This window comes from Bufo bufo, chromosome 4, assembly GCF_905171765.1.
Source record: "Bufo bufo chromosome 4, aBufBuf1.1, whole genome shotgun sequence".
In the NCBI taxonomy this organism is placed as follows: Eukaryota; Metazoa; Chordata; class Amphibia; order Anura; family Bufonidae; genus Bufo; species Bufo bufo.
Window position 1 is genome coordinate 311,226,487 of NC_053392.1, and position 144,179 is coordinate 311,370,665.

Consider the following 144,179-nt stretch of genomic DNA (forward strand, 5'->3'; position numbering starts at 1 on the left):
GAGGAGGATGAGGAGATTGGGAGTGATCCTCCTGATGACGACAGCAAAGTCTCGCCTGTTGATACTCTGGTACACATGGCTGACTTCATATTAGGCTGCCTTTCCCATCCCGCGACCCGAGCGTTATACGCATTTTAAACCACATGGATTACTGGTTGTTCACCCTTCTCGACCCCCGCTACAATGATAACTTTCTCATCTCTCATTCCTCTGGTGGAGAAGACACGCAAAATGGTGCAATACCAGAAGATCCTTGGAAAATTGCTCCAAGTTTTCCATCTGACAACGCTGGCGGCAGAGTCCGTACTTCCTTGACCAACCGAGGAGGGAAGACAAGGGGATCACACAGCAGTTCTAACAGAGGCAGGGCAACACTCTCCAAAGCCTGGGACAGTTTCATGACACCCGGCCAGCACATTCACCCTGATGTGCGGCCTAATACCAGAAGGAGAGAAAATTTTTGGAAGATGGTGAAAGAGTACATAGCAGACAGTGTCAGCGTCCTCAATGATCCCTCAGTGCCTTACAACTACTGGGTGTCCAAGCTGAAGATGTGGCATGAACTTGCGCTCTACGCTTTGGAGGTGATGGCCTGCCCTGCCGCCACCATTTTGTCTGAGCGCGTATTTAGTGCTGCTGGTGGCAATATAACAGATAAGCGTATCCGCCTATCAACTAACAATGCTGACAGGTTGACTCATATAAAAATGAACAAGGCCTGGATTTACCATGACTTCTCGACTGCACCAGAGGAATGATAATGAACATAAAGGCACTTTACATGTATTGTTTTTAATGTAGTTAATAGACTGTATTCCCATGCACCCCTTCCACCACAAACAAGGGTATATGGTTGAATCTTCCTTTTTTCATTCTCCTCCTCTTCTTCCGTTATATAAACATGCATTGCTTATTCGTCACATATAATTCCCTTGCATACAGTTGCAAGAAAAAGTATGTGAACCCTTTGGAATGATATGGATTTCTGCACAAATTGGTCATAAAATGTGATCTGATCTTCATCTAAGTCACAACAATAGACAATCACAGTCTGCTTAAACAAATAACACACAAATAATTAAATGTTACCATGTTTTTATTGAACACACCATTTAAACATTCACAGTGCAGGTGGAAAAAGTATGTGAACCCTTGGATTTAACAACTGGTTGAACCTCCTTTGGCAGCAATAACTTCAACCAAACGTTTCCTGTAGTTGCAGATCAGACGTGCTCAAAGGTCAGGAGTAATTCTTGACCATTCCTCTTTACAGAACTCTTTCAGTTCAGCAATATTCTTGGGATGTGAAGAGGGGATTTTTGTCTCTTGGAAAATGGAGATTTATGTATATCTCCGTTTTCCATCCCTTCTATTCTATTCCTAGCAAATTGCCTTAGTTTCCCATACAACCCGAATATCCTGTGTAAAATTACACCTCTTCCAGTCCTTCATATATCCCAGGAGCAACACACAACCCTCGCAGATACTTATATATAAAAGTAGTTTACTGATAACATAGAGATGACAAAGCAATGGACATTATACATAAAGATACAGATAACACAATACATAGAGGAACCACCACACACAGCACCTCAGTTTCCTGTCCACCCTGGATGCTAAGCAAATGCGGCTAATAATGTGTATGTATATACAGTATATCCAGAGTCCACCAATATACAGTCTACTGGATCTACTCTTCTAATCAACTCACATCCAGTACCTGACCATTAGTACATGTACATATAGAGACTCATGCATAAACAGCATATAATCTAACTGGTAATACAATTGCAGACTACAAATATCTATATGTACACATATAAAGTCTACTGGGATATTATACTTATATACATACCCACATACGCACACATATAACTTAGCTTGCTCCTGCATCCATCGGTGTCCAGGAAAAGAAGCCCCCGCCTCACTCCCAACTTTCACCTATATCTTGCTATGTCCCAGCCCCCCACCATAGACTCCACCCTGTGACCACCCAAATATCTCCCCCCCATCTCTTGGTCAAGAGGATGTTGTTCAACTGCCTAGGATATGCTAACAAGGGACACAATGCTACTGGCCATACTGAATGGGTGAATACCACTGGGTCCAATTATTAGGCATATTTGTGTGGTCATCAGGATGAGGTTCTGGCTGAAAGCCATATTTCCCTTAACAGGATGTCTGGTGTGAATCGCTTTCTTGAGGTCATGTCACAGCATCTCAATCGGGTTGAGGTCAGGACTCTGACTGGGCCACTCCAGAAGGCGTATTTTCTTCTGTTTAAGCCATTCTGTTGTTGATTTACTTCTATGCTTTGGGTCGTTGTCCTGTTGCAACACCCATCTTCTGTTGAGCTTCAGCTGGTGAACAGATGGCCTTAAGTTCTCCTGCAAAATGTCTTGATAAACTTGGGAATTCTTTTTTCCTTCGATGATAGCAATCCGTCCAGTCCCTGACGCAGCAAAGCAGCCCCAAACCATGATGCCCCCACCACCATACTTCACAGTTGGGATGAGGTTTTGATGTTGGTGTGCTGTGCCTATTTTTCTCCACACATAGTGTTGTGTTTTTCCTCCAAACAACTCAACTTTGGTTTCATCTGTCCACAGAATATTTTGGCAGTACTGCTGTGGAACATCCAGGTGCTTTTGTGCAAACTGTAAACGTGCAGCAATGTTTTTTTGGACAGCAGTGGCTTCCTCTGTGGTATCCTCCCATGAAATCCATTCTTGTTTAGTGTTTTACGTATCGTAGATTTACTAACAGGGATGTTAGCATTTGCCAGAGACTTTTGTAAGTCTTTAGCTGACACTCTAGGATTCTTCTTCACCTCATTGAGCATTCTGCGCTGTGCTCTTGCAGTCATCTTTACAGGAAGGCCACTCTTAGGGAGAGTAGCAGTAGTGCTGAAATTTCTCCATTTATAGACAATTTGTCTTACCGTGGACTGATCAACAGCAAGGCATTTGGAGATACTTTTAGAACCCTTTCCAGCTTTATGCAAGTCAACAATTCTGAATCGTAGGTCTTCTGAGAGCTCTTTTGTGCGAGGCATCATTCACATGAGGCAATGCTTCTTGTGAAAAGCAAACTCAGAACTGGTGTGTGTTTTTTATAGGGCAGGGCAGCTGTAACCAACACCTCCAATCTCATCTTATTGATTGGACTCCAGTTGGCTGACACCTCACTCCAATTAGCTCTTGAGATGTCATTAGTATAGGGGTTCACTTACTTTTTCCACCTGCACTGTGAATGTTTACATGGTATGTTCAATAAAACATGGTAACATTTAATTCTTTGTATGCTATTAGTTTAAGCAGACTGTGATTGTCTATTGTTGTGACTTAAATGAAGATCAGATCACATTTTATGACCAATTTGTGCAGAAATCCATATAATTCCAAAGGGTTCACATACTTTTTCTTGCAACTGTATATTGCCTTCGAATATAATTTTTTTGAGGGTTCGCTCACCAGCAGGCGCTCACATCTAATTTTTTACAGGGTCTGCTCACCAGCAGGGCCTCACATCTAATTTTTCACAGGGTCTGCTCACCAGCAGGCCCTTACATCAAATGTTTTACAGGGTCCGCTTACAGCAGGCCCTCCCATCTAATTTTTTACAGGATCCACTCACCAGCAGGCCCCTTACATCAAATTTTTTACAGGGTCCGCTCACCTGCAGGCCCGCAACTCAAATCTTTTACAGGGTCAGCTCACCTGCAGGCCAAAACCTAAAATCTTTTACAGGGTCAGCTCACCTGCAGGCCACACTCAAATCTTTACAGGGTCAGCTCACCTGCAGGCCCGCAACTCAAATCTTTTACAAGGTCAGCTCACCTGCAGGCCCGCAACTCAATGTAAATGAGGCCCTCCTTTATGTGATAACAGCTTGCATCGGATGTGCCTCTTCCTTGTAAATTTTGGCAGCACTTGCACTTTATATACAAGTAAATATTCAGAAATAATGTTTCTTATCAATTTTTCCTTTAAAATCTATTCCCCCCCCCCTTGGTTTTATGCATATTATTGTCATTATGTAAAAGTGGCGTACTAGTCGGACAAGATAGTTCCAGCAGCGACCAGTGAGTCCAAGATGCATACATACATCCCCCCATGCTGTACATAACCGTTTCGGTGGTGTTACCAACAATTTCTGACATTTTCTTATGAACCAGGCACCCTCCCTCTTCAGAGCAGGCCTAACGGGTTTAATGCTCGGGTTCTCCCATTGACTTCTGTTATACTCGGGTTCTCGGTCAAGCACCCCGAATATCACAATGTGTTTGGCCGAGCACCCGAGCACTACGGTGCTCGATCAACACTAGTCATTGGATATAAATTTTCCAGCAGGCCTATGTACTACAGGACCCAAAATGATGCATTCAGCATACATAAAACAACAAGTAAGTATGTGGCTGAAGGTAGATTACATGGTCATTGGATATCAATTTTACAGCAGGCCAGTATACTACAGGCCCCAAAATTATGCAGTCAGCGTATATAAAAGAACAAGTATGTATGTGGCTGGAGGTAGATTACACAGTCATTGGATATCAATTTTACAGCAGGCCAGTGTACTACAGGCCCCAAAAATTATGCATTCAGCGTACATTAAAGAACAAGCAAATATGTGGCAGAGGTAGATTACACGGTCATATAAATTTTCCAGCAGGCCAGTGTACTACAGGCCCCAAAAATTATGCTTCAGCATATATAAAACAATAAGTAATTATGTGGCTGGAGGTCTATTAGACGGTCAATGGATATACATTTTACTGAAGGCCAGTACAATAGAGGTCAAATACATATGTTTAAAAGAACTAAAAATATAAAATTGGATTAAAAACATGGCTAACGAAATCCCCCCTCTTGAAAATAACCCATAATGATAATATTTGAAACACGTGATCGTCACAGGTGTTAATTCTTCCAAGGCCCAAAACATTAGGCATTCAACGGACAGAAAAGGCCTTTTATGGCGTTGTATTTACCTACAGTAAGACAGGGACCAATATTTGTTTGGGTGATAGCGGATATTTGTGGGCTGTCATGAGGAAATTCAATTAAACGTGGTCATCACAGGTGTTGACTTCCTCCAATATCCATGCCTCATTTATTTTTAGAAATGTGAGGTAATCTACACTGTCGTGAAGTAGGAGAGTCGATCACGATCCCACGATGCGCTGAACGTCCTTTCGGACAGGACACTGTACAAGGAGCAAGCCAACTGTTCCATGGCAAATTGTGCCATCTCTGGCCAGAGGTCAAACCTGCACACCCAATAGTCAAGGGTTCCTCGCTTCTCAGAGCGTTCACATCGGCCGTTAACCCGATGTAGACGGACCACCTGTTGGTCTAGGCGTTCCTGAGGCTGTATCCGGAGGGCGGCTGTCGATGGGTGGCTGCAAGAATTATCTCTTAATCAAAGTGAAACCGCCCTCTTCTTGCACGCGCGGTAGGATTGGTAACCACACCTGTTTCGCTGTGGATGAAAATTCCTCTGCCGCACCTGCAACAGCAGAATGCCTGCCTCTGTGATGCTGGTAACATGTCCACTATTTTGTGTTTGTACCGGGGGTCTAAGTACGTTGCCACCAGTACTGGTCCTTGCCTTTATGGTTTTTATACGGGGGTCCCTTTTCAAACACTGGAGCATGAAGGCCCCCATTTGCACTGAATTGGAAATGGTAGATCGCCCTGGTTCCTACTCATCGCACAGGAGAATGTCGTCCTTGGTCTCCTCCCCCTAGCCACGGACAACACCAGGGATCCCCGAAAAGTTTAAAAGTCCCCCTCAAAGCCTGCTCTTCTTGCTCCTCCTCCTGCTCCCCCAGCCACCATCCTCCTCTGACTCCTCTTCAGACTCTGCTGATTTGTCTCAGATGGAGTAGCCCCCCTAGGAATTCATTCAGCACTGCGACTTCCTCATCTTCCAACTCCTGCTCCTCAATGCTTGATCAATGACACGAGCAATGCACGCTCCAGACAAAAGGTGTAATGTACGAAGTCACTGATGGCACCCTGGCTGCGACTGACCAGTTTGGTGATCACATCAAATGGCCGCAGAAATCTGCATGCGTCGCGCATGAGCAGCCACTGGCGCGGTGAAAAGAAACCAAGCTCCCCAGAACCTGTGCTACTGCAGATTCGTAGAGGTAGTCATTAACGGCACTTTGCTGCTGGAGCAGCTATCAAGCATATACATGATGGAGTTCCACAAATCAGACGTCTGACAGGCAAGTGGTGTCACCACTAAACTTCAGCAAAGGCAAGCCATGGCTGTGTAAGATCTTATAAAATGGGCAGAGATTTTCCTGGTCTGCCGCAAGACGTCCTGGACTCCGGGGTATTTGGCAACGAATTGCTGCACGACTAAGTTCGGACGTGTGCCATGCACGGCAGGTGTGTCATTTTCCCCTCTTTCAGCGTGCTTCAGCAGATTGGCACCGTTGTCGGCACACCACTTTGCCAACTGTCAAATTGAGTGGAGTTAGCCTGTGACCAAAGAGATGAAAGCAGGGCAGGACCAGTGTGGCTCTTGCTTCCCAAACACAACAGCTGCAGCCCAGCATGGCAACTTCTCACCTGGGACGTCAAATAGGTTCGGGGGAGCTTGGCCGGTGCAGTGGAAGAGGCAGTAGCAGTGGAAAAGGAGGAATCAGCTGAGGAGGAGACGAAGGATGGAGTAGGAGAAGGAGAAGAAGAGGCAAGCCTGCATGCAATCCTTGGCAGTAACACCACATCCACACGGGTGCCACAGGTTACTTGCTTGATGGTTCACCCAGTGGGCAGTAAAAGTTATGTACAGTACCTTCCCTGCCCGTGTTTGCTACACCACGTGTCTGTGGTGAAATGTATCTTGGCACTGACGCTGTGTGCCAGAGATATATTCACTTGCCGCTGAACGTGGCCATATAGCTCTGGGATGCCCTTCTGGGAGAAATATTCCTTCCGGGGACCTTCCTTTGCGGTGTGCCAATGGCCACAAATTTTCTAAAGGCCTCCAAGTCCACCAGTTTATTTGGCAGTAGTTGGCGGGCTAGCAGTTCCAACAAGCCAGCGGTCATTGTGCAAGAGGGTTATCCGGCATCATCAACTTTTATGCTTGAACATTTGGGCCACAGAAGCCTGCCTTCTGCCAGATGAACGCGACGACGGCACGGTGGAAGGTGGAGTGGAGGACAAATGGGAGGAGAGAGGAGAAGGAGAAGAGGAAGGATGTGCAGCGCCGGGAGTGTGGCTTTGTGGGTTCTGACGTTGTTGCTCCCACTGGGCTCGGCGATGGGAGGCCAGGTGCCTTCTTCCTAGGTGAGTGTTGGGCTTACTGCTACCTATGCGTTGACAGCACAGGCTGCAGATGACAACACTATTGTCAGCAGCTGACATGTTAAAAAAGCCCACACTGCTGGGCCATGTGCGTGCGTTCTGGGAGCGCCAGATGTGATTGTGCATGGTGGATGGCTCGCTCCAGATACATTTGTAGTCTGCTTTTTGCCTCCTGTGCCCTGCGAACTTTGCTTGCTTCTTCTCCCTCTCTGCTGCTCCGTCTCTCCCTCTGAACTCCCCTCCTCTTCCTCTCTTGTGGGCACCAACGTGACGTCCATCGACACGTCATTATCGTCACCTCCACTGACATTTGAGATCTCACAGTAGGCAGCAAACAGCAGGAGCTCCCTCCTTAGGCTGATCTGGGTACTGTCGTCAGACCGATGGATGGCGGCCGTTGCTACCTCCTTTTCCTCATCCGATGTCCAGAATGGCTGCGCATCGCTAAGGTCTGGGATTAGATGGAAAAATAATTCCTCTGACTTGAGTGGAGGGGCTATGGTGGTGGTGGTGATGTATTTGGGGGTGCACACAGCAGATAGTGAGGATGGTGCAGATACAGAGGATGGGAAGGGTGCAGAAGTGAAAGAGTGAGTGGGCCGCTTAACCAACTCTGTTGAGCCCTTTGAAGTAATCGCACGCGTCTTCTCCAACTTCCCACTTAGGCTCCGCCCTGGTACACCTGCCCGACCACTACCAGCCCTGCAGAATGGCCTGCCTCTTCCTCGGTCTGTCATTTTCAAAATGACCCTGTGCCTAAGTCCCTAGAGAAGAGCAGTATTTGTGGAAGCAGGTATATCGCAGGGTTCAATCAATATTTGGTGGAAACAGGTATATCGAGCCCCTTCATCAGTATTTTGTGGAAGCAGGTATATAAAACCCCTTAATCAGTATTTTGTGGAAGCAGGTATATCGCAGACCTCAATCAATATTTGCTGGAAACAAGTATATCGAACACTTTAATCAGTATTTTGTGGAAGCGGGAATATCGTAGCCCTCAAATCAGTATTTTGTGGAAGCAGGTATATCAAACCCCTCAATCAGTATTTTGTGGAAGCAGATATATCGCAGGCCTCAATCAATATTTGGTGAAAACAGGCATATCGAACCCCTTCGTGATGAATACCAGACTTCGTGCCAGCTTGACGTCACCTACGTCGAGCTCATGAGACGCGGTATGGTCACGGGTAGGGTTGAGCGAACCCGAACTGTAAAGTTCGGGATCGTACCGAACTTTAAGATTTTTGGACCCCGGACCCGAACCCGAACATTTCAGAAAAAGTTCGGGTTTGGTGTTCGGCGAGTTAATGGCGCTCTTTGAAAGGCTGCAGAGCGGCCAATCCACAAGCGTTTAACTCTGTACCTACTAATGGCATGGATGTGATTTGCAAGTGCAGCAGTTGACCCAGCCTCTATATAAACTGGTGTCACGTAGCGCTGCACGTCACTCTGCTGTTACTAGTGTAGGGAGAGGATGCTGCTGCTGTGAGGGAGAGAATAGTAAAGAATCTTGAATCAGAAGTGCTTGTTAACTCAGCTATCTACTTAGCTTTAGTTTTGTGGGTGCAGTGCACAATATTTTTACCCTGCCCTGAGCCCAGTGACACAGAAAAAGAACTTTTATCCGTCTGTTAGTAAGGTGGCCATTTTATGCAAGCTCAGTGCACCAGCACAGCATATTGTGACATTTAAATCCAAGCTTGAAATACTGCAATAATATTCTGGGTTTAAAAAAAAACACCAATTTTTGGCAATATCCTACCCTTGCTGCATCTGTCAGTGTGAAATTCAAGCGTTATATACTGCTGTCATATTCTGTTATTTAAAAAGAAAAACACCCATTTTGGGGCAAAGTACTTAATCTTGCAGCCTTTGCTGCATCTGTGATAGTTAAAAACAAGCTTGAAATACTTTTATAATTTTCTGGATTTTAAAAAACACCCATTTTTGGCAATATCCTCCATCTGGGGCCTCTGCCGCATTAGTCAGTGTTCAATTTAAGCTAGAAATACAGCTATAATTTTCTGGGTTTTAAAAAAACATGCTTTTTGGGCAAAATACTCAATTTAACAGCCCTTGCTGCATCTGTATGTGTGAAATTCAAGCGTTATATACTGCTGTCATATTCTGTTATAAAAAAAACCACACATTTTGGGGCAAAGTACTTATTATTGCAGCCTTTGCTGCATCTGTGATTGTTAAAAACAAGCTTGAAATACTTCTATAATTTTCTGGGTTCTAAACAACACCCATTTTTGGCAATACCCTCCTTCTTGGGCCTCTGCCGCATTAGTCAGTGTGCAATTTAAGCTAGAAATACAGCTATAATCTTCTAGGTTTTAAAAAAAACACCCCTTTTGGGCAAAATACTTAATATTGCAGCCTTTGCTGCATCTGTGATTGTTAAAAACAAGCTTGAAATATTTCTATAATTTTCTGGGTTTTAAACAATACCGGATGGGGTCGCTCCTTGCGGGGCAAGTACTCCGTGTAGGTAGGCAGGGTATCAATAGCCCCTTCCCTGCATTAGGGCCTGACTAGGGAAACTGTTCCCGACCCCTGCCTATTCCTGCAGAAACTCCTCTCTTGACATCTTCCTTGCATGGTTTCCAGTAACCGTAATCAGAAAGAATTGGAAGACGCACTCCTTGGGATCCCGACCTAGAACCCTCCTGATGAGTCCTATCCATCGTGTTCGTCATGGGAGAGCGTTCCTTTTTTATACTGGCAACATCTTGCTATTGTCTAGGCCCACAGGGGCTTGTCTTATATGTTTTTTTGTATAGTTCATTTTTGCGCCATTTATTCTAACCAGTACCTATTAAATGTTACGTTTTATTCCCTACTGTCCCCTTCTTAGGGGATTAGTTCTTTGCTTTTGACTTTTGGGAGTATTTTGGACAAGCGTTCATTGAGCTTGACCACTCTGTATTGATTTTCTCATATTAAAAAAACACCCATTTTGGGCAAGATCCTAAATTTGAGAGATATGAGGAGAGCGTCAAATAAGGAACATGGCCCCGGTCGTGGTGCTGCTGGTGGAGCTCCTGTTGCAGGGAGAGGACGTGGTCGATCTCTGCCAGCTACACGCACAAGTGAAACACCTTCCTCAGGTGCGAGTAGGCAACAAAACCTTCAGCGGTAATTGGTTGGGCATAATGCGGCTCTACGAATGGTGAGGCCAGAAAAAGTACAGGCGATAGTACAGGGTGGGCCATTTATATGGATACACCTTAATAAAATGGGAATGGTTGGTGATATTATTGTGCCACATTCCTGTTTGTGGCACATTAGTATATGTGAGTGGGAAACTTTTCAAGATGGGTGGTGACCATGGCGGCCATTTTGAAGTCGGCCGTTTTGAATCCAACTTTTGTTTTTCCAATCGGAAGAGGGTCATGTGACACATCAAACTTATTGGGAATTTCACAAGAAAAACAATGGTGTGCTTGCTTTTAATGTAACTTTATTCTTTCATGAGTTATTTGCAAGTTTCTGACCACTTATAAAATGTGTTCAATGTGCTGCCCATTGTGTTTGATTGTCAATGCAACCCTCTTCTCCCACTCTTCACACACTGATAGCAAGACCGCAGGAGAAATGCTAGTACAGGCTTCCAGTATCTGTAGTTTCAGGTGCTGCACATCTCGCATCTTCACAGCATAGACAATTGCCTTCAGATGACCCCAAAGATAAAAGTCTAAGGGGGTCAGATCGGGAGACCTTAGGGGCCATTCAACTGGCCCACGACGACCAATCCACTTTCCAGGAAACTGTTCTCTAGGAATGCTCGGACCTGACACCCATAATGTGATGGTGCACCACCACATTATGGGTGTTAGGTCCGAGCATTCCTAGATGAACAGTTTCCTGGAAAGTGCAATTGTGCAATCAGAGCCTGAAGCGAGGCATAAAAGTTCTCAAACTGAGCACAACCTGCATGACCAGGCATCTAAGTGCAAAGCACGAGCTGCAGTGGAGTAGATACCTCAAAAACCAAGAAAGGTCCCTGGCTCCTCCTGCTTCCTCTTCTGCTGCATTCTCGGCCTCTTCATCCACCTCTGGAGTGACAGTGCCACCTGTCACCCCGCAAACAGAGGATCTGCCAGCAACACAACCACCTGGGTCACCAAGCATCTCCACAATGTCCCACGGAAGCGTTCAGCTCTCCATCTCCCAAACACTGGAGAGAAATTGGAAGTACCCCCCTACCCACCCGCGATCCCTGGCCCTGAATGCCAGCATTTCAAATTGACTGTCCTTTGAAATGCTGTCATTCTGTCTGGTGGAGACGGAGAGTTTTAAAAGCCTTATGGCGGTGGCTGTCCCACAGTACGTCGTGCCCAGCCGCCACTACTTTTCCAGGCGTGCCATCCCTTCCTTGCACAACCAAGTGGGGGAGAAAATCAGGTGTGCATTGCGCAATGCCATCTGTGGCAAGGTCCACCTAACTACCAATACGTGGACCAGTAAGCACGGTCAGGGACGTTATATCTCCATAACAGCACACTGGGTAAATGCAGTGGCAGCTGGGCCTGAGGCGGATAGCAGTTTGACGCATGTCCTTCCACCACCGAGGATTGCAGGGAGCTTTAGTTTGCCTCCTATTGCTTCCTCCTCCTACTCTGCTTCCTCATCCTCTACCGGCTCCTCATCCGGTCTTTGCAACACCTTCACCACCAACTTCCGCACAGCCAGGGGTAAACGACAGAAGCCAGTTTTAAAACGTATCTGTTTGGTGGACAAACCCCACACCGCGCAGGAGCTGTGGACGGGCCTTGAACAACAGACCCATGAGTGGTTGGTGCCAGTGAGCCTCAAGCCGGCCTGGTGGTGTGCGATAATGGGCAAAATCTCATAGCAGCTCTGGGACTAGCCGGTTTGACTCACATCCCTTGCCTGGCGCATGTGCTGAATTTGGTTGTGCAGAGGTTCCTTAAAAATTGCCCTGATTTGTCAGTTCTGCTGCATAAAGTGCGGTCCGTCTGAGCGCGCTTTCTGCGTTCTTACCCTGCTGCTGCTTGCTTGTCAGCGCTGCAGCGTAACTTCGGCCTTCCTGCTCACCGCCTCATATGCGACGTGCCCACAAAGTGGAACTCCACCTTGCACATGCTGGCCAGACTGTGCGAGCAGCAGCAGGCGATAGTGGAGTTTCAGCTGCAGCATGCACAGGTGAGTTGCTCTGCGGAACAGCACCACTACACCACCAATGACTGGGCCTTTATGCAACCTGTGTTCCTTGTTGCGCTGTTTTGAGTACTCCACCAACATGGCCAGTTACGATAACGCTGTTCTCAGCGTTACTATCCCACTTCTATGCCTCCTTGAAAAAACGCTGCTGGAAATGATGGAAGAGGATGTGGCATAGGAGGAGGCGGAAGAGGAATCATTTCATAGGGTTTCCGGCCAGTCATTCACAAGTGTTCCTGCACCCTCAAACGCCAGATACACAATTGTCCAGCCAGGGCAAAGTTCTTGAGGATGACGAGGTGGAGGATGAGGAGATGGCGGAGGAGGAACCGTGTTCACAGAAGGGTGGCACCCAAACCAGCTCATGGCCATCACTGGTGCGTGGCTGGGGGGATACAGAGGACACAAACAATACACCTCCCACAGAGGAGAGCTTTTTGTTGCCTCTGGGCAGCCTGAGCGATTACATGCTGCAGTGTCTCCGCAACAACCAACGAGTTGCCCACATTCTAACTTGTGCTGATTACTGGGTGGCCTTGCTGCTGGATCCCCACTACAAGGACAACGTACCGTCCTTAATTCCGTCACTGGAGCGTGATTTTTAGATGCGCGAGTACAAGCGCACGCTGGTAGACGCGCTGCTGGTGGCATTCCCACCTGACAGCGGGAGCACAGTGGAAGCACAAGGCGAAGCCAGAGGAGGAGGAAGAGGTCGCCAACGCAGCTGGGGCACCACCAGCACCTCAGAAGGCAGGGTTAGCATGGTCAAAATGTGAAAAAGCTTTGTCAGCACTCCACAACATCCAGCACCACCAGCTGATATGGAACGTCTTAGCAGGAGGCAGCATTTCAGCAACATGGTGGAGCAGTATGTGTGCACATGCCTACACGTATTGAATGACGGGTCTGCTCCCTTCAACTTCTGGGTATCCAAATTGGGCACATGGCCTGAGCTTGCCCTTTACACCTTGGAGGTTCTGGCCTGCCCTGCAGCCAGTGTATTGTCTGACCGTGTGTTTAGCATGGCAGGGGGCGTTATCACAGACAAGTGCAGCCGCCTGTCCACAGCCAATGTGGACAAGCTCACGTTCATTAAAATGAACCACGCATGGATCCCACAGGACTTGTCCGTACCTTGTGCAGAATAGACATGTATACCGGCCTTAACCAGCCATTGTTATACAACAGCGCAATTGCTCATTGTTGTATTTTGGATATTTCACACTCTTTTGGAGTGTAACCTAATAAAAAAAAAAAAATTATATATATATATATATATATACACACATATATAAACGTTGCACCACTGGGGTGAATAAAGGGTTCACTTGCTTTTATTCTTTGGAGTGCCGCTCTTTTTTCTGGAATTATTCATCAGGGATACCAGTCTATTCCCTTTGGGACGTGCACCCGCATTTTCCTTCTGGAGCCAGTGCCGCCATTTTTCTCTTTATATTTTGGCTTATTGGCTGAGCACGGCGTATTTCATTATTTTTTCTGCATTCATCATTCTATATTGTTTTTTATGATGTCTACATCTGAACCCGCTTCCACCAGTGGTTGTGTGTACACAACAGAAGATGCCGAACGTATCCTGCGAGGCATAGGGGGAGATACCACCTTCCTGCTAAAGAGTTAAAGCGCAAGTATGAAAATCTTTCTAAATGCATTATTTCTCTGCGTCTTCATATGATGACACTTGGCGAATATCACAGAACACAGAAAATTCCCAGAGGGATGCGGTCCAACATCCGACCTAATCTGTTTTTTGATAATCCCTTGTTTTGTAAAAAGTTTGAATCTTTATCAAACCGTTATTCTCTAGACTTTATTTTGCTCAATATTGAGTATCTGCAACATGAACTGTCCACTCTGCAGTGTGAAACAAGTGACATTGAAGCCAGTCTGCAGTCTCTTTTATCTCCTGAAGATCTCACCAAATATATGGAGGACATGTCCTCCCACATGAAACATTTCCAAACAGACTCAGAGGAAAATAAAAGGGTGAAATGGTGTAGGGACGCAGACGACTACAGGAAAGGGAATATCTACAATTGGCAGACTGATAGACAACTCAACATGCAACAGAGAGACAACAGGAGACGGAGAAAGACAGTCCAGGCATCTTTTAATGTGGAGCAGTCTTTTTTAGAGAAGGGTCCACAGATACCGGAGAGACGCGGCGACGCATCAGGAGAGGTGGTCGTGGACACAGTAGGGCCAGGCGGAGTACGCAGCAGCAAGACCAGGTCAATGGCAACCAAGTCAATCTCAGGGAGGAAGAAGTGACTGTGGTCAATTTATCCTCTAAGGAACTGACTGCTACTCAAGTGAGTGTCCTGTCCAAGGGATTTTCATTTTGTCCCAGTGCACCAGTCAATTGGTTTGAAATAGAATCCAATTTGTTTTCTTTTTTTCGACGCATCAAGCTGAGACTGAAGCCTTGGAGTCCCTTAGATCCGACCCCACCCTCACTCTCAAACCGGCTGATAAGGGGGGTGCGGTCGTGGTAATGGACACCACCAAATATGTACAGGAAATCATGCGACAACTGAGTGATCCACAGGTATATAGGATTTTGGATTCTGACCCTAAATTCATGATAGCGGACATCATCCGCCGATGTCTTAGGGAAGCTATGACCGCAGGTATTATCGATGGGGGTCTTAGTAATTTTCTTGAGGTAGCACATCCAGTCACTCCCGTGATTTATGTGCTGCCCAAGATTCACAAGACCCTCATCGATCCCCCGGGACGACCTATTGTCTCGGGTTCTGATTCTATCTTCAGTGGCATAGCTGTATTCTTAGACAAGGTTCTGCGGGAATTTTCCATAGGGGGATCCTCCTACATACAAGATACATCAGATTTCTTGACCAAATTACAAAGTGTTGATTTAGCACAGGTGTCCTCAGTGCTACTCGCATCATTTGATGTGACTTCATTATACACGTCAATTGTACATGAAAGGGGCCTCAGGGCTGTGGAGAAAATGCTGAGGACATCAGCTTACACTCCTCATGCCTCTGAATTTATTATTGATCTGCTGAGGATTGTGCTACAGTACAATTACTTTCTCTTCCGGGACGTATTTTATTTGCAAGAACGTGGTGTGGCCATGGGGTCTCACATGGCCCCCACGTATGCAAATATTTTTATGCGGTGCTATGAGGAAGATGTCGTCTATCTGTCCCTCTACTTCAGCCATGTGCTGAGGTGGTGGAGATACATCGACGACATCTTCCTCATATGGACAGGCTCTGAGACCGACTTGGCCGACTTCCATGGCTTTTTGAATAGCCATGATCCTGACTTACAGTTCACCCTTGTCTATTCTTGAACTGAGATCCAGTTTTTGTTACACACGAGTAATGTTCAATAAGGGTGTGTTGCACACCGAGCTGTACACAAAACCTACTGATACCAACACGTTTTTGTGTTATAACAGCTCGCACCCTCGGAGAATGATCCGGTCGCTGCCCTTCTCCCAATTTCTCCGTGTTAAACGTGTTGTGTCAGACGAGAGCAAACTTGATGCGACCCTGAATTCCATGGCTGTTAAGTTCGGGGATAGGGGTTATCCCAAACGATTACTGAACGAACACATGGACAGAGTGCGCACGCTTGACAGGACTGAGTTACTGACGAAACGGGGAACTGTCCAGAACAAGGCCAGGATTCCGTTCGTTTCAGTATACACTGAACTCAGTCCCTCAATAAATAAGATACTTAACAAGCATTGGAGTCTATTGGGTACATGCTTCAAAGATATCCCTGAGTTCTCATGTCCACCATTGTCATCGTATCGTCGATCCCGGAACCTGCGTGATCAGTTGGTCAAGGCTGATATTGGCTCCAAGGGATCTCTGAAACAAATCAAATTGACTCAGTCAATTTAGGTTGTTTTCCCTGCCTGAACTGCGTTAATTGCAGATATATTCGCAAGGGAAGGTATTTTGTACATCCTAATACCGGTGTGTCTTACAGCATTTTATTTCACTTAACCTGTGACTCTAACCATGTCATCTATGTGTTGTCTTGCCCATGTAATTTGCTTTATGTGGGTGAGACAACAACTGAATTGAAGACTCGCCTCAATAATCACCGCCTTAGTATATGCAAAAAACGGCTGGATTTGCCAGTATCAAAACATTTTACTGATTTGAGGTGCTGGATCCTGGACCATATACCCCAGCCTCGGCGAGGTGGGGATAGATCCAGGATACTCAAACGCAGAGAGCTCAGCTGGATCCACAAGTTGGACAGCTTGAAGCCAAAGGGTTTAAACGCTGATTATAATTTTGGGGATGTTCTGTGAGGGTTGGTTTGCCCTCTGTGTCTCGCCGGATATTGTTTCGCCAAATTGTGTACATACTCAGAGAGTTATACAACTCACTTTATTCCTACTCTAATGTTTTTTTCTTTTTTTAGATCACTTACACCCTGCACTTTGGGGTATGGAACATATGGTCGGAGTGCACGCAACATACCACGGAAGGAGTTCATTCTATTATACTTTATATTTTATGTTCGGTTCAGTTCTGTTGCTGCCAGGCATGGCAGGAACCGTGTGATGATATTGTACCTTTGTCGACACTCTATAAAATTGTAATGACCGACGACACGCACAGGGAGGAAAACAGGGAAAGCCCTGCCCAAGGGAGAGGGAAAGGTGGTGACCCCTAACTCACCTTGAGGCTGGCACCTGACTGCCCTGACGTCCCTAGACGGGTTCCTCACCCGTGCGGCGATCGCGTGCCTAAACCCTGGCTTTCCCTAATATGAGCCCTGGATAGTGAACAGGCCGATGGGATCGCTAGTCCACACCACTATCACTAAGAGGGAAACACCAGGGAGAGGACAGACAAAACATACAAACACATACACCCAGGTGGGCGACCACAATAAACCAAAAAGGTCCAACAGGGATCTGGAGGGTAGCGTACTGGACCAACTACCAGCGAACGCAGCAACACAGCTCCAGAAGGTCAGAATAGATGTCCAGGCAGGAAGCTCTATCTCTGGCAACCAGAGAAGTGTGAGAGAGAAATATAAGGAGGTCTGGGAGTGCTGGACAAGGAACAGCTGAGGAGAAGGAGCTACGGATCCCTGAGTGAGCCAAAAGGGTTTGCTAAGCAAACCCAGAAAGCTACCATAAGGAAAACAGCCCTATCTTAAATAGAGCGTGCAGCCAACCGCTGCGACTTCCTGACCCCGGGTATAACGGAGTCAGGCGTGGTCCTCGACTCCCTCGTGACAGTACCCCCCTCCCTACGAGGGGCCTCCGGACACTCAGGACCAGGTCTCCCAGGATGAGAGGCATGAAAAACCCGAACTAACCTGTCGGCGTTTACCTCAGACGCAGGAACCCACATTCTTTCCTCGGGACCGTAACCTCTCCAATGCACCAGATATTGAAGAGAGCGGCGGACCCGACGAGAATTAACAATTTTGGATATCTGAAATTCTAGGTTACCATCCACGACAACAGAAGGGGGTGGCAGCGGTGATGGTTCTAGAGGTGGAACATATTTTTTGAGTAACGACTTATGAAAAACATTATGAATTTTAAAAGTCTGAGGTAACTCCAGGCGAAAAGCCATGGGGTTGATGATGGCTACAATTTTGTAAGGGCCAATAAACCTAGGACCCAGTTTCCAAGAGGGAACCTTCAATTTAATATTCCTAGTAGACAACCACACATAGTCATTCACTCCTAGGTCCGGACCTGGCGACCGTCTCTTATCAGCCATGCATTTGTATTTACCTCCCATATTTTTCAAGTTAGCTTGCACCTTCTGCCATACCGATGAAAGAGATGACGAAAACCGTTCCTCTTCGGGAACCCCAGAAGACCCCCCCTCTTTGAAAGTACAGAATTGGGGATGAAAACCATATGCACCAAGAAATGGTGACTTGCCAGTGGATTCCTGACGACGATTATTTATGGCAAACTCAGCTAACGGTAAATATGATGACCACAACTCTTGGTTTTCAGACACAAAACATCTTAGATATGTCTCAAGGTTTTGGTTGGTACGCTCAGTCTGTCCATTCGACTGAGGATGGAAAGCAGAGGAAAAGGACAAGTGTACCCCCAAACGAGAACAAAAAGCTTTCCAAAATTTAGAAATAAACTGGGTACCCCGATCCGAAACAACATCGGAGGGGACCCCGTGAAGCTTCACGATTTCACTGACGAATACCTGAGCAAGAGTCTTAGCATTAGGTAGTGCGGGTAACGCAATGAAGTGTACCATTTTGCTAAACCTGTCCACTACTACCAAAATAACTGTTTTACCCGCAGACAAAGGTAAGTCAGTGATAAAATCCATTGACAGATGTGTCCACGGTCTATTGGGAATGACGAGTGGTAATAGAGACCCTGCAGGACGTGTATGTGAAACTTTTGCGCGCGCACAGGTAGAACAAGAAGACACAAAATCCAATACATCCTGACGCAACCTTGGCCACCAAAAACGACGAGACAATAGTTCCAAGGTTGCTTTACTACCCGGGTGCCCAGCAAGTGCCGAATTATGATGTTCCTTTAATAATTCGAAACGTAAGTTCAACGGTACAAACAATTTCTCTGAGGGGCAAGAGACCGGGGCGTCCCCCTGGGCCTCTAACACCTTCCCCTCCAAAACAGAGTGTACCGCAGAAACAACCACTCCTCTTTGAAGAATGGGTACCGGATCACTCACATTACCCCCTCCAGGGAAACAACGAGATAGTGCATCAGCCTTGGTGTTCTTTGCCCCAGGACGATTGGTAATCACAAAGTTAAACCTGGTAAAAAATAGCGACCACCTAGCCTGTCTAGGGGTGAGACGCTTAGCTGATTCGAGGTACAGAAGATTTTTGTGGTCCGTAATTACAGTGACGGGGTGGACTGCCCCCTCTAAGAAATGACGCCACTCCTCAAACGCAAGTTTAATAGCTAATAGTTCCCTATTGCCAATATCGTAGTTCTTTTCTGCTGCAGATAGTTTTTTTTAGAAAATAACGCACAAGGACGCCATTTGCCAGGAGACGGACCCTGAGACAGCACCGCCCCCACTCCCACCTCTGACGCATCGACTTCAACAATAAAAGGCTGAGAGACATCAGGTTGGACCAGTACAGGTGCTGAGGTAAACCTCTCTTTTAGAGAGGAAAAAGCAACTTTAGCGGCGTCAGACCATTTAGAAAAATCAGTCCCCTTCCTAGTCATGTCAGTAAGCGGTTTTACAATAAGTGAATAATTTTTAATGAATTTCCTATAGAAATTCGCGAAGCCCAAGAACCGTTGTAGTGCTTTGAGGTTCTCAGGAAGATCCCAATCTAAAATTGCCTGGACCTTCCTAGGATCCATACGGAAACCTGACGCAGATAAAAAATAACCCAGGAATTGTATCTCCTGAACGGCGAAGACACATTTTTCAATTTTAGCATATAATTCATTCGTCCGTAGGACCTGCAGTACTTGTCTAACATGCACCTCATGTGTTTTCAGATCGGATGAATAAATTAAAATATCATCTAGGTATATTACCACAAACCTGCCGATTAGATGACTAAAAATGTCATTAACGAAATGTTGAAAGACGGCAGGAGCATTGGTTAGACCGAAAGGCATAACTAGATTTTCATAATGCCCCTCAGGGGTGTTAAACGCTGTCTTCCACTCATCCCCCTCCTTAATACGAATCAGATTGTAGGCACCCCTAAGATCAAGTTTGGAGAACCACCTAGCACCCGCAATCTGATTAAACAGGTCAGGAATGAGAGGAAGAGGGTATGGGTCTCGGATGGTTATCTGATTTAATTCGCGAAAATCTAAGCAAGGACGCAGGCCCCCATCTTTCTTTTTAACGAAGAAAAACCCTGCAGCCACGGGTGAAGAAGAGGGTCTGATGTGTCCCTTAGCCAAGCTCTCGGAGATATAATCTTTCATGGCTTGTCTCTCTGGACCCGAAAGATTATATAACCTGGTCTTGGGTAATTTTGCGCCGGGAATAAGGTTAACCGGGCAATCATAAGGACGATGAGGTGGTAACTTCTGACAACCCTTTTCAGAAAAAACATCCTCAAAGTCCGAAATAAATGTAGGTAGGGTAGTTATGGAGGCGACTAAGCAATTGCTATTTAAGCAATTTTTTCTGCACTGCTCACTCCACTCCAATATGTCCCTGGCCTGCCAATCCACCACTGGATTGTGCGCTACCAACCAGGGAAGACCCAGCACTACCGGAGTGGGAAGCCCCTCCAGAACATAACCTGAAAGCATCTCGTTATGGTGGTCCCCTACCCGAAGGTGTAAATTATGAACCATGTGCGTGAGGTTTCTCTGAGACAGGGGAGCAGAATCAATAGCGAATATGGGAATGGGTCTCTGTAAAGTACAGAGAGACAAACCCAAAGTGCGGGCAAAATGGGCATCTATCAAATTTACCCCTGCTCCACTGTCTAGAAACAAAGAAATAGTCTCCGTCTTATCACCAAAAATAATAACCGCTGGCAACACAAATTGCGATGTACGTATGGAGGAAACGTATACCCCCCGGCTGACATCCTCCACACAGCCTGGGGTTAGTAGTTTTTCCGACGGTCTTTTGTTTCTGAGGAAAGAAGGACAGACATTAATGAAATGACCCCTCTCCCCACAAAAAAAACAAACCCCACGCCTACGGCGAGCCTCAGGAGGACGGACCTGACGAGTAGTTCCTCCTAGCTGCATAGGCTCGTCTAAGTCCGTACAGACTAACTGCTGCTTGGGAGGGGTTACCAATTGCTCCGGTTTTTTCAACCTGACCCTAAGGCGTCTATCTATTCGGATAGAAAGGGACATAACCGCATCAAGGGAAAAGGGGGTCTCATATAATGCAAGCGCATCCTTAACCCTTTCGGATAACCCAGAGCAGAACTGACTCCTGAGAGCCGGGTCGTTCCATTGGGTATCCGTAGCCCACCTACGGAATTCAGAGCAATACTCCTCTACCGGCCGCTCTCCTTGTAAGAGTCTCCGTAATCTTGATTCAGCCAGGGCGACTCGGTCAGGGTCATCATATATGAGACCTAAGGCCCCAAAAAACTCATCCACTGACCGAAGAGCCTGGGAATCAGTAGGTAAAGAGAACGCCCAGGACTGCGGATCCCCCTGCAGCAGGGAAATAACAACCCCCACCCGCTGATCTTCATTACCAGAGGAGTAAGGGCGCAGTTTAAAATATAACTTACAGGCCTCACGGAATGTCAAAAACTTGTCCCTTCCCCCAGAAAATCTGTCAGGGAGAGGGACCTTGGGTTCCGCAACAACCTGGTTACCAGTAGCAACCGCTGGGCTTGCAGTCAGTTGTAATTGCTGATGTTGCTGGAGGACCGACGCCTTCAATCCTACCACCTCCAAAGACAGGCCATGAAATTGTTTGGACAGAGCAGCAATTTGATCCATACTGGATTCTAAGTAGGTAAAAAAAAATTTTTTTTTTTTATTTTTTTTTTTACCTACACAAAATAATGGCCAGAGATAATGTAATGACCGACGACACGCACAGGGAGGAAAACAGGGAAAGCCCTGCCCAAGGGAGAGGGAAAGGTGGTGACCCCTAACTCACCTTGCGGCTGGCACCTGACTGCCCTGACGTCCCTAGACGGGTTCCTCACCCGTGCGGCGATCGCGTGCCTAAACCCTGGCTTTCCCTAATATGAGCCCTGGATAGTGAACAGGCCGATGGGATCGCTAGTCCACACCACTATCACTAAGAGGGAAACACCAGGGAGAGGACAGACAAAACATACAAACACATACACCCAGGTGGGCGACCACAATAAACCAAAAAGGTCTAACAGGGATCTGGAGGGTAGTGTACTGGACCAACTACCAGCGAACGCAGCAACACAGCTCCAGAAGGTCAGAATAGATGTCTAGGCAGGAAGCTCTATCTCTGGCAACCAGAGAAGTGTGAGAGAGAAATATAAGGAGGTCTGGGAGTGCTGGACAAGGAACAGCTGAGGAGAAGGAGCTACGGATCCCTGAGTGAGCCAAAAGGGTTTGCTAAGCAAACCCAGAAAGCTACCATAAGGAAAACAGCCCTATCTTAAATAGAGCGTGCAGCCAACCGCTGCGACTTCCTGACCCCGGGTATAACGGAGTCAGGCGTGGTCCTCGACTCCCTCGTGACAAAAATCTCCTTTTGTCATATATTTTTTCCTTTGAGATTGGGAGCTGAACTATATACACTTTGCAGCATCCGCGTACCAATTTGAGGAGATCCCTCTCGGGCTGGATGGGAGGTTGGAATCCCTGGCGTTATCCCTGCAGGTACTGCGGTTACCGTGGCTGCGGTGGATTTTCTGCCAGGGCGGGACATATAGGTACCCTGTAAATTGGGATTCCTTGTGCCCTTTTCTAACCCCCTATGCCCGTTTTCTGTTTTTGGTTGGGTGCGATATGCATAGTGATTGTTTAAGGGCAGCTCTCCAGTCACAAAGTTGGCGCCTTTAGCTCGATTCTTCACTGAGCATGCGCATGGGACAACACACTGTGTCCTATTGGGATGACGTCCGCAGTGACGTAGGGGTGTCGGCCCATTGCGATGATGCATAGCGCTTCCGGCTTGCTGAACACTTGCTATTGGTGCGCTGCCACGCCTGCGCAGAATGACATATACAACGCCGACTTCACGGCGCTGAATGAGCCTCCTTGCTGGATGGGTATGTCTTGCGATACCACTTCGTTGCTCCTCCCCCTCCTTACACTTATGTATAATAAATGTTGATACGCTATCTGATTAAGTCTATGCACTTGATCCGTATATATGTTTTGTATTTAGCACGTACCACCGTGTTTTCTTCTAATGATGATCAGCATATTTATCTGCACTACATGGTATTATGTGTATTCACTGTATATTATTGTTATGATGTGTTAAACACACCCACTGGGTTGTGACCACATGATCTGTATTCCTTATATAATCACTGTCATTTGAGTTGTATCTTTGCTTGAGGAAGGCTCGTGACCAGAGCCGAAACGTTGCACCACTGGGGTGAATAAAGGGTTCACTTGCTTTTATTCTTTGGAGTGCCGCTCTTTTTTCTGGAATTATTCATCAGGGATACCAGTCTATTCCCTTTGGGACGTGCACCCGCATTTTCCTTCTGGAGCCAGTGCCGCCATTTTTCTCTTTATATACACACATATATATATATATATATATATATATATATATAAATAAATAAATTAAAACCAAACACCAGTGTTGGCTACCTTCTCCTCCTCCACCTCCGCTTCCACCTACACCGCTACGTCCAGCGCCTCCTCAAACTCCTACTCCATATGGACCTCCACCTCATAAATCACCTGATATACCCCGGCTGTACTTAGTAGACAGGTAAAAAAAAAATAATGTATTTGTCTGTTACATATTTGGGTAAAATTCACCAATTTTTGGCTGTGATATACCCCTGTTCTACCTAATAGACAGGTAACATTTCACTAATTAGTCTTTTACATATTCGGGTGTATTTCACCAATTTTTGGGTGTGACATACCACTGCTATACCTAGTAGACAGGTAAAACAATTTCATAAATTTTTCTGGTACATTCTTGGGTGACATTTTACAATTTTTGCCATGAATAAACCCCTGCTCTGCATAGGTGACAGGGTCTGAAATGTTTAAAAATCATCTGTTCCATTGGTGGGTGACATTAACCCATTTCTGGCAATGAAAAACCCCTGCTCTACATAGGTGACAAGGAATTAAATTAGTAAAATTCATCTTTAATTGGCACTTTTATTCGATCCTTCTGCTTTAATAATTTGTCCCACATTTCAGCTCAATCACATTGCAGCCATTGACCTCCCTTGGATGTGGTCTCCCTTTCTCACGCTCCCTCTCCCATCTTAAGAGTCCTGTATTATTTATCGTCACTACCTCCCCGAGTCGGGAGTGGGTAATTGCCGCGCGCCCCCTCCTTTCCTTCAGTTTTTCAGTTTTAATAGCTTCTCCCACATTTCCGCTCGATCACAATTAAATTTTATCCATTGATCTCCCTTGGATGTGGTCTCTCTTTCTCACGCTCCCTCTCCGGCGTGGAACCCTGATTCGCCGCTAACCGTGATTAACATGGTAGGCGCAGAAAAGAACATCGAAAGTTGATAGAGCTGATATCCAATTGGATCGTGAACATCACGGAGAAGGGCGACATGGTGGGGCAGAATGTTTGCACATGCCTACACGAACTGACTATTGGATCTGCCCCCTGCAACTTCTGGGTCTCCAAATTGGGCACATGGCCTGAGCTTGCCCTTCACCCCTTGGAGGTGCTAGCCTGCCCTGCAGCCAGTGTATTGTCTGAACGTGTGTTTAGCACGACTGGAGGGGGTTATCACAGGTTATTTACAGCCATTTTAGTGCTCAAAAGTTCGGGTCCCCATTGACTTCAATGGGGTTCAGGGTCAAGTTTGGGTCCCGAACTCAAACTTTTTTGTGAAGTTCGGTCGAACCCAAACATCCTGGTGTCCTCTCAACTCTAGTCATGGGTTTCTAAAAACATGATGTTACGCCCGCCAGAGGAGCAGGTAAGGTCAGCTTGGTACAGTTTACACACACACCTCCTGTCCACGCGGGCACAGAGAGGCAACAAGCTGAGAGAGCCTTTTCACTGCCGCAGTGAAAACAGCGCTGTCTCAGCCGGGTATCTGCCACCAGCTTCTCGTTTGATATAAGCCCGGTCCGCTAGCGGGATTATATAGGGTGAGAAACCAACCCACAGTAGCTTATAACTAGGCCAAAACACGGACGTGGGGATTCGTGATCGAGATACAAGACAGCACAAGATTAAATTATATATTTAATCGCCTTAAGGGTACACTAGATATAACACTATACACACAGAAGATAAGATAAGATAAGATGCCTTTATTGTCACTGTACAATACAATGTAATACAATGTACAATACAATGAAATGTTGTTTGGAGCAATCCTAGATGTCATGGACAGAGGAACAAGAACTGACATTTAAACTAAAGTATTATACTAGAAAAAAAACAAAGCATTGCACTAGAAAGCATTACTATTCACAGTTCACAGCATATATATAGCAAGAGCAAAGTAGGAAGTGCTTATGAGTATATATACACACTGATCAGACACCACTGCAGACAAGAGATCATCATGGGTTCATGAATGCAGCTGTCGCGGGGTTCCGGGGGTGCACTCGGTCCCCCATTGCCCGCGGAACTGTTGCTTGGCTTTTGGAGTGAGGTTCTGTGTTTGACCTCATTCCCAGGGCGGCTTTACTAGCTGGGTGGCTCCCTGCTCCTAGTCTGCCTTGAGCGCCGAGCTGATCACTCGGTGCTCGACTGGTTGGTCTGTCGGTCATGTGACGCTGGCCACGTCACATGACCCTCACTCCCCACTATAAATACAGGCAGCCTGCTGGCTACAGGTTGCCTGTTAATTTCTAGGTCCCTGGCTATTTGTTGGACTACTGAATATTTACCTGATCCTGTTCCCTGACGATCCTCTGCCTGCTCCTCCTGTACTGCGCATACATCCTGGTATTGTGACCTCGGCTCCCACCTGACTACTCTCTTAGGACTCCTCTTGTACTTCGCTACTCTCCTGGTATTTGACCCCGGCTTCTCCTGACCATTCTTTGCTTAATCCGTTGTTCTGCGTAGCTCTCTTGGTTCTGACCCGGTCCGTTCATGTTCCGTATTTTGTCTTGTCTGTCTTCCCTGCACATATCCTAAGTTAGGGACTGCCGTCCAGTTGTCCCCTGTCATCAGGACTCGTGAGGCAAGTAGGCAGGGCCAGGGGTGAGGGTGGAGCGCAGTGGTCACTACCCTTCCCCCTGTGTGTGTGTGGACATGACCGTTACAGATTAACAGGCCCAATAACCACTGTATCATGAATCCTCTTACTACCCTGACTGACCATGTCTCTAACTTGACACAGAGGGTGCAGGAGCTAGGAGAGAAACTCTGTTCTTGTGAGTTAGGGCAAGGTTCTTCCACTCCTCTGTCCTCCAGTCCATATTTTGAACCCCAGATCAAGCTCCCAGAACCCTTTTCTGGAGACCGGAAGAGGTTTCTCTCCTTTAAGGAGAATTGCAAACTCTACTTCCGTTTGCGCCCCGTGTCCTCCGGTCCCAAGAGCCAACACGTGGGGATTATCATTTCTCTACTACAGGGTGATCCCCAGGACTGGGCATTTTCGTTACCTCCTGGGGCCAGTTGTCTAACTTCTGTGGAGGGTTTTTTTCAGGCCCTGGGTACCCTCTATGACGAACCAGACAGGGCCCTGGTAGCCGAGACAGCTCTTAGGGCACTGGTTCAGGGCCATCTCCCTGCGGAGGAGTATTGCACCCAATTCAGACGGTGGTGTGTCCCCTCAGGATAGAATGAACCAGCCCTGAAGAGTCAGTTTAGGTCTGGTCTATCTGATAATTTAAAAGATCTATTGGTCAATTACCAAATTCCTGAGACCTTAGAGGAGATGATGACCCTAGTTGTCCGACTTGACAGACGAGTTAGAGAGAGACGACAAGAACGACAGTTCTGTTCTCAGATGGTGGTCCAGCCAGAGGCCTTTTCCAGGGACAACACTGAGGTCTCCACCGAGGAACCCATGCAGGTTGGCATGACCCGGGGTAATCTTCGTCGCAGACGCGGAGAGTGCTTCTACTGTGGAGATCCTGGCCATTGGATCCACAAGTGTCCTAAGAGGGACCTCTCTGACAAGTCTTCTAAGGCAAGACAACCTAAAGACCAGGTACACCCTGATTTTTCTAAAGGTAAGCTTTTGGTACCCATAACAATTTCTTTGGGGGTTAATAAGTGGCCGGGTAAGGCCTTTATTGACTCCGGTTCAGCGGCCAGCTTTATTGACTTTGAGTTTGCTTGTAAATTGGGTATTCCAATGTTTGCTTTACCTACACCTATCCATGTCATGGCTATTGATGCTACTCCCCTGATTGGTGGTACGGTGAGGTCATGTACCTCTGAAATTTCTCTGTCCGTGGGTGTGTGCCACTCTGAGAGATGTTCTCTTCTAGTCCTGGAGAACCTACCGGTTGAGGTGGTACTAGGGTTGCCTTGGCTCCGTTTACATAACCCCACAATTGATTGGTCCAAAGGAGAGTTGGTGAAATGGGGACCTAAGTGTGACTCATGCTTGTCCGTGGTCCAGGCTGGGGTTTCAGTAAGGTCTAATACATTACCCTCTGTTATTAAGGAATATTCTGATGTGTTCTCGTCCCTTACTCCAGAGGTTCTACCCCCCCATAGACCTTATGATTGCGCCATAGAGCTAATTGAGGGTGCCGAATTTCCTAAAGGTCGAATTTATAATCTTTCAGGGCCCGAACGCAAGGCTATGGAAGATTATATTAAGGAGAGCCTTGCTAAAGGGCATATTAGACCTTCAGTCTCTCCTATGGGAGCAGGGTTTTTCTTTGTTAAAAAGAAGGATGGTGGTCTTAGGCCTTGCATTGATTACCGGAGATTAAATAAAATCACTGTCCAAAATAGATACTCTCTCCCATTGATTCTGGATTTATTTAACCAGGTTTTGGGGGCAACCTGGTTTTCCAAGATTGACCTGAAAGGGGCATACAATCTAATCCGAATCAACGAGGGAGACGAATGGAAGACAGCGTTCAATACTCCGATAGGACACTTTGAATATCAGGTGATGCCTTTTGGACTCAGCAATGCCCCAGCTGTGTTCCAAAACTTAATGAACGATATTCTTAGGGAGTTCTTAGGTAAATTTATTATTGTCTATCTTGACGACATTTTGATATTCTCTCCTGATTTTGAATCTCATGTTTCCCATGTCAAACAAGTATTAGAGGTGTTGAGGGAGAACCAACTATCCGCTAAGCAAGAGAAATGTGTCTTTGGTGTACAGGAGATACTGTTTCTAGGGCATGTTTTGACTCCTCACGCCTTTAAGATGGATCCTGGTAAGGTTTTAGCAATTAAGGAATGGGTAAGGCCTTCATCCTTAAAGGCTTTACAACGGTTTTTGGGTTTCGCTAATTACTACCGTAAATTTATCATGAATTTTTCTGTAATTGCTAAGCCATTGACCGACCTTACTAAGAAAGGGGCGGATTTGGAGAATTGGTCTACCAAGGCCATTTCTTCATTTGAAACATTAAAAAAGGCATTTAGTAGCGCTCCCATTCTGATCCAGCCTGATCAGGAGAGACCCTTTATTGTGGAGGTGGATGCGTCCGAGGACGGCGCAGGAGCAGTCCTTTCACAAGGTCCTGCTAGCCTCACTAACCTGAGACCTTGTGCCTTCTTCTCTAAGAAATTCTCTCCCACGGAGAGAAACTACGACATAGGGAATAGGGAGCTGTTGGCCATTAAATGGGCATTTGAGGAGTGGAGACATTTTTTGGAGGGGGCAAGGCATCGAGTAACTGTTGTCACTGACCATAAAAACCTAATGTTTCTCGAGTCCGCTAAGAGGTTGAATCCCCGACAAGCCCGATGGGCTCTGTTTTTTACCCGTTTTGATCTCTCCATTACGTTCAGGCCGGGAAGTAAAAATGTGAAGGCAGACGCATTATCTCGGAGCTTCCATGCTTTTCAACCCACTGAGACGCCACCTGAATCCATCCTACCAGCAAACATCTTCTTAGCGGCTCTAACCCAGGATATCTCGGCTCGCATTAAGGCTGAACAACATCTGGCACCGGCATCCACCCCAACAGATAAGTTGTTTGTTCCCGTACAATTTCGTCTCCAGCTGTTGGGTGAGTGTCACGATTCTGCCTTTTGTAGACATCCGGGTATTGAGGGCACTAAGGATCTGGTTTCTAGATCTTATTGGTGGCCCACACTGACCAGGGATGTCAAGTCCTACGTGTCAGCATGTGAGGTTTGTGCCAGGTCTAAGACACCTAGGACTCGCCCTGCTGGTAACCTACGACCCCTACCCATTCCCAGTAGACCCTGGTCCCATATCTCGATGGACTTTATAACTGACCTACCGCTGGCGGAGGGTAAGACTGTGGTTTGGGTAGTGGTCGATAGGTTTAGCAAGATGGTTTATTTCATTCCCCTGTCTAAACTTCCGAATGCTAAAACCCCAGCGTCTATTTTTGTGAGAGAGATTGTTCGTTTACATGGCATCCCGGAAAATATTGTTTCGGACAGGGGTGTGCAGTTTGTGTCCAAATTCTGGAGGGCCTTCTGTCAAAGATGTAAAATTTCGTTGTCTTTTTCTTCCGCCTACCATCCTGAGAGTACTGGGCAGACTGAACGCCTTAATCAGTCTGTGGAACAATTCCTGAGGTTGTATGTTGCTGATGACCAGCAATTATGGGTCAAATTCCTTCCGTTGGCTGAATTTGCTCTGAATAACCGTGTCAATTCTTCTGCTGGGGTCTCCCCTTTCTTTTGTAACCATGGTTTTCATCCCCGTTTTCATTCTGGGTCGTCCGTCTCCTCCTCTAACCCTGAAGCTGATAAACTCTCCTCCGAACTGTGCACAGTTTGGGCCCGGGTTCAATCGAACCTAGAAAAGGCTCAAAGTTCTCAAAAACTCAAGGCCGATAGGAGACGTTCAAGGGGGGTGAACTTTCAGGTTGGGGATAAAGTATGGTTGTCCTCCAAGAATCTATCTCTCAAGGTAGCTTCTAGAAAATTTGCTCCTCGTTTTATTGGTCCATATAAGATCATGGAGGTGATTAACCCGGTATCATTTAGGTTGGAGCTGCCCGAGTCATTCCACATTCATAATGTGTTCCATAAATCTCTACTTAAAAAATATTTTGAACCGGTAGTACCATCGAAAGCCTCGCCTCCGCCGGTTCTTGTTAATGATGCTGTCGAGTATGTCGTGTCTAAAATAGTGGATGTCAGGAAGGTGCGTAACTCCTTGCAGTATCTGATTCACTGGAAGGGGTATGGACCTGAAGAGAGATCTTGGGTACCTGCCAGGGAGGTTCATGCTCCTAGACTGGTTCGTAAATTTCATTTAGAACACCCTGAAAAGCCATCGCCTGAAGTCTTGGGTCCGGTGGCCCCTCGTAAAAGGGGGGGGTACTGTCGCGGGGTTCCGGGGGTGCACTCGGTCCCCCATTGCCCGCGGAACTGTTGCTTGGCTTTTGGAGTGAGGTTCTGTGTTTGACCTCATTCCCAGGGCGGCTTTACTAGCTGGGTGGCTCCCTGCTCCTAGTCTGCCTTGAGCGCCGAGCTGATCACTCGGTGCTCGACTGGTTGGTCTGTCGGTCATGTGACGCTGGCCACGTCACATGACCCTCACTCCCCACTATAAATACAGGCAGCCTGCTGGCTACAGGTTGCCTGTTAATTTCTAGGTTCCTGGCTATTTGTTGGACTACTGAATATTTACCTGATCCTGTTCCCTGACGATCCTCTGCCTGCTCCTCCTGTACTGCGCATACATCCTGGTATTGTGACCTCGGCTCCCACCTGATTACTCTCTTAGGACTCCTCTTGTACTTCGCTACTCTCCTGGTATTTGACCCCGGCTTCTCCTGACCATTCTTTGCTTAATCCGTTGTACTGCGTAGCTCTCTTGGTTCTGACCCGGTCCGTTCATGTTCCGTATTTTGTCTTGTCTGTCTTCCCAGCACATATCCTAAGTTAGGGACTGCCGTCCAGTTGTCCCCTGTCATCAGGACTCGTGAGGCAAGTAGGCAGGGCCAGGGGTGAGGGTGGAGCGCAGTGGTCACTACCCTTCCCCCTGTGTGTGTGTGGACGTGACCATTACAGCAGCAGTCACTTTCAGTCTGTGGTAGTTTCTATCCTTGGAAGGGGCAATAGTCTCTGAGCATTTAGGAGACTGATTGCTTTGGGGGTAAAAGCTGTTTTTCAGCCTAGTGGTGCGGGCATGTTGGGCTCTAAGACGCCTACCAGAGGGTAAGGGAATGAAAAGGCTATATATATACAGTGGTCTGAGGTTACAGATACAGGTGATATAGTATAAACAGGGTTAAGCAGAGCAAAAGTCAGTTACCGGGTAAGATGAAAGTTTCTTTCAGTTGTGGTGTGTTCTTTGCTGTAGTCACATGAAGGGTAGTGATCTCAGCTAGCTCCTGGGTCCCCCTAAGCACATTACACGATGTGACCCTTCTTCAGAGAAAGACACGCCTGCTTGCTGGCACAAGCCTTTTAACCTGTAGCCAGCCCCTCCCCTCCTGGCCTTTGGGAGGGGTCCAACCCCCCTCTGCTGGACTGGCTGCAAATGACCCACAAAACCCTTTATGGTTCACAGCTCCAGTCCAGAAGGTCACAGGGAGATGGTTCTGGGACCAGCGAATCCGCCTGGGCTCAGGCTACAACTAGAGTCCAAACATGGTACCGTTAGTTAGTTTCTGTGAGGAGATATGTATATCTCCCTTCTCTGGCATACCACCATTTAAACCAAGAACATGGGCATGTTCATCGTGGCCACGGGACACAAATATGTATCCGGTTTGCGCCTGTGATGGCCGGACTATTAATAATTCCTTATGAAATGTAGGTGCCAACATGTCTGGGAGGTAGCATTGATCCTGGCAAGGGCTGATGCCTCCTTCTGGGTGGTTTTCCGTGCTGTCTGACTGGAGGTGTGAAATGTAACAAAAGGTGGCTTGCTAGGAGTTTTCTACTAACTGGCTTCAGCTTTAAATCAGGGCCCCACTATGGAGCTTGATTTCCTCTGCCATCTTTCAGCAAATAGTGGGTATGAGGACATGGCTGACAGTAAATATTAATCCATATTCCTCACACCCTTAATCAGTATTTTGTAGAAGCAGGTATATCATAGGACCTCAATCAGAATTTTGCGGAAGCAGGTATATGGAACCCCTTAACCCCTTTCAGACACACTATTACGTCATGGAAGCCACTGCGTTCCCGCAAGTTGATGTAATAGCACGTCATGGTGATCAGGCCGGCACCGGAGCGGTGCGCACGCGATCACTGCAGGGGCCCTACTGTATCCACGGGTACTGCTGACCACGACATAGAAGGGGTTTGTGTTGGTTCATTGAGTGCATCGAGTCCCCGCACTGCTGTGGCGGGGACTTGATGTGTCAAAAGGCAGCCCAATGCCGTGCAGAGGCTGCCCAATGCCTTGCATCGCATCGGGACCTGCCTTCTACGGGTGCCCAGGAGATCCAGTCTCAGGCTAGGTCTCCTAGGCAACCTGTTAGTGTACTACTCACTGTAGTACACAAACAGGCAATGCATTACAATACAGATGTATTGTAATGCATTTCAGAGTTGACCAGACCCCCAAAAGTGAACATCAGAAATAAAGTAAAGAATTTTTTTTTAAATAAAAGTGTTTTTATTAAAATAAAATAAAAATTTGTAAAAAGAGAAAAAAAAATCCCCTTTCCCCTTATTCTATAATAAAAAACAGAAAGAAAAAACCCCACAAATATTAGGTATCACCGCATCCGTAATGACCGGCTCTATAAATATATCACATGATCCACCCCATACGATAAACACCATAAAAAAAAAAGTAAAACAGTGTAAAAAAAAGTCATTTTTGTCACCTTACATCACGAAAAGTGCAACACCAAGCGATTAAAAAGGCGTATGTCCCTCAAAATGGTATCAATAAAACCGTCACCTCATTCCTCAAAAAATTAGCCCCTACATAAGACAATCACCCAAAAAATAAAAAAAAATATAGCTCTCAGAACAAGGAGACACTAAAACAGTTTTTTTGTTTAAAAAATGCTAGGTATCGCCACGTCCGTAACAACCAGCTCTATAAAAATATCACATGACCTAACCCCTCAGGTTAACACAGTAAAAAAATAAAAACTGTAAAAAAAAAAGCCATTTTTGTCACCTTACATCACAAAAATCGCAACACCAAGCGATCAAAAAGGCATATACCCCCCAAAATAGTACCAATCAAACAGTTTACCTCATCCCGCAAAAAATGAGGTCAAAAAATAAAAAAGCTATGGCTCTCAGACTATGGATACACTAAAATATCATTATTTCGGTTTCAAAAATGCTATTATTGTGTAAAACTTAAATAAATAAGAAAAAGTAGACATATTAGGTATTGCGGCGTCCATAACGATCTTCTCTATAAAAAGTCACATGACCTAATCCCTCAGGTAAACGCTGTAAAAATAAATAAAAACTGCACCAAAACAACCAATTTTTTTGTTATCTTGCCCCATAAAATGTAATAGTTAATGATCAAAAATTCATATGTACTGTGGGGAATTACTCCGGTAGACAGGGGTGCGGGTGCAGTATAGAGGCAAATGGAGTCCAGGTTATGAAGCAAAAGAGCGTTTATTTCACACTTGCTCAAACAGAAGCAAAGCAGAACAGTCACTTGGTGTTAGTTCACACACAAAATAACAGAGGGCTTCACCTGGCTCCTTTACTGGAAGGAGTCCTGTCCTGGCCGATCGCACAGCCACATAAAGTTTCCTCACAGGATGCTGGGCGCTCTGTACGCCTGTGTTGTGGTCCAGGCCTCAGCTCCACACAATGCAAAAACCACACAGACTCACAGTGATTTCCTTCCTTCTCCTCCCAGCTGAGGTTGCTGCCTGGGAATTTAAATCCCAGCTCCAAAACCTGGTTCTGGAAAGTGGAGAGTAGGCACCCGCCCAACTCTTTACCTACTCTCAATAAAAGGCAGCTCGGATTGGCTTTGCAGCCATACTAAGTATTAAAGGTGTCAACAGCTTCTGCTGTTAACACACAAAATCCAGCTCTTACCTCACCAAGGTCAGGAACCTCGGTGACACGTATCTGCCATCCATTACTGTACCCTGCACCTTACCTCAGTACGCAAAAATGGTACCAATAAAAACATCAACTCTTCCTGCAAAAAACAAGCCCCTGCACAAGACGATTGGCAAATAAAAATAAATAAATAAGGCGTTCAGAAAATGGGGATACAAAAACATAATTATGTAAAACTGAAACAAACATCATAGAAAGTAGACATATTTGATACCATTGCATCCCAAACAACCTGCTTTATAAAAATATATAATAATATATAATAATTTTTGGTTACCTTGCCTCACAAAAAACATAATATAGAGCAATTAAAAATCATATGTACCCCAAAATAGTGCCAATGAAACTGGCACCTTATGCGTTAGTTTCCAAAATGTGGTCACTTTTTTGAGTTTCTAATGTAGGGGTGCATCAAGGGGGCTTCAAATTAGACATGGCATCTAAAAACCAGTTCAGCTAAATCTGCCTTCCAAAAACCATATGGCGTTCCTTTCCTTACTGCGCTCTGCCATGTGGCCATGCAGCAGTTTACGACCACATATGGGGTGTTTTTGTAAACTGCAGAATCAGGGTAATAAATATCGAGTTTTGATTGGCTGTTAACCCTTGCTTTGCTGCTGGAAAAAAATTATTAAAATGTAAAATCTGCCAAAAAAAGGAAATTCAGAAATTTTATCTCCATTTTCCATTAATTCTTGGAGAACACCTAAAGAGTTAACAAAGTTTTTAAAGTCTGTTTTAAATACCTGGAGGGGTGTAGTTTCTAAAATGGGGTCGATTTTGGGTGGCTTCTATTATGCAAGCCACACAATGTGACTTCAGATCTGAACTGGTCCTTAAAAGTGGGTTTTGGAAATTTTCTGAAAAATTTAAAGATTTGCTTCCAAACTTATAAGCCTTCTAACGTCCCCCAAAAATAAAATGTCATTTTCAAAATTATCCAAACATGAAGTAGACATATGGGAAGTGTAAAGTAATAACTATCATATGAGGTATCAGAATCTATTATAAAAGTAGAAAAGCAGAAATTTGAAAATTTGGGAATTTTTCAAAATTTTGGGTAAATTTGGGATTTTTTCATAAATAAAGGTGAAATATATTGACTCAAATCTATGACTATCATGAAGTACAATGTGTCACGAGAAAACAATCTCAGAATGGCTTGGATAAGTAAAAGTGTTCCAAAGCTATTGCCACATAAAGTGACATGTCAGATTTGCAAAAAATGTCCTGGGCAGAAGAGCGATAACTGGCCCGGGGTAGAAGGGGTTAATCTGTATTTTTTGGAAGCAGGTATATCAAACCCCTTAATCAGTATTTTGTGGAACCAGGTATATTGCAGGCCTCAATCAATATTTGGTGGAAACAGGTATCTGAAACCCCTTAGCAGTATTTTGTGGAAGCAGGTATCTCGCAGGCCTCAATCAACATTTGGTGGAAACAGGTATATCGAACCCCTTAATCAGTATTTTGTGGAAACGGGTATATCGCAGGCCTCAAACAATATTTGGTGGAAGCAGGTATATTGAACCCCTTAATCAGTATTTTGTGGAAGCAGATATATCACACCCCTCAATTTTTTTTTTGCCACAATAGTTATATCACACCACCTTGTTTATTTGGTGCAACAGGTATATCGCAGCCCTCAATCAGTATTTTGTGGTAGAAGGTATATCACACCCCTACATCATTTTTTGGGGGGCAACAGGTATATCACACCCGTTCCAAATAATTGTTCCAATAGCGCTTATCCCTCTATATAGCTGTGAAATTGCAGCAGAACCGCTGATATATAAGCATATCACACCCCTCAGTATATCACACCAGTGCCCCCCCAACTCAAATGTGCCCCCATTCATTTTAATTCCTGGTGGTTTGCAGGGCCGGACAGGACCGCTCACAGGAGTGTACATTTCTTCTAAACTGTAATCTGTATCCTGACCTGCAGTAACTTTAACTTTAAATCAGCGCTCAGTAACAACTATTGAGCGCCGCCCGCACTGCCTGCAGGGTGTAGCCTGTTACTGAAACTAGCCTGAGTGTAAGGTACTAGTAGATGAGCGGCTGCTGATTTAAAGTTACTGCAAGATATTGATTACAATTTAGAAATGTCAAATGTACACTCCTGTGAGCGGCGGGGAGGGGGATCTGTGGATGACACTGTTATGGGGTGGGATCTGTAGATGAGGCTGCTATAGGGAGGGGGATCTGTGGATGACACTGTTATGATGGGGAGGGATCTGTGGATGACACTGTTATAGGGAGGGGGATCTGTGGATGACACTGTCATGGGGTGGATCTGTGGATGACACATATAGCCAGTAGTGATGAGCGGCAGGGGTCATATTCGAATTCGCGATATTTCGCAAATATTTTGTAGACTATTCATCGAATATTCGCAAATTCGAATATTCGTTATATTCTACGATTTAGGTATCGTGTAATATGCGAATTTTCGTAATGCGAATTTTTCAACTTACAACTATTAGACAAAGAAGATTATAGCACTATATTAGCTAAATTGCTCTATATTAGTTATTTTTTTCGAATATTCGCTATATTGCTATAACTTCGTTTTTTGAATATTCGTAATATTCTAAAACAAGAATATATAGCAATATAGCGAATATTTGAAAAAAAAACGAATATAGACAAATTTTGCTAATATAGTGCTATAATCTTTTTTTTTTATAGTTGTAATTTTTTTCCAATCTGGACTTCGGATGAGAAAAAAATTACAACTATTAGACAAAGAAGATTATAGCACTATATTAGCTAAATTGCTCTATATTCGCTATATATTCTTGTTTTAGAATATTACGAATATTCGAAAAAATGAAGTTATAGCAATATAGCAAATATTTGGGGAAAAAAAACTAATATAGAGCAATTTAGCTAATATAGTGCTATAATATTCTTTGTCTAATAGTTGTAAGTTGAAAAATTCGCAATAAAAATTTGCATTACGAAAACTCGCAAACAACACTACTCATAAAGTCAAATATACTGCAGCCTTCTCATTGGCCCACAAGCTAGAAGCAGGGAGGGATCATGTGTACTGATTTAAAAAAAAATCGAATATTCAAAATTATGAATATATATCACTATATTCGAAATATTCGCGATAAAAATGTGAAATTCGAATATTCGTGATCAACACTAATAGCCAGTGTTGGACTGGGTTCCTGGGGCCCACCGGTAAAATTCATTTTGGGGGCCCACCGTAGGGATATATTCAAATATTACCTGCTCACACAGCAGAAAAATGCCACTAGATGATTGAATATGGGCTCCTTGCAGCAACTTTGAGAAGGTAGGTCCTAGGGAAAAGAGGATACTGGCTAGCTTTCTTCTATACCAAGAAGTTTCTTTAATAATCTATTGAGTTTATTTATATGAACATAGGCTAGTTGAGGTGCGGTACATTGAATATATGTATGTAGTGCAGTAAGTTTACTGTGTTATGCGCTACTTGTGCAGATGGTGGGAGACTCGGGGCCCACCTTGCTCAGGGGCCAACCGAGGGATTCACCTGTACCCCTGTGGGCCAGTCCAAACCTGCATATAGCATAAGATGCTATATACGGTATGTGTCATCCACAGATCCCCCCCATAGCAGTGTCATCCATAGATCCCCCTCCATAACAGTGTCATCCACAGATCCCCCCATAAGTGTCATCCACAGATCTCCATAACATTGTCATCCACAGATCCTCATAACATTGTCATCCACAGATCCCCATAACATTGTCATCCACAGATCCCCCATAACAGCGCCATCCACAGATCCCCCATAACAGCGTCATCCACAGATCCCCCATAACAGTGTCATCCACAGATGCCCCTATAAGTGTCATCCACAGATGCCCCTATAAGTGTCATCCACAGATGCCCCTATAAGTGTCACCCACAGATGCCCCTATAAGTGTCATCCACAGATCCCTATAACAGTGTCATCCACAGATCCTCCATAACAGTGCCATCCACATATCCCCCATAATAGTGTCATCCACAGATCCCCCCCATAAGTGTCATCCACAGATCCCCCCCATAAATTTCAACCACAGATCCCCAAACAGTGTCATCCACAGATCCCCCATAACAGTGCCATCCACAGATCATAATGATCTGATGCTCTCAGCATTACTTAATGCTAGGAGCTTCAGGTACTTATGCACTTGGCCAGCAGCTGCGGGTGCTTTCCTGAATTTTGCCGTATTGGCCAGCAGCTGCGGGCGTTTTCCTGAATTCAGCCGTATCACTGTCCTCAGTATGGGGAAAGGGCAGTATTTTGTGCTGCACTGTGATATTTGGTTTTGCTAGGGAGGTATTTTGTGCTGCACCATGCTTTTGCTGGCCCCACCTACTTCTGTTGGTCCTGCCTACTTGTAATTCCCCGCCTCCTGTCACTGGACCCGCCTACAACTTGGGGCCACTTTTAGGTTTCTTTTCCAGGGCCACTTAAAGTTCCCAGTCTGCCCCAGGTAGTGTGTGTGGACACATAATCGTTGCCCGGCCCGCCTGCCCGCCGCAATGGCTGTGTCGCAAGCGCAGGGCAGGGAAACTCAGTGAGTAGGAGGTTATTGCTTTATTCATTATTTATATAAGTTCGCCGCAAAACGACTGCCGGGCGAACCGCAAAGCCATCTCTATTGAAGACCTCTCTGGGAGTCACATATCAAGATGACAAGTATATTTTTGCTGCTCATTTGCAGCAGATTTCACCCTTTGAAATAAAAACTGCACCATAGGTCAATTTATGCTGTAAATATTTTGCATGTGGTAGAGAAGTCTTCAATTTCATCCATTTTGCTGATGCTGCAAACACTGTGAATTTCATGCATGCAAATACATTGTGGAAAATCTGCCACACATCAGTCCTGTGTGCAAAGTATACCAGCCTGTAGAGTACATCCACAGTGTCCAGCTCATTTGAAAATAATCAAACAGGAGAACCCCTTTAATCTTTTGACATGTTAAGCTTCTTTCACACGGGCGAGTTTTCCTCACGGGCGCAATGCATTAGGTGAACGCATTGCACCCGCACTGAATCCAGACCCATTCATTTCTATCAGCATGCTCTATATTGTGGGTTTTTCACGCAATGCAAGCCCCATAGAAGTGAATGGTGCTGTGTGAAAATCGCAAGCATCCGCAAGCAAGTGCGGATGCGGTGTGATTTTCACGCATGGTTGCTAGGAGATAATTGGGATGGGGACCCGATCATTATTATTTTCCCTTATAACATGGTTATAAGGGAAAATAATAGCATTCTTAATACAGAATGCTAACTAAATTAGTGATGGAGGGGTTAAAAACATAAAAAAAATTTTTTTAACTCAGCTTATCCACTTGTTCGCGCTGCCTGGCTCGTCTTCTTTCTTCTTCTTTGATGACCTGGGAGGAAAAGGAGCATGGTGTTGGTTAATGTGATGGACCATGTGATGAGCGCAGTGACATCACCAAAGGTCCATTTCCTCCCAGGTCATCAAAGAAGAAGAAAGAAAAGAAGCCGGACTGCGTGAACAAGTGCATGAGGGGAGTTTAATTATTTTTTTAAAAAATGTAACCCTTCCATCCATAATTTACTTAGCATTCTGTATTAAGAATGCTATTATTTTCCCTCACAACCATGTTATAAGGGAAAATAATAAAATCTACACAACACTGATCCCAAACCCGAACTTCTGTGAAGAAGTCCGGGTTCGGGACTGGGTACCCATCATGACCGGCGTGCCGATCACATACGTGGCGCAAAGGTAGGGAAAAGGGAAGGCCCTGTCCAAGGGAGAGGGAAAGGTGGTGACCCCTAACTCACCTTGAGACTGGCACCTGACTGCCCTGACGTCCCTAGATGGGTTTCTCACCCTTTCGCCGATCACCTGCCTAAACCCTGGCTTTCCCTGAGATGAGCCCTACGTAGTGAATAGGGCGGTGGGAACACTGGTCCGCACCACTGACACTAAAAGGAAAACACCAAGGAGAGGACAGACAATACATATAATCCCAGGTGGGCGACAACAGTGGACAACAAAAGCCCAACAGGGATCCGGAGGGTAACGCTCTGGAACGACAACCAGGAATCACAGCTACGCAGCTACGCAGCTACGCAGCTACACAGCTACACAGCTACACAGCTACACGTGGGTCAGTATAGAAGTCCAGGCAGGAAGCTCTATATCTGGCAACCAGAGAAGTGGGAGGGAGAATATAAGGAGGTTGGGAGTGACGGACAAGAAACAGCTGAGGAGAAGAAGCTACGGATCCCTGAGTGAGACAAAAAGGATTGCAAGGCAAACACAGAAAGATATCATTAAGAAGCAGCGCAATCTTTAGACATAGAGCGCGCAGCCACCCGCTGCGACTTCCTGACCCCGGGTATAACGGAGTCAGACGTGGCTCTTGACACCCTCGTGACAGTACCAAACATGCAGATTTTTCTCACGCGCGTGCAAAATGCATTAAAACGCTTTGCACTCGCGGGAAAAAATTCTGCATTTTCCCACAACGCACCCGCATCTTTTCCCGCACGTCACCCGCAACGCCCGTGTGAAAGAAGCCTTAGGTAGGCGTTTTGCATAGCAGAGGTGTTCTACAGTACAATGTCTGAACTCACCCTTGGCATATTTTTATACTTGATGCTAGAGTCCCTAGATTTATCTGTAAGCAAATCTTAAAGCTAATTATTCATATATGACATTTCCTACTTATACTAGGAGTATATAAGTATATAAATTAGTATACAAAATAAGTGCTATCAAAATGTGAATGCTACGGTTTATTAGACTTGACATATTACAGAACTATATACTTCATACAGTCTACTCCTCCTTCCCCATCTGTCCTACGTGCAGGACATTACTGCAAGCCACTAATGCCCAGAGCTGTTTCCAATTAAATCAGCTTGCGACTCTGGAGTTGTTTACTGTTGTGTGAAATTAAGTGATAAATGTGTGTCAAACAGGAAGGTGTGACATTTTCTATTAAAAAGATGAAGAAATGTTTGCATCAGATGTTATTTATCTCTCTGAAGAGCATTTCATTTTTCTAGGTGAACTATCATTATCAAAGGAGACACACACAATTGAACTTTATTAAGAGATGAATCTTTTTGCACTCCATCCCTAACAGACCAGTTCTCTGGTGTTTGTTTCAACAGGTTTACATCAAGGCTGTCAAAACAGTACTTCTGGATTACTCTAGCCAATAATCTAGAGAAATCTAATTGGTTTCTTTGAGCATTCGTCTGGCATAGCTTCAACAAATGGATTTGTGTATACAATTTATTTAACAGCATAGAAATATTTATATGAATCAATGACAAGTAAGTCATGTCAATAATTTAAATAGTAAAGGAACTACGTTTTGCATTCATTTGGGAATATCTACACAATTATAAGATTGCATGTATTTATTTTACTAATTGAACTGCTGTATTATTTAGTGTTCCTCTACCCTGCATTTTATTGTATGAAAACTATGAATTTTCAATGATCCAGATGAATACTACCTCTCTCGTTAAAAGCTCATTAATGTAATAAATCGCATCATCATGCAATAATATTACACAAGGGACTTAAAATATGTTCGATTATGAAATCTGTGCACATATTTTAATTATACAGCTTAGACTGGAGGCCTTCTTCATGTTCTGGAAAGACAAATCTTCAAAGCATTGGTAAACTTTCAGTGAACCTGAAATGCTGAAATTATCATCAGCCCTCAGGATCTGAATGCAAAACTTTGCTTCCTCTGAATCAAAGAGAATATATGATGTGTAGTCTATGGTAAAAATGCTGAAGTTTAAGACAAAACATAAAATATTTAATGTAATAAATAATTTTGCATTGACTGGTATTACTTTTACTTCAAAGACCTCTACTCACTTCAGTCATCATTACATCTAAACTATTTGTATTTGTGTTTAGCGTAAATGAATACTGATGTGTAAAAAGTGATATATTGTTAAAATAGTACTGATAAGCAATTAGCTATATTTTTGCAAATGTCATATTTCTAAATAGTATTTTGTACGATGGAGAAGACAAATCTAGGGCGTTCACACACTAAGAGCCTTGTGCAGAAGATTGGTGAATGAAAACTGTTATCCCTAAAGAACTTTAAGAAAGTTTTAATTCAGATAACATCACAACTGTCATCATGATAAAAGGATGTCACAGTGTGGTTCACGGGTTGCCTTCTTTGCTCACGTTTGTGCTCTGGCATACTAGCTATGGTGGTTTCTATGTAGGCTGGTTGGGGTGTCATTTAGTAACGACAGCCTGTGTGTGTACTTTCTCTGTCTCCTGGTTAGTGTGGGGTTAATGTCTTAGTCTGGGTGTGGTCTTCAGGTGCTATACAGTATATTTATGTTAGCTATGAGCTTAGTGGTCATTCTGTCTCCAGCTTTGCTGAGTGCATGAGTTATGTACCTGACTTGGGGTTATTCCATCTGCCCTGTCTGTGTGGCCACCTAGTGAAACAGCTAGGTCACCTTGTCTGGTTCCGTGTCTGTTCTTTGACCACTATGTGTTGTTCTGCATGGGGTCCAGACTTCTACCTGTCTGTGCAGCTCTGCCTGTGACTGCTATGTGCTGTTTCACATTCGATTCAAGCATCTGCTCGTCTGCCTGTTTGGGCAGCTTTGTCTGAGACTGCCATGCATCAGTTCAGCTTGGGATCCAGGCAGCTGCTTGTGTGTTGGTTCCCGTTTGTCTTGTCTGTACTGTGTGGATTGTTTGGTTTCCAGTATGTGTCTGGGTTCCAGTCCATGTTTGTGTGGACTGCTGATGCTTGCACCATTGGTCTCTGTAGGTAAGTGGCCAAGTGCACCAGACCACTCTGGAGATGTGACCAGTGAGTTCTTGGATAAGTTCATCGCCACCATCTGGGGCTCTGTGAATTACGGGGCTCACCGAGTCTCTGTCCTCTAGGTTTGGCCCCAAGTAAAACCAGTGCACTTGGTCCAGTGGTATTTCCTGCCACTGGACCCTTACCAGCTCACTGTCGTGTCTTTGTTGCTGCTTGCTTTGATGCCTGAGATGTTCTATCGGTTGGAAGGACCCTCGCTAGAACATGACAAACGATATATAAATTCACTACACTGGCATGCTTATACATGAGTGAACTGTAACTGTACACCACATTTCCCCCTTACAACTTGCACTGTTATATTAGCACTTAAAAAGGTGTTTACTGATATTGTGCTCTCTATGTTACATTATGTATCCCATGGAGTCCTGACACCTTCTAGAATGTAGAAAGAGCTGGTGAACTTCCTCAATGATGTTGCCATTTACTATGTTATGAAGGGTGGCTGTCAGTCATCAAGGGCCATGATGCCTGCACTGACTACATGTGGTGGTTTCAGAAGCATTATACAGCAATGTCTGTTAATGAAGTTAATGTGCTGTATTTGTTTTGGAGCTTCATGTATGTGTGCAGTAAGGTATGTGAGCCAAAAACAGAGATCTGGATCTGATTAAGGAGGAGTAGAATTGGAGCTACTGCCATTGAAAGATGGTGACAGTGATAAGTGATAGAGAATGTAAGTTCTCAGAGGAATTACTTGTGAAAAAACACCATAGAGGGTGATGAGTCTGAAATAAACTGTTGTCCAAAGGAGCCAGTGGCTGCGCATCGTGGCCTAGAGCAAAACTTAGACTAGGCTAGGAAACACGACTACAGGTGACCAACCTAGTAGGGCACAGTAATACAAACCAGAAACTGTAAGAAGTCTCCTGCAAGTTACTACAAGCTAAAGCTTAAGTGATAAACGTAGACAATAAATGTATATCCTTTGTGGCACAGTAAAGGGAAGTTGTATGGGGAGGCAGGTATATTCCTCCTAGTGTGTACTGCTGTACTGATTAGCAGCCAGGTGGGGGTCAAACACCGGACTGAACTTATGTGCCGGTCCGGGTTTTGACAACACCTAGCTGCCTTTAAAAGACAGCTGGGTTCAGCAGAAAGGATCTCTGTATTGGGATCTGAGGCTCGTGCTTGGCTTGGAAGTCTGAGACCAGTGTGAGGGGAAACAGGCCATCTGAAGTCTGTTCATGGACTCATTAAGGCAGAACTGCCATCTGGGTGTAAAAACTAACACCAAAACCAAAAGGGGACTTTTTGTGTTGAATGTGACTTTTTGTTTATGATAGAGTTGAGCGAACACCTGGATGTTCGGGTTTGAGAAGTTCGGCCGAACTTCCCGGAAATGTTCGGGTTTGGGATCCGAACCCGACCCGAACTTCGTCCCGAACCCGAACCCCATTGAAGTCAATGGGGACCCGAACTTTTCGGCACTAAAAAGGCTGTAAAACAGCCCAGGAAAGAGCTAGAGGGCTGCAAAAGGCAGCAACATGTAGGTAAATCCCCTGCAAACAAATGTGGATAGGGAAATGAATTAAAATAAAAATAAAAAAAATAAAAATTAACCAATATCAATTGGACAGAGGTTCCATAGCAGAGAATCTGGCTTCACGTCAGCAGAGAATCAGTCTCTTCATGCCATAGCAGAGAATCTGGCTTCATGTCAGCAGAGAATCAGTCTTCATGTCATAGCAGAGAATCAGGCTTCACGTCACCCACCACTGGAACAGGCCACTGTCACATATTTAGGCCCAGGCACCCAGGCAGAGGAGAGAGGTCTCGTAACAGAGAATCTGGCTTCATGTCAGCACAGAATCAGTCTTCATGTCATAGCAGAGAATCAGGTTTCACGTCACCCACCACTGGAACAGGCCACTGTCACATATTTAGGCCCCGGCACCCAGACAGAGGAGAGAGGTCCCGTAACAGAGAATCTGGCTTCATGTCAGCACAGAATCAGTCTTTATGTCATAGCAGAGAATCAGGCTTCACGTCACCCACCACTGGAACAGGCCACTGTCACATATTTAGGCCCAGGCACCCAGGCAGAGGAGAGAGGTCCCGTAACAGAGAATCTGGCTTCATGTCAGCACAGAATCAGTCTTTATGTCATAGCAGAGAATCAGGCTTCACGTCACCCACCACTGGAACAGGCCACTGTCACATATTTAGGCCCAGGCACCCAGGCAGAGGAGAGAGGTCCCGTAACAGAGAATCTGGCTTCATATCAGCAGAGAATCAGTCTTCATGTCATAGCAGAGGATCAGGCTTCACGTCACCCACCACTGGAACAGGCCACTGTCACATATTTAGGCCCCGGCACCCAGACAGAGGAGAGAGGTCCCGTAACAGAGAATCTGGCTTCATGTCAGCACAGAATCAGTCTTCATGTCATAGCAGAGAATCACGCTTCACGTCACCCACCACTGGAACAGGCCACTGTCACATATTTAGGCCCAGAGAATCAGTCTTCATGTCATAGAATTAGACTTGGATCTGCACTGTAGCGTGTGTGTTAAGTTTTTGAGAATGACCCTATCAGCACCTTGAATCTAATATACCCTTTTAGGGATAGATTTAAAGTAGGCCTGATACAGCAGAAACCACTAATTTTGAGAATTGCAAATTTGGGAATTGTTTTTCAACCCAGAACAACAACTGTGCTTTGACGGTCACTAAAAATAACTTGACCAGCTAAAACAGTACAGATTTGGATGAATATAAATGTCAGGCCTATTTTTTAGGCGCTGGGTTACAGGCTCAACTTTCCCCTGATGTAGTATATGGCCAAAAAATAACCACACTATTGATGGTTAAATGCACTTGATGAAAGCTTGACCCTGATGTAGGATATAGCAAAAAATAACCACACTATTGATGGTTAAATGCACTTGGGTGACACAGGTTCAGCCTGCACCTGATGTAGTATATGGCCAAAAAATAACCACACTATTGATGGTTAAATGCACTTGATGAAAGCTTGACCCTGATGTAGGATATAGCAAAAAATAACCACACTATTGATGGTTAAATGCACTTGGTTGACACAGGCTCAGCCTGCACCTGATGTAGTATATGGCCAAAAAATAACCACACTATTGATGGTTAAATGCACTTGATGAAAGCTTGACCCTGATGTAGGATATAGCAAAAAAAAAACACACTATTGATGGTTAAATGCACTTGGGTGACACAGGCTCAGTCTGCACCTGATGTAGTATATGGCCAAAAAATAACCACACTATTGATGGTTAAATGCACTTGATGAAAGCTTGACCCTGATGTAGGATATAGCAAAAAATAACCACACTATTGATGGTTAAATGCACTTGGTGGTAGCATGTGCTGGCGCACCACAAGCCACAAAATGGCCGCCGGTCACCCCAGAAAAAAGTGACTGAAAAACGCTCTGGGCAGCCTAAAAACACTGAGCAATTGAATAGCAGCAGTTCAATGATCCACAGCTGTAGATCGATCACTGAATGAAGTCTTTTGGAGGAGTTAATCTGCCTAATCTCGCCATAACGTCGCAGCTGCAACCTCTCCCTACGCTTGTATCAGCAGAGTGACGTGCAGCGCTACGTGACCCAAGCTTATATAGAGGCTGGGTCACATGCTGCACTGGCCAATCACAGCCATGCCAATAGTAGGCATGGCTGTGATGGCCTCTTGGGGCAAGTAGTATGATGCTTGTTGATTGGCTGCTTTGCAGCCTTTCAAAAAGCGCCAAGAAAGCGCCGAACACCGAACCTGAACTTTTACAGTTCGGGTTCACTCATCCCTATTTTTGAACTTTCCAAGAGTGTGAATAAACACTGAACGATTTGATTTAAGAACTGGTTGGTGCCTCAATACTGAATCCGCTTATCCTGTCTACCAGAGCAAACCCCCACAGTTGGTGGAGGAAGCGGTCAACCGCACTGATGCTGGTGTAAAAGCTGAAATTTTTTTATTTTTATTTTTCTCTAAGCACGGATGTATGTCCTGGATTAAACCAGCTAAATTTCAACCCGTGGTACTCGGTAAAATTTAAACTGTAATGAAGGCCCTCTTGGAGGCTAACCTGCAACAGCGGAAGTCTAATAAGCAGCAGCAAGAAACAAACCAGCTGCTGCTGCAACATGTGATGGCTTTACAGACAGCAGGAGCATCCCCGAGAGTTCATTATGCCCAGAAAGCCTTTCGTATGGCAATCCCCAAGATGGCACCCATGGATGATGTCGAAACCTACCTGACGGTATTCAAGAAAGTGGCCATGAGGGAGAATCTACCCCGAGATCAGTGGGCTGAGTTTGTCGCTCTGTTCCTGGCATCCGAATCCCAACAGGTGTATTTCAACTTACCAGACGAGTAAGCAGCCGATTACCAGAAAGTCAAGGTTGAGATCCTGGAGAGGCTGAGGGTGAATGTGTTGGTCCGGGCCCAGAGGGTTCACCAGTGGGATTTTAACCCGGCTGAGCCCGCGAGACCTCAGTATTATGCTTTATTCCACCTTTTGCAAAATGTCCCACTGCTATGATGGACTGTATTTTAGAAGATATGTTCTGGAGGGCGTTGCCATACCCTCTTCAGCATTGAAATGGCCAGGCATCTCCTGTTAATGCCCTTGAGATGGTGGACCTGGTTGAACGATATGAGGCTACCAGGAAACTAAAGGGGGGCTCTTTTGGGAAGGAGGCAGTTAAACCCTGATAATCCGCACCCCATACCTGGAGACTGGAGCCGAAAAAGCCCGCCCGGGAGGTACCCACTGCGGACCTGGCTCCGGTGAACTGTTTGCGGTGTCATGAGCCTGGTCACGTAAGGGCTGACTGTCCCCATAGGGTTGAGACCATGGACACTAACTATGGCTACCTTTGTTCGCTATATGCCAGGAAGTTGTGTGCAACAGGTACCAGGGAGTCTCTAGATAATAATCACCTGTGCCAGGTGGAAGTGGGAGACACTCGAGCGGTGGCTCTGCTGGACTCAGGGAGTCTGGTGACCCTGGTAAGGGCTACCCTGGTGCGACCCGCTGAGTTTACTGGATGGAAAGTCGAGGTAATGTGCATACATGGTGACTTAAAAGACTACCCCACCGCTCTGGTGTCTTTAACCACTGTTGATGGCAGGAGGATTCATGAAGTGGCCGTCGCCACCAATCTACACTATGAACTAATAATAGGAAATACTTCCCAGGCTTCCTGGAACTGTGGCCAGCTATGAGACTTAACGGTCCCCAAGAGTCACGGATAACCCCTGCAACTTCTGGGTCTCCAAATTGGACACATGACCTGAGCTTGCCCTTTACCCCTTGGAGGTGTATTGTCTGAACGTGTGTTTAGCACGACTGGAGGGGGTTATCACAGGCTATATTTCCCAATGTTTGGGGTGTACACTAATTTAAAAAAATAAAAATAAATTTAAAACGAAAAAAGAGTATAGGCAACCTCCTCCTCCTCAACCGCCGCTTCCTCGTACACTGCCACATCCACCGCCTCCTCAACCCCCTACTCCATATGGACCTTATCCTCCTAGATCAAGATTATTTTTTTACATTTTTACGTATTTTATGTTATTTAAAGTCATTTCCCTATCCACATTTCTTTTATCAGCACTTGGCATGCTTTTTAACACATTTTGATGACATTTGCAGCCCTCTAGCCCTTTCCATTACATTTTCACAGCCATTTTAGTGCTCAAAGTTCGGGTCCCCATTGACTTCAATAGGGTTTGGGGTCAAGTTCGGGTCCCGAACTCAAACTTTTTTGTGAAGTTCGGCCGAACCCGTCGAACCTGAACATCCAGGTGTCCGCTCAACTCTACCCACAAGCAAGAAACAGAGAGGAATAATGTGTTCAGATGGAAAAAAATTACGAATATTCGTCATTACGAATACTGTATATAGCACTATATTCTAAATATTTGCGAATTCTCGAAGTGCTGATATTCGCAATTAAAATTCGCTATTCGAATATTCGCGCTCAACACTAACTGGGAGCTCAGGCTTCTCGAAGTGACCACTGCTGCCACGGCCCATTACACTGCTGCGACCTCTGCCTGCGCCAGAAACATTTAGGCCTCTGCCACTCCCCTGTGCAGGGCCTGGCACTTCTCTGTCTGACATACTGTTAGATCATATAAATAAATAAAAAGGAAATTAACCACTTCAGCCCCCCTAGCTTAAACACCCTTAATGACCAGACCACTTTTTACAATTCTGCACTACACTACTTTCACGGTTTATTGCTCGGTCATACAACTTACCACTAAAATGAATTTTACCTCCTTTTCTTCTCACTAATAGAGCTTTCATTTGGTGGTATTTCATTGCTGCTGACATTTTTACTTTTTTTTGTTATTAATCGAAATTGAACAAAAAAAATTCAAAAAAATGACATTTTTCACTTTCAGTTGTAATTTTTATTTTTTTTTAACTACATTTCTATATAAATTTTTCTCTAAATTTATTGTTCTACATGTCTTTGATAAAAAAAAATGTTTGGGTAAAAAAAAAAATGGTTTGGGTAAAAGTTATAGCGTTTACAAACTATGGTACAAAATAGTGAGTTCATAGAACTTTTTATTTTTTGTCACAAGTTTGCGGAAAATGATGATTTTTTTATTTTATTTTTTTCCTTACAAAGTCTCATATTCCACTAACTTGTGACAAAAAAATAAAAACTTCCATGAACTCACTATGCCCATCACGAAATACCTTGGGGTGTCTTCTTTCCAAAATGGGGTCACTTGTGGGGTAGTTAAACTGCCCTGGCATTTTAGGGGCCCTAGTGCGTGAGAAGAAGTCTGGAATCCAAATGTGTAAAAAATGCCCTGTAAAATCCTAAAAGTACTCATTGGAATTTGGGCCCCTTTGCCCACCTAGGCTGTAAAAAAGTGTCACACATGTGGTATCGCCGTACTCAGGAGAAGTAGGGAAATGTGTTTTGGGGTGTATTTTTACATATACCCATGCTGGGTGAGAGAAATATCTCTCTAAATGTCAACTTTTACCATTTTTTTATACAAAGTTGTCATTATAGAGAGATATTTCTCTCACCCAGCATGGGTATATGTGAAAAGACACCCTAAACCACATTTCCCAACTTCTCCTGAGTACAGCGATACCACATGTGTGACACTTTTTTTGCAGCCTAGGTGCGCAAAGGGGTCCAAATTCCAATGAGTATCTTTTAGGAGGGCATTTGGTTTCCAGACTTCTCACGCTTTAGGGCCCCTAAAATGCCAGGGCAGTATAAATACCCCACATGTGACCCCATTTTGGAAAGAAGACACCCCATGGTATTCCGTGAGGGGCATGGCGAGTTCATAGAATTTTATTTTTTTTGGCACAAGTTAGCGGAATTTGATTTATTAATTTTTTTTCTCATGAACTCGCCATGCCCCTCACAAAATACCTTGAGGTGTCTTCTTTCCAAAATTGGGTCACATGTGGGGTATTTATACTGCCCTGGCATTTTAGGGGCCCTAAAGCGTGAGAAGAAGTCTGGAATATAAATGTCTAAAAAACTTTACGCATTTGGATTCTGTGAGGGGTATGGTGAGTTCATGTGAGATTTTATTTTTTGTCACAAGTTAGTGGAATATGAGACTTTGTAAGAAAAAACAAACAGCTGAGCGGCAAATATATATATATTTTATTACGCTATTACACGTCACAAAAGGCTTTAGAACAGATAACAGCACCGCTGAGCGGCAAATATATTTTTTCTTTTTGCGCTAATACACGCCACAAAAGGCTTTACAACAGATAACTGTACTGCTGACCGGCAAATATATTTTACTTTTGCCACTAATACATGACAAAAAGGGCTGTAATTTTCACACTTCACCACACAACAGCTAATAAGGGTACTTTTAATCCGGGAACCTGTATGCAAATGGATATCATTTGTAGACGGATCCGGATGTGCATCCGTCTCACAAATGTATTGCAATACCAGATCAGTCTCTCCGGTTGTCATCTGGAAAAATGGATCCAGTGTTTATCTTTTTCACATTTTTAAAGGTCTGCACATGCGCAGACCGCAAAACCAGATCCGTTTTTTCAGAACACTTAGGGCAGGATCTTGCATTAATGCATTTCAATGTAAAATAATGCCGGATCTGGTATTCTGGCAAGTGTTCTGGAATTTTGGACAGAGAAAATACCACAGCATGCTGCGGTATTTTCTCCATCCAAAAACTGTACAGTGACTGAACCGAAGACATCCTGATGCATACTGAACGGATTGCTCTCCATTCAGAATGCATTAGGATAAAACTGATCATTTTTTTCCTGCATTGAGCCCCTAGGACTGAACTCAATACAGGAAAAGAAAAACGCTAGTGTTAAAGTACCCTAAGCCCATTTTTTCCAACTGATACAAGACAAAAAATGCTTTAGAACATATAACTGCACCGCAGAAGGACAAATAAGACATAAATATTTCCTTGTAATAAACCCTGTTAATGCCTGTATCAAACAGCACTTGCACCCTAATAGGAACGGTTTGCTGGAATTACAGAGCTGTATAATGGCAGTTCCTATTACCCAGGCTGTAACCTCCCCTACTGAATCTTTTTTAACATAAAAGCTTAGGAATGATTCATCCCTATCCTTTCCATACACCTTGAATAATCTCACCCTGCACTTGTAAATCTTTTTTTTAGCACAATGACGTTTTTTCTAACACTGTCCCTAGCGCCTGTAGACATCTCTCACTGCACTAAGTACACTGGAAAATGGCAGAATCTAAGATGGATGCCACTATTTATAGTGCTGTGACATCACAGGGCTGGCTGGCTGCTGATTGGCATTATGGCATTATGGGTGATCCCGCCTTCCATGTCCTCACACGTGCAGCAGCCATTTTAGGAAAAAATGTGATTCGTTACCACGAAGCACGAGGAGATTCGGCTTCGGTGTGAATCTAATTTTTCCTGAAATTCGGATCGAATTCCACTTCGTCAGCTTCGATTCGCTCATCTCTAATACGTATATTTCCTATTAATACAGTACGTAAATGGCTGTAATACAATGTAACTTCACTGCTGAACGGCAATTAAGACATATATATTTTTTTTCTGATTAATGAACCACCCCCCCCCAAAAAAAAAATATCACAATTCACCGCAAAACGGCATTTAAGACATATGCTTTTACCTATTAATACACCACAAAAAAAGAAATATAAAAATCACAACTTACCACAGAACGGCTAATGGGATGTGCGTATATTTGATTTTAATAAACCATGTAAATGGCTGTAGTACAATGTAACTTCACAGCTGAATGGCACTTATGACATGTATTTTTTCTTTTTTGTTCTATTAGTACATCGCCCCCCAAAAAATAAATCAATGTAAAATCAATGCAGAACGGCTAATAGGACATACATATCTTTCCTATTAATACACCCCGTAAATAGCTGTATCACACAGAACTTACACCCCGATCACAAGCAAGGTTTGCTGGAATTAGTGATGTATCATATAATGCAAATAACCTAAAAGCAGCACTATAGCTGCAATTTGGATCCCCAATTAGTGCAGCAAGGTGTAATAGTAATCACTCCTATTACCCAGGCTGTACACTCTCCTATTGCACCCTGTTCTCCGTTTATAGTGTGGATGATGACTCCCTATCCTTTCCCTACATCTTGAATAATCTTTCCCTGAACATGTTAATTGTTTTTTTCATCACAATGAAGTCTTTCTTAGCACTGTCCCTAACGCCTGCTGACGTCTCTCCCTGCACTAAGTACACTTGAAAATGTCCTAACACGTGCAGCAGCCATTTTAGGAAAAAATGCGATTTGCTACCACAAAGTGTGAGGAAATTCGGCTTCCGTACAAATCACATTTTTCCTGAAATTCAGATGGGATTCCACTTGGTCAGCTTCGATTCGCTCATCTCTAATGTCTATTTTATGTTGACATAATTTTGCAAATGTAATTTTAGTTTTTTAAGACGTTAGAAGGCTTAGAAATTGTAGAAGCAATTCTTAAAATTTCTAAGAAAATTTCCAAAACCCACTTTTTTAAGGACCAGTTAAGTTATGAAGTCATTTTGTGGCGGCTTACATAGTAGAAACCAGACATAAATTACCCCATTTTAGAAATTGCACCCCTCAAGTTATTCAAAACTGATTTTACAAACTTAAAGGAAAATGGAGATTACATTTTTGGCATATTTTCTATTTTAATCATTTTTTTTGTGTAACACAGAAAGGGTTAAAGGCCAAACAATACTCAATATCTATTACCCTGATTCTGTAGTTTACAGAAACACCCCATATGTGGTTGTAAACTGCTGTATAGGCGCATAGCAGGACACAGAAGCAAAGGAGTGCCAGATGGTTTTTTGAGGGCAGATTTTGCTGGACTGGTTTTTAGACACAATGTCCCATTTGAAGTCCCCTGATGCATTCTACAGTAGAAACTCCCAAAAAGTGACCCCCTTTTTGAAACCACGGGTTAAAGTGACAGTTTTATTTGTACAATTTTGGAGTATATATGATTTTTGAATGCTTTATTATGTTTTTTGTAATAATTTTTTTTGCAGTGTTCACCTGACAGGTTAGATCATGTGATATTTTTTATAGATCAGGTTGTTATGGATGTGGCAGTACCGAATATGTCTATTTTTCCATTTAATTTCAGTTTTACACAATAAAAGCATTTTTGAAAAAGCCATATTTTTTTATTTTTTTGGGCGATTGTCTCATGTAGGGCCTCATTTTTTTGCAGGATAAGGTAACGGTTTGATTGGTACCATTTTGGACTATATTAGACTTTTTGATCGTTTGATATTGCGTTTTTTTATGTAAGGTGACAAAAATGGCTTTTTTGACACAGTTTTACATTTTTTGCTGCATTCACCTTAGGGGATAGATCATGTGATATTTTTAAAGAGCAGGTTGTTACAGACGCGGAAATAACTATTATGTCTGTTTTTCCTATTTTATTTTGGTTCACACAGTAAAAGCATTAGTGGAAAAAAAAAATAATTGGGGCGATTATTTTATGTACAGGCTTATTTTTTTTTGTGTGTGTGTGGGGGGGGGGGGGGGGTTTGGCCACAGATTGCGGGCTCTGTGGGGATCAGAACCTTTAGCCAGAGTGATCGACAGCCTACGACCGCCCTCATTAGTCCCGGGCCAGTTAGCGGAGATCCCTGGCTGTGCGTAACAGCTGGGATCTCAGCGCTGTCACCATGTCTGCAGACATGGTGACAGATTGCTGCCATAATGAACCTGTACGTCATGGTGTCTTAAGGTATATACAGGTACGACATGGTGACTTAGTGAAGAAAACTGTTTTGAGAGTCACATACATTATTGTATCTTTGGGTGTAAATGGAGTATGATTTAGACAACTGATTAGAAAGTGTCACATTGTCCTGTGTAACTGAAGAAGGGTCTGGTCCTCAAAATGCATTTTATCTACTTTTAAATGCTATCCTGAATAAAGATACTTTATACTGGATCTAACACGAGTACAAGCAATTTTATTTTTTCTTTAAAACAATTGCTTGCCCATTGGAGAGGTGGTCTGTTTATTCCAAGTGACGTCGATCGTGAGACCCTTGCTGCTGATCTGAACCCCTGTTGGGGCCCAATCTCTGCTAATGTAGTTGTTGTGGCTAATCACAACAACGCCAAGTGAGCACCTACAATTTATCCTTATCTCTATATAATCTGTTACAAAAGGTATTATTCGATGTTGCGCTCTGCTTAATTTTTTATATATGTTAGGGAAGAAACCCGTTTTGAGAGTCATATACATATATATATTCTAGGTAGTCTTTGAAGGAAATGTGGTTTACTGGTGTTTAACTGAAGTGGAAGGGTCAAGGTCCGTAACTTTAAGGTACAGTGTGTGTGTGTGTGTGTGTGTGTGTGGAGGGGGGGGTTACTTTTGATCAGCTCCTGTTACCCTTATTGAATCATCTGCTGACCATTGTAAAAACCAGCAATAGTACCTTTGTTCACCTCATTAAATGTACCTACTACGCCCATACAGTTCTGTTACACACATACAGCTCTACTACACACATATAGCATGCCACACACAAACAGCTTAGTGCACACATACAGCTCTGCTACACCTATACAGCATATTACACTCATATCTCTGATACACTCATACAGTACTGCTAGACAATCATACAGCTCTGATACACCCATACAGCCTGCTACACCCATACAGCCCTGCTACACCCATACACACATAATCCACCAGCATCTGCTTTTGCAGCAATGCCAGCAGATACAGCTGGGGCCCAGCTGTCAGTCACAGTCGGGCCCCTGCACTGATTGGATGTACACAGCTCCAGTGCCCGCTGATCAGCTTCACATACTAGTACGTCAAAGGTCCACAAGTCATTTGCGGCCATGACATACAAACCGGATTCCAAAAAAGTTGGGACACTAAACAAATTGTGAATAAAAACTGAATGCAATGATGTGGAGATGGCAAATGTCAATATTTTATTTGTAATAGAACGTAGATGACAGATCAAACGTTTAATCCGAGTAAATGTATCATTTTAAAGGAAAAATACGTTGATTCCAATTTTCACTGTGTCAACAAATCCCCAAAAAGTTGGGACAAGTAGCAATAAGAGGCTGGAAAAAGTAAATTTGAGCATAACGAAGAGCTGGAAAACCAATTAACACTAATTATTATTATTATTTTTTTTTTTTTTTCGTTTTGAAAATACTTTATTATGAATCTTAAGCAGAAAATACAAAAAGATACATCAACCCCACAAAAGGGTACTTATTTCCATATCTTTCAGTATGAGATACAATCATATTCAGTACCAGCAATAATGAGGAAGAAGGAGAGGGGGGGGGGGTGGAGAAAATAAAAGAGAGAAAAAGAAGATATTGGGAAGGGAGGTGGGGGGGGGGGACCTACTTCTCTGTAGCACTTGATACAAATACAAAAACAAAAACAAAAAACAAAAAACTTATCCACCTTATGAGGCGAAATCTCTATACTTTTTCCACGAGGCCCATGTGGCTTCGAATACCTGTGTTCTTTTGGACTCCCATCCTGCTATTTGTTCTAGTCTGTAAAGGGCATCGCACTTTGCAATCCACTGGGAAATGGACGGGGCCCTACGACTCTTCCACTTAAAGGCTATCAGAACTCTCGCAGCCGCGAGTAGTTGGCCTAGTAAGGAGGTAGTATATCTGTTTCCTTTAACTTTATCTATATCTATCATTCCTAATAAACATCCTTTAGCTGAGGGCGTAATTTGTACCTTACTGATCTGTGAGCAAATTGAGCAGACTTGTTTCCAGTACTCCGATATAGTAGGGCATGTCCACCATATGTGTAGCATGGAGCCTTCTGCATTAAGGCACCTCCAGCACTTAGAATCGCAGTTTGGGTAGATGAGATGTAATTTCTGGGGTGTGTAATACCACCTAGTGATAACCTTGTAAAGGTTTTCTGTAACTTTACACATTGGACCCTGGGAGTATTAGAGCATATTTGCGCAACTTCTCTATCTGAAAATTTAGTCCCCAGTTCCCTTTCCCACTTACTGACGAAGCTATATGAGTCAGGTCTGGCCTGGAAACAAACACAGAATATAGCTGTGCCACTTTTTCTTAGGGGGCATCTTGAAAGTGACAATGTTTCGAATTTTGACATAAAAGCCAGTTGGAGAGATTTTCTTTTTCCCAAATATTGCTTGATGTACAATTTTATGAATAAAGGACAATGGTTGCAGTTTAGGGTGATTTTCCCACCCGTCTATTAGGAGTCCGATGAGTCTAATAAGTCTACCAATGGAAGGGCCATATCTCTAGTTTCCCCTGGTAAGGTAGAACCAAAGTACTCCCCGAACTCCACAGAACATCCCTTACTTGAATCACGGAGACACCTCGTGGCCCGAAAGCAGCACCCTAGAAAGCTCAGAATGCCATAATTTCAATGTATTTTTTGTCATGTTGCTAAGTGACTTGATCTGTTGAGGCATATCCTTAGGGGCCGAGAGAAGGAAAGACCTCAAAGGAAGTCTCGAGTCACCTGCTTCTGCCAAGGTGTCCAGTCTGTTCTCTGGATTTCTGATCCACTCCAAACATCTCGTTCCCTGAATAGCCCTGTAATAATTCTACCATATCCGGAAGACCATTCCCCCTAGCTTGTTTGGCTGTATCATTGCTGAATTCGGGATACGGGGTCTAGCTTTTTTCCAAAGAATCTAGAAAACATTGCCTCAGTTGGACAAAAAAGACTTTTGGCAGGTGCACAGGCAATACTGACATAAAATACAGTATTTTAGGGACTAAAACTGATTTAATCAGCGTGCGCCTCCCAAACCACGAGGTGAAAGGGATGTTCCATGAGTCAATAGTGGCAGTTATAGACTTAGGTAAATTGCGGAAATTTGCTTCAAATAATTCACTTGGTAGTGAGGTTATATTTACCCCTAAAAACTTGATTGACCTAGTTGTCCAGACATATTTATATTGTGTCTCTAAGGACGACTGTAAGTCCCTACTAGCCGTTACATTCAGAGCTTGGGATTTCGTAGGATTTATAAGAAAGTTGGACATGGTTCCGAATTTCAGGAACAGATCTTGTATGGCCGGAAAAGCTTCCTTTGGATTGGTTATAATAACCAAAAGATCATCGGCGAAAGCTGCTAACTGAGATAAGTGTCTCCCACCTTCATCCCCTGGACTGCATCATCCTGTCTTATCGCTTGAAACAAGCATTCTACTACTATGATAAAGAGCAGGGGGGGACAATGGGCAACCCTGTCTTGTCCCATTACCTATAGCAAAGCTGGGAGATAGAGTGCCATTCACCATTACTCTGGCCGTGGGGGGTGGCATACATAGCCATTGTAGCGTTAATAAACTGGGTGGTATCCCAAATTTAGCTAAGGCCAGACGCATGAAAATGCCAATCTATACGATCGAATGCCTTTTCTGCGTCTGTCCCTAGGAGGACTAGAGGAATGGATTTCTCCCTGGCATGATGTATAATATTAACTATCCTAGTGGTATTCATTCTTCCCTCCCTGCCAGCCACAAAACCCACCTGTTCCGCATTGATCAATTTGGGCAGAAAGGGTTGTAACCTTAATGCAAGCATTTTTGCGTACAGTTTCAGATCCGCATTTAGAAGCGAAATGGGTCTGTAGCTGGCACAAGATGAAGGATCCTTACCTTCTTTCGGTAGGATAGTAATTAGAGCAGACAACATTTGTGTCGGGAGCGGGTTACCTTTATACACTTCGTTGTATACTTTAAGCGCTCTGGGTAACAATATTGAGGAAAAGGTGGTGTAATATCCTGCAGTTAGACCGTCAGGACCAGGGCACTTGTGCTTAGGAACTGTGCTTAAGGCCTTATTCAATTCTTGCAACGAAAAGGGTTTAGCGAGGATTTGGGCTTGATCTTGAGGAATAACCGGGAGGCGCAAACCTGAGAGCCACTCCTCAATGACCCCTGACCTCACCTCATTTTCCGACTCACTACCTCTCTCCCTAATATTATATAACGAGCTATAATAGGTGCAAAATTGCTTTGCAATAAGGTCAGTGGTCATAAGAGATCTAGCAGATGCATCTTTAATAGTATGTATGTAAGATTTAAGTTTACGCTTTTTTAAACTAGAACATCTTGAACTTCGATGCTTTGTCCCCGTGCGCGTAGTATTTAAATTGTGCTGACAAATAAAGTTTGGCCACCTCGTTTCATTCAGTATGTTCTTTAAGTTCCGCCCTTAATCTGTTTAATTTTTCCAACACTCTGGTGATATCTGCTTTTTGTGTAGTAATTCCAACTTTTGAATCTGCTCCTGCAAATGTCACAATAGACGCTTCCCTCTTCTTCTTTATATGTGAATTTTAACGCAATTAAGTGCCCTCTTACAACCGCCTTATGAGCTTCCCAGACCAGACCCGGCGACATACCTCCGTCTCGTTGAGACTGAAGTATTCCTCAATATGCTTACGTATATCTAGAACATGCTCCTGTTTGCTCAACAGAGTCTCATCAAGTCTCCAAGTAAACTGTGTTCTAGGGATAGACTTAACCTAATAGTCAGGTATTACAGGGGCGTGATCTGACAGTAATATATCACCCTATTGAAGCTTGAGAGCAATCACTAAGAGATCTTAGGGGAACAAATAAGTAGTCTAATCTCTGATAGGAAACATGTGCTACTGAATAATAATTATAATCTCTCGTGGTCGGGGTTAATAGCCCTCCAGGCATCTACCAATCCCAATTCCGCCAGTTTTTTTCTTAATCCGCCTAATAGTATCTTGGGACAAGGACGAAGAACTTTTAGATGTATCTAGATACGGATTTAAGGCTGTATTAATATCTCCCCCTACCACCAAGGAACCTTCAGCAAAAATCCTGCAGTTTCGTTAAAGTGTTTTCAATCCATACTGCCTGAGCTACGTTTGGAGTATACATATTTCCTATAGTTATTTTCTGATTACCTAGAGTCCCCTTTAAAAACAGGTAACGGCCTTCTTCATCCTGGAGGGTTGAATGCACCACCAGCGAACATTTTTATGAATTGCTATTGACACCCCTTTTGAAGCTCCAGAGGAAGACGTGCTATGGAACCACTGGTTATATACCATATGTGAGAGACGCGGAACGTGGTTTACTTTGAAATGGGTCTCCTGTAATAGTGCAATACTCACTTTCTGTCTGTTGAGGAACTGACAAATCTGAGTGCGTTTGGGTGGTGCATTCAAACCTCTCACATTATATGTACACATTTTTAACTCAGCCATATTAAATATACAGTGATAATTATGAGCCCATAATATCCTCTACCACTATAAATTCCGGATATTGCCTCATGAAGTAGGAAGGAGAGAAAAAAGGGAAAAAAGGAGGAAAAAATAAATAAAAAACATACAAAACATTTAAACCTTATTAAATTTATCAAGGAAAAGGCTTCGATGACCGCTGCCTAATTTTAACATCATGTTTCACCACCTGACGTACTACCGTGGCCATCAAGAGGGGGTAGAGAGGACCAAAGAACGGGTCCTAAATGTGAAGAACGAGTATGTCAATATTAAATGAAAGACACCAGCTATGTCATAACCTAACTAATGGATCAATGGAGGAAGATCTAGCTGCCAGTCAAAACTGGCAGAGGCCCCTAGGGGGCATTGCTATTACCATCCTGATGCGGTAAACAAGAATAAAACCAGCCAAAAGGGATTGAGCATGAAAAACAAAAACAATCAACTGTCCCTAATGACGGTCCACTCACGAAATTTCAGGAATTGGTAAAGAACTGTTCAAGTCCTTGGTAAAGACTCTCTTTGGCGAACAAAAGTGAGACTTGTCAGACTTGTCACTCTATATCCATTTCTGGTGTATTCATCATGGGATCCCCCCGATCTTCTTCCTCTGTTTCTATTTTTTCGGACGACTCACTGGATTCCACGGATCTACTCCAGGTAAGACTGGTAAATCTGTCAAATCTTTCGCCGAGTGCCATATCGGGATATCCAGAGAGGCTATTTCCAGTACGTCGCATATTAACGGAATGTCCGCAGGAGAGCGCACTGTTAGTTTTCGGCCTGGCGCATTAATCAATAGACCGAAAGGATGGAGCCAGCGGTAAGTAATGCTCTTGCTTCTTAGAACATCCAGGAGCGGTTTCAGCAACCTTCTTTTTTGGAGGGTAATCGGAGATAAATCTTGGTAGATCTGCACCTCTGCATCTCCAAAGGGGATGTTTTTCTTGGATCTGGCAGCTTTCATTATCTGGTCTTTAGTTATGAAGCTTGACAGCCGACATATCACATCTCTTGGCTGTTCTCCTTGCTTTGGAGGAGGGCGCAGCGCCCTATGGATTCTATCCATGGTGAGATCTCCCACCGAGTCAGGGCCTACTAGCGCTGTGAACATTTCAGTTACCGCACCTCTTAATGCCTCAGGCCCCACTTCTTCTGGCAGACCCTTCAGTCTTACATTGTTGCGGCGACCACGGTTATCCTGGTCTTCCACCATTTCGTACAAATGGTTAATATGCGCCTGTGCTCTGTCCAGGCTGCCGGCTACTGCTGCGCTGTGCAATATGACCGCTTCTTGCTGACTCTCTACTCCTTCCACTCTCTCCTTCACTTGCCTGAGATCCCGCTTGAACTCCTGCAGGTCTTTACGTAAGGGGGAGATCGTATCTGCCAATAAATCTTTCATAAACCTCCTTGATATAGGCAGGTTTTCTCCTTCCATCTCCGGCTCATGGTCGCTTTCTCTCTCAGAGTCTGCTGAAACTTCCGATGCTGCTGGGGTTTCAGATCTAGGCGCCATCTTGGAAGACTGCTTGCTTCCCGCCGCGCTTTGTTTGCGGAGATATTTGTCCATTTCCCCATGGTTAGCACCCGACTTGTTCGGTCCAGAAGTGTCCTTGGACCTATCTCTTAATGTCTTGCCCATTTTCTGGCTTTTACACGCTCAATAAAAACTCGTTTTCACAGGACCCAGAGCAGAGCTCACAACGGCATGTGTGTCTCGCTCTGCTGCCAAGCTCCGCCCAATTAACACTAATTAGGTCAATTGGCAACATGATTGGGTATAAAAAGAGCTTCTCAGAGTGGCAGTGTCTCTCAGAATCCAAGATGGGTAGAGGATCACCAATTCCCACAATGTTGCTCAGAAAGATAGTGGAGCAATATCAGAAAGGTGTTACCCAGCGGAAAATTGCAAAGACTTTGCATCTATCATCATCAACTGTGCATAACATCATCCGAAGATTCAGAGAATCTGGAACAATCTCTGTGCGTAAGGGTCAAGGCCGTAAAACCATACTGGATGCCCGTGATCTCCGGGCCCTTAAACGACACTGCACCACAAACAGGAATGCTACTGTAAAGGAAATCACAGAATGGGCTCAGGAATACTTCCAGAAACCATTGTCAGTGAACACAATCCACCGTGCCATCAGCCGTTGCCAGCTGAAACTCTACAGTGCAAAGAAGAAGCAATTTCTAAGCAAGATCCACAAGCTCCGGCGTTTTCACTGGGCCAGGGATCATTTAAAATGGAGTGTGGCAAAATGGAAGACTGTTCTGTGGTCAGACGAGTCACGATTCAAAGTTCTTTTTGGAAATCTAGGACGCCATGTCACCCGGACCAAAGAGGACAAGGACAACCCAAGTTGTTATCAACGCTCAGTTCAGAAGCCTGCATCTCTGATGGTATGGGGTTGCATGAGTGCGTGTGGCATGGGCAGCTTGCATGTCTGGAAAGGCACCATCAATGCAGAAAAATATATTCAGGTTCTAGAACAACATATGCTCCCATCCAGACGTCATCTCTTTCAGGGAAGACCCTGCATTTTTTAACAAGATAATGCCAGACCACATTCTGCATCAATCACAACACCATGGCTGCGTAGGAGAAGGATCCGGGTACTGAAATGGCCAGTCTGCAGTCCAGATCTTTCACCTATAGAGAACATTTGGCGCATCATAAAGAGGAAGGTGCAACAAAGAAGGCCAAGACGATTGAACAGTTAGAGGCCTGTATTAGACAAGAATGGGAGAGCATTCCTATTTCTAAACTTGAGAAACTGGTCTCCTCGGTCCCCAGACGTCTGTTGAGTGTTGTAAGAAGAAGGGGAGATGCCACACAGTGGTGAAAATGGCCTTGTCCCAACTTTTTGGGGATTTGTTGACACCATGAAATTCTGATTCAACATATTTTTCCCTTAAAATGGTACATTTTCTCAGTTTAAACTTTTGTTCCGTGATTTATGTTCTATTCTGAATAAAATATTAGAAGTTGGCAGCTCCACATCATTGCATTCAGTTTTTATTCACGATTTGTATAGTGTCCCAACTTTTTTGGAATCCGGTTTGTACTAGTACGTCAAAGGTCGTGAAGCGGTTAACATATATACTCAAGCAGGTTTAACATACTGTATCAACCAGGGATCTCAAATTTGGATGGAGACATGGGCCACACATTGAAAAAATGTCCACTTAACAGGCCGCATTAATTTCAAAAGTAATACTATATACACTGAACAAAAATATAAAACACAACACTTTTGGCTTTGCTCCCATTTTGCATGAGCTGAACTCAAAGATCTGAAACATTTTCTACATACACAAAAGACCCATTACTCTCAAATGTTGTTCACAAATCTGTCTAAATCTGTGTTAGTGAGCACTTCTCCTTTGCCGAGATAATCCATCCCACCTCACAGATGTGGCATATCAAGGTGCTGATTAGACAGCATGAATATTGCACAGTTGTGCCTTAGACTTCACACAATAAAAGGCCACTCTGAAATGTGCAATTTGATCACACAGCACAATGCCACAGATGTCGCAACATTTGAGGAAACGTGCAATTGGCATGCTGACTGCAGGAATGTCTATCAGAGCTGTTGCCTGTGCAATGAATGTTCTTTTCACTACTATAAACCTTCTCCAAAGGTGTTTCAGAGAATTCAGCAGTACATCCAACCGGCCTCAAAACCGCAGACTACTTGTAACCACCCCAGCCCAGGATCTCCACATCAGCATGTCCACCTTCATGATCGTCTGAGACCAGCCACCCGGTCAGGTGCAGCAACAATCGGTTTGCATAACCAAAGAATTTCTGCACAAACTGTCAGAAACCGTCTCAGAGAAGCTCATCTGCATGCTTGTCGTCCTCATCGGGGTCTGGACCTGACTGCAGTTCATCGTCATAACTGACTTGAGTGGGCAAATGCTCACATTCAATAGCGTCTGGCTCATTGTAGAGGCGTTCTGTTCACGGATGAGTCCCGGTTTTCACTGTTCAGGGCAGGTGGCAGACAGCGTGTATGGCGTTGTGTGGGTGAGCGGTTTGCTGACGTCAACGTAAATCGAGTGACCCATGGTGGCGGTGGGGTTATAGTATGGGCAGGCGTATGTTATGGACAATGAACACAGGTGCATTTTATTGATGGAATTTTGAATGCACAGAGATACCGTGATGAGATCCTGAGGCCCATTGTTGTGCCATTCATCCACGACCATCACCTCACGTTGCAGCATGATAATGCATGGCCCCATATTGCAACGATCTGTACACAATTTCTGGAAGCTAAAAAAACATCCCAGTTCTTGCATGGCCAGCATACTCACCGGACATGTCACCCATTGAGCATGTTTGGGATGCTCTGGATCGGAGTATACGACAGCGTGTTCCAGTTCCTGACAATATTCTGCAACTTTGTACTGCTATTGAAGAGGAGTGGACCAACATTCCACAGGCCACAACCAACAACCTGATCATTTCTATGCGATGGAGATATGTTGCACTGCGTGAGGCAAATTGTGACCACACCAGATACTGACTGGTTTTCTAACCCCCCCATTAAGACAACCCCCCCATTAAGACAAAACTGTGCACGTGTCAGAGTGTCCTTTTATTGTGGGCAGTCTAAGGCACACCTGTGCAATATTCATGTGGTCAAATCAGCACCTTGATATGCCACACCTGTGAGGTGGGATGGATTATCTCGGCATAGGAGAAGTTCCCATTAACACAGATTTAAATAGATTTGCGAACAATATTTGAGAGTAATGGGTCTTTTACGTATGTAGAAAATGTTTCAGATCTTTGAGTTCAGCTCATGCAAAATGGGAGCAAAACCAAAAGTGTTGCGTTTATATTTTTATTCAGTGTAGATGTATACACAGCTGTGAAGTAGAGTACTTATAGCTAACACAGGATACCCATTTTCCGTGTGCCGGCAATACTCAAGCTGTGGTCCTACTAGTGCCTGATGAAGGGCGTATGTTAGCCCAAAACATTGCAAGCAACTGATGCACCACTGTTTCCGGCTGAAATAATATGAAATAAATTATCACTTATTATCATCATTATCACGGAGTGCTGTCTAAATATTTGTGTGATATCTACAGTTCTTGAGGTGGAGCTACAGAACACAATCCGGACGTGCACCCACCATTGCCAATATTAGAAAGAGTGCTGTGGCCTATTAATTTGAAACTATTGAAGAATACCCCATTTTCTGTGTCACAGGCATGTAATATCCACATATATCTCATAGTTTGTTTTTGGTATGTTTCTGCTCTGTCACCACTGACTAACAATTCAGCCTCAAATCAAATTGAATAAAATTCACACCTCAGTTTTTTTCTGGTACTGTATGTTACTATCAATGCTAAGTGCAGAGGGAATCTGTTTTGATCTGTATTTCCTTGCATCTATTTTTGAGGATTAGGCCTAATGCTCCTCCCAGCTCTTGGTCACATCTGTTATAATTCATTAGCATTTCTTATTTGTATATATTGGAGATATGTGATCATTTGTGACCTTTTCCATTTGAGTGCAACATCCAAATGCCACATTTAAGTGTATCGCTGGAATTATACCAGGAATTGAACCGGAAGTGAACAGATGTTAAATCCTTTTCTGTCCAAAATCTTGTCAATTCATTCCTCTATATCATCATCAACTAAAAATGTTTCATTTTGTGTTCTAAACCAGCCAAAGAGCTATTTATTTCACATTCCTTTCTATCCTCTCACATGGCCACTTCTGCTAAACTTCGTCTAAACGCTCAAACCTTCTCATCTATACACAGTCAACCACCTCTTGCAATATCCTACTCTCACTCTAATTCTCCATACTGCTGGAGAAATATATCCTAATCCTAGACCCCCTTGTCTAATCCCCACCGTTCTATCTTTCCTCCATCACAGAGCACCTGCCACTAACTGCTCTCACTTCTCTAACCTCATAATCATTCACCTGACCCCTGCTTTCCCAATATCTCTATCTGGAGCATTATGGAACTCTTGTTCCATTTGCAAAAAACTTTCATACATCCACAATCTTTTCATTTCTCAGAAACTTACATTCCTTGGAAACATGGCTGACACAGTCTCCTGCCGCACTATCCTATGGGAAACCGCCCAGACAGACATGGTGGTGGTGTCGTCCTCCTCCTATCAGGTAACTGCTCCGTCAACTCAACTCCACCTTTCTACCTCCAACTCAACTCCACCTTTTCGAAGTCCACTCTGTCCGTATCTTCTCTCCTTCCAACCTCAAAATACTGTAGCTGTAGTGTACATCCATTACTGCCCTTTTTGACCATTTCAATACTTGGCTTCTACATTTCCTCTCTGCAGATATCCCCACTATTATCATAGCAAACTTCAACATCCCTATTGACACACACAACTCAACTGCCTCCAACCTCCTATCTCTTACTGCCTCCTTTGGACTCCACAGCCACCCACAGAGATGGACACATGCTAGACCTTGTATCCCCTTCTAAGACTACAATCTTCTTATGTTCTCAACCACTCTCTTCTCAACTGCCCCTCCAGTCCACAAACTAGCACACCCTCGTAGAAACCTCAAAAACCTCTCCATTCATACACTCTCAGACTCTCTCTCATCGCTATCCACCGTATCTTCTGTAAGGGATCGTCTTTTTATTCGGGGGGTCATTCTTACAGACTTCTTCCAGACAAAGGCTTTAGTGTCCAAACAGTGCATTTATTTGGCAGTCTTCATGCACAATCAGCAACCACAACATAAATCAAAACAAATCCTCAGCCATCTGGCCTCTGACTAAACAGTATAGTCCCTCTCTAGCAGGATCCGGATCTACCACCCATCTCCCAAAAACACTGCAGTGCTTACACCACACAAGGTCAGAGGGTCCCATCTCCTACAGGCTTTAGCACAGCCTGCTCCTTCCTCAGACTGAGAGCCCCACCCAAGTCCAGCAACAGGATTAAATAGCATCCCTGGACATGGGCATATCCTTAAATCCCAGAGTGGAGCATGGGGAACAGGCACCCACCCAACACATTGCCTGTTTCCAGTAAAAGCCTGCCCTGGACTAGCTGGAGCCAGCTAAGCCAAGTAGCTTGGTGTCCACCAACTAACTTAGTGGCCACCTATATCTAGGGCCTTTACTCCACCAAGGCCGGGCCCCTTGGTGACACACTCCTGGTGCAAACAACACCCCATTTCCATGCTTTGCCGGGACTTTTCTATTCTCACCCAGGCTCCTCTGGGTGAGATACACCCTTTCAATGGCCGCCATGTGGCCCTCTGGCAGGTTAGGTTCAGGTTCTGCAGGAGTGTTTCCCTTTCCCCAGTACAACGGGAAATTACGGCCGAACATTCCCTCAGGCATAAGAGAATTTTTAACATCAAGTTCATAAGTCCCAGTTCTTACAGTAGTTTCACCCTCAGTGCGAACCACAGGATGGTTCTTGCTATCCCTGTCCATGTCCATCACATGGACCATAGCTACCCAGCTGGCACGTACCAGGTTCATCTGGCACCTTGCGTCCAACACCGCCTGGACTGAACTGCCATTCACCACAATGTTGCACATTTTCTGCGCAGTCTCTAGTCCCGGTGTTTCAACACCTCCCAGCCCAGCAGGTAGCAACTGCGGCCAGCTCACTGTCACATTATCTGCTATACAAGCAATAACTGGAACGCTCTTACCCATTGTCGTCACAGGTTCAGCGTTCTCAAGTGCTATACGCACAGCTCCACAGCAGTCACCATCCTTCTCCTGGATGTTAGGAATCTGCAGCCTTTGATTCCTGGTCACCTGACCCTTGAGCATAGGACAATCAGGTGCACACTTTCCCACTTGACGACAACTCCAGCTGCACTCTCTCTGTTGTGGGACAGCTGCATGCTGTCGTGGTTGGTTGCTCCCAGCAACCGTCTTATGGCACCTCCACACTTCCTCTCTGGGACTCGGTACACACTGGCTGTAAACACTGGAACTCTTGAGAGCCGCACCGCTCTCCATCTCACTCTCTTCCCATCGTTTGCCCTTGGCAATGACACACCTCTTGGCCACGAGGTCACTGCCCAGTTTCTGAGCACAACTGTTACCGTGGGAAACGCCTTGGGATAGGACTTCTCTTTGTCTGTCCAACTCCTTTATGAGTTTTTTATGCCCCTGTTGCCACTTTACTTGCTCTTGTTTAGCTTCCTCTCTGAGCTTTTCATGCTCCAGATTGGATTGCACCAGCTGCTCGGTGAGATCCTCTATCCACCCCATAGCAATAGGCTTTCCCAGCAAATAAATCCACTTTAATTTGAGACCACAGTCTCCAGGTGTCTCTCTTTCACTGGGCCTCTGGCCCTTTAAATTTCCACACAGCAACTTCTTGCAAACACAGTAGAAGTGTCCAGATTAGCAGCACCTGCTGTCTCGTCATTGCCCCTAGCAACCGGCTGTTGCTCTCTTTTTTCCTGGACAACTTGTCCGCATCCCACACCATATGTAAGGGATCGTCTTTTTATGCGGGTCTCATTCTCACAGACTCAAACCAGACAAAGGCTTTATGCACAAACAGCAACCACAACATAAATCAAAACAAATCCTCAGCCGCCTGGCCACTGACTAAACAGTATAGTCCCTCTCTAGCAGTATCGGGGTCTACCACCCATCTCCCCAAAACACTGCAGTGGTTACACCACACAGGGTCAGAGGGTCCCAGCTCCTACAGGCTTTAGCACAGCCTGCCCCTTCCTCAGACTGAGAGCCCCACCCAAGTCCAGCAACAGGATTAAATAGCATCCCTGGACATGGGCATATTCTTAAATCCCGCAGTGGAGCATGGGAAACAGGCACCCACCCAACACATTGCCTGTTACCAGTAAAAGCCCGCCCTGGACTAGCTGGAGCCAGCTAAGCTAAGTAGTTTGGTGTCCACCAACTAGCTTAGTGGCCACCTATATCTAGGGCCTTTACTCCACCAAGGCCAGGCCCCTTGGTGACACACTCCTGGTGCAAACAACACCCCCTTTCCATGCTTTGCCGGGACTTTTCTGTTCTCACCCAGGCTCCTCTGGGTGAGATACACCCTTTCAATAACCGTCATGTGGCCCTCTGGCAGCTCCACTGCCACAATTCCCTTCATGGTGCCGTTGCTTTCTGCGAGACCACAATTACTTCGCCCATCTCACACACACCAGAACCTGGCAAATCAATCGACAACTGGCACACTCACCAGACAAAAAACTGAGACAAGAAACCAGAGCTGCAGAATGACGTTGGAAGAGAACTCTAAAAAACCCTAAAGAAGACTTAAAGGGGTATTCTCATCTTCCCTTTTCATACTTTCCTTCCTTGAGCGCGAAGTTCACTTCCTGGATTCTTCTCCCGGCAGGGCCGCGCTTGCGCAGAAGACTGAATATTTTCTCCAGGCCGGGCCGCGCAATGTCCTGAACGCGCATGCCGCCGCGCATGCGCCATGGTGACTTATTCCTGGCCTGTATAGTACAGAGCCGCGAACGCGCACGCCGGCTCTGTACTATACAGGCAAGGAATAAGTCACCATGGCGCATGCGCGGCGCCGTGCGCGTTCAGGACATTGCGCGGCCGGGAGAGAATCTTCAGCCTTCTGCGCAAGCGCGGCCCGGCGGGATTTGACAGGAGAGGTGGCCGTAACCAGGGGAAACCAAAGACAACATCAGGTAAGAGGGGACTTATTTTCTAAAAAAGGTGTGTGAATTGGGTAATAACATGTATTTAGAAAAATGATCACTGTCAAATCATTAACAGATTTAACAGTGATCATTAAGATAAGAATACCCCTTTAATCTCAAACAAGCTGTTCTCAAATTCAAGTCTGCACTCCTCTCTTCTAAACCGGACTACTTCACTACTTTCATATAATCTCTTTCCTGCAACCCCCAACAACTGTTTAATACCCTTAATCCTCTACTCCGTCCCCCGGTGCTCCCTCCCACATCCCTCATCTCAGTTGAAGACTTTGCCTCATATTTCAAAAATATAAAAATCGACAAAATCTGTGAAAGACTCAAACTACTTCCACTTACTCCATCCATAGGTATCCAGTGCTCTTCCTACGTAACTAGTGATGAGCGGCAGGGGCTATATTCGAATTCGCAATATTTCACAAATATTTTGTAGAATATTCATCATATATTCACAGATTTCGAGAATTTGAGATTATTTTATTGAATGTGAAAAATCGGCAATGTAAAAATAGCATAATGCGAATTTGTAATGCGAAATACAGGCGTGGGTCACTTTGGCTACAATTTTAAAGTTGGTATAAGTTTCCTGAGACTGTAAAAAATGGTTGGCATGGCAGAACATTAGAATAGCTTTATATGCAGATAGTGTCAAGTGCTCCAATATATTTGCGATTGCGCTAATCGGCAGTGATTTGAATATTTTTTCGCACTACGTGCAACTTCACATTTTAGCAGGTCTGACTATAAATTACTGATTGGAGCACTAAGTATTGTTGTGAACTTCCTTCTCATTGGCCCACAAGCAAGAAGCAGAGAGTAATCATGTGTTCAGATGGAAAAAAAATGCTGAATATTCGATATAACGAATATATAGCATTATATTCAAAATATTTGCAAATTCTCGAAGTCGCGATATTCGCGATAAAAATTCGCTATTCTAATATTTGTGCTCAACACTATACATAACTAGAGATGGCCTTGCGGTTCGCCCGGCGGTCGTTTTGCGTCGAACTTTGCGTGTTCACGGTGGATATATTCGCGCCCGCCATATTCTTTTACATTGTGAAGAACTTTGACCCATGACACATCCATCAGGTGGTACAGGACAGCCAATTGAGACATTTCAGCACATGGACATACACCCTACCTTATAAATAAACCTGATCTGGCTGCCATTTTACATTCAGTGTTTTGCCAGTGTAGGGAGAGGTTGCTGTGTGGAGCAGGGACAGGCTGTTAGGGACACCAAATGCTAGCTAATAGGGCCAAAAAAGTGGTGCTATCGATTGGTGTGATACACAGAGTGGTGCGATATACTTATAATATACTTTTATAATGAGTCAAAAACACATAGATCTATATAGTGATCTCCTGGAAGTCAGGGGCCTAGGGGCTAGGGGCTTACTAGGGCCATTTTTATATAGGGTAAGGTTCCGGACGGGGTTGCTTTTATCAGGGCGGGTGATCTGTGGTTAGGCTATCAGGGCCAGAATAGCACCACCTGTAGGGCAATATCAGGGACAGTTCTTTGCCCACCCTGTCCTACAATACCACATCATCATCTAGCCCAGGGATACTGTAGATGTACTGCACTGGAACCCCTCGGATTGTGTTGGGACATATGGTTTCTGATTTGGTGCCGCTGAGCACCTGATTTAGTGCCGCCGAGCACTTGTTATTGCCTACCACATCTATGCTTTTGCTTAACTTTAATAATTTAATTTATTTTCATTTTGAGGGATATCTTTTCCATTCATACATCCGCAAATTGGGTCCGCATCCGTTCCGCTATTTTGCGGAACGGGTGCAGACCCATTCATTTTCAATGGGGCCGGAATGTGCTGTCCGCATCCGCGGATCCGCACTTCCGCATCCGTGCTTCCGTTTCTGCAAAAAAATAGAACATGTCCTATTCTTGTCCGCAATTGTAGACAAGATTAGGCACTTTCTATTATAGTGCCGGCGATGTGCGGTTCGCAAATTTCGGAATGCACATTGCCGGTGTCCGTGTTTTGCGGATCCGCAAAACACTTACGGACGTATGAATGGACCCTCATAGTAACATTATTAAAGGTTACGTTTTATCTTTATGTATATTCTAATGGATTGCCTTCCTTGTACAATGTTATAATATACTTTCTATGTTAGAAAGTATATTATAGTGCATTTGTATTGTGCGGCAGTTGTGTGCGGTTCTGCTGCGATACTGCAGGTATATAGAGGGACAAGCGTTATTGGAACAAATAATTTCTACTGGTGTGATATACCAGTCACCCCCCCCCCCCAAAAAATTATTGAAGCAGAGTGCTATATACCAATATACTTTCTTTATAGTGCATTTAGGTACCGTATAGTGCATTTGCGCATGCGCGTACGCAAAAATTATATTGCCAGTATTTTGCATTAAAAAAAATTATGAATGGAGATCGCAAATTCGAATAATACATCTGGTATGTCACTGTCCATGTTGTGGGACTATTTGTGCACTTCTAGTAATTATTTGTTGGCTGAAAATACAGTATGAGCTGAAGGTTTTTTAGGTTCAACTGCCATTAAAATGAATGGGTTCACCAACACTGAAGAACGTTCAGGCGGCACTGCACCCACATAGATCGCTGGTCAAGTAATTTAGACAAGGTCCTCTGTGTATGCCGGGTATATACTATGCAAGATGACGGTGGTGCCTGCTTTAGACAAACTACAATATAATCATATCCAACACGAAGAAGTAAAGAAATCAGCGGCACTCGCCACTTGCAGGATGTCATCATTCAGTTTTTTATTGCGATTTGCAAGACATGCATAAGAGCATCACAGGGCTGAGGCGGACAAACCTTTACTTAGAGCAAAAACCGCCTAAGCGGTGTAAGGCAGCGACGGCCGTTTCGCACGATTGTGCTTCTTCCGGCTACCTTCCTGCTCGAAAACCAATCTTTGCTGATTTGATTCAGACAAAGCTTGTAAAATGGCACCCAGCACATAAGTAATCAATAGTGTTCTGTCACCACCAGGCAGGGGGTAATTGTAGTCAGTTGCGGCCAAGCAATAACCACAGTTTGGGGGAACAGGTGAGAGAGAATGAAAACATGTGAATGAATCGAGATAGAATCTTTTCATAAAAAAAATCAGCATTTTAGAGGACTAGAGGGGGCTATATACCAATTTCCAGACAAATCCGAAATGAACAGAATCTTGGATTCTGTCAGCTATATCTTCATTCTTCTCCTCCCACTTCCTAAAACTCAACATGGAGAAAACTTAATTCATTGTCTTTCCCCCACGTCATTCAGGCCCCCTACTTGACCTATCCATTACAGTTCATAGCACAACGCTTTCTCCAGTCTCGCAGGTCCGCTGCCTGGAGATAAAATTTTATTCTGCCCTGTCCTTTAAGCCACACGTCCAAACCCTTACCTCCACCTACTGCTTCCAACTTAAGAACATCTCTCTTATTTCTTCCTCACCCCTGAGTCTACTGAAATGCTAGCGTAAACCCTCGTCATCTCAAGCCTGGATTACTGCAACATTTTTCTCTGTGGCCTTCCATCTAGCATTCTTACTCAACTCTGCTGCCTAGTTAAATAACCTCTTCTCTCATTTCTATTCTGCCTCAACCCTCTGCCAATATCTTCAATGGCTCCCCATTGCCAAGTGAATTCAGTTTAAAATACTAACAACTACATAAGAGGCTGTCCACAACAAGCCCCCTCCTTTAATCTCTGACCTGATTTTTCGATACATCCCCACACATAATCTCCGATCCTCACATGTCCTACTTTTTTGTTCTCCTCTCATTTATTCTTCACACAAACGACTACAAGATTTCTCACATTCATCTCTCGTGTTTACTACCTCAGCATATCATATGCTTACCCAACATCCAAACATTTAAAGTAACCTGAAAACCCACTGTAGTGGCTGGGTGTGGGTGGCCCCAACACTATGCTGGGTATCCCAGACATCGTCGAGGTGTCACCACGTGTTGTTGCCCTCTGGGAGGGAAGGTAAGGCATGGTGCACTCCAACAATAAATAATTTAAGAGAGTCAGGTTCTGCAGTTGACCAGTGTGCTTTTTTACCAGAGGAATTCATGTGCAAAACAATACAAGCAAGGCATGGGGCTGGCTTCTCCAGTCTCCTCCCTGGCAGAAGAAGGGTTTGATGCTGAGGAAAGGCCTGAGCTAGTTGTCTCTCTCTCTCAGAATGCTGGCCAAAGGCTGGAGGCCCATGGTCTGTAGCTCAGTAGTACGGGTGGCTCCTTGGTCACAGGGCTAGTGACCCATGGTCTGTGGCTCAGCGTCTTCTTCTGGTCACTCATGCAGACTGGCATGAGTCTCCCACTCCAGGTACTGGTCCCTAACTGCCATCTGGTTTCCGTTATGCAGGAGTCCTGTCATGCATAACGGAAACCGGATGGATATGTTATGATGCCCATAGACTTCTATTATGATGAAATGCAAAATGGAATGCCTCTAAAAGGCTTTCGTGGTGCATTCCGTCATAGAATTCCGTTATGGTCCGTGATAACGCAATTCATAACGGAATTGACAGAAAACCTGAACCCGAACATAGAAATCGAACTTCAAAACACGAAGTTCGCTCATCACTAATTGTAGGCTCTTTCAGGCATGGTCCTCTCCCCCTCTGTACCAGTATGTTAATAGTTGTATGTTTTATTATATATTTGTAACCCCCAGTTGATGTACATACAGTACCATGGAATTAATGACACGTTTAAATGACCCCAGATCACACCATAATTTTACCCAAACCCTAGATCAAACAGGAAATTTTCACAGACCCTAGATCAGACCCCATATTTATACAGAACCCAAATTTATACATGGTCAGTTTAACAGACACTGTTGTCAACCACCGTCAACTATTGATCAGAAAGCCTACTTGCACTGGGATTGTCACAAATGTGGTACAGGTCTGTAATAGCAATAATGATTATCACTAGAGAGAACTTCTTTAACTGAGAGACCTTGGTTGATCACTTTAGCAGATCACTATGCACCTAGGCTGAGATGTCATCACAGTTCAACATCGCATGTCCCAGTGGTTGGGTGAACAGCGATGCATAGAATGACAGCAGGAGGTATACAAAGGTGAACCTCTGCATTAATAGATCATCTGATTAGAAGAAAGGTGTGTACTGATACATTATGTACTACAAGTGAAATTGGGCATCATATCCCAAGCCTAGGGTGGCAGACAATATCTACACAAACCATCAGAAGGTGTTTACATGACAATGGACTATAAGTCAGATGTCCAGCTGCAGGTGTTCCATTGAGCTTACACCTCCACCACTCATAGGCTATTATGGTGCACAGCAAACATAATGGAGGCTGGAATGGATTTATATCCTCTTTAGTGATGGTACCCGCTTTTGTCTCAGATGCAACAATAGCCAGAAATTGTTCTGGCGACCACATGGACAATGCCATGAAGAGTTCTTCACAAAGTAATGTCAGTCCAGTCCTATTCCCAGGAGTGTGGTGTAGGGTTGAATAATGTACAGTAGCCAGACCCCTCTAGTCTTTATTTCCAGTATACTAACAGCTTGGCTTTACATTGATTTGGTCGTAGAACGGCCATTTTGCAAAAGTGTCCCAGTTTCTGCCAGCCAGCATTTTCCATGTGCTACTGTGAGCAGCCTATGTATCCTAAACATGCTACCATGTCCTGCAGCATCTTCAGACTTGTCTCCTATCGAGCACATCTGGGATGTCATTGGTCAGCAATTGCAAAAGGAGCTGCCAGCATCAGATCTTGATTTGCGTACTCAAGTGCTCCCATTGTGGCAGAACATTCCCCAGACCTTAATATGCTCATTAATAGCATGTGAAGGCATTCAAGGGTGTGCATTTCTGCACGTGGTGCTCATTCTTGATATTGAATAAATTGAGATTTTGAATATTTTGAGTCTATTTTTTAGCATTTGCATATCACTAACATGCCTAGTGATCCTGTAATTTCCATAATTTCAAGGCTTTTCCTTTTTGGTATTGCAATTTAAGTTTTGAGGGGTATATATGTATACATTGAGTGGGGCTGCAATGATATAGTTAAAACATGCATTTAAGAATGTAACAGAGAGATTGTTATAAAGATGAAGCCCCAGCTAAGACTGCATTTTATTCAACACAAGTTTCTTGCAAACATTCACTATGGCTTAGTATGTGACCTACTTGAGGAGGTCCAAAAACATGTAAAAGTCTTCATTTCTTAACTACTATTTGACCTGTTATTATCTTTAAAATTAGATAGTGTATTAGGAACTCAACATGAATTGAAAAATATAACCTCAGGACAATTAAAGGATTATAGGTCTCAGACAAAGATGCAATCTGCATAGAAAATTGCTTGTGTTGGAAAATGGACTGCTGTGAATAATTTGTAAATAATCAAACTTGAAAAGTAGAACAGAAACTGAATAATAAAATGACCAAAATATGTTTTCACCTTCTATATAGTGAAAATCAAACATATAAACATTTTGGAATTCTTAATTTATTGAGTCATAATTTGTCATTATTTTCTTCTACATATCTGTCCAATATTATTATTATTATTATTATTATTATTATTCATTTTTATTTTTCTATTGTTCACTGTCATAACACATTACTAATTACATATGTTAATCAGAAACTATGATTGTGATGTGGCGTTAAGAGGTGCACAGCAGGAAATGAAAGAAAAGTACATGAAAGGAAATTTACTTTGTTTCCATGCCCTGCAGTGCACTTTAGCCATTATTTAAGCCCATTTCACACAAAATATCCAAAAAGCTATATCAAGGTTTCTATATTTCTACACACTGGAATCATTCATTACAATAATATATAGAATATATTACAAAATTTAAAGGGGTTTCAAGAGAAAACCAGACAACACATGTGATCCACTTGCAATAAAGCATTAATTGCTTCTCACCTGACAGATCCTGGGCTGTTGCTCTTGTTTTTCCAGCCATCTGCAGCGTTGACAGCAAGTAGACAACATGTGACTGCCATTTTCTTTTTTTGGGAGGCTTAGAAGCAAATCTTGAAATCTTTCAGAAAATTTCCAAAAAACCCTTTTTAAGGACCAGTTCAGGTCTGAAGTCCCTTTGTGAGGCTTACATAATAGAAACTACCCACTCATTTTAGAAACTTCACCCCTTAAGGTATTCAAAACTGATTTTACAAACTTTGTTAACCTTTTAGGTGTTCCACAAGAATTAATTGAAAATGGATATGACATTTCATAATTTAACTTTTTTTGGCAGATTTTCCATTTTAATCATTTTTTTCCGCTAACAAAGCCAGGATCAACAGCCAAACAAAACTCAATATTTATTGCTCTGATTCTGTAGTTTACAGAAACACCATATGTGGTCGTAACACCATAGTTTACAGAAACACCATATGTGGTCGTAAACTGCTGTATGGGCACACAGCTGAGCGCAGAAGGAAAGTAATGCCATATGGTTTTTGGAGGGAAGAGTTCACTCGGATAATTTTAACTTGCCATGTCACATTTGAAGACCCCCTGATGCACCCCTAGAGTAGAAACTACAAAAAAGTGACCACATTTTGGAAACAACGGGATAAGGTAGCAGTTTTGCTGGTACTATTTTAGGGTACAGATGATTTTTAGTTGTTCTATATTACACTTTTTGTAAGGCAAAGTAACAAAACAATAGCTGTTTTGGCACTGTTTTTATTTTTTGTTATTTACAACGTTCATCTGACAGGTTAGATCATGAGCTATTTTTATAGAGCAGGTTGTTACGGGCGCGACAATATCAAATATGAATACTTTTTTTGGTTGTTTGTTTCAGTTTTACATAATAAAGCATTATTGAAAAAAAAATATTTTTCAGTGTCTTCATATTCTGAAAGCCATAGTTTTTTTTATTTTTTGAACGACTATCTTATGTAAGCACTCATTTTTTTCAGTATGAGATGACGGTTTGATTTGTACTATTTTGGGGTGCGTATGACTGTTTTATAGTTTGCCATCACACTTTTTGTGATGTAAAGTGACAAAATGTCTTTTTGATACCATTATCTTTTCTTTTTATTTTTAAGGTGTTTACCTGAGGGGTAAGGTCATGTGATATTTTTATAGAGCAGGTCGTTACGGACGTGGTAATACCTAATATGTATACTTTTTAATTTATTTATTTAAGTTTTACACAATAACAGCATTTTAGAAACAAAAAAAACATGTTTTAGTGTTTCCATAGTCTGAGAGCAATATTTTTTTTTTTTTTTGAGCGATTGTCTTAGGTAGGGTATCATTTTTGCGGGATGAGATTACGATTTGATTGGCACTATTTTGGGTTGCATATGACTGTTTGATCGCTTGCAATTACACTTTTTGTGATGTAAAGTGACAAAATGGCTTTTTGATACCATTTTTATTAGATTTATTTTACAGGTCATTACGGACGCAGAGATACCTAATATGTATACTTTATTTTATTTATTTAAGTTTTATACACTAATATCATTTTTGAAACAAAACAAATCATGTTTTAGTGTCTCCATAGCCTGAGAGACCTTTTATTTATTTTTTTGGGCGATTGTCTTAGCTACAATATAATTTTTGAAGGATGAGATGACGGTTTGATTTGTAAAATTTTGGGGTGCATATGACTTTTTGATCTTTTGCTATTACACTTTTTGTGATGTAAGGTGACAAAAAATGGCTTTTTTACACCGTTTTTTTACGGTGTTCATCTGAGGGGTTAAATCAAGTGATATTTTTATAGAGAAGGTTATTACGGACGTGGCAATACCTAATATGTATACTTTTTTTTATTTATTTAAGTTTTATACACTAATATCATTTTTGAAACAAAAAATAAATCATGTTTTAGTGTCACCATAGTCTGAGAGCCATAGTTTTTTTTATGTTGTTGGCTATTATCTTAGGTAGGGTATCATTTTTGCGGGATGAGATGGTTTGATTGGTGCAATTTTGGGGTGCTTTATTTTCTACAGCGTTTTTTTTTTATAGTGTTCACCTGAAGGGTTAGGTCATGTGGTATTTTTATAGAGCAGGTTGTTATGGACGCGGCAATACCTAATATGTATACTTTTATATTTTTTTTACATTTAACAATCATGTTTTAGTGTCTCCATAGTCTGAGAGCCATATTTTATTTTTATTTCTTGGGCGATTTGCCCTTTGTAGGGGCTCATTTTTTGCAGGATGAGGTGACAGTTAGATTGGTACTATATTTGGGGGCATAAGCCTTTTTGATCGCTCGGTGTTTCACTTTTAGTGACGTAAGGTGGCAAAAATGGCTTTTTTTTACACAGTTTTAACTTTTTATTTTTTTGGGTGTCTATCGGACGGGGCGAATCATGGGATATATTTATAGAGCCGGTCGTTACGGATGCGGTGATACCTAATATGTGTGTTTTTTTACTGAAAACACTTTTTTGTACTTTTTTTTAAAAACTTTATTCCTTTATCCATGCGTTACATCTGTATTGTAACGCATTGCCTGTTAGTGTATTACACAGAGTAATACACTAACAGGTTGCCTAGGAGACCCAGCCTGAGGCTGGTTCTCCTGGGCACCCATAGAAGGCAGGTCCCGATGCCCTGCAAGGCATTGGGCAGCCTCTGGACGGCATCAAGCTGCCTTCTGACACATCGAGTCCCCGCCACAGTAGCACAGGAACTCAATGGGCTCCCTCACCCGACACAAATCCCTTCTATGTCACGGTCTTCACAGACCGTGGCATAGAAGGGGTTAATCTGCCGGCATCGGCTTGTACAGCGATGCCGGCGGATACAGCAGGGGCCCGGCTACCAGGGACTGCCAGGCCCCTGCAGTGATCGGGCGCACACAGCTCCGGTGCCCGCCAGATCATCCCACCATGCATGTACGGCGGGATGCATTCTGGCAAGGGGTTAAAGACGCACTCCCACAAAAATTCTTATTCCCTGTCCTGTTCGAAAGGTACATTATTGTAGTGTAGGTAATCTTCTTACCAGTGACTATATATGTGAGTTCTCCACTCCCTTCTGATCCTTAGCTGTGTCATGTGACTGATGCTCTGACTTTTCAATTTACACAGCATGCTATGTGTTAAAAGGAAGTGAGTTTCTCTATTCATTCATATGAGAACCTTCAAGTCAGTCTCATAGTGATGAATAGATAAACAGACTTCCTGTCCACACTTAAAGGGCTATTCCCATCTGAGACAATGGGGGCATATTGCTAGGATATGCCCCCATTGTCTGACAGATGCCGGTCTCCCCTCTAGGACTCGCACCTACACCGAGAACGGAGCGGGGAAAGTGATGGCTGGAGGACCCCAGGTTTCCCCGGGTCCAGCCATAACCAAGCACTCTCCCCATAGAAGTGAATAGGAGCTCACTGTGCTTGAGCGGCCATCATTCCCATTCATTTCTATAGAGCCGATGGAAATAGCTGAGCATGCACAGTATGCCCTCCACAACTTTTGGGGCTCTGTTCTCGTGTATCCCATGTATCCGACAATGGGGTCATATCCTAGATGGGAAAACCCCCTTAAGATGTGTCAATGGGAGAATCAGAGTCAGTCACAGGACATAGCAGAGGGTCAAAAAAGTGGATAACTCACAAATAAAATTACCAGTAAAAAGAATACCTTCACTACATTTTACATCATGTACCTTTCTAACAGGGCAGGGAATGCAAATTTTGTGAGTGTCTTCAAAGTTATTTTATATTTTGTATATCTGTTTTTGTATTATTATTTTTGTATCAGTTGCAGTATTCAAATTTGGTCACTAAAACAAGTAGCTATTAAAATCTTTTATAAGAATGGTAAAATGCTGTTTACAAATTCATATCTAAGTTTATGTATACAGAAAGCAATACAAACTTGGATATGGTCCTCTAATAAATGCCTTCAAGCTTCTCACTATGGATCGTAACAGTTACTTTATGGTCAAAAACTTTTTTTATTGCTTTTATTATTATAATAGGAATTTACCAAAAAAATAAATGACAACAAGCAATCCAGCATACTAAAGGAAAAAACATCGTTATAAAAAAAACTGCCACTCCAACCATGTTTATGCCCTGCAGAGATAGAGAGTAGATCATTCCTAAAGGTTAAAGTTGACCTAGATATAATAGACCCCTCTGAGTGCATGCAGGTAAAAATAAGTAAAAGCTGATAGTTAACCCAACATAACTGTCATGATACCTTCTGTGACAGAGGTTAAAAGACCGGAGAGACTGACTGCACGTGAGGTTAACTGTCAGTCTCTTGATTCTCAGTGTTTGGTAATGACTAGTGTTGGGCGAGCATGCTCTGCCGAATTCAAATTTTACTCGAGCATCGTGATGCTTAGCACATCGCGGTGTTCATCCGAACACCGCGTGTGCTCAAGCGTGATGCTGGAGTCTCCTCCCCGCACATTTGTTGGCTGCTATGGTACTGGCACTCACTGTAATTCCGTAGCCATGTTTGCTACTGGCATTACAGTGTTTGGCTGGCCAGGACGCGTCATAGCACCCGATGACACATGTTCGGCTCAGTCTTAGTCAGGGAGAGCTGTGCTGAAGAAGGGACAGATAGTGTAGGGAGTGAAATAGTAATATTTTTGTGAAAAAAATTGTTAGAGACCCAAAAATCCTTTAAGGGCTATTATTGCATCTGGCAGCAATATAATTATTAGCGCAACCTATGCTAAATTGTGCGGAATTGTTAGAGAGACCCAAAAGTCCTTTTAAGGACTATTGTTGTATCTGGCAGCAATATAATTATTAGCGCAACCTGCACTAAATTGCGTGGAATTGTTAGAGAGACCCAAAAATCCTTTTAAGGACTATTGTTGTATCTGGCAGCAATATAATTATTAGCGCAACATGCGCTAAATTGCGTGGAATTGTCAGAGAGACCCAAAAGTCCTTTTAAGGACTATTGTATCTGTCAGCAATATAATTATTAGCGCAACCTGCGCTAAATTGCGTGGAATTGTTAGTGCCGCTTCTCATAGTGACACAACCTCTGCTACATCTTTTATTTTACATTTGCGCAGCCTAAATATCTGTGACATTCAGCGCAATTGTTTGGTCGCTGGTGACAGCGACATTACCAGCGCTACATCTCCTGTATAACGTTTACGCATCCTAAATATCAGTGACATTAATTCAGTGTCATTTTTTATTAGCTGCTGGTGACAGCGACATTACTTGCTCTATACCTCCATTATAATGTTTGTGCATCCTAAATATCAGTGATATTCATTCAGTGTAACTTTTATTAGCCGCTGGTGATAGCAACATTACTTGAGCTATACCTCCTGTATAACGTTTGCGCATACTAAATATCAGTTACATTAATTCAGTGTAATTTTTTATTAGCCACTGGTGACAGCGACATTACTTGCGCTATACCTCCTGTATAATGTTTGTGCATACTAAATATCAGTGACATTCATTCAGTGTAATTTTTCATTAGCCGCTGGTGACAGCGACATTACTTGCGCTTTACCTCCTGTATAACGTTTGCGCATACTAAATATCAGTGACATTAATTCAGTGTCATTTTTTATTAGCCACTGGTGACAGTGACATTACTTGCGCTATACCTCCTGTATAATGTTTGCGCATACTAAATATCAGTGACATTAATTCAGTGTAATTTTTTATTAGCCGCTGGTGATAGCAACATTACTTGCACTATACCTCCTGTATAACGTTTGCGCATATCAGTGACATTAATTCAGTGTCATTTTTTATTAGCTGCTGGTGATAGCAACATTACTTGCGCTATACCTCGTGTATAACGTTTGCGCATACAAAATTTTAGTGACATTAATTCAGTGTCATTTTTTATTAGCCGCTGGTGACAGCGACATTACTTGCGCTATACCTCCTGTATAATGTTTGCGCAACCTAAAATTGTCTGCGACATTCAGTGTACTTTTTTCATAGATGCTGCAGACAGCGACATTATCTGTGCTACATCTCCTGTTTAACGTGTGCGCATCCTAAAAATATCTGTGACATTCTGTATACTTTATTTGCGCATGCACTTACAAAACCTTCGCTACTGTACATGTAACATACTTGCAAGCATATATACTATTTAATATGCGCAAGGCGAGAAGTAAGGGACAGGTAAGTGGCCGTGCTGATGATGGTGCATGCAGAGGCCCTGGCCCTGGGCGTGGTGAAACTGTGCCTGCTGCCAGAGCACAAGAAACACACTCATCCACGATACCTAGCTTCATGTCCCAGTTTGCAGGGCGGTGCAGGACACCACTCTCGAAATCAGACTAGTGCGACCAGGTGGTCGGTTGGATTGCAGCAGATAATGCTTCCAGTCGGTTAAGCGCCACCCTGTCTTCCACAAAGTCCAGTCTCAGTAGCCAAGAGCCTGGTCAACAGAATACTCACACTGGTACTCCTTCCTCCCACCATGGAGAGTCTTGGTAAACAAGTGATCCCACACTCGGATATTCCGAGGATCTCTTTTCATCGCCAATCCTTGATTTTGGCCTCTCGACAAGCCCTCTTAAAGAGGGAAATTAGGAGATATCGTGCCCTAATTCACAAACTCTTGAGCATCCACAGTCACAAGAAGATGATGGTGGAGAACGGCAATTAGTATGTCACGAGGTGGATGATGATGATGAGACACAGTTGTCAATAACTGAGGTTGTTGTTAGGTCAACAAGTCAGGAGGATAACCAGAGTAAGGAAGTGGAAGAGGAGGTGGTGGACTATGAAGTCACTGACCAAACCTGGGAAGCAATCTCCCTTGCCAAGGAGTAGGTGTTCCGCAGTCTGGCGCTTTTTTGAGGAAAGTGCGGACGATAAAAGAATTGTCATTTGCAACCTATGCCGTACCAAAACGGGACGTGAACACTAGCAACCTCACCACCACCAGCATGATCTGCCACATGGCATCAAAGCACCATAATAGGTGGGCTGAACGCCTTGGTCCACAATCAGTGTCTGCGGGTCACACCACTACCTCCTTTTCCCCTGTGTTAATTGCTGGTCAATCCCCTGTCCAAGACACAGACCCGGATGCCTCCCGCCATGCACTTGGACCTTCGCAAGCATCATCAGCTAGTACATCCACTTCTGTGTCCTAGTGCAGCGTACAGATGTTTATACCCCAGGCCTTTAAACGAAAGCGCAAATACCCAGCCAACCACCCACAGGCCATAGCACTAAATGCGCACCTTTCCAAATTGCTGGCCCTGGAAATGTTGCCATTTAGGCTTGTGGACACTGAGGCTTTCCGCAGCCTGATAGCGGTGGAGCATCCCGTGTTACTCTGTACCCAGCCATCCCGTAACATCACCCGTGCCCTGACCAACGTAGTTATTAGGAAGGTCCACTTAATGACTGATATATGGATAAGTGCTTTTGGCCAGGGACTAGACTTTTCCCTGACTGCACACTGGATGAATGTTTTGGTGGCCGGTAGCTACTTGGACCCTGGGATGGCACCGGTGCTACCGACGACAAGGATTACGGGCCCTTCTTCCATCAGGGTTTCCGCTACCATCTACGTTAGTGGCTGCAACCCCCCTTCTCCTCTTCTGCCTGCTCCTCCACTTCCACCTCTGAATTATCATCTTGTCGCACCAGTCAGACATCAGTCAGCAGCTGGAAGCAGTGTAGCAATGCAGTGGGGAAGCGGCAACAGGCCGTGCTTAAACTGACCTGCTTAGGTGACAAACAGAACACCACCACAGAGCTGTGGCAGGGGATAAGGAACCAGACTGAGCTGTGGCTCTCGCCACTCAACCTACAACCAGGCATGGTTGTGTCTGATAATGGACGTAACTTGGGGGCGGCTTTGGAGCTCGGGCAAGCTCACACACATACCATGCCTAGCCCACGTGTTCAACCTAGTGGTTCAGCGGTTTCTCAAAACCTACCCCAATTTGCCTGAGCTGCTGGTGAAGGTGCGCCATGTGTGTACCCATTTCCATAAGTCATCAACAGCTTCTGCTGGCAAAGCTGTAGCAGTGCTTGCAATCGCCAGCTCACCGACTGTCGTGTGACGTGAGCACGCGCTAGAACTTGACGTACCACATGTTGGCCAGGCTTTCTGAGGAGCAGAGGGCAGTAGTGGAATACCAGCTGCAACATGCTCGTCGCCTTTCCAGTCAGCTTCCGCTCTACACAAGTGACGAGTGGGCATTGATGTCTAACTTCTGTGAGGTTTTAAGCAACTTTGAGTTATCAACAAAGATGTTGAGCAGCGATAATGCTATTATCAGCGCAACCATCCCACTTCTGTGTCTATTCAGATGCTCGCTGCACACAATTAAGGCGGATGCTTTGCATGTGGATCAGGTGGAAATGGGGGAAGACAGTACACAGAGTGATAGCCAGACCACCCTCAGTTCGTCTTCTTAAAGTGAATTGGATGATGAGGAGGAGGAGGAGCAGGAGACGGTTGCCTCCACAGAGGGTAGTACCTAGGAAAGTTTTATTCCATCTATTCAGCGTGGATGGGTAGAAGAGGAGGAAGAGGATGAGGAGATTGAGGGTCATCCTCCTGATGAGGACAGCAAAGTCTTGTCTGTTAGGACTCTGGCACACATAGCTAACTTTATGTTAGGCTGCCTTTCCTGTGAACTTTGCGCTGTGTGCGCATTTTGGCCAACACCGATTACTGGTTGTTCACCCTTCTCGACCCCTGCTACAAAGAGAGCTTCTCATCGCTCATTCCTGTGGTAGAGAGGACGAGCAAAATGGTACAATACCAGAAGGTCCTTGTGGAAAAATTGCTCCAAACATTTCCAGCTGACAACGCTGGCTGCAGTACATAGTTCCTTGTCCAACCGAGGAAGGTATACGAGGGGAACACACAGCAGTTCCAACAAAGGCAGGGCAACACTCTGCAAGGCCTGGGACAGTTTTATGACACCCTGCCAGCACTCTCAACCTGATGCGTGCCTAGTGTCACAAGGAGGGAAAAATTTTGGAAGATGGTGAAGGAGTACGTAGCAGACCGTGTCAGCATCCTCAGTGATCCCTCTGTGCCTTAAAACTATTGGGTGTCAAAGCTGGACTCGCGGCACGAACTGACACTCTACGCCTTGGAGGTGAAGGCTTGCCCCGCCGCCAGCGTTTTGTCTGAGCGTGTATTTAGTACTGCTGGGGGCATAATAACTGATAAGCGCATCCGCCTGTCAACTGAAAATGCTGCCTGTATTGCCCCTGACTTCTCTACTCCACCAGAGGGAAGCGGCTGAACATAAAGGCACTTTAAATGTGGCTTTTATGGTGTATTGAATACACTGTATTCCCATGCACCCCTTCAACCACTAAAAACGGTATATGGTTCAATCTCCCTTTTCTCATCCTCCTCCTCCTCCTCCTCCTCCTCTATCATATCAACATGCTTATTAGGCTGCCCTCGATCCTAATGTTTTAGAGGTTCAGCTCAGCAGCAGGCCCTCACCCATAGTGTTTTTGAGGGTCACCAGCAGGCCCTCGCCCCTAAATGTTTTTGAGGGTCACCAGCAGGCCCTCAACCATAATGTTTTTGAGGGTCACCTGCAGGCCCTCGCCCATAATGTTTTAGAGGGTCAACAGCAGGCCCTCACTCATAATGTTTTAGAGGGTCACCAGCAGGCCCTCACCCATAATGTTTTTGAGGGTCACCAGCAGGCCTTCAACCATAATGTTTTTGAGAGTCACCAGCAGGCCCTCGCCCATAATGTTTTAGAGGGTCACCAGCAGGCCCTCACTCATAATGTTTTAGAGGGTCACCTGCAGGCCCTAGCCCATAATGTTTTAGAGGGTCAACAGCAGGCCCTCACTCATAATGTTTTAGAGGGTCACCAGCAGGCCCCCACCTATAATGTTTTTGATGGTCATCAGCAGGCCTTCAACCATAATGTTTTTCAGAGTCACCAGCAGGCCCTCACCCATAATATTTTAGAGGGTCACCAGCAGGCCCTCATCCATAATGTTCTTGAGGGTCACCAGCAGGCCCTCGCCCATAATGTTTTAGAGGGTCAGATCAGCAGCAGGCACTCGCCCCTAATGTATTAGAGGGTCAGCTTAGCAGCCGACCCTCACCCCTAAAGCTTTAGATGGTCAGCTCAGCAGCAGACCCTCACCACTAATGTTTTAGATGGTCAGATCAGCAGCAGGCTTTATGTGATATACAGGCTGTATAAGAGTGGCGTTTCCTTGTAATTATTGGCAGCACTTGCACTTAATATACAAGTAAATATACAGGAAAGAATGTTTCCTAACAATTGTTCCTCTAAAATCGATTTTATCTTCATTTTTGTGCTTATTATTCTCAGTCTGTAAAAGTGGCGTACTACTTGGACAACATCATTCCCAGCAGCAGCCTGGGAGTCCAAGATGCATCCAGAAATCCTTCCCATGATGTTCCCGAACCATTACAGTGGTGTTTCCATCAATTTCTGAGCTTTTCCTGTGAACCAGACACCCTCCCCTCTTCAGAGCGGTGTCTGTAGAGCACCCAAGCATCCCAAGGTGTTCTACTCCAGCACCCGAGCACTTTGATGCTCGACCAACACTAGTAATGACCACACCTCTTGTCATGTGCAGCCTGTGGTCATTACTGCATTCCCTACTTAGTTTGGTCTCACTTCATACCATGCGGTTGATATTCTCTGCTTGGATTTGGAAGAGTTGGTGTGTGGACCTTACCTTTGCTCCTGCTCATCGATTTTTGATAAGATAAGTACTTCTCCTTGTATTTGTTTGTTCCCTTGTGCTTGTTGTTACTAGGCCTCAGGTAGACACAGGTTCGTTCACCTGGGAAGGAACCAGTAGTCTCTTTGCCTGCCACTACCTAGGGAATTTCAGGGCTCCTACGTCTAGGTTCTGGCGTATATATTTTCCCACCTTCACGGTCTATACATACTGACAGGAGTCAGGGCCAGGTTTAGGGGCTTCCAAGGAGGTGACCCTTTCCCTCTCCCTAGCCTTGAATCCTAGTTCTGTGTCCCTCCCCTGTATTTGTGACATTATCAACCGCCCAAAAACCGCCATTTTTTCCGGGTCAGTGCAGCTATGGATCCTATGTCTACACTGGTCGGACAGCCGCAGGGTCTGTCTTTGGAGGTAGCTGACCTCCGCGCGACCGTCTTGCAGATCCAGAGAGCACAGGTGGCTGGTTCCGGTGGCGGGTACCAGGCCTGCCCTGAACCTGAGGTTTCCCTCCCATACTGATTTTCTGGGGGTAGCGACAATTTCATTCGGTTCAAGGAGTCGTGTAAATTGTACTTTATGCTGCGTCCGTACTCTTCTGGGGATGAAAGTCAACATGTGGGTATGATCATTTCATTGCTTAAAGGTGACGCCCAGTCTTGGGCTTTTTCTCTGCCAATCGGATCACAGTCCCTCCAGTCAGTAGATAATTTTTTTTAGAGCCTTGGGTCTTATTTATGATGAACTGTATCGGATCTCTCAGGCTAAGACCAAATTATGTGGTTTATGGCAGGGAGAGCTCTCCGCGGAGACCTATTGCTCTGAATTTAGGAGATGGTCTACGGATACGGAGTGGAATAGAATGTGTCGGCAGATAAGAACCATTTGCCCCATCTAGTCTGCCCAATATACTGAATACTATGAATAGCCGCTGGCCCTACCTTATATGAAGGATGGCCTTATGCCTATCCCATGCATGCTTAAACTCCTTCACTGTATTTGCAGCTACCACTTCTGCAGAAAGGCTATTCCATGCATCCACTACTCTCTCAGTAAAGTAATACTTCCTGATATTACTTTTAAACCTTTGCCCCTCTAATTTAAAACTATGTCCTCTTGTAGCAGTTTTTCTTCTTTTAAATATTCTCTCCTCTTTTACCTTGTTGATTCCCTTTATGTATTTAAAAGTTTCCAACATATCCCATCTGTCTCGTCTTTCTTCCAAGCTATACATGTTAAGGTCCTTTAATCTTTCCTGGTAAGTTTTAGTGTTGATCACGAATATTCGAATTGCGAATTTTAATCGCGAATATCGGTACTTCGAGAATTCGCGAATATTTAGAATATCGCTAAATATGTTCATAATCGCGAATATTCGATTTTTTATAAATTACCAGTTCATGCGAATTTTTATGCGAAAATTTTAGGCGAATTTTAGGCGAATTTTCGCAATCAAGTAAATAATGCCTGGAGATCATGAATTCGCGAATTTTCGAATATATTACGAATATTCGCCAAAAATATTCGCGAAATATCGCAAAATCGAATATTGCCCCTGCCGCTCATCACTGGTAAGTTTTATCCTGCAATCCATGTACTAGTTTAGTAGCTCTTCTCTGTACTCTCTCCAAAGTATTAATATCCTTCTGGAGATATAGTCTCCAGTACTGCGCACAATACTCCAAATGAGGTCTCACTAGTGCTCTGTAGAGCGGCATGAGCACCTCCCTCTTTCTACTAGTAATGCCTCTCCCTATACACCCAAGCATTCTGCTAGCATTTCATGCTGCTCTATGACATTGTCTGCCTACCTTTAAGTCTTCTGAAATAATGACCCCTAAATCTCTTTCCTCAGATACTGAGGTTAGGACTGTATCACAGAATTTATATTCTACTCTTTTTACGCCCCAGGTGCATTATCTTGCACTTATCAACATTAAATTTTAGTTGCCAGATTTTTGATCATTCCTCTAGTTTTCCTATATCCTTTTCCATTTGGTGTAGCCCTCCAGGAATGTCAACCCTGTTGAATGATCCTGCTCTCCGTAGCCAATTCTGTCAGGGGCTATCTGAGAGGGTGAAGGACGCGTTGGCCTTTCATGAAAATCATGAGTCATTGGAAGCAGCTATGTCCCTTGTTGAACGTCTTGATAGACGCATAAAAGAGAGATATAGAGTTCCTCAACCGGAGGACGTGCAATGAGCAGGACACTGGGTCAGTGGGGATGCTATGCAGTGGGTCAGTATACATGTATATAAGTTTGTGATGCCAGTTGCAGCTTGCACAGGTACTGTAGCAGGGCCCTTTAAGATGTTATGAGCACACGTACTAGCTAAGGAATGCCAGAGGGGGGATATTGTCTCTGTATAGTGTCAACGGTGTCTCCTACCTTGGTACGGCTGGACTCCTGTATCTTGGCTCACATGCAACAAAATGAGTGCTGTTAGTAGGAGTAATAGAGGAATGATGGAATTCCACACAGATAATAGGGTCCAACTTGTCTTTACTTGATGTTATAATATGCAGCTTTTGATCCATACAATGTACAGCAATAGCCTAGAGTCCCAGCAGGTGTTGGCAATATGTGGCAGGAATTTACATATATTCTGCATCTAGTACATACGCCTATCAGAGTCTGGCAGGTACCTATCCTCTGCTCTGTCTGTGGTCTGCTTGGTTTGGGTCTGACTAGCTGTGGAGGTACTTATCTTCTCCTTGTCTTGTGATCTTTACTTACAGGACTGCTCGCAATGTACGGTGGTGGCTTCCTGGAGATCTGATAGTTCTGTAGATGGCTGCTTTCTCTGTCCACCAGCTGAGGTAAGGGACTCAGGCTGGGAAGGTTGATCTGGGGCCTCAGCAGAGGCTTGGATCCTTGGTTGGGGTCCCTGTTTTCTGGGAGCTCCTACTCACACAGCCTACCCCAACAGGGGGTGGCTGGTATACTGCCTAGAACTTTCCTTCCTCCCCCTGAAGTAGGATGTGGGAACATTCCACTCCTCCTCAGAAAGGGGGGAGCTAGCCTGGAATGGTCTATTCCAGTCTAGGTCTATTAACTAGCTATGGTCTACTTACATATTGCTGCCACCTGCTGGTGTACATTGAGAATTACAGCAAATTACATGAAAAGTCACAGTAAATCCATATAATACAAATGCAATGTCAGATTACACAGGATGTTAACACATTTACACTTTAACATCATATAGCAGGGTGACAGAGTTTTAGTGACATACTCTGGGATGTTACAGACGTACTGCCAAATAATGGCAGTACTTCCTTTGACAATTATGGTGGAGAGACACAGGTGGTTACACCTTGTGACGTGCCTATGCAGTTAGGAGGAGCTACTTCTGGAACTGCTGGCAAGAGCTTTGGTCATATGAAAGGAGTCTGTTTTTGTTGTGGAAAGAAGGGACATTTTGCGAATATATGTCCGTACGTTCAGAGTCAAAGTGAAAACAAACAAAAAAAAACATTTAATCCCCAAGTTACTATTGGTAGTGTGGGTGGGGAGCCAGAAAACGTACTTTTTTCATTTACTGGTAGTACCCGATTTCTCCAGTTGGCCAAGGTGGCGCTAGACTCTAAAACTGTGGGAATTGAGGTGTTTATTGACAGTGGGGCAGGGGTTAACCTAGTTGATGGTCAGTTTGTTTGTATGCATGGCTTTACAACAAATGCATTAGACACAAATATCTCGGTGTTTGCAATTGATTCCACTCACTCAAAAATGTTTATCACAAATTGTGCAGGACATCCATTTAACCACCTCAGCCCCCAGTGCTTAAACACCCTGAAAGACCAGGCCACTTTTTACACTTCTGACCTACACTACTTTCACCGTTTATTGCTCGGTCATGCAACTTACCACCCAAATGAATTTTACCTCCTTTTCTTCTCACTAATAGAGCTTTCATTTGGTGGTATTTCATTGCTGCTGACATTTTTACTTTTTTTGTTATTAATCGAAATTTAACGATTTTTTTGCAAAAAAATGACATTTTTCACTTTCAGTTGTAAAATTTTGCAAAAAAAACGACATCCATATAGAAATTTTGCTCTAAATTTATAGTTCTACATGTCTTTGATAAAAAAAAAATGTTTGGGTAAAAAAAAAATGGTTTGGGTAAAAGTTATAGCGTTTACAAACTATGGTACAAAAATGTGAATTTCCGCTTTTTGAAGCAGCTCTGACTTTCTGAGCACCTGTCATGTTTCCTGAGGTTCTACAATGCCCAGACAGTACAAACACCCCACAAATGACCCCATTTCTGAAAGTACACACCCTAAGGTATTCGCTGATGGGCATAGTGAGTTCATAGAACTTTTTATTTTTTGTCACAAGTTAGCGGAAAATTATGATTTATTTTTTTTTATTTTTTTTTCTTACAAAGTCTCATATTCCACTAACTTGTGACAAAAAATAAAAAGTTCTATGAACTCACTATGCCCATCAGCGAATACCTTGGGGTCTCTTCTTTCCAAAATGGGGTCACTTGTGGGGTAGTTATACTGCCCTGGCATTCTAGGGGCCCAAATGTGTGGTAAGGAGTTTGAAATCAAATTCTGTAAAAAATTACCTGTGAAATCCGAAAGGTGCTCTTTGGAATATGGGCCCCTTTGCCCACCTAGGCTGCAAAAAAGTGTCACACATCTGGTATCTCCGTACTCAGGAGAAGGTGGGGAATGTGTTTTGGGGTGTCATTTTATATATACCCATGCTGGGTGAGAGAAATATCTTGGCAAAAGACAACTTTTCCCATTTTTTTATACAAAGTTGTCATTTGACCAAGATATTTATCTCACCCAGCATGGGTATATGTAAAAAGACACCCCAAAACACATTCCTCAACTTCTCCTGAGTACGGGGATACCAGATGTGTGACACTTTTTTGCAGCCTAGGTGGGCAAAGGGGCCCATATTCCAAAGAGCACCTTTCGGATTTCACTCCTCATTTTTTCCTGAATTTGATTTCAAACTCCTTACCACACATTTGGGCCCCTAGAATACCAGGGCAGTATAACTACCCCACAAGTGACCCCATTTTGGAAAGAAGACACCCCAAGGTATTCCGTGAGGGGCATGGCGAGTTCCTAGAATTTTTTATTTTTTGTCACAAGTTAGTGGAAAATGATGATTTTTTTTTTTTTTTTTTTTTCATACAAAGTCTCATATTCCACAAACTTGTGACAAAAAATAAAAACTTCCATGAACTCACTATGCCCATCAGCGAATACCTTGGGGTCTCTTCTTTCCAAAATGGGGTCACTTGTGGGGTAGTTATACTGCCCTGGCATTCTAGGGGCCCAAATGTGTGGTAAGTAGGTAAATGACCTGTGAAATCCGAAAGGTGCTCTTTGGAATGTGGGCCCCTTTGCCCACCTAGGCTGCAAAAAAGTGTCACACATCTGGTATCTCTGTATTCAGGAGAAGTTGAGGAATGTGTTTTGGGGTGTCTTTTTACATATACCCATGCTGGGTGAGATAAATATCTTGGTCAAATGCCAACTTTGTATAAAAAAATGGGAAAAGTTGTCTTTTGCCAAGATATTTCTCTCACCCAGCATGGGTATATGTAAAATGACACCCCAAAACACATTCCCCAACTTCTCCCGATTACGGAGATACCAGATGTGTGACACTTTTTTGCAGCCTAGGTGGGCAAAGGGGCCCATATCCCAAAGAGCACCTTTCGGATTTCACAGGTCATTTTTTACAGAATTTGATTTCAAACTCCTTACCACACATTTGGGCCCCTAGAATGCCAGGGCAGTATAACTACCCCACAAGTGACCCCATTTTGGAAAGAAGAGACCCCAAGGTATTCGCTGATGGGCATAGTGAGTTCATGGAACTTTTTATTTTTTGTCACAAGTTAGTGGAATATGAGACTTTGTATGAAAAAAAAAATAAATAAAAAAATAAGCATTTTCCACTAACTTGTGACAAAAAATAAAAAATTCTAGGAACTCGCCATGCCCCTCACGGAATACCTTGGGGTGTCTTCTTTCCAAAATGGGGTCACTTGTGGGGTAGTTATACTGCCCTGGCATTTTCCAGGGGCCCTAATGTGTGGTAAGTAGGTAAATGACCTGTGAAATCCTAAAGGTGCTCTTTGGAATATGGGCCCCTTTGCCCACCTAGGCTGCAAAAAAGTGTCACACATGTGGTATCGCCGTATTCAGGAGAAGTTGGGGAATGTGTTTTGGGGTGTCATTTTACATATACCCATGCTGGGTGAGAGAAATATCTTGGCAAAAGACAACTTTTCCCATTTTTTTATACAAAGTTGGCATTTGACCAAGATATTTCTCTCACCCAGCATGGGTATATGTAAAATGACACCCCAAAACACATTCCCCAACTTCTCCTGAGTACGGCGATACCAGATGTGTGACACTTTTTTGCAGCCTAGATGCGCAAAGGTGCCCAAATTCCTTTTAGGAGGGCATTTTTAGACATTTGGATACCAGACTTCTTCTCACGCTTTGGGGCCCCTAGAATGCCAGGGCAGTATAAATACCCCACATGTGACCCCATTTTGGAAAGAAGACACCCCAAGGTATTCAATGAGGGGCATGGCGAGTTCATAGAAATTTTTTTTTTTTGGCACAAGTTAGCGGAAATTGATATTTTTAATTTTTTTCTCACAAAGTCTCCCGTTCCGCTAACTTGGGACAAAAATTTCAATCTTTCATGGACTCAATATGCCCCTCACGGAATACCTGGGGGTGTCTTCTTTCCGAAATGGGGTCACATGTGGGGTATTTATACTGCCCTGGCATTCTAGGGGCCCTAAAGCGTGAGAAGAAGTCTGGAATATAAATGTCTAAAAAATTTTACGCATTTGGATTCCGTGAGGGGTATGGTGAGTTCATGTGAGATTTTATTTTTTGACACAAGTTAGTGGAATATGAGACTTTGTAAGAAAAAAAAAAAAAAATTCCGCTAACTTGGGCCAAAAAAATATCTGAATGGAGCCTTACAGAGGGGTGATCAATGACAGGGGGGTTGATCAATGACAGGGGGGTTGATCAATGACAGGGGGGTGATCAGGGAGTCTATATGGGGTGATCACCACAGTCATTGATCATGCCCCTGTAAGGCTTCATTCAGACGTCCGGATGCGTTTTGCGGATCCGATCCATCTATCAGTGGATCCGTAAAAATCATGCGGATGTCTGAATGGAGCTTTACAGGGGGGTAATCAATGACAGGGGGGTGATCAGGGAGTCTATATGGGGTGATCACCACAGTCATTGATCATGCCCCTGTAAGGCTTCATTCAGACGTCCGGATGCGTTTTGCGGATCGGATCCATCTATCAGTGCATCTGTAAAAATCATGCGGACATCTGAATGGAGCTTTACAGGGGGGTGATCAGGGAGTCTATATGGGGTGATCACCACAGTCATTGATCATGCCCCTGTAAGGCTTCATTCAGACGTCCGGATGCGTTTTGCGGATCGGATCCATCTATCAGTGCATCCGTAAAAATCATGCGGACATCTGAATGGAGCTTTACAGGGGGGTGATCAGGGAGTCTATATGGGGTGATCACCACAGTCATTGATCATGCCCCTGTAAGGCTTCATTCAGACGTCCGGATGCGTTTTGCGGATCGGATCCATCTATCAGTGCATCCGTAAAAATCATGCGGACATCTGAATGGAGCTTTACAGGGGGGTGATCAGGGAGTCTATATGGGGTGATCACCACAGTCATTGATCACGCCCCTGTAAGGCTTCATTCAGACGTCCGGATGCGTTTTGCGGATCCGATCCATCTATCAGTGGATCCGTAAAAATCATGCGGACGTCTGAATGGAGCTTTACAGGGGTTGATCAATGACAGGGGTGTAATCAATGACAGGGGGGGTGATCAGGGAGTCTATATGGGGTGATAACCACAGTCATTGATCACGCCCCTGTAAGGCTTCATTCAGACGTCCGGATGCGTTTTGCGGATCCGATCCATCTATCAGTGGATCCGTAAAAATCATGCGGACATCTGAATGGAGCTTTACAGGGGGGTAATCAATGACAGGGGGGTGATCAATGACAGGGGGGTGATCAGGGAGTCTATATGGGGTGATCAGGGGTGATCAGGGGCTAATAAGGGGTTAATAAGTGACGGGGGGGGGTGTAGTGTAGTGTAGTGGTGCTTGGTGGGACTTTACTGAGCTACCTGTGTCCTCTGGTGGTCGATCCAAACAAATGGGACCACCAGAGGACCAGGTAGCAGGTATATTAGACGCTGTTATCAAAACAGCGTCTAATATACCTGTTAGGGGTTAAAAAAAACACATCTCCAGCCTGCCAGCGAACGATCGCCGCTGGCAGGCTGGAGATCAACTCTCTTACCTTCCGTTCCTGTGAGCGCGCGCGCCTGTGAGCGCGCGCGCCTGTGTGCGCGCGTTCACAGGAAATCTCGCGTCTCGCGAGAGGACGCGCCGGCGCGTCCAGGAGGAATGAATCAACCACCTCCAGGACGCGTCTGTGCGTACAGCGGTCCGGAGGTGGTTAAAGGTGGGTGATTTTCATCAAGAATCCATCTCGTGTTTTGTGTTGGAGGGTCTGCCTGCTCCAGTGGTGCTAGGTTTACCATGGTTAAGTAAACATAATCCTACCATCGATTGGAAAGCGAGACAGATTCTTGATTGGAGTGATTATTGCTAGTGATGGACGAACATCGGCCAGGACGATTTGCGAACGTCCGTTCGCGATCAAATGTTCGCGAACCACGTGTTTGCGGCAGGCCCCATTCACTTTATTGGCAGGCGAACCTGAAAAATCTTCAGATCATATTTGCAGCCAGCAAACACTTAGTAGAACTACACAAATAGTGCCACAATGTGGACAGTGATATTCCAGAGGGGCAATATTGGCAAAAATTCCCACAAAAAAATATGTATTTTAATCAGGGGCCATTTATATGCATCTTAAAGGGAAACTCTCAAAAATGTGCCCTGCTAGAGCCTAGAACATTTTTTGATGTATACAAATGTGCAGTACTCCATGTTTTTGTATCCTGCAGAGTCCATTAAAAAAAATGCATACATTAACATACATTTTTGGTATGCAATAAATGGATGGCAAAAATAGGATGTGAACCCAGCCCTAGTGTCAGAATAAGCACCAGTACACAGAAGAGCAACGTGGTGGAGAGGGGAGGCCGCCATGTACTGAAAGAGCACTACCTGGTCCTGGTGGTCAGGGATGAGGACTGTGTTTGCTAATCATTTTCTACTGGAAAAATACAGGTCACGGTATAATACACTAGAATCTATAATATATAAAGATATTAGCCCTACCCCCGAATAATAATACAAGTAGGTGGTCATATTGGTGGTCAATTAGGCGTATTTCTGACACAGATTGTGGTGCAAAAGTTCTTAGCACCGCAATCTGCATATTTTTCCTGGTCATGCCAGGTCTAAAAAAGGATGGCGTGGTCAAGGAAAGGGATATAGTTATGGCCATCTAGTTATTGAATACCACCGCCATACATTGACCGGATAACACCTCTGTACAGTGACCGGATAACACCACCATACCGTGACCGGATAAAAGGGTATAAGGGGGCACTGTACAGGAAAGGGCTAGGGGCACTACACAGTGTGTGGTAAGAGAGCGCAATGCAGGGTATAAGGGGGCACAGTACGGGGTGAGCGGCACTGTATGGGGTGGGGGGCACAGTCACATGACCCTATGACATTAGAAGGTCCTTATGGTGAATGCGGTTCATACGCCACCATATTGAGAGGCAGAGGAGTGAGACAAGGGTGTGATTATGTGGCTAGAGATAAAAAAATGTAACTGTTGGCCAGTACAGGCCCTAAAATTTAGGCAATAGGCACTCATCTGACAGCAAAGAACTTTGGATTCTGTGGCTGGAGGTACATTAGGCAGTCACAGGTTAAATATGTAACTGTCGGACAGTACAGGCTCCAAAAATTAGGCAATAGGCATTCACCTGACAGCAAAAACCTTTGGATTCTATGGCTGGAGGTACATTAGTAGTGTTGAGCGCGACTATTTGAATAGCAATTTTTTATTGCGAATATAGCCACTTTGAGAATTCGTGAATATTTAGAATATAGTGCTATATATTCGTTATATCAAATATTCACCATTTCTTTCCATCCGAACACATAATTCCTCTCTGCTTCTTGCTGTGGGCCAATGAGAAGGAAGCAATGTAAAGTACACAACAATACTTAGTGCACCAATCAGTAATCTGTAGTCAGACCTGCTAAAATGTGAAGTTGCACGTAGTGCGAAATAATATTCGAATCACTGCCGATTAGCGCAATCGCGAATATATTGGAGCACTTGACTCTATCTGCATATAAAGCTATTGTAATGTTCTGCCATGCCAACCATTTTCTCCAGTCTCAGGAGAAACTCATGAAACTTCTAGCAGCTTGAAAAATGTAGCCAAAGTGACTCACACCTGTATTTCTCGTTACGAATTCGCAAATGACAAATATTCTACAAAATATTTGTGAAATATTGCAAATTCGAATATAGCCCCTGCCGCTCATCAATATACTGTAGTTCTAGGATATTCCCAGAATCTGTCCTGAGACAGATAAGTGAACCTAACTCACAGCGGGGGAAGGTGAAACAGTGCGTGGGTGAGATGTTATAACAATTCTTTACATATTTAGAGAAGACAAGATGGAGTCACATTTCTCTTCACCTGCCTTGCCTGCTCTGCTCAGCTGAAATTCTGCATAGCACATAGGTACATTGTACACAGTACCGATGCGATATGGCAGAATTTAGCCAAGCTGAGGAGGGCACAGGCAGAAGTAGCAATGTGTGCTCCAGCCTGTACAGTGTTCCTTGTGGCCCCCAGCAAAATCTGTACACCAGTACAACGCTGAACTAGGATACTGATTTTAAAGTGTGACAGCACCCAGTCTTTTTGGGTTGGAAAACAGCAACATCAAGTAATAAAGTGTTTTAGAAAATTATTTTAGGCTATTTAGGCAATTTTTAAGAAAGTTTTGTAAAAGTTTATTTACTTTTTAAAATGACAACTTATTTCACACACAGAAAAAAAGTTCTCATAGTTCTACATAGATATGCAAAAGTAAAAAGTTATAGATCTTGGAATGCGACAATGAAAAAAAATATGGCTCGGTCACTAGGATGCAAAATGGGCTAGTCAGAATGGGGTTAATTAGTGTAGTCCTCTTAGTTGACTTGCTAGAAATGAGTGTACTATTGCAATTAATTTACACAAATCAATGTCTGTACAGCAAATCATATTTTATTGTATTCTAATCTCTTTGAAATGCAGTTGAATAGTAAAAGACTTTATAGGTCATGTGGTCACTATCCGTATTCCGTTTCTCATGTACATTATTTTCATTAACACTGATGTGGTAGAAATAGACAGGAACAAATTAAAGCTGAAATTTAATTACAAGTCTATCTAGAACTAATTGGAACCTTAGAAAATGTTCACCCTTCTAATTCATTAATCAGTCTTTCTGACTACCATCAAATTAATAAATGTAATTATAAAGCTATATATTTAAATGGGCACTTTTGCATTCCAGACAAGCGTTTCTGTTTGCTATTTCCTTTGCACCACGATTTATAGAATTTAAAATGGGCATTAACAATAATTCATAAATGTATATAACTGAGCAAGGAGCAATGTCAGTATGTGCCTAAGGCTACTTTTAGAAGCCCATGATGCAAGTGCATTTTAAGGTTCATATTAGGCCTCTTGCACACAAAGGTTTTTTTTCTCCCTGTTTACGTTCCGTTTTTTGCAGTCCATATATGGACCGTATACGGAACCATTCATTTCAATGGATCCGCAAAATAAAACGGAAGGTACTCCGTATGCCTTCCGTTTCAGTATTTCCGTTTTTCCGTTCCATTCAAAGATAGAACATGTTCTATTAGGCCACTTGCACACGACTGTTTGGCTTTTTCATTTTTTGTGGTCCGCAAAAAATGGATCTGCAGAAAATACGGGTGAGGTCCATGTGCATTACGTTTTTTGCGGAATGGAACAGCTGGCCCCTGATAGAACAGTACTATCCTTATCAGTTACAATAATAGGACATCTTTTATCTTTGATCGGAATGGACAACGGAAATACGGAAACGGAAGGCATACGGAGTACCTTAAGTTTTTTTTATGCGGATCCATTGAAATGTATAGTTCTGTATACGGACCGTATACAGAACAAAAAAAACGGAATGTAAACGGAAAAAAAAACTTTCGTGTGCATAAGGCCTTATTCTCCGCATAATGGACAAGGATAGTATTGTTCTATCATGGTCCAGCTGTTCCATTTCGCAAAAAGCAGAATGCACACGGACGTCATCCGTATTTTTTGCGGATCCGTTTTTTGCGGATTGCAAAATACTGAAAAAGCCATACGGTCGTGTGCAAGAGGCCTTAAAGAGTTTGTCCAGAAAAAAAAAAATGCATATTTTTTTCCAGAAACCGTCCCATGTCTAATCATGGGCCCTTTCTTGTATTGAAGCTCAGGTCAATTGATGCAAATAGGACTCAATTGCAGTATCAAACATAGCCCATACACAGACATGGCACTGTTTCCGTTTTGGTATTCTGAGAGCTTGTTTTTTCTTCACTGATGTTGCCATGCAAGGCCTCGTTCACACTTCAGTGTTTGGTCAGTAATTTCCATCAGTGATTTGTGAGCAAAAGCCATGCGAGTCAAAAACATAGAACAGGTGCACATCTTTCCATTATACCTTATCTCTGCGTAGGTTTCAATTCTGGTTTTGGCTCACAAACCGCTGATGGAAATCACTGACCAAACACTGAAGTGTGAACGAGGCCTATGGTCTAATTTTTTGACAGATATACTTTTGTTCTATATTTTATATATGCTGTATAATACAGCATTTAATTAAAATTACTTTGTTATGCAGAGTATGCTAAAAAAAAATGCTAAAGTAAGCTCCAGCTTAGATGTACCCTTTTTGTAACAGACGTGCATGGTTGTATTGCGATTCCTGACCTTTTGTAATCCACAAAGTGAAAACATTCTTAAAAGCTGTGATGATTCATTATTATTGAATTCAGCAAGCACATTCAAATAATCATGGTACCCCGACTGTGAACGTGTTTTGGACAAGCTACATGTCCTTAATAATTGCAAAACATTTGTAATGTTTTGTAAGGTTCTAGTTTAGAAAGCGAGTACTCTATGATGATGTCTGATTTTCATTTTATATATTAATCGTGGAAACCCCTTTAAATAATGTTTAATGTGTATTGTACATTTTGTCACAATTAAGAAGATTTAGAGTAATTGTATTTTTATTTTATATTAAGACGTTGTCCAGTTTGCAATAATGATGGCCTATGCTCATGATAGCTCTTTAACCCTTCCATGACTGGGCGATTAAAATTATTATTTTTTTGTTTTTTTTACTCCTAGCTAGAGTTGAGCGAACACCTGAATGTTCGGGTTCGAGAAGTTCGGCCGAACTTCCCGAAAATGTTCGGGTTCGGGATCCGAACCCGACCCGAACTTCGTCTCGAACCCGAACCCCATTGAAGTCAATGGGGACCCGAACTTTTCGGCACTAAAAAGGCTGTAAAATAGCCCAGGAAAGAGCTAGAGGGCTGCAAAAGGCAGCAACATGTAGGTAAATCCCCTGCAAACAAATTTGGATAGGGAAATGAATTAAAATAAAAATAAAATAAATAAAAATTAACCAATATCAATTGGAGAGAGGTCCCATAGCAGAGAATCTGGCTTCACGTCAGCAGAGAATCAGTCTCTTCATGCCATAGCAGAGAATCTGGCTTCACGTCACCCACCACTGTAACAGTCCATTGTCATATATTTAGGCCCCGGCACCCAGGCAGAGGAGAGGTCCCGTAAAAGAGAATCTGGTTTCATGTCAGCAGAGAATCAGTCTGCATGTTATAGCAGAGAATCAGGCTTTACGTCACCCAACACTGGAACAGTCTATTGTCACATATTTAGGCCGAGGCACCCACGCAGAGGAGAGAGGTCCCGTAACAGAGAATCTGGCTTCATGTCAGCAGAGAATCAATCTGCATGTTATAGCAGAGAATCAGGCTTTACGTCACCCAACACTGGAACAGTCCATTGTCAGATATTTAGGCCCAGGCACCCAGGCAGAGGAGAGAGGTCCAGTAACAGAGAATCTGGCTTCATGTCAGCAGAGAATCAGTCTGCATGTCCTAGCAGAGAATCATGCTTTACGTCACCCACCACTGGAACAGTCCATTGTCAGATATTTAGGCCGAGGCACCCAGGCAGAGGAGAGAGGTCCCGTAACAGAGAATCTGGCTTCATGTCAGCAGAGAATCAGTCTTCATGTCATAGCAGAGAATCAGGCTTCACGTCACCCACCACTGGAACAGGCCACTGTCAGATATTTTTAGACCCCGGCACCCAGACAGAGGAGAGAGGTCCCATAACAGAGATTCAGGCTTCATGTCAGCAGAGAATCAGTCTGCATGTCATAGCAGAGAATCATGCTTTACGTCACCCAACACTGGAACAGTTCATTGTCAGATATTTAGGCCCAGGCACCCAGGCAGAGGAGAGAGGTCCCGTAACAGAGAATCTGGCTTCATGTCAGCAGAGAATCAGTCTGCATGTCATAGCAGAGAATCAGGCTTTACGTCACCCAACACTGGAACAGTCCATTGTCAGATATTTAGGCCCAGGCACCCAGGCAGAGGAGAGAGGTCCCGTAACAGAGAATCTGGCTTCATGTCAGCAGAGAATCAGTCTTCATGTCATAGCAGAGAATCAGGCTTCACGTCACCAACCACTGGAACAGTCCATTGTCACATATTTAGGCCCAGGCACCCAGGCAGAGGAGAGAGGTCCCATAACAGAGATTCAGGCTTCATGTCAGCAGAGAATCAGTCTGCATGTCATAGCAGAGAATCAGGCTTCACGTCACCCACCACTGGAACAGGCCATTGTCAGATATTTAGGCCCAGGCACCCAGGCAGAGGAGAGAGGTCCCGTAACAGAGAATCTGGCTTCATGTCAGCAGAGAATCAGTCTTCATGTCATAGCAGAGAATCAGGCTTCACGTCACCCACCACTGGAACAGGCCACTGTCAGATATTTTTAGGCCCCGGCACCCAGACAGAGGAGAGAGGTCCCATAACAGAGATTCAGGCTTCATGTCAGCAGAGAATCAGTCTGCATGTCATAGCAGAGAATCATGCTTCACGTCACCCACCACTGGAACAGGCCATTGTCAGATATTTAGGCCCAGGCACCCAGGCAGAGGAGAGAGGTCCCGTAACAGAGAATCTGGCTTCATGTCAGCAGAGAATCAGTCTTCATGTCATAGCAGAGAATCAGGCTTCACGTCACCCACCACTGGACCAGGCCACTGTCAGATATTTTTAGGCCCCGGCACCCAGACAGAGGAGAGAGGTCCCATAACAGAGATTCAGGCTTCATGTCAGCAGAGAATCAGTCTGCATGTCATAGCAGAGAATCATGCTTTACGTCACCCAACACTGGAACAGTTCATTGTCAGATATTTAGGCCCAGGCACCCAGGCAGAGGAAAGAGGTCCCGTAACAGAGAATCTGGCTTCATGTCAGCAGAGAATCAGTCTGCATGTCCTAGCAGAGAATCATACTTTACGTCACCCTACACTGGAACAGTCCATTGTCAGATATTTAGGCCCAGGCACCCAGGCAGAGGAGAGAGGTCCCGTAACAGAGAATCTGGCTTCATGTCAGCAGAGAATCAGTCTGCATGTCATAGCAGAGAATCAGGCTTTACGTCACCCAACACTGGAACAGTCCATTGTCATATATTTAGGCCCAGGCACCCAGGCAGAGGAGAGAGGTCCCGTAACAGAGAATCTGGCTTCATGTCAGCAGAGAATCAGTCTTCATGTCATAGCAGAGAATCAGGCTTCACGTCACCCACCACTGGAACAGTCCATTGTCAGATATTTAGGCCCAGGCACCCAGGCAGAGGAGAGAGCTCCCATAACAGAGATTCAGGCTTCATGTCAGCAGAGAATCAGTCTGCATGTCATAGCAGAGAATCAGGCTTCACGTCACCCAGCACTGGAACAGGCCACTGTCACATATTTAGGCCCAGGCACCCAGGCAGAGGAGAGAGGTCCCAAAACAGAGATTCAGGCTTCATGTCAGCAGAGAATCAGTCTTCATGTCATAGCAGAGAATCAGGCTTCATGTAACCCACCACTGGAACAGGCCACTGTCAGATATTTTTAGGCCCCGGCACCCAGACAGAGAAGAGGTTCATTCAACTTTGGGTTGCCCCGCAATATAATGGTAAAATGAAAATAAAAATAGGATTGAATGAGGAAGTGCCCTGGAGTACAATAATATATTGTTAAGGGGAGATAGTTAATGTCTAATCTGCACAAGGGATGGACAGGTTTTGTGGGATCCATGACTGGTTCATTTTTATGAACGTCAGCTTGTCCACATTGGCTGTAGACAGGCGGCTGCGTTTGTCTGTAATGACGCCCCCTGCCGTGCTAAATACACGTTCAGACAAAACGCTGGGCGCCGGGCAGGCCAGCACCTCCAAGGCATAAAAGGCTAGCTCTGGTCACGTGGACAATTTGGAGACCCAGAAGTTGAATGGGGCCGAACCATCAGTCAGTACGTGGAGGGGTGTGCACAGGTACTGTTCCACCATGTTAGTGAAATGTTGCCTCCTGCTAACACGTTCCGTATCAGGTGGTGGTGCAGTTAGCTGTGGCGTGGTGACAAAACTTTTCCACATCTCTGCCATGCTAACCCTGCCCTCAGAGGAGCTGGCCGTGACACAGCTGCGTTGGCGACCTCTTGCTCCTCCTCTGCCTTCGCCTTGGGCTTCCACTTGTTCCCCTGTGACATTTGGGAATGCTCTCAGTAGCGCGTCTACCAACGTGCGCTTGTACTCGCGCATCTTACTATCACGCTCCAGTGCATGAAGTAAGGTGGGCACATTGTCTTTGTACCGTGGATCCAGCAGGGTGGCAACCCAGTAGTCCGCACACGTTAAAATGTGGGCAACTCTGCTGTTGTTGCGCAGGCACTGCAGCATGTAGTCGCTCATGTGTGCCAGGCTGCCCAGAGGTAAGGACAAGCTGTCCTCTGTGGGAGGCGTATCGTCATCGTCCTGCATTTCCCCCCAGCCACGCACCAGTGATGGGCCCGAGCTGCGTTGGGTGCCAGCCAGCTGTGAACCTGCTTCATCCTCATCCTCCTCCACCTCCTCCTCATCCTCGTCCTCCTCGTCCTCCAGTAGTGGGCCCTGTCTGGCCACATTTGTACCTGGCCTGCTGCTGTTGCAAAAAACCTCCCTCTGAGTCACTTCGAAGAGACTGGCCTGAAAGTGCTAAAAATGACCCCTCTTCCTCCTCCTCCTCCTGGGCCACCTCCTCTTCCATCATCGCCCTAAGTGTTTTCTCAAGGAGACATAGAAGTGGTATTGTAACGCTGATAACGGCGTCATCGCCACTGGCCATGTTGGTGGAGTACTCGAAACAGCGCAATAGGGCACACAGGTCTCGCATGGAGGCCCAGTCATTGGTGGTGAAGTGGTGCTGTTCCGCAGTGCGACTGACCCGTGCGTGCTGCAGCTGAAACTCCACTATGGCCTGCTGCTGCTTGCACAGTCTGTCCAGCATGTGCAAGGTGGAGTTCCACCTGATGGGCACGTCGCATATGAGGCGGTGAGCGGGAAGGCCGAAGTTACGCTGTAGCGCAGACAGGCGAGCAGCGGCAGGATGTGAACGCCGGAAGCGCGAACAGACGGCCCGCACTTTATGCAGCAGCTCTGACATGTTGGGGTAGTTGTGAATGAACTTCTGCACCACCAAATTCAGCACATGCGCCAGGCAAGGGATGTGCGTCAAACCGGCGAGTCCCAGAGCTGCAACGAGATTTCGCCCATTATCGCACACCACCAGGCCGGGCTTGAGGCTCACCGGCAGCAACCACTCGTCGGTCTGTTGTTCTATACCCCCACACAACTCCTGTGCGGTGTGGGGCCTGTCCCCCAAACATATGAGTTTCAGAACGGCCTGCTGACGTTTACCCGGGCTGTGCTGAAGTTGGTGGTGAAGGTGTGTGGCTGACTGGATGAGCAGGTGGAAGAAGAGGAGGAGAAAGCTGAGTAGGAGGAGGAGGAGACAGGAGGCAAAGAATGTTGCCATGCGATCCTTGGCGGCGGAAGGACGTGCGCCAAACAGCTCTCCGCCTGGGGCCCAGCCGCCACTACATTTACCCAGTGTGCAGTTAGGGAGATATAGCGTCCCTGGCCGTGCTTACTGGTCCACGTATCTGTGGTTAGGTGGACCTTGCCACAGATGGCGTTGCGCAGTGCACACTTGATTTTATCGGATACTTGGTTGTGCAGGGAAGGCACGGCTCTCTTGGAGAAGTAGTGCCGGCTGGGAACAACATACTGTGGGACAGCAAGCGACATGAGCTGTTTGAAGCTGTCTGTGTCCACCAGCCTAAATGACAGCATTTCATAGGCCAGTAGTTTAGAAATGCTGGCATTAAGGGCCAGGGATCGAGGGTGGCTAGGTGGGAATTTATGCTTTCTCTCAAATGTTTGTGAGATGGAGAGCTGAACGCTGCCGTGTGACATGGTTGAGATGCTTGGTGACGCAGGTGGTGGTGTTGGTGGTACATCCCATGTTTGCTGGGCGGCAGGTGCCAACGTTCCTCCAGAGGCGGAGGAAGAGGCCAAGGCGGCGGCAGCAGCAGAAGAGGCCGAGGCGGCAGCAGCAGAAGAGGTAGCAGGGGGAGCCTGAGTGACTTCCTTGTTTTTAAGGTGTTTACTCCACTGCAGTTCATGCTTTGCATGCAGGTGCCTGGTCATGCAGGTTGTGCTAAGGTTCAGAACGTTAATGCCTCGCTTCAGGCTCTGATGGCACAGCGTGCAAACCACTCGGGTCTTGTCGTCAGCACATTGTTTGAAGAAGTGCCATGCCAGGGAACTCCTTGAAGCTGCCTTTGGGGTGCTCGGTCCCAGATGGCGACGGTCAGTAGCAGGCGGAGTCTCTTGGCGGCGGGTGTTCTGCTTTTGCCCACTGCTCCCTCTTTGTCTTTTGCTACGCTGTTGGCTCGGTCTCACCACTGCCTCTTCCTCCGAACTGTGAAAGTCAGTGGCACGACCTTCATTCCATGTGGGGTCTAGGACCTCATTGTCCCCTGAATCCTCTTCCACCCAGTCTTGATCCCTGACCTCCTGTTCAGTCTGCACACTGCAGAAAGACGCAGCAGTTGGCACCTGTGTTTCGTCATCATCAGAGACGTGCTGAGGTGGTATTCCCATGTCCTCATCATCAGGAAACATAAGTGGTTGTGCGTTAGTGCATTCTATCTCTTCCACCCCTGGGGAAGGGCTAGGTGGATGCCCTTGGGAAACCCTGCCAGCAGAGTCTTCAAACAGCATAAGAGACTGCTGCATAACTTGAGGCTCAGACAGTTTCCCTGATATGCATGGGGGTAATGTGACAGACTGATGGGCTTGGTTTTCATGCGCCATCTGTGCGCTTTCTGCAGAAGACTGGGTGGGAGATAATGTGAACGTGCTGGATGCACTGTCGGCCACCCAATTGACTAATGCCTGTACCTGCTCAGGCCTTACCATCCTTAGAACGGCATTGGGCCCCACCAAATATCCCTGTAAATTCTGGCGGCTACTGGGACCTGAGGTAGTTGGTACACTAGGACGTGTGGCTGTGGCAGAACGGCCACGTCCTCTCCCAGCACCAGAGGGTCCACTAACACCACCACGACCATGTCCGCGTCCGCGTCCCTTACTAGATGTTTTCCTCATTGTTACCGTTCACCACAATAAGAAAAATATTATTCGGGCCAATGTATTGAATTCTAATTCAGGCCTTTTTTTTACAAACACCTAACACTATCTGGCTATCTATTTAGGTACCGTATTACACTAATACAGGCACACCAGTAATGACAGATTTAGCTGAATATAAATTTGAGGCCTATTATTTAGGCGCTGGGTGACAGGTATACGTTTACGGACAGAATTAGACTTGGATCTGCACTGTAGCGTGTGTGTGAAGTTCTTGAGAATTACCCTATCAGCACCTTGAATCTAATATACCCTTTTAGGGATAGATTTAAAGTAGGCCTGATACAGCAGAAACCACTAATTTTGAGAATTGCAAAATTGGGAATTGTTTTTCAACCCAGAACAAAAACTGTGCTTTGACGGACACTAAAAATAACTTGACCAGCTAAAACAGTACCGATTTGGATGAATATAAATGTGAGGCCTATTTTTTAGGCGCTGGGTGACAGGTATACGTTTAATCACAGAATTAGACTTGGATCTGCACTGTAGCGTGTGTGTGAAGTTCTTGAGAATTTCCCTATCAGCACCTTGAATCTAATATACCCTTTTAGGGATAGATTTAAAGTAGGCCTGATACAGCAGAAACCACTAATTTTGAGAATTGCAAATTTGGGAATTGTTTTTCAACCCAGAACAAAAAATGTGCTTTGACGGACACTAAATAACTTGACCAGCTAAAGCAGTAATGACAGATTTGGATTAATATAAATGTGAGGCCTATTTTTTAGGCGCTGCGTGACAGGCTCAACTTGCCCCTGATGTAGTATATGGCCAAAAAATAACCACACTATTGATGGTTAAATGCACTTTGTGACAGGCTCAACTTGACCCTGATGTAGTATATGGCCAAAAAATAACCACACTATTGATGGTTAAATGCACTTGATGAAAGCTTGACCCTGATGTAGGATATAGCAAAAAATAACCACACTATTGATGGTTAAATGCACTTGGGTGACAAGGTCAGCTTGCCCCTGATGTAGTATATGGCCAAAAAATAACCACACTATTGATGGTTAAATGCACTTGATGAAAGCTTGACCCTGATGTAGGATATAGAAAAAAATAACCACACTATTGATGATTAAATGTACTTGGTGGCAGCTTGTGCTGGCGCACAAGCAAGCCACAAAATGGCCGCCGATCATCCCAGAAAAAAAGTGACTGAAAAACGCTCTGGGCAGCCTAAAAACACTGAGCAATTGAATAGCAGCAGTTCAATTATCCACAGCTGTAGATCGATCACTGAATGAAGTCTTTTGGAGGAGTTAATCTGCCTAATCTCGTCCTAACGTCGCAGCTGCAACCTCTCCCTACACTTGTATCAGCAGAGTGACGTGCAGCGCTACGTGACCCAAGCTTATATAGAGGCTGGGTCACATGCTGCACTGGCCAATCACAGCCATGTCAATAGTAGGCAAGGCTGTGATGGCCTCTTGGGGCAAGTAGTATGATGCTTGTTGATTGGCTGCTTTGCAGCCTTTCAAAAAGCGCCAAGAAAGCGCCGAACACCGAACTCGAACCCAGACTTTTATGAAAATGTTCGGGTTCGGGTCCGAGTCACGGACACCCCAAAATTCGGTACGAACCCGAACTTTACAGTTCGGGTTCGCTCATCCCTACTCCTAGCCCATAACTTTTTTATGTTTCTGTTCACAAATCTATATGATGGCTTGTTTTTTGTGGTACAAGATGCCCTTTATAATTATGGTTTATGGCACTATTTATGGTTGCATACAATGTGGTGGGGAGTGGGAAAAAAATTATAAATGGGGTGAAATTTGAAAAAAGTGCAATTCCACAACAGTTTTTTGAGTTTTGTTTTTACAGCGTTCCCTATACTATAAAACTGACTAGTTACTTTCATTCTTCATATCAGTACGAATCAAGCAATACCACATATGTATATTTTTTTATTGTGTTTTTAAACTGAAAAATAAAAACCTTGAAAAAATATGTTTTTTTGTAGTCTTCATATTCTGACCCCGATAACTTTTTTGTATTTATGTGTGCAGACCTGTGTAAATACTCATTTTTTTGTGGGGTGATCTTTACTTTTCAGTGATACCATTTTGGGGTGTGCACGGCTTTTCATTAAGCAGCCTTCTGTGTCACAGGAGGACAGGGGCTGCTGCTAACTAGAGATGTCGCGAACATAAAATTTTCCGTTTGCGGACGGCGAACGCATATTTCCGCAAATGTTCGCGAATGGGCGAAACGGGCGAACCGCCATAGACTTCAATAGGCAGGCAAATTTTAAAACCCACAGGGACTCTTTCTGGCCACAATAGTGATGGAAAAGTTGTTTCAAGGGGACTAACACCTGGACTGTGGCATGCCGGAGGGGGATCCATGGCAAAACTCCCATGGAAAAATACATAGTTGACGCAGAGTGTGGTAAGTTGAATTCGCAATGCGATTAATATAACCTGTATTAATCGCATTGCGATTACAACGAGTTCCTAATGGTTGTTTTGCTAGAATTGACGAATATAACGAATATAGCACTATATTCTCAATCTTTGTTATACTCTAGCAATACAACCATTAGGAACCCAGCTCTAAATTGAATTCGCAATGCGATTAATATAACCTGTATTAATCGCATTGCGATTACAACTTAGATCTGAGTTCCTAATGGTTGTATTGCTAGAATTGACGAATATAACGAATATAGCACTATATTCTCAATCTTCGTTATATTCTAGCAATATAACCATTAGGAACCCAGCTCTAAGTTGAATTCGCAATGCGATTAATATAACCTGTATTAATCGCATTGCGATTACAACTTAGTCAAATTTGTGACACTGCAGCTTCAGAATGAATCTAAGATGGATGCTGTTCTTGCTTTTTGATAGGAGGTGGGAGGGTCTGGGAGGGAGGGTATGCTGATTGGCTGGAATGTGTCTGCTGACTGTGAGGTACAGGGTCAAAGTTTGCTCAATGATGATGTATAGGGGGCGGACCGAACATCGCATATGTTCGCCCGCCGCGGCGAACGCGAACAAGTAATGTTCGCCGGGAACTGTTCGCCGGCAAATAGTTCGGGACATCACTACTGCTAACACACTCCAGCTCCCTCGATCTCTGCCAGGGGGAGCCAGGGCACTTCAGATGCCCATGGTCAGGATTGACCACGGTATCTGAAGTGTTGAATGTCTGCAATTGACATTGCCGCCAGTTGTGGACATTCACTGCGGGTGACTGCTGTATGATACAGTCATATAACGGTCGGGAAGAGGTTAATATCAAATTGATGGGGGTCCAACTCCCGGCACCCCAGTCGATCAACTGTCTGAAGAGACCACAGTGCTCATATGAGTGTTGTGTTCTCTTAACTTTTTACCTGTTCACTGTTGACATTCTAGCAGTGAGCAGTGTAATTACAACTGTAGCTACAACTGCTCCTTACGATTCATGTGAATGGTACAGAGGATTTCTAATCACACCTGCTCACCACTGCAATGTTGATAGCAAGCAGGTAAACAGTTAAGAGAATGCAGCACTTATACAAGCATGGGTACCAGGAGTTGCTCTAACAGATTAAACAAGACAGGCATGGAGACCTTTATTTCTATTGTAACCTATGTCCAATTTAGTAAAATCAGGAGAAGTCCAGGTACGACAGCCTTAGGCAGGATTCACACGTCTGTGGAACACGGTCCGTGTGATACCGGCCTGGATTTCTTCTGAGTGCAGCAGCGCCGACAGCTTTAGGCTGGATTAACACGTCTGTGGAACACGGTCCGTGTGATACCGGCCTGGATTTCTTCTGAGTGCAGCAGCGCCGACAGCTTTAGGCTGGATTAACACGTCTGTGGAACACGGTCCGTGTGATACCGGCCTGGATTTCTTCTGAGTGCAGGAGCGCACGGTGTCATTGGTTGCTATGATGCCGTGCGCTTCCTACAGCCGCCGCAGTACAGTAATACATTGGTATGATCTACACCAGTTTATTACTGTACTGCAGCGGCAGCAGGAAGCGCACGGCATCATAGCAACCAATGACGCCGTGCGCTCCTGCACTCACAAGAAATCCAGGCCGGTATCACACGGACCGTGTTCCACGGACGTGTGAATCCAGCCTTAAACAGGATGACAACATCACCATCACCAGCATCACAGCAGTCTGAAAGCAGTCTAATGTCACAGTAAAGCAGTTTTTGCTTTCTTTTTGTATTTCAGTGTTTTGGAAGATGATTTTTTTTATTAAATTGCAAAAATGTACTTTATTCAATGGAATATATCCCTGCACAACAGTCTGCTCTTTGATTAATCCTGGGTTTGAAAAATCTGCCATTTTTTATGTGTGTTCTGCAATGTATTCCTTAATGAACATCTACAGGTTTTGAACAGCATGAATAATTAGTTGTTTTTTTATGTAAGAATATATGCAGAACCATCTGTATGCAGAGCCATCTGAAAACCACAATGCAAATTCATATAAAATGCATGGTCATAAACAGCATGATTAATAATTTGCTAAACTGCACAGTTGGGCAGATTTACTAATCCTGTGTAATTCTGTGTAAAATGTAGAGCAAAGATGCACCAGATTACAGTGGCTGATTCAGGATGTAAAATTCAGTGCATCTTTAGACTAGTTTATGTTTTTACACCATTATAAAATTAAAGGGGTTGCCCTGCCATGTACATTGCTCACAAAAAAATTGGGATATTTGGCTTGTGGGTGAAATTTTAGGATGAACCTAAAATGTACTCTAACGTTTATAGGTGAACTTAATGTGACCTTCTCTAAACTTTTGAATGCATATGTCCAACTGTTCAGTGTTTCAGTACTTTTTGCACAACCTGCTGTTCTCTAACAAGGAGCTTAACTTCAAAATTCACAATAGGTGTTTGATCTATGAATCGCCCAATACATTTCCTGATTGAATAACAATTGGTATTTAAACAGTCCTCCTCATCATTAGAGATGTTGCGAACATAAAATTTTCCGTTCGCGAACGGCGGACGCAAATTTTCGCAAATGTTCGCGAACGGGCGAACTGCCATAGACTTCAATAGGCAGGCGAATTTTAAAACCCACAGGGACTCTTTCTGGCCACAATAGTGATGGAAAAGTTGTTTCAAGGGGACTAACACCTAGACTGAGGCATGCCGGCGGGGGATCCATGGCAAAACTCCCAGGGAAAATTACGTAGTTTTAATCCATAAAGGGCATAAATCACCTAACATTCCTAAATTGTTTGGAATAACGTGCTTTAAAATATCAGGTATGATGATCAGGTAATGTAAGGGTTACGCCCGCTTCACAGTGACAGACCAAACTCCCCGTTTAACGCACCGCAAACAACCGCAAACTGTCCATTTGCACAACCGCAAACTCCCCATTTGCACAAGGTTGGATACCAAGCTAGCCATGTCCCGTTCCTTGTCCTCAATGACGTCATTGAAGGTCTCTTCCTCCACCCGGCCACGTACAACACTAAGGGTCCCTGAAAGGTGACAACAAGCCCCCTGGGACGCCTGCTGTGGTTGGTCTTCCACCTCCTCAAAGCCACCTTCCTCCTCTGACTCCTCTTCTTCAGACTCCTCCCTCTGCATTGCCGCAGGTCCAGCAATCGACGACGACAAAGCTGCTTCTGGTGGTGATGGTGACCACAACTCTTCCTCTTCATGCTCATCTACGGCCTGATCCAACACTCTTCGCAGGGCACACTCAAGAAAAAACGCATATGGGATGAGGTTGATGCCTTGGGTTTGACTGACCAGGTTTGTCACCTGCACAAAAGGACACATGAGCCTACAGCCATTGCGCATGAGCGTTCAGTAATGCGGCCAAAAAATACCCAGCTCCGCAGAGGCTGTCCTCTTTTTTTTTTTTTATAAAAAAAAATCTGTTCTTAACAGTTTAATCTCTGTTTTGTCTCCTATCAGGGGGCGGTGTATGGAATAGATTTTAGGAACCGGGAGATGAAAAAAGATGCTTGGTCGGTCCTCTTACTTCCAATTTGGGGCACTGCGCGTGCGCCGTGTAATGTACTGTGCAATCCCAATATGAGTGGTGTGTTTAAGTAGTACTATTCCTATCTGTTTAATCCCTGTTACGTCCCCTATCAGGGGACATGTATGGAATAGATTTTAGGAACCGGGAGATGGAAAAAGATGCTTGGTCGGTCCTCTTACTTCCAATTTGGGGCACTGCGCGTACGCCTTGCAATGTACTGTGCCACCAGATATGAGTGGTGTGTTAAGTAGTACAATTCCTATCAGTTTAATCCCTGTTATGTCCCCTATCAGGGGACATGTATGGAATAGATTTTAGACAACCGCAAAGAGTTGTCAATAGTTGACACACTCATGACATAAATTTTATTCCTCTATGCATCAAACTTGGTGTAGTGATGACTGTGCTCGTGCGCACGTTTGGGAGTTTGCAGGCGATGGGGGTTTTTCAAAGTCTATGGTCATGCTAAGGTAGTTCAGTGACAGTTAAGTGACCCAGAAAACAATGATTCTGCAGTGTGGGCCCATTGTTGGCCTAGTAGGCTTTAATGATCACCTTAGATGATCACAAAGAAAATAAATGTTTTTTCTATGCAAAATTATCCAGCCGATCGCTTTTGGTCTGTTCACAATGAAGCAACGACCTTATCATCTGGGGTGTGCCAACATTGCCATTGCCAACACACTCATAGAGGTGGTCGCTTCATTGTGATACGCAAGCCCCTTCACCACAACAAGATAACGATCACGAAGGGGAATTGACACATGTATGTGCCTTTTTTTTTTTTTGCAGCCACAGTGCAGCACCAGAGGCCAGAAAAATTAGGCATGTACACATGCCTGAAAAATTAGGTATTGTTGCAGCCGCTAAAACATTTAAGCTTGAACCCTAGTTGGTGGCAGATAAGTCACGCAAGTCATCCGGCATGCAGAGATAAAATACAGCAGCGTGTGGACCATTTTTAGCCCAAGGCAGCTCATCTCATCATCACCAGACCTTTATTAGTCAAATGTATCGCCCACTGTCAGTCACTTCGGGATCCATGCCTCATTCATCTTAATAAAGGTGAGGTAATCTAGACTTTTTTGACCTAGGCGACTTCTCTTCTCAGTGACAATACCTCCTGCTGCACTGAAGGTCCTTTCTGACAGGACACTTGAAGCGGGGCAGGCCAGAAGTTCTATCGCAAATTGGGATAGCTCAGGCCACAGGTCAAGCCTGCACACCGAGTAGTCAAGGGGTTCATCGCTCCTAAGAGTGTCGATATCTGCAGTTAAGGCGAGGTAGGTAGTCTGCTACCTGTTGGTCGAGTCGTTCTCTGAGGGTGGACCCCGAAGGGCTGTGGCGATGCGTAGGACTTAAAAAGCTCTGCATGTCCTCCATCAACAACACGTCTGTAAAGCGTCCTGTCCTTGCCGACGTGGTCGTGGTAGGAGGATTACTTTCACCTCTTCCCCTGTTAGATTCCCGTTGTGCTGTGATATCACCCTTATACGCTGTGTAAAGCATACTTTTTTATTTATTTTGGAACTGCTGCATCCTTTCCGACTTGCGGTAATTCGGCAACATTTCAGGCACTTTCTGCTTATACCGGGGGTCTAGTAGCGTGGCCACCCAGTACAGGTCGTTCTCCTTCAGCCTTTTTATACGAGGGTCCCTCAACAGGCACAACAGCATGAAAGACCCCATTTGCACAAGGTTGGATGCCGAGCTACTCATGTCCCGTTCCTCGTCCTCAGTGATCTCACTGAAAGTCTGTTCTTCCCCCAGCCACGTACAACACCACGGGTACCAGATTGGTGACAACGAGCACATTGGGATGCATGCTGTGGTTGGTCTTCCTCCTCAAAGCCACATTCCTCCTCTGACTCCTTTTCCTCACACTCCTCTTCCAGCGTTGCCGCAGGTCCAGCAAGCGATGCTGATAAGGCTGTTTCTGGTGGTGATGGTGACCACAACTCTTCCTGTTCCTCTTCACGCTCATCTACGGCCTGATCCAGCACTCTTCGCAGGGCACGCTCCAGGAAGAAAACAAATGGGATGATGTCGATGATGGTGCCTTCGGTGCGACTGACTAGGTTTGTCACCTCCTCAAAAGGACGCATGAGCCTACAGGCATTGCGGATGAGCGTCCAGTAACGTGGCAAAAAAATTCCCAGCTCCGCAGAGGCTGTCCTAGCACCCCGGTCATACAAATACTTGATGGCATTTTCTTGTTGGAGCAGGCGGTCGAACATTAGCAGTGTTGAATTCCAACGTGTCGGGCTGTCGCAAATCAAGCGCCTCACTGGCATGTTGTTTCGCCGCTGGATATCTGAAAAGTGCGCCATGGCCGTGTAGGAACGCCTGAAATGGCCACACACATTCCTGGCCTGCTTGAGGACGTCCTGTAAGCCTGGGTACTTATGCACAAAGCGTTGTACAATCAGATTCAACACATGTGCCATGCACGGAACATGTGTCAACTTGCCCAAATTCAATGCCGCCAACAAATTGCTTCCGTTGTCACACACCAGTTTGTCACACACCACTTTGTCAGCCACTGATCCACCTGTGCGTTCAGGGCGGACAGGAGTGCTGGTGACTCTCTTCTTTCAGGCAAGTCAACCCCAAGACGGAGTGACACTGTCGTATCCGGGATGTGGAATAGCCCCTGGGGATCTGGGGGGGTGCCGTTGATGTGGAGCAAGACGCAGCAGCAGAAGAGGACTCAGCCAAGGAGGTTATGGAAGAGGATGAGTAGGAGGAGTAGAGGAGGTGGCAGCAGGCCTGCCTGCAAGTCGTGGCGGTGTCACAAACTCCTCTGCAGAGCCACGCATTCCATGCTTGGCAGCCATCAGCAGGTTTACCCAATGCGCAGTGTAGGTGATATACCTGCCCTGACCATGCTTTGCAAAAAAGGTATCAGTGGTCAGATGGACCCTTGCCCCAACACTGTGTGCCAGACATGCCATGACTTCCTTTTGCACAATCGAGTACAGGTTGGGGATTGCCTTTTGTGCAAAGAAATTTCGGCCAGGTACCTTCCACTGCGGTGTCCCAATAGCTAAAAATTTTTGGAAGGCCTCAGACTCCACCAGCTTGTATGGTAAAAGCTGGCGGGCTAAGAGTTCCGACAAGCCAGCTGTCAGACGCCGGGCAATGGGGTGACTTTGTGACATTGGCTTCTTACGCTCAAACATGTCCTTGACAGACACCTGACTGTGGGCAGATGAGCAGGAACTGCTCAAGGCGAGAGACGGAGTGGCGGATGGTTGAGAGGGGGCAAGGAGGACAGCAGTGGTTGACGTGGCTGAAGATGCTGGACCAGGAGGAGGATGGCAGCTTTAAGTTTGTGTGCTGCTTGTTCTCATGTGTTGATCCCATATGCGTTTGTGATTTGAGATCATGGGCCTTCGCAAAGCAGTTGTACCTAGGTGGGTGTTAGACTTCCCACGACTCAGTTTATTTTGGCACAGGTTGCAAATGGCATCGCTTGTGTCAGAGGCAGACACACAAAAAAAATGCCACACTGCTGATCTCTGCAATGACGTCTTTCTGGTGGTGGCAACAGCATGCGTTGATTGGCGTGCTGTCTGGCTGACCCCGGGTGCCGATGCATGCTGTCTGACTGTGCCACTAGCTCCTTGCGACAACCTCCCCCTGCTTCCAACTCGTCTCCTCCTCCTCTCTGTCTCCCAATCTGAACTTTCCCCCTGTTCTTCTTTTCTTCGATCGGGCACCCAAGTGACATCCACGGACACATCGTCATCATCAACCGCTTCACTTGTATCTGACAACTCAGCAAAGGAAGCAGCAGCGGGTACAACATCATCATCATCACACCGTTCGTCCATGTGTGTAATGCTGCCTGACTGAGACATATCCCTGTTTTCTACATCCTCTGGCAACAATGGTTGAGCATCACTCATTTCTTCCAACTGATGTGTAAATAACTCCTCTGACAGATCAAGTGAAGCAGCTGTAGTGCTAGTGTTGGTGGTGGCGGCAGGCGGGCGAGTGGTAACTTGAGAGGTGCCCGACGCTGAGTTGGAGGAGGATGGTGCGTCAAGGTTCCGAGCGGAAGCTGTAGAAGATTGGGTGTCCTGTGTTAGCCAGTCAACTATGTCCTCAGAACTTTTCGAGTTCAGGGTACGTGGCCTCTAAACACTGGGCATTATTCTAGGGCCAAAGGGAATCACAGCAACACGACCACGACGGCCCCTGCGGGGTGGCCTGCCTCTGCCTGTCATTTTTTTTTTATTAGTTTAGTTGTACTATGCGTGCAAGCTACTGTGACACCAGATATGAGTGGCACTGTGCACTGGCAGAAGTTGGCAGAGTAGACGCTGTAGGCCTGACACACACGCTTGCAGACAACTAACTGCTATTCAATCTATTACAGTCAAATATTTTTTTTTATTTTTTATATGTAATCTACTGTGACACCAGATATGAGTTGCACTGGTGACACTATGCACTTGCAGGGCCTGAAACACACACACGCGTGCAGGCAACTGACTGCTATTTTTTCACAGTCAAAATTGTTGTTTTTCTTTAAATGTAATCTAATATGACACCAGATATGAGTTGCGCTGGTGACACTATGCACTTGCAGGGCCTGAAACACACACACGCGTGCAGGCAACTGACTGCTATTTATTTACAGTCAAAATTGTTGTTTTTCTTTAAATGTTTTCTAATGTGACACCAGATATGAGTTGCGCTGGTGACACTATGCACTTGCAGGACCTGAAACACACACACGCGTGCAGGCAACTGACTGCTATATATTCACAGTCTAAATTGTTGTTTTTCTTTAAATGTAATCTACTGTGACACCAGATATGAGTTGCGCTGGTGACACTATGCACTTGCAGGGCCTGAAACACACGCGTGCAGGCTACTGACTGCTATTTATTCACAGTCAAAATTGTTGTTTTTCTTTAAATGTAATCTAATGTGACACCAGATATGAGTTGCGCTGGTGACACTATGCACTTGCAGGGCCTGAAACACACACACGCGTGCAGGCAACTGACTGCTATTTATTCACAGTCAAAATTGTTGTTTTTCTTTAAATGTAATCTAATGTGACACCAGATATGAGTTGCGCTGGTGACACTATGCAATTGCAGGGCCTGAAACATACACACGCGTGCAGGCAACTGACTGCTATTTATTCACAGTCAAAATTATTGTTTTTTTTAAAGATGTAATCTACTGTGACACAAGATATGAGTTGCGCTGGTGACACTATGCACTTGCCAGGCCTGAAACACACACACGCGTGCAGGCAACTGACTGCTTTTTATTCACAGTCAAAATTGTTGTTTTTCTTTAAATGTAATCTAATGTGACACCAGATATGAGTTGCGCTGGTGACACTATGCACTTGCAGGGCCTGAAACACACACACGCGTGCAGGCAACTGACTGCTATTTATTCACAGTCAAAATTGTTGTGTTTCTTCAAATGTAATCTACTGTGACACCAGATATGAGTTGCGCTGGTGACACTATGCACTTGCAGGGCCTGAAACACACACACGCGTGCAGGCAACTGACTGCTATTTATTCACAGTCAAAATTGTTGTTTTTCTTTAAATGTAATCTAATGTGACACCAGATATGAGTTGCGCTGGTGACACTATGCACTTGCAGGGCATGAATCACACCCGCGCGTGCAGGCAACTGACTGCTATTATATTACAGTCAAAAAGTTTGTTTTTGTTTAAAATGCAAGCTACTGTGACACCAGATATGAGTGTTGGCACTGGGCAAGTGGGCACAGTATACGCTGTGAGCCTGACACACACGCTGGCAGGCAACTGCAATTAGATTACACAGGAAAAAATAAAAAAAAGCAGACTGATGTTCTAGCCCTAAAAAGGGCTTTTTGGGGAGTTGTTCTTACAGCAGAGATTAGATGAGTATTTCAGGACTGTAGTGGACAATGAATACACTAGCCTAGCTATCGATTTCCCTATTAAATCAGCAGCCGCTACACTGTCCCTCCTCTCACTAAGAATGCAGCTTCCGAATGAATCTAAAATGGATGCTGTCCAGTAGGTGGGAGGGTCTGGGAGGGAGGGTATGATGCTGATTGGCTGGAATGTGTCTGCTGACTGTGAGGTACAGGGTCAAAATTTACTCAATGATGACGAATAGGGGGCGGACCGAACATCGCATATGTTCGCCCGCAGCGGCGAACGCGAACAAGCGATGTTCGCTGGGAACTGTTCGCCGGCGAATAGTTCGGGACATCTCTACTCATCATGCTGTTTACATTTTGACATCATGAGACCAAGACTACACCTAACAATTGATCAACAGTACTTCGCCACTGCGAGGCTTCAAGCAGCATGTTCTCAGACGGAAGTGGCCACTGAGCTTAGAATGTCACAGAGTGTCATCAGCAGGTTGCAATAGAGATAAAAAGAGACTGGAAGTTGATGTCCTTTGGCTACATCCCACACTAATTACCGTTTCATTGTGAACAATGCCATGTGAAACCGGATGACGAATGCCACACGACTCCAGGCACATTTTAGGGAGGTGAAAGGCACCCAAGTGTCACATCAGACCATTCCAATTTGTTTACATCAGCATGGTCTGCGTGCTAGATCACCTGCAAGGTTACCTGACCAGACCACCAGGCACAGGCGTCATCATCTTGCATGGGCCAGTGAGCATTTATGCTGGACAAGGGACCAGTGGGCCTCAGTGCTGTTCACTGATGAAAGTTGATTCACGCTGAGCAGAAATAATGGCAGGCAACGATGTTGGAGACATCAAGGAGAGTTCTATGCATCAGCCACTGTTGTCACAAGACGAGTCATTGATGGTGGTGGTGTTACAGTGTGAGCAGGTGTGTCTAATCAATACAGAACTGCCCTACACTTTGTGAATGATACAGTGACAATGTCATAGCAAAAAAAACTGTGGGACCAATTATCAAAAAATATGCCAACTTTATTTCAATAATATATATAGAATATGGAGAAAAAAGGCAAGATGGAAAAGGATATACAGAGAAGCGATGGGCAACACCTCATTGGACAGCCATATACCTCCGCAGGACTGTGATAACAGTCTCCTTATACCAGGCTATACGCTGTGCCTCAGAATAAATGATAATACATCTCAAAAAAAATAAAAATATATATAACAACAGTGGTAATGATATACATCATCCACCCCTATAAGGGAATATGTTGTACAGCTCCTATTGCCAAATAAGCTATAATCACCATTAGATATGAGGTACACAGTATAAGATCCAAATAACTATGTGAAACAATACACACCAAGTGGATGAGAAATACCCAACTTCCAACCTCAGTATGTAACATAGGCCTAATACCGTATAGATAATGTGGCATAATGGTGTAACCATTGACACATTATGCGAGGGACATTCCTGAAGACATGGTCTGACCCAGAAAGAGGTAAAGAAGCCCCAAGCACAAGATCTCGACACGGGTTTAACCTTAACGGCTTCATCAGGATACAGTGAAAAGCCCATACTACTTAAATAACATCATTAATCCATTCATTGTGCCTCTGCTTGAATAACATAGGCCTAATTTCATCTTCATGGATGACAATGTGTCCACTCATCGAGGTTGCATCATAAGGGAACGTCTGCTGGAGACTGGGGTCCCTCAAATGGAGTGGCCTACACTTTCTCCAGACCTGAATCCCATTGAAAACCAATGTTTTAGGTTTATTATTATATAATATGCCTTAACAGGGACAGATCCTTGCCCATGTATACATGCATGCAGTAGTATTGGAAGAAGCAGTGGCTTGTTCTGAACAAGAGTCCAAAAATGTTCCCTGAAGAGTGGCAGCTGTACAGTGGGGCTGGTGAACCTTATGGACAAAGCACGAGATGTGTGGCCTTGTAGAGGTAACAGTATTGACAGCAGTAGCAGCACAGTATGGAACTTTACAGATGGGGCAAAATATGTAGGCCGTTTAGGAGTTGTAATAGCAGCAGTAATAGCTGTAGCAGTAGTATAGTGGAGAATGACAGACAGGAGATGAGCTAGTGATAAATAGCCACTTTCAACAATGGCAGATCTCTTCATTGTACACCAAAAAGAAACATGTAAATGACTATGTCAAAATCACAGTAAATCTTTATTATTGAATACCATAAAAATAAAAATACTATTATTAAGACCATCCACACACAGTGGAACCAAAAGAGGACAACAGGGGCACCTGGTGGACAAATAATGTAGCAGCACCACATCAAGCTCACATGCCTTCATATACCACATATACTAAATATACCTATATTAGACGTAATGGCAAGCATCAAAAAGTGGCATGAATAAATGCATACATGAAATTAAAACTTCAAAACATGGAAGCCAATCCAAAATAATGAAAATAGGTAACAGTGTAGAGTCAGACAGGCAAAATACAACTGAAATTGGTACAGCCACCAGTGGAATTCCACTCCAGACGTGTTTAGCAAATGCTTCATCTGGGGATGTTGCACTAATGGGAAACCATTTTTTTATATTCTCATTACCTTGGTGTTTCTGGCCTTCATACCTGCACTTTACAGAAATTCCAGCATGTTATAAAAGTGCCAGTCAGTTATTCAACACGGACATGTTTAATGGTCACATGACCAATCACTGAACATGTATCAACTAGAGTTGAGCGAACACCTGGATGTTCGGGTTCGAGAAGTTCGGCCGAACTTCCCGGAAATGTTCGGGTTCGGGATCCGAACCCGACCCGAACTTTGTCCCGAACCCGAACCCCATTGAAGTCAATGGGGACCCGAACTTTTGGGCACTAAAAAGGCTGTAAAACAGCCCAGGAAAGAGCTAGAGGGCTGCAAACGGCAGCAACATGTAGGTAAATCCCCTGCAAACAAATGTGGATAGGGAAATGAACTAAAAGTAAAATTAAAAAAATAAAAATTAACCAATATCAATTGGACAGAGGTCCCATAGCAGAGAATCTGGCTTCACGTCAGCAGAGAATCGGTCTATTCATGCCATAGCAAAGAATCTGGCTTCATGTCAGCAGAGAATCAGTCTCTTCATGCCATAGCAGAGAATCTGGCTTCATGTCAGCACGGAATCTGTCTTCATGTCATAGCAGAGAATCAGGCTTCACGTCACCCACCACTGGAACAGGCCACTGTCACACATTTAGGCCCAGGCACCCAGGCAGAGGAGAGAGGTCCCGTAACAGAGAATCTGGCCTTATGTCAGCGCAGAATCAGTCTTCATGTCATAGCAGAGAATCAGGCTTCACGTCACCCACCACTGGAACAGGCCACTGTCACACATTTAGGCCCAGGCACCCAGGCAGAGGAGAGAGGTCCCGTAACAGAGAATCTGGCCTTATGTCAGCACAGAATCTGTCTTCATGTCATAGCAGAGAATCAGGCTTCACGTCACCCACCACTGGAACAGGCCACTGTCACACATTTTGGCCCAGGCACCCAGGCAGAGGAGAGAGGTCCCGTAACAGAGAATCTGGCCTTATGTCAGCGCAGAATCAGTCTTCATGTCATAGCAGAGAATCAGGCTTCACGTCACCCACCACTGGAACAGGCCACTGTCACACATTTAGGCCCAGGCACCCAGGCAGAGGAGAGAGGTCCCGTAACAGAGAATCTGACCTTATGTCAGCACAGAATCTGTCTTCATGTCATAGCAGAGAATCAGGCTTCACGTCATTCACCACTGGAACAGGCCACTGTCACATATTTAGGCCCAGGCACCCAGGCAGAGGAGAGAGGTCCCGTAACAGAGAATCTGGCCTTATGTCAGCGCAGAATCAGTCTTCATGTCATAGCAGAGAATCAGGCTTCACATCACCCACCACTGGAACAGGCCACTGTCACACATTTAGGCCCAGGCACCCAGGCAGAGGAGAGAGGTCCCGTAACAGAGAATCTGGCCTTATGTCAGCGCAGAATCAGTCTTCATGTCATAGCAGAGAATCAGGCTTCACGTCACCCACCACTGGAACAGGCCACTGTCACACATTTAGGACCAGGCACCCAGGCAGAGGAGAGAGGTCCCCTAACAGAGAATCTGGCCTTATGTCAGCACAGAATCTGTCTTCATGTCATAGCAGAGAATCAGGCTTCACGTCACCCACCACTGGAACAGGCCACTGTCACACATTTAGGCCCCGGCACCCAGACAGAGGAGAGAGGTCCCGTAACAGAGAATTTGGCCTTATGTCAGCGCAGAATCAGTCTTCATGTCATAGCAGAGAATCAGGCTTCACGTCACCCACCACTGGAAAAGGCCACTGTCACACATTTAGGCCCGGCACCCAGACAGAGGAGAGGTTCATTCAACTTTGGGTTGCCCCGCAATATAATGGTAAAATGAAAATAAAAATAGGATTGAATGAGGAAGTACCCTGGAGTAGAATAATATATTGTTATGGGGAGGTAGTTAATATCTAATCTGCACAAGGGATGGACAGGTCCTGTGGGATCCATGCCTGGTTCATTTTTATGAACGTCAGCTTGTCCACATTGGCTGTAGACAGGCGGCTGCGTTTGTCTGTAATGACGCCCCCTGCCGTGCTGAATACACGTTCAGACAAAACGCTGGCCGCCGGGCAGGCCAGCACCTCCAAGGCATAAAAGGCTAGCTCTGGTCACGTGGACAATTTGGAGACCCAGAAGTTGAATGGGGCCGAACCATCAGTCAGTACGTGGAGGGGTGTGCACAGGTACTGTTCCACCATGTTAGTGAAATGTTGCCTCCTGCTAACACGTTCCGTATCAGGTGGTGGTGCAGTTAGCTGTGGCGTGGTGACAAAACTTTTCCACATATCTGCCATGCTAACCCTGCCCTCAGAGGAGCTGGCCGTGACACAGCTGCGTTGGCGACCTCTTGCTCCTCCTCTGCCTTCGCCTTGGGCTTCCACTGGTTCCCCTGTGACATTTGGGAATGCTCTCAGTAGCGCGTCTACCAACGTGCGCTTGTACTCGCGCATCTTCCTATCACGCTCCAGTGTAGGAAGTAAGGTGGGCACATTGTCTTTGTACCGGGGATCCAGCAGGTTGGCAACCCAGTAGTCCGCACACGTTAAAATGTGGGCAACTCTGCTGTCGTTGCGCAGGCACTGCAGCATGTAGTCGCTCATGTGTGCCAGGCTGCCCAGAGGTAAGGACAAGCTGTCCTCTGTGAGAGGCGTATCGTCATCTTCCTGTGTTTCCCCCCAGCCACGCACCAGTGATGGGCCCGAGCTGCTTTGGGTGCCACCCCGCTGTAAACATGCTTCATCCTCATCCTCCTCCACCTCCTCCTCATCCTCGTCCTCCTCGTCCTCCAGTAGTGGGCCCTGTCTGGCCACATTTGTACCTGGCCTCTGGTGTTGCAAAAAACCTCCCTCTGAGTCACTTCGAAGAGACTGGCCTGAAAGTGCTAAAAATGACCCCTCTTCCTCCTCTTCCTCCTGGGCCACCTCCTCTTCCATCATCGCCCTAAGCGTTTTCTCAAGGAGACATAGAAGTGGTATTGTAACGCTGATAACGGCGTCATCACCACTGGCCATGTTGGTGGAGTACTCGAAACAGCGCAACAGGGCACACAGGTCTCGCATGGAGGCCCAGTATTTGGTGGTGAAGTAAGTCTGATCCGCAGTGCGACTGACCCATGCGTGCTGCAGCTAAAACTCCACTATGGCCTGCTGCTGCTTGCACAGTCTGTCCAGCATATGCAAGGTGGAGTTCCACCTGGTGGGCACGTCGCATATGAGGCGGTGAGCGGGAAGGCCGAAGTTACGCTGTAGCGCAGACAGGCGAGCAGCGGCAGGGCGTGAACGCCGAAAGTGCAAACAGACGGCCCGCACTTTAAGCAGCTCTGACATGTCAGGGTAGTTGCGAATGAACTTCTGCACCACCAAATTCAGCACATGCGCCAGGCAAGGGATGTGCGTCAAACCGGCTAGTCCCAGAGCTGCAACGAGATTTCGCCCATTATCGCACACCACCAGGCCGGGCTTGAGGCTCACCGGCAGCAACCACTCGTCGGTCTGTTGTTCTATACCCCTACACAACTCCTGTGCGGTGTGGGGCCTGTCCCCCAAACATATGAGTTTCAGAACGGCCTGCTGACGTTTACCCCGGGCTGTGCTGAAGTTGGTGGTGAAGGTGTGTGGCTGACTGGATGAGCAGGTGGAAGAAGAGGAGGAGGAAGCTGAGTAGGAGGAGACAGGAGGCAAAGAATGTTGCCCTGCGATCCTTGGCGGCGGAAGGACGTGCGCCAAACAGCTCTCCGCCACTACATTTACCTAGTGTGCAGTTAGGGAGATTTAGCGTCCCTGGTCGCGCTTACTGGTCCACGTATCTGTGGTTAGGTGGACCTTGCCACAGATGGCGTTGTGCAGTGCACACTTGATTTTATCGGACACTTGGTTGTGCAGGGAAGGCACGGCTCTCTTGGAGAAGTAGTGCCGGTTGGGAACAACATACTGTGGGACAGCAAGCGACATGAGCTGTTTGAAGCTGTGTGTGTCCACAAGCCTAAATGACAGCATTTCATAGGCCAGTAGTTTAGAAATGCTGGCATTCAGGGCCAGGGATCGAGGGTGGCTAGGTGGGAATTTACGCTTTCTCTCAAATGTTTGTAAGATGGAGAGCTGAACGCTGCCGTGTGACATGGTTGAGATGCTTGGTGACGCAGGTGGTGGTGTTGGTGGTACATCCCATGTTTGCTGGGCGGCAGGTGCCAACGTTCCTCCAGAGGCGGAGGAAGAGGCCGAGGCTGCGGCAGCAGCAGAAGAGGCCGAGGCGGCGGCAGCAGCAGAAGAGGTAGCAGGGGGAGCCTGAGTGAGTTCCTTGTTTTTAAGGTGTTTACTCCACTGCAGTTCATGCTTTGCATGCAGGTGCCTGGTCATGCAGGTTGTGCTAAGGTTCAGAACGTTAATGCCTCGCTTCAGGCTCTGATGGCACAGCGTGCAAACCACTCGGGTCTTGTCGTCAGCACATTGTTTGAAGAAGTGCCATGCCAGGGAACTCCTTGAAGCTGCCTTTGGGGTGCGCGGTCAGTAGCAGGCGGAGTCTCTTGGCGGCGGGTGTTCTGATTTTGCCCACTGCTCCCTCTTTTGCTACGCTGTTGGCTCGGTCTTACCACTGCCTCTTCCTCCGAACTGAGAAAGTCAGTGGCACGACCTTCATTCCATGTGGGGTCTAGGACCTCATCGTCCCCTGCATCGTCTTCCACCCAGTCTTGATCCCTGACCTCCTGTTCAGTCTGCACACTGCAGAAAGACGCAGCAGTTGGCACCTGTGTTTCGTCATCATCAGAGATGTGCTGAGGTGGTATTCCCATGTCCTCATCATCAGGAAAAATAAGTGGTTGTGCGTTAGTGCATTCTATCTCTTCCACCCCTGGGGAAGGGCTAGGTGGATGCCCTTGAGAAACCCTGGCAGCAGAGTCTTCAAACAGCATAAGAGACTGCTGCATAACTTAAGGCTCAGACAGTTTCCCTGATATGCATGGGGGTGATGTGACAGACCGATGGGCTTGGTTTTCATGCGCCATCTGTGCGCTTTCTGCAGAAGACTGGGTGGGAGATAATGTGAACGTGCTGGATCCACTGTCGGCCACCCAATTGACTAATACCTGTACCTGCTCAGGCCTTACCATCCTTAGAACGACATTGGGCCCCACCAAATATCGCTGTAAATTCTGCTGGCTACTGGGACCTGAGGTAGTTGGTTCACTAGGACGTGTGGCTGTGGCAGAACGGCCACGTCCTCTCCCAGCACCAGAGGGTCCACTAACACCACCACGACCATGTCCACGTCCGCGTCCCTTATTAGATGTTTTCCTCATTGTTCCCGTTCACCACAATTTGAGAATGGCAAATTTGGGAATAGTTTTTCAACCCAGAACAAAAAGTGTGCTTTTACGGTCACTACAAATAACTTGACCAGCTAAAACAGTACAGATTTGGTTGAATAGAAATGTGAGGCCTGTTTTTTTTTGCGCTGTGTGACAGGTATAGGTTTAATCACAGAATTAGACTTGTATCTGCACGGTAGCGTGTGTGTTAAGTTTTTCTGAATGACACTATCAGCACCTTGAATGTAAGATATCCTTTTTGGGATAGATTTCAAGTAGGCCTCATATAGCAGAAACTAGTTATTTTGAGAATGGCAAATTTGGGAATAGTTTTTCAAGCCAGAACAAAAAGTGTGCTTTTACGGTCACTACAAATAACTTGACCAGCTAAAACAGTACAGATTTGGTTGAATAGAAATGTGAGGCCTATTTTTTTTTGCGCTGTGTGACAGGTATAGGTTTAATCACAGAATTAGACTTGTATCTGCATGGTAGCGTGTGTGTTAAGTTTTTCTGAATGACACTATCAGCACCTTGAATGTAAGATATCCTTTTTGGGATAGATTTCAAGTAGGCCTGATATAGCATTAACTACTTATTTTGAGAAAAGCAAATTTGGGAATAGTTTTTCAACCCAGAACAAAAACTGTGCTTTTACGGTCACTACAAATAACTTGACCAGCTAAAACAGTACAGATTTGGTTGAATAAAAATGTCAGGTCTATTTTCTAGGCGCTGGGTGACAGGCTCAACTTGCCCCTGATGTAGTATATGGCCAAAAAATAACCACACTATTGATGGTTAAATGCACTTGGGTGACACAGGCTCAGCCTGCACCTGATGTAGTATATGGCCAAAAATTAACCACACTGTTGATGGTTAAATGCACTTGGGTGACACAGGCTCAGCCTGCACCTGATGTAGTATATGGCCAAAAATTAACCACACTGTTGATGGTTAAATGCACTTTGGTGACACAGGCTCAGCCTGCACCTGATGTAGTATATGGCCAAAAAATAACCACACTGTTGATGGTTAAATGCACTTGGGTGACACAGGTTCAGCCTGCACCTGATGTAGTATATGGCCAAAAAATAACCAGACTGTTGATGGTTAAATGCACTTCGGTGACACAGGCTCAGCCTGCAGCTGATGTAGGATATAGCAAAAAATAACCACACTATTGATGGTTAAAAGCACTTGGTGGTAGCTTGTGCTGGCGCACCACAAGCCACAAAATGGCCGCCGATCACCCCAGAAAAAAGTGATATAAAAACGCTCTGGGCAGCCTAAAAAAAAAGTGAGCAAGTCGATATTAGCACTTCAATGATCCACAGCTGGAGATCGATCACAGAATGAAGTCTTTTGGAGGAGTTAATCTGCCTAATTTCGCCCAGCGTCGCAGCAGCAACCTCTCCCTATGCTTGAATCAGCAGAGTGACGTGCAGCGCTACGTGAATTAAGCTTATATAGAGGCTGGGTCACATGCTGCACTGGCCAATCACAGCCATGCCAATAGTAGGCAAGGCTGTGATGGCCTCTTGGGGCAAGTAGTATGACGCTTGTTGATTGGCTGCTTTGCAGCCTTTCAAAAAGCGCCAAGAAAGCGCCGAACACCGAACCCGGACTTTTACGAAAATGTTCGGGTTCGGGTCCGTGTCACGGACACCCCAAAATTCGGTACGAACCCGAACTATACAGTTCGGGTTCGCTCATCCCTAGTATCAACAATGACTTGATACCAAGTCACATGGTCATATGACCCATGATTTCTGCTGTAGCCAGAATATTGGAGGATCTTGTGACTACAGAGATATTTGCAGAAACATTATCTGACAGTCATGAATGGACACAACAAATGGCCAACACATATATATTTATAAATATATATATTAAGGTTGAGCGAACTTGTTTGGACTGAGTTTTGCTGTTTTTCGGACAGCAGACAAATCCGAATATTTTCCGGTTTGTTTTGGATGAATCCACTAAAATGGCGTATAGCTCCATTGCACGTGTTGGCAGTAAAAAAGCGTTAAGGAGGAAGAGGAAGAAAAAGGAAGGAGAAACAAAAAGGATATGACCCTGAGAGTATGTGTGTGTGTGTGTGTATCGGGAAGGGGGGGGGGGGTTATAGTGTGTGCCAGAAAAAACGATCTTAGCGAGTCAGGAAGAGTGAAAAATCAATCAGGGACAGTTAGAAATCAAACAAGCTGTATTCTATTGACAGGAAGAGTGATGGGAAAGGCTACAATTACAAACAAGAATTGTTTGTGTAGAACTTGGACAAGCAGGGAAGTGGACAGCCAGGGAAGAAGGAGTGAGCAGCTGTGGCCATTGTGCCTACTGCAGCTTTTGCAACCTTCAAGAAAATACTTTAATTTTTTTCATCACATTATTTTTGGGAAGGTGTGCGGTGTTAAATGAGCACTGTACAAACTCTGTGTACACACACACACACACACACACACACACACACACACACAGTTCAATTATGTTTTTATTTTATTTTTGGTGGGGGGAGTTATTTGATATAATGAAACCAGCATATAGGTGATTAGTACACCATTACACGCTAGGATAACAATTTACCTGTAAATTCAGTTTCCACACAGTTTTATTTTAGGGACTTATTTAATTTAATTAACTTAGCATATATACATGGTTACTGCAACAATACACAGGGTAGGAAAGTAATCTATTTGGGAGTGTTAACATGAAATTGAGCATCAAGCCTTAATTGTCCATTTCTGTGAATTCCATTTTCACATGGTTGCAATAATTATATATTTTTTAGATTGTTTAGTTTAATTAACCAGCATATATATGTGATTACTGCAGTTATAGACAGGGTAATGCAGCAATCTACCTGTGAGTGTTAACTTGAAATTGAGCTTTAAGCCTCAATTGTCCATTTTTCGGGAATTCCATTTCCACGTGGTTGCAATTTTTTTTTTAGATTGTTTAATTTAATTAACCAGCATATAAATACGTCATTGCTAGTGTTGAGCGAATCGAAGTGAAACAAATTAAATTTGATCCGAATTTCAGGAAAAATTTGATTTGCCACAAATCCTTTTTGTATTAACAAATAGTTTTTTTTTCCTAAAATGGCGGCTACATGTGTTAAAAAGTGAAAGAAAGATAGCCTGGGAACGCAATATGACGCATAATACCAGCCAGCCAATCAGTAGATAGCTATGCCCTGTGAGGCCACAGCAGTCCGCCTGGTCTCTGCCTTTTTACTATGAGCTGAGAATAGGGATAGGTGTGCCAAGCGCTTGAGACGGTGGTTAACACAACTTTTAATTGTAGAATATTGGATAGGGACAGTGTAGGGAAATCATAGGGAGAGTTTTTACACACTGTAGGCAGAGCATAGGGAAATCATAGGGAGACAGTGCAGGCACAGTGTAATTGCCCTGTGCATCTTGTTCATCTGCTGCACCATTCCTTCTTAATCTGTTCTGTCATACATAGAATTACTGTAGATCAGACATATTCTCAAAAGCCTGTCTAATATATAGGTATGTTTACCTAGTTCATCTGCTGCGCCATTTATACTTATTCTGTTATACACAGACTTAGTGTGCATTGGACTCATTGTCAACAGGCGGTCTAATATATAGGCGCATTTACCTAGTTCACCTACTGCGCCTTTAATAATTAATCTGTTCTGTTATACAAAGACCTTCTGTGCATCACAATTATTCTCTAGAGGCAGTGTAATATAGGAACTCGTTTACCTAGTTCATCTACTGCCCCATTTATACTTAATCTGTTCGGATATACATAGAATTACTGTACATCAGACTCATTGTCAACAGGCAGTTTAATATATAGCTACATTTATCTAGTTAATCTGCTGCGCCATTTATACTTATTCTGTTATACACAGACTTAGTGTGCATTGGACTCATTGTCAACAGGCGGTCTAATATATAGGCGCATTTACCTAGTTCACCTACTGCGCCTTCAATAATTAATCTGTTCTGTTATACAAAGACCTTCTGTGCATCACAATTATTCTCTAGAGGCAGTGTAATATAGGAACTCGTTTACCTAGTTCATCTACTGCCCCATTTATACTTAATCTATTCTGATACACATAGACTTACTGTGTATCAGGCTGATTGTCAACAGGCGGTCTAATATGTAGGCACATTTGTTTAATTAATCTGCTGCATCATTCATACTTTATCTATTACATTACTGATTCAGTTACTGTACAATATGGCCAACAGACAGTTGCCTGGGCCCTCAAAAGGAATGGGCAGTGGCAAAAATGTTGCTACAGCAGAAGTAGCAGCAAAAGGAGTGGTGGCACTAGCAGCCGCAGCAACAGGCCAGAGCTGTCACTGTCATCCTCTGGTTGTGTTTTGACCAACAATCTAGCTGTATTGCAATAATGGTTGACTGGCTCTTCAACATCATCTCAGGTGACAACAGACACACACAGCCAGCAATCTGTGGGTTCCTCTGACACAACACTTAGTTGGCATGGCCCAGGAAAAACCTCAGTGCCCTCACCTGTCCTTCAAATGCCTCTTTATTTTGCTGCTCATTCTGATTGGGAAGTAATGCATGCTTCCGGCTCTGCTCCGCTTATCAGCGAGGATGAGCTTAGTGAGGACAGTCAGCAGCTTCAGGACAGCACTGACTTGGAGAAGAGGTCTGCTGCATCCTCCCTTAGACTTGCAACTAGCTATAATGAAAGTAAAGTGGGGACATGTGTTGCAAGCGGTCAGGGATGTGGCCATGAGACTGGTAAGGGTGACATAAGTGACGAGCAGTCCATAGTGGATGATGATCTAGCCGATCGCACATAGAAGCCAAGTGAAGAGGGGGCATCATCATCAGGAGGTGAGGGTGGCAGCAGGGCCGTGAGACAGCAGAAGGGTGGCATTGTGCTGATGAGCCAGAAATGTGGAAGCAGTGGGAGAACTGGAGTCAAACATGCCTGGGGTAGACCACCTGCTACTCGGGAGCCTACCTGTTAGGAAACAACTAGCAGTGCACAGATTTATAAAGGTAGGGGCATGAAGTCGGCACAGAGTGTTGGGGGTAAAATCCCATACTCGGCAGTGTCATAATTTTTTATCATATCACTGGAGGACATTAGTGTGGTGGTATACAGGATATGAGAGAAGAAGGTGAAAAGCTGTCAGGTGCTAATTTTAGCACCACGGCCCTGCGCCCATATCTCATGGTCACCAGAGCCCTGTGGAAGCTGAAATGGCACAGGAGGAGGAGGAGGACATAAACACCCGGGAATTCTATACAGAACTAGGTGGTATTCTGCCAAAGTGACAGGAGAGGAGCAGGAGTTGCAGGAGAAGCATGATCAGCTATAGGGAGTGTCATGAACCAGCGGATGTGAACCTACTGTGCCAAATGACCAGCCTCCTCTATGGGCATTGTCTAAGTGAACCCCCTGTTCTTCACAATAGCCCTGATATAAGGGATAGACTTTCCGAGGGGGACATTAGGTCGCTACCACTTGAGGAGGATTGACACATGAGGTAGCTGGTCCAGACAGACGAGGGGGTACAGTGCTAGGTACCAGAGGTACAGTTGTAAGCAGGACAAGTCATAACCAGGAGCAACAGTACACGACTGAAGGATGATGGGTCAGGGCAGGTGGCACAGGTACAGGTCAGGAAATCTGAGTCAGCAGCAGGAGAGTTGAGACAGAGCAGATATAGATCAAACAGGTAGCAGAGTCCAGAAACTCAAGCACAGGTCAGGTACACAGGAACACAAGCAGAGATAACAGCAACCTTTGCAGGACAAAATAACCTTGATGCTCAGGCACCTGGGAAGGGGCTGGACCACTTATATAGGTGCAGGAGGGCTAGGATTGGTCAGCACGCATATGTGCTAAACCCATAAATCACAGGAAGTGATACACAGGCTACAGGAAACAAGCTGAAAGCATGCGGTACCCAGGGATGGAAGGAAACCATGGAGTGGATTCGAAGGTGGACGATGCTTGCAAGGACAGAACCCAGGACTGCAGCAGTGAATGGGAAAACACCGGCAGCTGATCACCGCTGAACATGGAGCTACGGTGGTAAGCAGAGGAACATCGTCATCATCAGATGACTCCAACAGACCGTGGCAGTATGCAGTAAAGATGGAGGCAGGGAGTCCCTCCGAGTCCCTTGCGCAAATGGACACCACATGCTGAGTTGCTTGCGTAATGACAGCTGCATTATCACAATTTGGCAGATGGATGACTACTGGTTCTCCAGAATGTTAGACCCTCACTACCGGTCAAAAATGGTGCCCATTTTTACACCTTCTGACAGGGATGAAAAAATCAGCTTCTATGGAGACATCCTTTGTAGTTAGTTGGTTGCTGCCTACACTCACTATCGCCCATTTTCACGAAAGGTCTATGAACTCACCCTCCACTTCCATGACTGCTGGGGTGGGGCAGGAGCAGCACCAACTCCATCAGCAGCATTTTAAGTCTGGAGTCATCCGCCTACAGAAGAAACCACTCAGCATCAGCAGGACATGGAACAGAACCTGAACGAGCAGGTGATGGAATATTTGGACTGCACCCTGTCACCCCAGATCCAAGATCCCCTGGACTACTGAGCAGCCAAACTTGAATTGTGGCCGCAACTGGCTGAGTTTGCCCTGGGCAAGCTTTCCTGCCCGTCCAGTAGTGTGTCATCAGAGCCAGTGCTTAGTGGTTGCCTGCTGCCTCTACTGCCATTTACGTCAACTGTGATCTGCCACCATTTTGCGCTGTTACTACCACTGTTCTTGCCCACCTCAGTATGTTCTGGGGCCACTATTGTGACTCATCATGCGGTTGCCACCCTCACCAATCTCTTACTAGTGATGAGCGGCACAGGCAATATTCGAATTTGCGATATTTCGCGAATATTTGGGCGAATATTCGTCATACATTTGAGAATTCGAGAATTTGCTATTATTTTCTTGATTGCGAAAATCGGCAATGTAATATGCGTGTATTGCGCGTGCTATACAGGCGTGGGTCACTGTTGCTATATTTTTCAAGCTGCTAGAAGTCCTGAGACTGCAGAAAATGGTTGGCATGGAAGAACATCGCAATAACTTTATATGCAGCGCTCCAATATATTCGCGATTGCGCAAATCGGCAATTAATGATGCGCATATTTTTGCGCAATATGTGCAGCTTCACATTTTAGCAGGTCTGACTACTGTGGGGTTTCGCCCTAGTAGACAGGATTAGCAGACGCAGTATAGCGGCAACAACAAGTTCTTTGGATCAAACAATTCTGTGTTTTATTCACACTTTAGGCAAGTGACAAAACAAGCAGTCGTAAAACAAGCAAAAAGTCACCTTGCAGTGTTTGTGGTAATGTGGCAATTCTGCCTCAGAGTCCTTGAGCATAGCAGCACCAACCTGTTTTCACGCCAAACAGGAGCCTTCATCCAGACACAAGGCTCCCAGACCCCAACACACAGATGTCGCTTTTGAGCCCAGCTGCCTATTTAAGGACAGCCAGGTGCTGCCAAAACCCTGACCGGCACTTAAAATCGGGTCTGGTATTTGACCTTACCTGGCTGTAAATCAGCCCAGCAGCACATGTTGAAAGGACAATACCTGATTTCCCAGACCAAACTTCTCACTGTGTCACATACCCCCCCCTTTGTTCAACCCTGAGGGGTTAAACACACACCAGACAGTGTACCTGGGACAGGGCATCCACGTTTCCCTGTAACTGGCCTGCCCTGTGTTCCACCGCAAACAAAAAGAGAAACCACCGGGTGACACAGGCATTTCTGTCCTTGGCCTGGCTCATCCACTTGAGAGGAGAGTGGTTAGTCACTAGGCTGAATTTTTTCCCCAATAAATAATAGCGAGAGATTCTAGTGCCCACTTGATAGCCAGGCACTCTCTCTCCACCATACTATACCGGGTCTCGGCTGGGGTTAGCTTACAGCTGAGGAAGACAACGGGATGCTCCTCCCCGTTGACTTCCTGAGACAGTACAGCACCGAGGACTAATTCAGAGGCATCGGTCTGTACTATAGACTCCCTTTTGAAGTTGGGCGTCACCAAAACTGGGGAACCGCACAGGGCTGACTTAAAAAGCGGAGAAAGCCTCTTCCGCCCAATCATCCCAGCGAACCATCGTTGACTTGTGTCCCTTCAAAAGTCCTGTCAAGGGCACGGCTAGAGTAGCAAATGGGGAACAAACCTCATCTAATAGCGCACCATTCCCAGGAATGACGTTATTCTAGTGGTGACAGGTTGGGGCCAATTCCGTATCGCCTCTATTTTGTTCACTTGTGGTTTGATGACTCTGCGCCCAATGACATACCCCAGGTACTTAGTCTCTTCTAACCCTATCGGACATTTTTTGGGTTAGTGGTTAGGCCAGCTTTCTGAAGGGAGTCCACTACAGCCTGCACTTTGGGTAGGTGACTTTCCCAGTCGGTACTGTGGATGACAATATCATCCAGGTAAGCCTAAGCGTACCGACGATGTGGACGAAACACAATGTCCATTAGTCACTGAAAAGTGGCATGGCCCCATGCAGACCAAATGGTAAGACCTTATATTAATACAGTCCCTCAGACGTGATGAAGGCAGTTTTCTCTTTGGCAGCCTCCGTTAAGGGCACCTGCCAGTAGACTTTCTTGAGGTCCAAAACAGAAAAATACCTGTCTTGTCCTAACCTCTCAATGAGCTCATCCACCCGGGGCATGGGAGGCGCCTCGAACTTGGAAACCTCGTTTAGTTTTCAAAAGTCGTTACAAAACCGCAACATCCCGTCCAGCTTGGGTATTAATACTATAGGACTGGCCCACTCACTTTTTGACTCCTCAATGACGTCTAGCTGCATCATAAGCTGCACCTCCTCCGATATGGCTTGTCCCTGAGCCTCGGGTAGCCGGTATGGTATTAATCTGACTTTTGCCTGAGGCTCAGTGACAATGTCATGCTGGATTATGGAAGTGCGTCCAGGGAGCTCCGTGTTCTGACTAGCAAACTCCCTGGCCTCCTGAGCCTGTTTAGAGGAGAGGCTGTCAGCAATTTTTACTTTGGCAGCTGCTTCTCTTGCATCAGACGGAGGGGGCGGTACCTCTTCTCCTAGAAAACCCGGCCACGGGCTGTCTTCTGTACAGGTTTCCCTATTTTTCCACGGTTTGAGTAAATTCACATGGTAAACCTGCTCCGGATTTCGCCGCCCTGGCTGGTGCACCTTGTAGTTTACATCTCCAATTTTCTCGAGTACCTCGTAGGGCCCCTGCCACCTAGTCAGGAACTTACTGTCCACGGTCGGCACCAGAACCAAAACCAGATCACCCGGGTTAAAGATCCGTACCCGAGCCTGCCAATTATAGACCCGACTCTGGGCTCGCTGAGCTGCCTCCATATGTTCATTAACAAGAGGCAACACTGTCTCTATCTGATCTTGCATCTGGGTAACGTACTCAAAGACACTTTTATGTGGGTTGTTGTTCCCACGCCTCTTTGGCCACGTCCAAGAGACCGCAAGGGTGTCTGCCATATAGAAGTTTGAAGGGCGAGAACCCAGTAGAGGCCTAGGGTACCTCTCGCACTGCGAACATGAGATAGGGCAGAAGGAGGTCCAAGTCCTTCCCATCTTTAGACACTACCTTTTTAAAAAAAATTATTATGTTTGGTTAAACCGTTCTACCAGACCGTCCATTTGCGGATGGTAAACGGACATCCGTAGTTGTTTTATGTGCAGCAACTTACAGAGGTCCCTCATTACCTTGGACATAAAAGGGGTCCCATGGTCAGTCAAAACCTCTTTAGGTAGTCCCACTCAGGAAAACATCTCCATTAACTCCTTAGCTATGAGTTTGGTCGAGGTATGTCGCAGTTGCACCACCTCTGGTTGCCGAGTGGCGTAGTCTAGAATGACTAAGATGTGTTGATGCCCTCTGGCGGACTTCGGTACTGGGGCTATGAAGTCCAAAGCTATTTGATCAAACGGTGCTTCGATAATCGGGAGAGGCACTGGGGATTACAGAAATGTGGCTGGGGGCTAGTTATCTGGCAGGTCGGGCAAGACTTACAAAACTCTTCCACTTCTTTGAATATGCTGGGCCAGTAAAACCGCTGTAGAGTACGATCCTGAGTTTTATGCAGCCCAAGGTGACCCCCGAGAACATGTTGGTGGGCTAGATCTAACACAAGCTTGCGATAAGCCTTGGGGTCCACCAACTGTTCAATAGGCTCACCCCGTAGTTGGTTTACCCGATACAACATATCCTGATGAACCACAAAACAGGGAAACACTGACTCTGCCCAGGTTGTTGTGGTTCACCATCTACTATTAACACATTTTCCCAGGCGAGGGGTAGGGTTGGGTCCCGACGTTGCGCGGTACCAAAATTATCCCGGAGAGATTGAGGTCTGGCAATTCAGGACCCAGCAGCAAGTCCTCCACGTCTCCCACCATCACACTTAGCGGGGTTGCCTCCCATCTTCCACCAAAGTGGCGGTCACCCCTACCACTGGCCCTTTGGTCACAGGTTCCCAGGGTTCTGGTCTCGCCCCTGAGCCCGGCTACTCTGCTAGGGTTACCCCTGTCTCATGGGTATCAGTCACTCTCATAGCAGGCCACAGTGCCGGGATGTACAGTAAGTTTCTCCCTATTATGAGTTCATAATGTAGATTTGTGGCCACCTCGTGGGTCCATCTACCGGCCACTGTGGTTAGAGACACCAGCATGGTGGGGTAGTCTTTTAAGTCTCCGTGGATGTACATCACCCCGACTTTCCGGACAGTATACTTAGTGGACCGCACAAGTTAGCCCTTACTAGGGTTACCAGACTCCCTGAGTCCAGCAGAGCCACTGCCGGAGTCTCTCCCACTTGCACCTGGCACAAGTGATCTAGAGACTCTGCGGTACCTGTTGCACACAGCCTCCTGGCATATAGCAACTGATGGTAGCCATAGTTAGTGTCCATGGGCTCAACCCGATGGGGACAGTCAGCCCTTACATGGCCAGGCTCCAGACACTGCCAGTAGACTATCACAGCAGGTCTGCCGTGGGTACATCCCGGGTGGGTTCTATCGGCTCAAATCTCCATGCCTGGAGTAGAGATTTCTGGGGTTTGACGACCCCCTCCCTACAGTACCCTCCTTTAGATTCCTATTAGCTTCATAGCGTTCCACCAGGTCCACCATCTCAAGGGCATTGCTAGGAGACACCTGACCGATCCAGTGCTGGAGAGGGTATGGCAAAGCCCTCCAGAACATATCGGCTAACATATGATCCAGCATAGCAGCGGAACTCAGCACGTCAGATTGTAGCCATTTTTTCAAGAGGTGAAGTAAGTTATAATACTGGGGTCTTGCAGGCTCAGCCAGGTTGAACCCCCACTGATGCACCCGCTGGGCCCAGACCAACACATTGACCCCCAGTCTTGCCAGAATATCACCCTTGACTTTCTGGTAGTCGGCCCCTTGATCATCCGGCAAGTCGAAATACGCCTGCTGGGAATCGGATGCCAGGAACGGGGTGACGACCTCAGCCCACTGGGCACGGGGTAGCTTTCCCCTGATGGACACTTTCTCGTACATCGCCAGGTAGGTTTCGATGTTGTCTGCGTGGCTCATCTTAGGAATGGCGGCACAGACTGCTTTCCGGGCATCGTGGGCGCTCCGGGTTGCTCCTGCTGTCTGCAAAGCCATCACGTGTTGTAGCAGCAACTGGTAAGTCTCCTGCTGCTGCTTATTAGCCTCGCGTTGCTGCATGTTTGTCTCTTGCTGCTGCAGATTAGCCTCCAAGAGGGCCTTCACAACAGCCTCCATTTTGTTGTAGGGCACTGGTTGTAATACAGCTTGTATAATGTACAACATACAACCGTGCCTGAAAAATGCAGAAACCCAAAATATCGGTGTTCATGCCAGCATCCCTCCTCTTGCCCGCATCCTCCATCAATTGTGGGGTTTCGCTCTGGTAGACAGGATTAGCGGACGCAGTATAGAGGCAACAACAAGTTCTTTGGATTAAACCGTTCAGTGTTTTATTCACACTTTAGGAAAGTGACAAACAAGCAAAAAGTCACCCTGCGGTGTTAGTGGTAATTCAGACCATGCGGCAATTCTGCCTCAAAGAGTCCTTGAGCATAGCAGGACCAACCTGTTTTCACTCCAAACAGGTAGCAAGCCTTCATCCAGACACAGAGCTCCCACATCCCAACACAGAGACCCCGCTTCTGAGCCCAACTGCCTATTTAAGGACAACCAGGTGCTGCCAAAACCCCGACCAGCACTTAAAATCCAGTCTGGTATTTGACCTCATCTGGCTGTAAATCAGCCCAGCAGCACATGTTGAGAGGACAATACCTGATTTCCCAGACCAAACTTCTCACTGTGTCACATACCCCCGCCCCTTTGTTCAACCCTGACGGGTTAAACACACACCAGTCAGTGTATTCGGGACAGGGCATCAGCGTTTCCCTGTAACTGGCCTGCCCTGTGTTCCACCGCAAACGATCCAAGTTCTTTGGATCAAACAGTTCTGTGTTTTATTCACACTTTAGGCAAGTGAAAAAACAAGCAGTCATAAAACAAGCAAAAAGTCACCTTGCAGTGTTTGTGGTAATTCACATCATGTGGCAATTCTGCCTCAGAGTCCTTGAGCATAGCAGCACCAACCTGTTTTTACGTCAAACAGGTAGCAAGCCTTCATCCAGACACAAGGCTCCCAGATCCCAACACAGATACGCAGCTTTTGAGCCCAGCTGCCTATTTAAGGACAGCCAGGTGCTGCCAAAAAACTTAAAATCTGGTCTGGTAATTGACCTTACCTGGCTGTAAATCAGCCCAGCAGCACATGCTGGGAAGAAAATACCTGTTTTCCCAGACCAAACCTCTCACTGTGTCACACTACATATTACTGATTGGTGCACTAAGTATTGTTGTGAACTTGTGACATCCCAGCACTATGTTTGTAGCATGTATTTATGGACAGCAGAAGGTATCAGCTACACTATATCATGATCTAACCTACACTGACTATCTCCCACTAACTATCTGTAATATATATATATATATATATATATATATATATATATATACTAACTATCTAATGTGATTAAACAGAAAAGTACAGAGCACAGCAATGACACTGCTGTCTCTCTCAGAACTCCATAAAACTACAGAAAAAGGCTGCTGGGGAGGTTCTTATATAGTAAGAGGTAGGCAAATTTCCTATTGGTTGCTAGGGATGTTGCTAAGCTCAGACAAAGACATTGCTGCCTTCTCATTGACCCACAAGCAAGAAGGGAGGTTACTGATGAAAAAAAAAAAATCGGGAATATTCGCGAATACGAATATGTAGCACTATATTCTAAATCTTTGCAAATTCTCGAAGTGGCGAAATTTGCGATAAAAATTTGTGATTAGAAAATTCGCACCCAACACTATTTGTTACAGGACCACTAGTGTCCCTGCTTGGCCGTGTTGACATCACAGTTTATTTTTATGTTCTTCTGATTCATCCGAAGAACAGAAAAATAGCAAAATTAACAAAAAATAAAACAGGTTCTGTCGTTTGAGCGTCCATAAGGCCTCCATTTTTTCATCAGGATTTGATCATGATTTGGAAGCCAAAGGCAGGAGTGAGTTCAAAACACAAAAGGCATGCAAATATCACATGTTATCCATGTTTCGGACCCACTCTTGTTTTTGCCTTACCAATACTGAGCAAATAGTCATATAAAAAAAAGATCAAATACTGTCCTTGTGATAGAGGCCATAAAAGTTCTGCATGCAGGACTTATTTTCCATCTGAATAAAACCGATTTCAGATGCAAATGACCAAAAACTCATGCAAATTTAACATGAGGCCCCTATCAAGCGGGCAGAATTTTGCATCAGGATTTGATCATGATTTGGAAGCCATAAGCAGGAGTGGATCCAAAACACAGAAGACATGCAAATATTTCCATCATGTTATCTGTGTTTTGGACCCACTTCTGTTTTAGCCTTATCAATACTGATCAAATGCTGACCAAATACTGTTGGTTTGAAGACATCTGACAACTGTCATTCTGACAGATCACAAAAATGTAAAAATAAACTGTAATATAAACACAGCCTTACTGCTGACACCAGCACCTCTCGATCGCATTTGCGGGGTGCCGATGGGAGACAGAGGAAGTCCACTCCCTCTGTCAGCACTTTACATGCGGCTGGTGCCATTGCCATGTAAAGTTTTAAACAGCCCAGATCGGCACTCCTGCCAGTCCGGGCTGTTAGAGCCGGGCACCCGATCCCTGATGCACGGGGGCCCCGTGCAGTGCTTAGACTGGGCCACCATAAAAAAGCGGCGGCCCAGCCTAAGGCCCCTTAGTGATCGCCATAAAAACACTTATGGGTGGTCACTAAGGGGTTAAAGCTATACCTAAATTCTATATTTTTTTTTTTGGTTATAGTTGAACTTGTATTTGTTAGACTGGCAGTATTTATAGTTCAAGTGGATTACTTTTTATCATAGTTTCATGTTCTCCTGCTTCAGAGTAAGCCTACTTTCACACTCGCGTTTTGGTTTTCCGTTTGTGAGATCTGTTCAGGGCTCTCACAAGCGGTCCAAAACAGATCAGTTTGCATTCTAATGCATTCTGAATGGAAAATAATCCGCTCAGAATTCATCAGTTTGCTTCAGTTTGCATCAGTTCAGTCTCCATTCCGCTTTCGGACACCAAAACGGTGCTTGCAGCATTTTGGTGTTCGTCTGATGAAACTGAGCCATACGGATCCGTCCTGGCACACAATGTAAGTCAATGGGGACGGATCAGTTTTCACTGACACAATCTGGCACAATAGAAAACGGATCCGTCCTCCATTGACTTTCAATGGTTTTCTAGACGGATCCGTCTTGGCTATGTTCAAGATAATACAAACGGATCCGTTCTGAATGGACGCACACAGCCGTATTATCTGAACGGATCCGTCCATGACGGATCCGCACAAAACGCGAGTGTGAAAGTAGCCTTATCTGAATTTTTTGTATTGTTTCAACATGGCATATGAGGCCCAACAGGACAATATTGCTCTATACAATTAAATTTGCGAGTCAAAGCTTAGTACTAATTCCTGTGGAAATTTTTGTATTGGACGAGACAGTAAAAAATTTTGAAATCTTGGACAAAATCCTTTAGCTCACAGAAAAAAACTTCTGGGAGGTGATGTAGACAACACACTGTCAGTTCAAAACTAGATAAATCTGCCAAATTGAAAGGGACAGACATCACATGGAGTGAAAACAAAAACTGATAAAACAATCAAAGCCAATTGAGGCAAAACAGCTTATATAGGCTTTTATTTTATGCACTTATATAGCGCTACTATATTCTGCAGCGCTTTACAGACATTATCATCCAACTATCCCCAATGGGGCTTACAATCTAACGTCCCTATCAGTATGTCTTTGGAATGTGGGAGGAAACCGGAGTACCCAGGGGAAACCCACGCAAACACAGGGAGAACATACAAACTCCATGCAGATGTTATCCTTGGTTGGATTTGAACCTAGGACCCTAGCGCTGCAAGGCACCAGTGCTAACCACTGAGCTACCGTGCTGCCCTTTGCTTTTGAAAGAACCTATAGATTTTTTTGATTTTGGTAAACAATTGCAATTTGAAAGTTTATAAATATTTTTAAGTACATTTTTTGTCCTCACTTCTAAAATTTAAAATTTAAAAATGTGTTATCCATTGTAATCTATAACACTTAAACAACATTGGGAAAATATGGAGTTTTCACGTCATGTAGCTTTTCTATCTTTTTAATTTGTTTATGCATGAACAAGCACCATTTTTTTTTAGTGCAGTAGCTTCCAGTGTTTGGAAACTTTCCAAACCTTTTGTACAGCTACAGCTGGAAAGATAAAGTATGGAAATAATAAGACATTGACAGCATGGGCAGCATAATCATAAAAGTCAGGCACAAGATAAGAGCTGTCTAAATCAAGGCTGTGTCAACAGTCTTTCACAACACCACACTAATTATTATTCTAATCAGTGCTACTGAAGAACTACTTTGAATATTAAGTATAAAATGCAAGAATTAATAGCAACTTGAAACTACAATAATTTACCTAAGAATCTTAAGGAATCATTTCATCTTCTTCGCTTTCTTTAACAACAAATGTGGGGTCAGGCAAGAGGTTTTCTTTGCTTTTTACTCCTGAAATCAGAGACTTCAAAGAATCAAATCTCTGTACATCATTAAATGTAGATTGTAGAAACCTAAGGGAGCTTCAGACACTTACCCAGCAGAGAAGTGTCCTCCCTTTGTCCTTGCTGATAACTGTACCTAGCAGTATTTATCTTTGTCAGACCAGAGTATCCCTGTGCATTCATACACCTTTAAAGTTTAAACAAACCAAAGAAGTAGCAGGGTCAATGCTCTGTCACTAAATGTTTGTAGTGGCTTATGTAAAAAAGACTAGGATAAGAAATACTTTAACAAAATAATATGATTTTGGCATCCTCAGAATTTTTGGCATGTATAGAAATTTGGGCTACCAATAGAAAATAGCAAATCTAAAAGTAAATGGATCTACAAAGATTATTAACTTGAAGTGATAACCTTGATGCATTGATGTTAGCAACATAGTAGTAATTTCAGAGTTCTGAACCAAACCAAAGCTAAAAACAGCTCATTAACTCATTACAGAAGCTTGCTTAAATATCTACCATATACACAAATGACATTATTGAAACTTAGCTTTGAGACTTCAGATACATCAATTGAAACAGTGAATAGCCCATATAGAAGTCAAAATTGTGGACTTACATAACAACTGTATATGGCTCAGTTTAACTGATGATTTAGTTACCTATGTATATTGCAAAAAAAGACAAAAAATACTGTAGATCTTACACAATGTGAGAATTAGAAGGTTCTCAGACATGTCCTCATACCATCAACTGGTAATGTTTTTTGTTTTGTTTTGTTTTTTACAGATTTTTTGGATCAGTAATGATCATGACAAACATTTCAACCAAATTGCAACTTAAAAGTCTAGGATCCCCTTATCCTACACGTTTGGTTTTGGGACCTGGAACTTTGCTCACACCATAACTTTATTGGTGAATCTGAAGCAGAAAAACATACTAGTGCAAAACATTTCTGGGAAAAAATCTTGTTTGTCCCTCTTTTGTTAGTCTGGTGAGCATAA